General features: G+C 41.6%; 3 protein-coding genes, 1 long non-coding RNA gene and 1 pseudogene across 4 annotated transcripts; 4 read left to right on the top strand and 1 right to left on the bottom strand.

Moving 5' to 3' along the window:
- Positions 1 to 4,970: 4,970 nt before the first annotated feature.
- Positions 4,971 to 5,553, bottom strand: LOC116904473 (annotated as a pseudogene).
- Positions 5,554 to 13,985: 8,432 nt separating this feature from the next.
- Positions 13,986 to 31,976, top strand: Gtpbp10 (GTP binding protein 10). Its single transcript, XM_032907017.1, has 10 exons — positions 13,986 to 14,088; positions 15,987 to 16,180; positions 17,203 to 17,294; positions 17,945 to 18,089; positions 22,756 to 22,829; positions 24,338 to 24,390; positions 26,551 to 26,658; positions 27,338 to 27,415; positions 28,320 to 28,443; positions 31,299 to 31,976. The coding sequence occupies exons 1-10, from the start codon at positions 14,056 to 14,058 to the stop codon at positions 31,505 to 31,507; spliced, it is 1,110 nt and encodes a 369-aa protein (XP_032762908.1). The 5' UTR covers positions 13,986 to 14,055; the 3' UTR covers positions 31,508 to 31,976.
- Positions 31,977 to 60,204: 28,228 nt separating this feature from the next.
- Positions 60,205 to 65,048, top strand: LOC116904130. Its single transcript, XR_004388330.1, has 3 exons — positions 60,205 to 60,348; positions 61,691 to 61,767; positions 64,955 to 65,048. It is a non-coding gene; the product is annotated as an uncharacterized LOC116904130 (long non-coding RNA).
- A 2,231-nt stretch (positions 65,049 to 67,279) lies between these two features.
- Positions 67,280 to 71,135, top strand: Cldn12 (claudin 12). Its single transcript, XM_032907016.1, has one exon. It carries the CDS (start codon positions 67,605 to 67,607, stop codon positions 68,442 to 68,444), a length of 840 nt encoding a protein of 279 aa, XP_032762907.1. The 5' UTR covers positions 67,280 to 67,604; the 3' UTR covers positions 68,445 to 71,135.
- A 23,113-nt stretch (positions 71,136 to 94,248) lies between these two features.
- Positions 94,249 to 122,502, top strand: LOC116904472. Its single transcript, XM_032907281.1, has 7 exons — positions 94,249 to 94,396; positions 100,182 to 100,228; positions 110,099 to 110,192; positions 111,551 to 111,644; positions 115,159 to 115,242; positions 120,481 to 120,674; positions 122,378 to 122,502. The coding sequence occupies exons 1-7, from the start codon at positions 94,249 to 94,251 to the stop codon at positions 122,500 to 122,502; spliced, it is 786 nt and encodes a 261-aa protein (XP_032763172.1).
- Positions 122,503 to 125,000: the final 2,498 nt, after the last annotated feature.

Below are 125,000 nucleotides of genomic sequence, written 5' to 3'. Positions count from 1 at the left end.
CACACACACACATCCATAGAATGTAAATAATTAATTCATGCAGCCTGGAGGCTCACGACAGCTAGTGATAGAGTTCCAGCCTGAGTCCGAAGACATGAAGGCTACAAGAGAACTAATGACCAGGCTGGCCATGTCAGGGAAGGAGCAAACTCTCCCTCTCTCCACCTTGTTCTCTCACAGGCCCTCAGTGGCTTGGAAGATAACCACCCAATGACTGGGAGAACAGTAAGGCAATCTGCTTCATTCTGACTGCCATTTCAAACACAAATCTCATTCAATATTAAACTCTCAGACTCCCACAGAAATGTTTACCAAATACCTAGAGGATTGACGGTTAAGTTCACACGTGTAACCAACTTCTGAAGCAGCGGCACTTCTACATAAGGCTAGGAATGTTGTAAATTGGTATAACTAGGTCACAATTAGCACTGTAATGCAATGTAAGTCCAAGTCTTTCCTTTGAAAACTTTACACATTTTGTAACACATTCTGATCAAATTTATCCCCATTTCTCTCCTATAATTTCCCCTTTAATTCTCCAATACTATTCCTCCCCCAACTCTGTGTCACTCTTTCTTATAATCCTCTACTTCCATTTGGTGTGCATGGGTGTCAGGCAATCTAATGGAGCATGGATAACCCCTCAGAGGCTGCATTCCTGAAGAAAACGGACTCCTCATCCCTTGGAAGCCAACCATGGTCAACAGCTTCTCAGTTAGTGGAGGAACTTCAAGAACTGCTCCCCCAACAGCGCTGGGATTTGGGCTGGCCTGTTCTTGTACAGGTCTTGAGCACGCAGCTACAACTGTTGTAAGTTCATACGTGCAATGTTACTCATTGACATGTCGGGCAAATACAGTTTCACCAGAGATGTCCATTGCCTCCTACCCTTACTTACAAACTTTCCTCCAACCTCTCCCATGATGATCCCAAGCATTGTGTGTAGCTATCCCATTTAGAGCTGAGCACACTACATTTTCTTATTCTCCATGGGTGGAGTAGTTGTGTGTCTCTGCACTAATCACCCTCCACTTTAGAAAGAGGCTTCTCTGAGGAGGCTTAAGAAATGGACTAATCTGGGAGACTTAAAATGAAAATATAAAAACCAGTTTATCATTACATTCATTTAGCAAATGAATAGTACTAGGTTCTCCCCAAGGGCCTGTGGCTTAGCCAGCCCTATGCTTTTGGTGCAGTCAACAGTACCAGGAATCAGTTCTGCCGTCTGGAGTGGACTTTAAAGCCAATCTGAAAGTGGCTGGTCACTCCCATAACATTTATGCTTCTATTGCGGCAGTGAATATATCTTTCCACGCCAGTCCTTCTTATAACTCACAGGGGTCACAGACCGGTAAGATTCTTGGTTATTTTTCTTCCAGGTAGCACCTTCAAGCACTGTGAAAGCTAGCCAGTAAGGATGACGTTTCAGGTTGGTACCAGCATGAATTCTCCATGCCCTATGACTCAGGTGTATGATATCTTCAGCAACAGGACCTCACTATCAAGGTCTAGAGGTTAACCAAGAGAAATAGCTCAAAATGCTTGGAGGATCGATTGCACCTCACTGGCCAACTCTTTTTGAGTTAAAAGAGGCAACCTGGTAATAGGTTTATCTGATAGCTTATAGTGTCTGAGGGAGGTGTTGTCACTCTCTTATACAATAACTCCATTTAAACACACACACACACATTATATATATATATATATACATATATATATATTAAAATCTTTTTAAAGAACCTTAAAAATGTTATCAGCAAGTGCTTTCCAAGCCATTCGTCATTTTTATTTAAACGATTTTTAACCAGAAGTAAAGTATTCCTCATGGTCCTACCATAACCATTCTATTCCCAATTCATTTCCAGTGCCCTCACATTTCACCTCCACATTAGATCGAGGATATCTCTGCCTTCCTCATTGTCGCCTTGGGTCCTCACTCCAAGGCCCCTTTCACACAGCTCAGATTTATGGCTCTAATTAAGTGTCCATTCTCATTCGGTTAGTTGGCATTTGTTTGTACAGTACTTTATGTCATTTCCCCTCGAGATCGCTTGTAATAAAGCACACTTGTTACAGACTTTCTAGTGATTGTCATGAGGTACCAAGAACACTCAAGTATTTTTAGCTGATTTCTATTTCCGGGCTAGAAATTTACAGCTTCTCGGGAACTTTCCAGCTTCTCAGCAGCCATGGTCCCCGAGTACTTCAGACCCCTAGTGCTGCCCATAAAGGTTTCCTGATTTAATCAAGACAATAGCGGACTCACTCGTCCCTCAGCCTCCTCTCTTCCAATCACTCAGTGGCAGCTCCTTCACGCTTCTGCCCCTCTTGATTCTGCTTTACATAGCACACTTCCCCAGGAAATGCTGCCCTCATCGCCTCGCACAGCATCTAGAAGGGCCCTCCACACACAGCGGGGTCGCTCTGACTGCGTAATCGTGCTGAATCGTACCTACGAGAAGAACAAATTTTCGAGTCATTGACTTTCTGACTCATTAAAATGACATTAATTTTAAATATCCACACCCCCAATCCCCTCTGGGAATCCTTAATTACAATGTATTTAACAAAGTGTAATTCAATGACCTTGCCGGTAAAGAGAGCAGGAAATGAGGCTGAAACAAGTAAGAACCCCGCGGAGAAAAAAAAAGAAAAGAAAGAAATGTTCTCTGTCTGATAACTGAGGAGAGAAGCAGCCCTGTGTTTCCAGGAACATGGGAAAGGATGGTGAATGGAATAGTGACTGAGATAAGAGAAAAAGTTCAGGGTGGAGGTAAGAGAAATGATTTTCAGTTTCTACTTCTTCAAAAGAAGAGGAGGAGGAGGAGCAGGAAAAGGAGGAAAAGGAAGAGGAGAAGCAAGAAGAGGAGGATCATTAGTATAAAATAGTTTGTAGTTATTTAAAGGAAGAGAAAGAAAATTTTATTAGGGCATAAAACTTGAAACATTAAAAACATATAAACATTGTATATTCTAAGAGCCTCATGTAGTAATCAAGGTTCTCTAGACGGAACAGACGGGTGATTGATCAGATGGGCTCACTGATAGAATCTGAGTACCCCAACAATGGCTGGCTCTCGCTGGAGAAGCCAGGAATCGTAGTTGCTCAGTCAACAAGGCCGAATGTCTTATGGAAGCCTGGAGAACTTCCGCCTGGAGAACTCCCGGAGAGCGTCTGGTTCCCAAAGCAGCTGGTTCAACTATCAACGAAGGAATGCCACAGCCACAGAACAGATGAACTTGCTGGCAAGAGTGAAAGTAAGCAGGCAAAAGGGACGTTTCTTTATTCCATGTTCTTTAGTATGGATCGCCACCAGAAGGTGCAGTCCACATTTAGAATGCGTCTTCTCCATTCAGACAGTATGATGAAGAAACCCTCACAGGAGCGCCCAGCAGCGTGAGGTTTCGTTGATCCCAGATGTAGTCAAATTGGTGACCCAAATGAGTTATCATGGCGGTCTTGTTCGGCGCCCACTGATGGAACAAGAGGTTTGTGTTTGCCTCCATGGCACGAAGGTGGTGAACACACCCAGCTTTTTTTTACCATGTTTTAAACTGCACCTGAGAAAGTTAATCAATCAATTCTCTTCTGCATTTCTCCTTTTATTAGTTCTTTTAAAATGTTTTAATATTTATTTTTCATTTTCATTTTTGTGTGCATCTACAAATGCACATGCATGTGTTACTGGTGCTCATGGACACAAGCGGAAAGAATTGGATATACTGGAACGGAAGTTACAAATGATTGTGAGCCACCATGTTGGTTCTGGGAATCAAACCCAGGCCCTTTGGAGAGCATCCAGTGCTTTCAAACAATGGGCTATCTCTTCAGACACACCCCCCTTTTTATATGAAAATGAGCATAAAAATAAGAACTTGAGTTTTATTAAATAGCAACATATACATTGTAACTAATTGGTGCATATTCTGCCACCCGATTATTCCATTAGCATGACTCTTAGGTGTTTCGGTCTGCATTTATCTGCCGTCTCAGTATCCCCCAGCCTCCCTGCCCTTCCTAACGTCTGATGACTTCAGTTCACTATATTTCTATGTGCTCAGATTCTAAGTTGTACAGCCCAGTGAGGGACGAGGTATTCGTCTTTCTTTCCGGGCCTTGCTTGTCCCGGTCACTATGATGTCATCTGGCTCCATTCATGTCTCATCTATCATTTTAATAAAGTGCCGGGCTGGATGGATCATAGCTTTGATTCAGTAGCAGTTCCCTGTAACTATGAAAAATAAATAAGTTAAGATTACTCCATTTTATGTCCTCTCTAATTCTACTTCCGCCAGAGCCTTTTATATCTAGACCGACTATGCTTTCTGTGTAATCTCTGCTTTCTGATTGTGACATTTCAGTGTCTTAGAAGGGAACCGTGTGGAACTGAGGAGAGCACCGGTTTGTTTCCTCTGTGAATAGTCATCATGCATTATGGAGCCCGTCTTCTTTTAAGAAGACAGGCTACTTCCGCTAATAACCCAGCACTGCTTCTTTGATAAACAACCATCTTTCATCTGCGAGAGGATTTTCTGTCCATAGTTTGACATAGCAGGAATGGCACTGACGGCATTTTAAGATGAAATTTCTGTGAGACATGATTTCATCAAGGAGCAGGGGTGACATTCTTGGCATCGAGGCAATTTATGGAGCTGGAAAGGAGAAGCCGGAAGCTACATTAACAGCATGGAAGGAGGTGGCTCTAACCCTGGAGATTTATTTGTAAGATTTGGGTTTAATTTCCATTTCCGGAGGAAAAAAAGGTGCTGGAAATACCATTTCCAAACACATATTATTATAATTAAAAATTGAAAAGAAAGAAAAACTTTAATACCTTTCTATTTTTTCCCTACACTTATTCAGAAATAAATAATAAGTGTTTGATGTCTCGGAGAAGAAAAAGTGTATTTTTTAAATTTTTTTTAGGAAGAAGGCTTTGCAGTTCAGGTCCTTTATTTCTCTTTTGTAACTAGACGGTGAATCCATATGGAATGGGATCCAGCAGCTCAGGCTCCTTTCCGTTGGTCCTCACAAAGTGTGCTTCTCTGGGTGGCGCAGGCTGGCGCTTCAGCTGAACCCAAGTGCCCTTCCCTTTGGTTTCCTTTTCCTTCTGACCGTTCTTCTTCACCCGCTTCAGGAAGCTGTCTCTGCTCTTCGAGAGATGTGCTCAATCCGCACATTGGTCCCCTTGGCCAGAATCTTGCCCTTAACTTGCTTGTTTACAATGATGCCCACAGCATGCTGGGTGACGTCGTAGACTCTTCCGGGTTTGCTGTGGTAACACTTACGGGGTATTCCTTTTTGCCCGTTCCCTTGGTGTCTACAATATCACCCTTCTTGAAGACTCACATGTATGTGGCTGAAGGAACAACTCAATGTTTTGTAAAAGGCCTACAGACCATAAAGAGAGCGCCCTTCTCTTTTTTTTTTTTTCTTTTTTTCCGGAGCTGGGGACCGAACCCAGGGCCTTGCGCTTCCTAGGCAAGCGCTCTACCACTGACCTAAATCCCCAACCCCGAGAGCGCCCTTCTCTTTCCCTTTGGATTGATCATTTTGGTGAGTTTCTGGAAGATGGCTGCCTCCCGCAGCCGAAAACAAAAACAAAAACAAAAAAACAAAAAAACAAAAAAAATTGTCAGTTACCTAAATATATAACTATATAAATATATAATTATATAAATAAATATATAACTAATATAAAAATATAAAAAGTTGTATAAAAATATAACTAAAGTAATGTGTGGAACAGGAAGTCAGATTTGTAAATGATCACAAAATTCTTAGCCCTCTGAGGTCCTCCACTTCTAAAGCAGTGGAGGCTGAGGTGTACTTGGTCCCCCGGTGCTCTTCTGCGTGGGATAAGCGTTCACAACAAACCTATCGAGAGGCTTTAGCTTCTTTCCCCTGCAGTGACATGTCCAGAGAAAACAAGAAGCGATGGTATCGCCTCACCAGTCAGATTGTCTACAATCTAATTGTTACAGAAAGGGTTTTAATGCTTTGAGATTGCCCCATTCTTCTAAATTTGTACGGTTAAAGTGCAAATGAATGTTTCCTGGCCTAGAGGTTGAGGATGAAGTAGAGTGAGCTTTGGATCCAGTCTATCCAGGCCACCAAAAGAAAGGAAGTGACTGCGTTTAGGCTTCAGTTATCTCTTCAGCTGGAGGAGCAGAGGCAGCCTAAATCCAGTCAAACGCCTATTTGTCTGCTAGGTTATCTGAGATGAGAGGTCCCAGAGATGGTGAAAGCATTCTTAAAGGTGCCCATGAGAGAGAGAGCTTCGATATCTGTAAATCCCAAACACTCAAACCCAACCTACTCGTGACATACGCAGATATGTAAGTCTTCTTGCCTTTCTTGTCTGTCTTCTCTTGGTTCAAATCTGTATTATCCCGAAGCTAATATTAATATGTTTGTACCTTAAATCAGGGCTCGCGAAGGAGGAGCCAAGATGTAACTTTAAATTATTATTGATTTTTATATAAGGACTAACACTTTTAATTTTAATGATTTATGGTAAATAAGAGCGAAGTTTAAATCCATCAGGGATCCCTCAGGGAAAAATGATAATTACATTCTATCGATGTGAGTACAGCCTTAAGTATTAAAAGCTTAACACAAACCAATTGCATAAAAATTCAGCATTTAGAGCCCTTAGAAATAGTAATACTTCAGCTCCTTCAGTCCTTTCTCTAACTCCTCTATTGGGCTCCCCGAGCTTTGCAACCCCATAGGAAGAACAACAATATCAACCAACCAGACACCCCCAGAGCTCCTGGGGATTAAATCACCAATCAAAGAGTACACATGGAGGGACCCATGGCCCCAGCCGCATCTGTAGCAGAGGATGGCATTGTCTGGCATCAATGGGAGGAGAGGCTCTTGGTCCTGTCTCGAAGCTTGATGGCCCAGTGTAGGAGAATGCCAGAGTGTTGAGGTGGGAGTGGGTGCATGGGAGTGGGAGCATCCTCATAGAAGCAGGGGAAGGGGCATGGAAGAGGGGGGAACCAGGAAAGGGATAACATTTGAAATGTAAATACATAAACTATCAAAAAAAGAGAAAGAAATAGCAATACTAGTAGAAATAGAAAAAAAAGAAAGGGGGTGAGGCAAAACAATGAAACATGGACAGGAATCCTCAGAGGCAATTTTAGAAAGAGGAACACCTAGGAAGAAACAGACAATAATCTGAACAAGAATAAGATCCTGGAAGCAACAGAAAACAACTCAGAGTTGGGAGAACGAGGAGAAGGAGGAAGAGGAGGGGGAAGAGGAGGAGAGGAGGAGGAGGAGGGGCAACAATAACAAACAAAATTACAACTGAGACCCCAATATGTTAAATGGCTTAATGCAGATGTTACCCCCCAACCCCAGATTAAGAACAAAATGTGTATCACACAACTACAAGCGATGGCCTTTCAGACTGTCCACCCTGGAAAGCCAATGTCAGGAAAATACTATTTTGTTCCCATAATACACCTGTTGACGTGAAAAAGTGCTGTCTAGGGAGGATTTATGCGAGGTGCACGTTCAAATGAGCAGCAGACTCTCCAACTTTCTTAGTGAGCAAATCTTGAAGTAGTTAGCATCGTAGCCTCCTAGACTGAACTGGGGCAGTTCTACCCAGTGACTTTCAGGCTGCCGTGCTCTCTTCCTGTCAATAAAACCAGCAGAAGAACCAACACATGGTGTTTTAAATCTGTAGTGTCCAAAGGCTTTACTCATCTTCCAGAAGCAAGCTCCAATTCAGTCATGAGGAAAGCTCTCCACCCATAAAAAGACTTAAGGAAATAGTAAGAGAGAGGGAACTTTCAATTAAGGCTCATGGATTGTGGCTTAGTTCATGAACTAACAAACATGGACTACCAATCACCTTCTCTGTTCCCGACCTTCTACGGCCCACTTATCCCTTACTAAATAGAGACACACATTTCCTCTGTTCAGATCCTGGTCCCCACAATTGAATCTTTCTAGTAGTCTGTCAGCTGGGAGGATGATGCTCAGGCTTAAGTACAAAACTCTGTGGAGTTTCCTCCCTGTTGTGTTACACACTAAAATCTGTGCCTATTTTTTAATGAATTGTATAAAATAATTATATGGTAGATGGCGTTGGCGGTGCACACCTTTACTGCCAGTACAGGGCTGAGGAGCAGAAGGACGGACGGGCAGGGAGAAAGGCAGAAATATCTGAAAACCTGCCTGGTCTACCTTATTTTTTTTAAGGTTATACAGAACAAAAAGTTTAAAACCCTGTACTGTTGCTATCATGTCTTCATTTTTTCCCTTCTCTATCAGCATTCAGTTTGTTCAACAAGACAGAGCAGATCTCAGCTCTCATTGTTGCCATGGTAGCTATTTCCAGTCAAATAAAATATAAACCAAAGAAGGGACTTGGTACTTACAAATGTTTGGTAAAAGTCGGGGACATGACTAGAGTCCGTGGGCTAACAAGTAAGTGACGAGAAAGGCAGCAGCTGTGTGGAATGAAATGCAAGACTTCCTGGAGCATCCCATAAGGCAAATGAGAGATGCCACGCTGTGCAAGAACTAGGTTAGCGGTAGTAAAACCAGATTTAAGTTTTTAAATCATCTCACTTGCTTATTGCCATAGTTCCATTGCTAAAATACACTGGCACAAAGGAGCTTAAGGAAAGGGGTTTTTGTTTGTTTGTTTGTTTTTAACCTCACAGCTCCATTATTGGTGGCAATTAAGAGAGGAACTTGAAACAGCTATCACATACACACTCAAGAACAGAGAGAGGTGTATGTGTGTGTGTGTGTGTGTGTGTGTGTGTGTGTGTGAGAGAGAGAGAGAGAGAGAGAGAGAGAGAGAGAGAGAGAGAGAGATGAGATTTCCCACCTCTATTCCATTCATAATCTAAATCCAAGGAATGGCGTTACCCACATCATTTAATGAAATGAAGTAATTCGCAACAGACATACTCACCAGCCAACCACTAGACAATGCCTCAAGGACACTTTTCTGAGGTAATTCCAGATCGTGTTAGGTTATAAATTAAAACTAATAATGGCATTTATCCTTCAGAAAAGGTAAAGTAAAAGCTTATATTTGAATACTCTAAATAACTCTTGTATACAGTGAGTCTATAACAAACCCCTTCTCTTCTTTCACAACCACGTCCTCCAAAAATCTGCCGTATCCTTTATGTGGAGAAGTCTCTATGAGAAGGGTGCAGTGTGCACAAATGGCATTCCATTCCAAGGTAGTAACTTACCACACGTGGAGGAGTGGTTTATTATTTATACACAGAGCAATAGCTAACATATTCATGTGCTAGCTTCTTTATGAAAAGAATATTCTAGTTCACTGAGTTATTATGTACTAATAGTGAAGGTTTAAAACAATGTGTGTGTTACACCTTCCTTATTTAAACTATAAAAAACTGTCCTATTAGCAAGAGCATTATGAAGTCTTTGTATAATTAATAAAGAAAATGAGGCAAATGAGGAATCGAAATATACTCCTGGCTTTTCTGAACATCTGTTTTGAACAAACAAAAAGCTTACCATGAGAAGCCCATCTAATGACTGAACTGACTGAACTGATATTTTCATGCCTGTTGATGGATATGAGAAGATTTATAAGAGGATGTAATTGATGATGGTAATACAGTAGAGACAACCTAAAGTATTTCCAATTCTATGGAACCAGTGGTTGGCAATAGGGATACTGAAAGTATAATTCAACTAACTCTTAGAGCCTCTATAAGTATTGCTTAAAAATGAACCTTTAACAGACATTCTTCAGATTTAAAACAGGATACATTTAAAACAAAGCAGATGATATTTAATAGTTTCTTTCACAGATTTTTAAAAAATTCAGTATCAGAAAGGTTACAAGTGTGCTTTTTATGTCATTAATACGACTATCCTGCTTTATTACAGTTCAATTATTACAACAGCCATGTCACTGTCCCTCTTCATAGCCAAGTGTGTGGGGCCAATTCAGAGTCCAGAAATTTATGTATAAAAGAAAGAATGATACACTGAATATTTCTAGAAAGAAGGGTATTACTAAAAATCCACTTTGTTTTCTCTTTCATGGAGATCTTGTTTGGGGACAAAGATTCTATATCTAGAAGATGCCACTGTGACAATGCTTCATCCTTGTTCATAGAAATAATGGCCTTAGCTGGCATATAACACATCGCTGGCTTAATCTACAATCACGTTGATCGCTCGGCAGAATTCAAATGATTTCATATTAACTTCTCAGACACTGATTTATAGTATTTTCAGAGTTACAACATATGAATCACACACAACAGAGCTATTTACTATGCTACATTGGCAGGTCCTAAAGCTAAAATAATTTGTCATGAGAGTGAGCTGTCTTTCTTTTAAATAAATTAACGATCAATAGAAAATGTTCAGTTTCTACTGAGTCCAAGGCCTGAGTCACACAAACCTTGTTAGGTCCTCTTGTCCAAGGATAACCCAAAGCATTATAGACAAAGAGTGGGAATCAAATTAGGAGTGGATGGGAGAACAGCAGAAGACCGATGGACACAAACCTACCAAGCAGAGAACCAAGTCGAACAATTTAAATTTCTGTTGGCTAACACAATCAAACAACGCATACTAGATTTCTTAGCTCTGTTTGTCCACTTTGTGTTTTAAAATGCGCCCGCACTAAACTGTTAGGCTAAATGCAACTTGCACAGTATTTGAACCTGTACCGATAAAGGTCAGAACAAATAAAGTTGACGCTTACAGCAGGGATGTAATGTGCTTGCCCAGCAGGCTCAAGACATTGATTCTCAACGAACAAACAAACAAACAAACAAACAAACAAACGTTGGAAGTTTAATGATATTGTACCCAGACTAATTTTTTTAAAGATTCATTTGTTTCTATTTAATGTTTATGGGTGTTTTGCCTGCTGTCTGCGCACCACATGTGCTCAGTGCCTTAACAGGCCAGGAGGGGGAGTTACAGATGCTTGTAATTGTAAGCTGCCAGGTGAGTACTGAAGAGCAGCAAGTGCTCTTAACTGCTGAGCCATTTCTCCAGCCCCTTGCGTTTGTTTTTTAAAGACAGGTCCCCGTTATACAGTTTAGGGAAGACTTGGATTTACGATGTAGCCCAATCCTCCAACTTTAAAGCCTCTCACGTGCTGGGATTACAGACATGCACTACTATGTCCAGCCTAAATGTTTTTCATTTTGATGATGACCTAATATGTCCCCATTAGGACATGGTAGGCAAATTTATACTATCTTTTCAATTTTCTTGTGAAGAATAAAATGCCACAAAGTGGTAGTGTAAAGTTGGTCAAAATCCATAAACGTGGACGTCTTAGAGGTGACCTTGCTGCTGGTCTTTAGCTGAACTGTTATGGGATCTAGCTGCCTTCTAGATTTAAGTTTATTCCCAGTGGTAAGTGCTACTCCCAGGCTTAATCGGAGAAGCTTCTCTTTGCAGTGAACTGTGGTGAATGAAGAGGTTCGTGACCACTCGAGGTGCTGAGAATCGGTGGTTGTTGAATGCTGAACTAGAACAGAGCATAAACCGCCAAGGCTCAGGGATCATAGCAGAGGAGGGGGCAGGAGGAATGTAAACACTGGAAGATAGGGAAAGCTCTGAGTTGCTGTCTTCTGGGCAGGACTGTTACACACATGACCTCAAGCTGGGCTGAGTGTTTGCATGGCCTGTACAAGATGGGACCTATTAGGAGGCCATCATGGATCAGAAGCAGGGGCTTCAGGGCTCCACGCCTCCTTGAACTACTGTGGCTACTGATGATGAATTCTGTCACTGTCTTCAACTGTGTGTCCACTGAGGAGTCCATCAGGCTCAATGTATAGCTTCAAAGCCGTTGTCACAGACACTCCTGATTAAAATCAATGGGTCTCAAAGGGTGAGGAGGAGGAAGAGAGATGATGGTGGAAAAGAGATTTTGTGGGGAAGTGGGGAAACTGGGGGTGGGAAGTAGATAAGAGAAAATGAAGGGTTGCAGTAATCAAAATGTGCTTTATACGTGTATGAGTTTTCCAAAACAAAAGAATCAAAGAAAAGGAAAAACATTTCCAAAGGAAATGCTTAAAATTCTGATTAAAACAACTCTGCTCTGAAATATTTTTAAATCAAACTATGAGTTATGTAGTGAGTCATGAGTGGCTCCGAGGAATAACGTGAACAACTCTCCCGTGTGGCGGGGTTAGTGGTTTGCCTACGTTCATCTTTGGAGAAGCCACGTTCCTGGGAAAGTATGCTCTTCTCCTAACAGAAATGCCAGTATTTTCATGCAATACTGAAAACTCTGCATGAGATCTGGATGATCCCCTGGGTCACCTAATGCCAGTTTTTAAACTATTTAAGTTATGTGTGCATGTGGGGGGTTAGGTGGGGTTGTGCATGTGTGCAAATGCACACACACACAGAAACGCACACTCATATCTATGTGAGGTTATGTGCATATGAGTGTGGATGCCTTCAGCAGCCAAACGGGGCTGTCAAATGCCCTGGAGCTGTTATTACATGAGCCTGTGAGACAATTAACCTGGGGACTAGGACTTGGTTTCAGGTCTTCTAGAAGGGTAGGAAATGCTCTTAACCAATGAGTCATCTTTCCAGCTCCATCTCATGTCAATTTTGACAGCATGTTTTTAGGACAGCAGGTTTAGAGATTTAAAAGGTTTCTTCTACTATCTTATTATCAGAATTATAATAAAATACCCTTGCTCTGATAATGTTTTAAAGGTATATGTATTTTCCTTTGTACTCATCATCAATGATCCTAGCATTTTAGATATCAATTTCTCATTTATATTTTATTTATTGTTATTATTTTCTGCGTATGTTATGGTAAAGAGAATGGGCTTGCATTCAATAATCAGAAATAAACATTAGGAGGTGTATGCATTAGGCTAAACATTCTGGCATAATTCAAATGGCAGCAGTTTTCTAGATTTAACAGGAAAAGTATGATAACAGCAACTTGATATTCTGGTTCTTCAAAAGGTTAAGTATGTTGACCGAGGACTTTTCCCTAGCTGGAACCTGGCAAAGGCTAGTCTTGGAACTCTGAAAATTGCAAAGTTACGGGCAGTCTGCTACATGCCTGCGTGCTAGACTAGAAAACAGGGCTCTGGTTTATTCGTGTAGATAAGGTTCTGCATCCTATACAATCAGATGAGGAATTTGTGAAAGGGGCGGGTCCTAGCATATGGGAAGAAAGGAAAGTAATTTCACCATTCCAAGGGATTTTACAAAATGATCTTCTTGTGCCAAATCACCAAGTCAGCCAATTTTGCTCCTTTTCTATGCTGGTGTCCCTTTCTCCTGAATGGTATATTAAAACAATTTCATTTTTTATTAGTTTCCTAACTGTTATCTTGCTACTGCTCTGTCTAGATTCCTTTACTATTCGAGGGTCTTTTTCTGATGCTTCCTCCCCAAGCTGCAATGTAATCTCTCGTGTTCTCACAAGGGCAGCTTTCAAATGATAGGTGAAAACTCTTGGCTGAGTCCAGATTGGGGTTTTTGTTTGCTTCCACTGCAAACATGATTCTTTGTGCAGATCTAGATCCTTCCGTTTCTTTTAATACGCCTATGCTACAAGTTTTAAGTGATTGGTTCCTTGAAGTTAAAGCCTTGGCTAGAAAAATTACTCAGGTCGTCATCCAGCATCTTTTAAGGCTCTCCGTGTCTTACACACGTTTTGTGTTACTCCTGTTGGAGGGTTCTTCACCTCGAGAAAATCCTGGCACCTCAGGTTCTTCAGCTACCACAAAAATGTTTGTGAGGCAGGCCAGTCTCCTACGCACAGCGTTCATCTAAAGAGACTCCTACCCTGAGCCCGGCTGTTCTTTGCACACAATTTAGAAGAATCTCAGGTTTGCACTCCCCTTCCCGCACTGGGAGACTCAGGAGAACTTCCAAAGCACACGCCCACCTCCCGCGAGGGCACTGGACTACGCACGCGCGGATCCGCTGAGACGTCACCTCGGCGACTAGTAGTGACGTCAGAAGGCGCGCCTGGCCGAAACCTGTCCGGATTCTGCGGGCGGGAGTCCTGCCCCTTGGAGCTCATGGTGCGCTGTGGTTGCGCGTTGTTGAGAAAGGTCCGTGTCGGGGGCTCATCCCCCAGCTTTGCTGTCTCTCGCCGCTCTTCTCCTGGGTTGTCGTTCCTTAGTTCCCGCTGTCGTGGGAGAAGACTGTGTCTCTGTAACATGGTTACAGGCATGTAACCCAAACATGCCTGTTTGGGGTCCAGCTATAGGGAATTCCTATAATGTTCCCCAAAGCACGTAGGAGGATAGTTGGGCTACCTGACTGCGGTTTAGACACAGCATTACGGTGTACGAGCCGTGCAGAGGCTTTTTTCTGTGTTTGTTAGTTTTGGTTCTCGTTGTTTAAAAGACTGTCCATAACCTGCTTTTATACGTTTCCCCTCCTTGGCACTGCTTTTAATATTTTTTCTGAAGACTTTTTCTGGAACCCAAAGTGTGTAATTGCTGTACCGCGTACAGAGATTTTACGTCAGTTTTTATGTAATGCCTGACTTAGAATCCATTTTTATAACAATCTGCAACCAACTGCTTCGATTTAAAAAAAAAAAATCACAGTGAGCTAACTAGCAACAGTTTGTGAACGTTAGAAGTCACCTTATTACATAAACTGTTATTATTAACAGCCATTTAAGATTGCAGCTCTTATAAATGAGCTTCCCTAAGAAATATGACAAATCTAAAGAATAAAGGAAAAGTCACACATTGAATCCAGCTTTAAAAGCCCTTACCAAGAATATCTCAGGGTGGTCAATCTTCAGTTTTTTTAAACCCACAGATACTTTTGATACCCAAAAATACTGCAAATTGACAAAAATGTGAATATTAATTTACTCTGTAATTTGAAAGCCTGGGATTAAGACACAAGAGCTTTATAAGAAATTACTTATTTAGTGAGGGTAACTAAATGTTGATTAAGAACCAGAAGGTATAATACAATGTCTGAGGAAGCCTGCAAAGTCAGAGAGTCAATGAGAGTGAGATTTCAAGGATGCCTCAGACCACAAAACCATAAACCATATTTTAGTCGTATGTGAGGATACATGGAAACTCTGACACCAGAAAATGGGTTTATGATAGAGAGAACAAATGATAATCTGTGTAGAGGAGAAAGCATGACTAGAGTGGCAGGGAGAGTGGGCAGCTCATAGAAAAGAACAGTAGAGCTCAACAAATGACGGTCACCCCGGTGAGATCTGCTGAGGGCTTTGAATACAGCACTGTGAACTTTATTGTTTCATAAGCAGTAAAACCCCAAAGTCACGATTGTTTCTGAGTAAAGAGAAACATAGACGTCAGGTTCGCTTAAGGGGAAAAAAAGATGCTCTTGGCTCCTGGTGGTGCGTGCATTAAGAAGGAATGACGAGACCCTGAGAGACCATTTGGAGTTAACAGTCAAGGTTCTAAGGGAACAGTGATTCTGGAAAGGAGTTAGGCTTCTTGGAAAGCAAAAATTACAGTAAAAAGCCGTCCGTTTGTTCAATCTGGATGAGCAGATAATTAACTGAGGGAACAGCTTTTTGTTGCTGTTGCTGCTGCTCTTTAGAACATTTTGTTTTGGAGGGATCCATCCAGTGGCTACCCACCAACAGGTTACTTATTTAAAGGGTTTTTCATGTAAACAGAAGGCAGTTCTGCTTTCAGTTGTTTTAAACTATTAAAAGCTTAACCTTTTCACAGGGGAGCATTACTAGTACCTACTGAGGTCACCCTGGAGAGAAGGTTTAGAATGAAAACAGAAAGGACAGACTCCTTGAGGCTAGGTGAAGCATTTGATCATTAAGGGAGAGAGAGTGGGAAAGGAGGTAGTGCAAGAAAGGGCTATACATACAGGTGCTATACAGACAGCTTTGATTCTTTCCTCAAAGAAGCCTCAGTAGAATGAAACCAGAACCTTTTAAGTTAATAGAATATTTGATGTATAAGTATCCTCTCTCTCTCATTTTCTTAAGTATGGAAATTTCATTGATAACCTAAGAATCTTCACCAAGGGAGGAAGCGGTGGAATGGGCTACCCTCGTTTAGGTGGAGAAGGTGGAAGAGGTGGTGACGTCTGGGTTGTGGCCCATAAAAATATGACCTTAAAACAACTTAAAAACAAATACCCTCAGAAACGGTTTGTGGCCGGAGGAGGAGCAAACAGTCGGTAAGTGCTTATGGGATGGTTCTCAGCTTCATGAAAGTCAAACTCTTCTGGGGAAACCAGAATATAGAGCTTTACTAATAACTCAAATTACCTTCTGTATTCTCATCAAGCAAAAGTCTAACATGACTATTTTGGTGGGTTTGACCTTTGTCCATTTACTCTCCCAGTGTCTCTTTTCTATTTCCTCCTGGGAATAGATGTTATCTGAATCCGTACTTTGTTCCAAACTTACCTTGGGCAAAATTTCAGTAGGGCCCCAGCGGCTCCCTACCGTGGAGAGGCTTTCATTTATAGTTCTTCCACCCAGATACAACCACTAGCCGGTTGGACTTGACTTTTCTAATACATTTCTGTGGTTTTACAAATGTAATCATGTGTTTGTGTATAAAGTCCAGCATAGAGAAATAAGATAACAGAGCACAGTATTTTGCAACGCCCTCTTCTTTTCATGCCTCAACCTTTTCATGCCTAAAATTATTCAGAAAGCTGTGTATCACAGTATTAGAGTTAGCATTTTATGACTTGCCAGTTTAGGCTAATGTTGGTACTGTCCTTTTATATTGCCATAGCCACAATATTTTAATAATATTGTTTAATATTATGTTTAATAATAATAATTGTTTAATAATATTGTTTAATAATAATGTTTAATAAAGTAACGTTTAAGTAGCCAATTCGTCTCTCCCAGCTTAGTACTCCAGTTGTGGTCAGCTTTTTAGAAAAGTGACATTCATTAGATTTGCTGGGTCTTTGTACTTGATTTGTGTCATAGCAGTCATCTTTGGATGTCAGATATAATATGTATATATATCTCAGTTCATTTCAGGTTTAAATGACTTAGTGCTTAACTCAGTAGCAACTTATTTCCATTTTTATAGGTCATGTTAGTATAAAATGTAAAAACATAGGAATAACTGTTCTTTTCGAATTTAACCTTTTAATATCTGCTTTAGTGAGAAAGGCTGACTGTTAGTCAACGTTGTAAATGATTTCATTCAGTGGTGTTCTGTCTTGTTTTGTAGGGTTAGTGCACTGAAGGGCTCTAAGGGAAAGGACTGTGAAGTGCCCGCTCCCGTGGGTATCTCAGTAACTGATGAAAACGGAGAAGTGCTAGGTGAGGCCTGGCTTCTACACCTGTGCGAGATGAGCACATTTTCCCGAGTTAATCAGGAAATCCCTAACTTGTGAGGAGAATGTTCCTTAATATTAAAATTACATTGTTTATTGTGTGCATTGGGAGTCCACACACGTGGAGGTTGGAGGATGATTTACAAGTCAGTTCTCTCCTCCCATCCTGTGGAGTCTAGGGATACCTGGGATGACTCGGGTCATCAAGGTTGGTGCCAAGTGCCTTCACACACAGCCATCTCACAGAAGAAAGGTTTTTAACATTTATAACTTTACCTACTGGCTTATTAAAGATTTTTTAAATGGATATAAAATGTATTCAAAAGCTTACTGCTATATTTAAGATGGCTTTAAAGAGGTAAGGATACAACTTGGTTTTAAAACATACAATCAGCTTCCTTCTAGCTGTGTACAAAACTGTTTCTTTGGGGTCAGTATTTATTTGCCTTGTGTCCATGATAGACAAACACTTTATCTCCAAGACAGCCCTAGAGAGTTGCTTTTAAAAGTGTGTTTTTTAAGAAATTTAATTTTATAGTTTAGCCCTTTAGATTTTTAAATTGGAATTTCTTGACATATTTATGCAACAAAACATATTGTTTTAATCTATTAATGTTTTTGTCTTTCCTCTTAAAGGAGAACTCAATAAAGAGAAAGACAGAATTCTGGTTGCTAAAGGTGGCCTTGGTGGTAAATTACATACAAATTTCCTACCTTTGAAAGGCCAGAAGCGAATAATTCACCTTGACCTTAAAGTTATAGCTGATGTAGGCTTAGTAGGGTAAGTATCACTTATATTCTTATCATATGTCTATCAGACAGTTCAGGACTACAAAATGAATTAAATAATAATTTTGGGTAATATGTATTCCTAGTTTATATAATTTGTATGTTAGTACTTTGAGCTAAAAATACAGTTGACCCTTAAAATTTTAAGAGTTTTAAGGCACAAATTTCATCACTATATTCCTGTATATAATTTTTCTTTCTTCCTTCCCTTCCTCCTTTCTTCCCTCTCTCCTCTTGCTTGCTTGCTTACTTACTTCCTGGAACCCTATGTTGCACGTGTTGGTTTGCAAATTACCATACAGTTCTGGCCAGCCTCAGACTCGTGAGCCTACTGCTTCCCCTCTTAGGTGCAGGTGTGGTGGTTTAAGGAGAGCAGCCCTCAGCCCTCGTAGGTGCATATGTTTTAACACTTGGTCCTCAGTTGGTGGAACTGTTCAAGAAGGATTAGGAGATACGGCTTTGTTGGGGGAGGTGTGTCATTGGGGGTCCAGATTTTAAGGTTTCAAAACCCCACACCATTCTTACTTAGTTCTCTTTACCTCATGTAGACTCTCAGATACTCCTGCAGGCTGTCTGTCTGCTGCCACACTGCCTGCCATGATGTCCATAGGCAGTAATCTTCTAGAGCCCCAAATTAAACTCTTTTTTATCATGATGTTTTGTCATGGCAATAGAAAAATAACTAGGACAACAGGCAGGAGATGCACACATGCGCTCACCTGGACCTCTCCCACTTCATACAATCCAGGGACCAAACCCAAGGAATGGCGCCACCCACTTACAGCATAGGTCTTTCCATATCAGCCAGCACAATGAAGATAGTCCCTCACAGACTTACCTACAGGCCAACCTCATGTAGATAATCCCTCACTGACACTCTTCTCAGCTGACTCTAGATTGTGTCAGGTTGACAATTAAAAGTAAACATCACAGTCCCCATGCCTGGGTCTGTATATAACTGGATTCCTGGAAAACTTAACTACCAACAGCCTGTTGTTGACCTTTGAGTTCTTATTTTGTGTTATTTGCATGTTACATGTTATATGTACTAGATGTGGTAAAAATTGTATACATTCATTATGTGTTTTATAGGTGGTGTGGAGTTAGAGAAAGAGAGAGAGAGAGAGAGAGAGAGAGAGAGAGAGAGAGAGAGAGAACTGGAGAGCTGCTCTGTGATTAAAAGCATTTGAGGTACTTATAGAGGACCTGGGTTAGTTAGTTGTTAGTTCCCACTGCCCTCATGGTTGCTCAAAAAAGAAAAAAAATTCATTTTCATTTAGTTGCAAGAAACTATTTTTCCTTATTTATTTGGACTCTTCACCATTTAGTGAGGAGTCGTTTAATCTTCATGATTTGGTGTGTTTCCTAGAGGTTTGTCTGCTGTGGACACAGGAGTTACTTAGACTCTTTGGGTTAGTGAGGAGCTGTTCTGTGTCAGGGGACGTGGAATGGTTTAGAGAGCCGTGTGTGCTGGGTAGATGTACATTCCTTGGTGCTTGAGTGGAACTTCAGTAAATATTCGTTAAGTCCATTTGATATATGATGTGAATAATTCTCTGTCTAATTTTTGTCCAGATGACCTGTCTAGTAGAAAAAATGGGGTATGCATATCATCTCTTATTAATGGATTGATGTTAATCCGTGTCTTTAAACCCAGTACATGTTTTATGAAACTGGGTTCCCCAGCGTCTGGTGCATACATATTTAGAATAGAGCTGTGTTTTGGTTAGTTCTTCCCCTGATCAGAATGAAGCGCCCCTTCTTTATCTCTTCTGACTAGCCTTAGTTTGAAGTCTGTTTTGTCAGATTCTACGATGGTGACTCCTGCTTGCCTCCTGGTCCCATTTGATTGGGGTACTTTTGTCCATCCTTTCAGTCTGTGCTGTGCATATCTTTAAAGATAAGGCACATAAGCTACAGATAGATGGCTATTGTTTCTTGATGCATTCAGTCAGTCAGCCTGTGTGTTTTGATGAAGAGCTGAGGGCAGTGATTTTAGAAGTTATTACTGAAATGTGTGTGTTAGGCAGTCATTAAGTGGTTGGTTTCAGAGTTGTTTGTGTTCTCAGTGGTGTTTTATGACTTCATATTTCCTTCCACGGTCTCTCTGTTGTGCTCATTCCTCTCATCAGCCTCAACTTCCTGTGTTCTCTTTAGGTTTGGTTTGTTGGATAGAATTTATAGGGCTGTTTATATCATGGAAAGTGTTTCTTTATCCTTCAATTATGACACATAGTTTTTGCTGCCAATGTTACTCTAGCCTGGCCATCATAGTCTTTTAGGAGTTGGAATGTACTGCTCCAGGCTATTCTGGCCTTCAGAGTTTCCATGGAGTTTTTCTTTATATGTGGCTAGTGTTTTTTCTCTTGCAGCTTTCAATGTGCTTTCTTTGCTCTGTATACTTAGCACTTATGTTGTAACTATGACATGCTGTGGTGATTTTCTTTTCTGGTCTGGTTGTTTTGTAATCTGTGTGTTTCTTGTATTTCTATGGCTATGCCTTTTCTTAGTTTGGCAAAGTTTTCTTCTGTTATCTTGTCAAAGCTCTAGCCTATGCCATTGATTTGGGATTCTCCTCCCTCATCAATCCCTATAATTCAAAAGTTTGGCCTTTTTAATGGTGCCCCATGTTTCCTGTGTTCCTTTCCTGTGTGTGTGTGTGTGTGTGTGTGTGTGTGTTTTAATTTTTCATATTTCTTGCCTATTTTGCTTAGTTCCTTAACTTTATTTTCCATTCCTAATTCTTCCCTCTGTTGAATCCATTCTACTTGTTAAAAGCTTTCCTTTTAGTTTCCTAGTTGAATTGCTGGGTTTTTCAGTCCCATCATCATTTCAGCTTGATCCTCTTCCAAGTCCTGGATTGTCTTGTCAGTTCCATCAGCTTTGTTTGTGTTGCCATGGGCATCACTCAGTTATTCCCCTTAAGTTCTTTCTTCTTAATTTCATTGAGCTGTTTTCACTAAATTTTCATTGATTTTCACTAAAGTCAGTTGAATTCTTTGATGAAGCATATGGTTCTTTTAAATTCTGTGTCCTGGAGTTCATCTACATAATTCTCATTGGCAAACATTTCAAAAGACTGGTAGGTTTTAGAATGAAGATACTGGCTTGATCATTTTGTATCGTTTATATTTTTGCAGTGAGGTCTATGTATATGGACTTTTGTTGGTTTGGGCATGTGGACTTTGCTGGTTCTAAGTCTTAGATAGAGAACGTTGGGTTAGAAAAGAGGATGTATGAATAGGCTGGGCCTGCAGGCTGGAAATGGCTTGAGTGGAATAGAGTCAGTCAGATGAGCACAGTGCACTGGGGCAGGATACAAGATGTGCCTTTTGGTGCCTGGATTGGGGGTAGGGGTGGGAATCGGGAGTAGATAGGACTAGATGGGAAAGTTGGAGATGGCATGGGTCAGTAAATTTTTTTTCTTCAAAAAAAAACTAAGGCATATTTTATTAGTCATGGTTCTCTAGAGGAACAAAACTTATAAAATCCAGGGCAAAGGACTGTGATAGATGATGCTATCTATGGACTCAGCAGCAGAAAATTCTAAACTGTGGAAAAGAAGCTCTGTGGGACAAATGACCCAGTTTCTTTAAAAATAAATTGCAAAAGAGAAGCAAAATGGAAGGTAAGGGTATGTGAAAATGATTTCAGAGGCACTCCAGATAATTATAATTCCAGTACTTTATTTCAATTTGTACTCAAACAACCAGATTTTAAAAATGGGAGACCCCTGAGCTAAAACTGACCAGAATGCTTCCTCCCTGAGGGTTAGCTTTCGTGGAAACAGAAAGCACACTGTAAGCTTCCAAAGGAGGAAGGCAACCCAGTCTTACCCAGCTGTGACACCTGTGACGCTGTCAATAACCAGCATGTCACCATGCTCCTAAGGGTGCAATAGTGGCACATGCACATTGGCAGGAGCCCAAAGTCTCTAGCTAGACTTATACTCATCATATCGGCACTTGGAAGTCAGAGGCAGATGGATCTCTGTGAGTCTACATAGTGAGTTCCAGGACAGCCAGCCAGGACTACACAGAATACCCTGTCTCAAAAAGCCAAAAAAAAGAAAAAAAAAAAAAAAAAAGGAAGGGGGGCCTGGTTCTCTATAGCCTGGTAGTCCTGGAACTCTGTAGACTGGGGTGGCCTTGACCTCCCCTCTGCCTCCCAAGTGCTGGGATTAAAGGTGTGTGCTATAACCACCTGGTAGGAATTTACTTCTTGTCAGAACAGAGTTAAAGAGTGGAGTTGAATGAGAATTCTTGAATGCTTGTAAGAAAACAAGTGTCTTGTGACCCAGTTTCTTCAAAACTCCAAACTGTTCTTGGAATGTATTTTCATGCTCCTTCCAGGTGTTGCAGATAAGATTGAGTTTTCTTCCATTGTTGTTATTCATGTTCCTCTATGGAAAAGCATGTATTTGCCACTTGTGACTTAGTCTTGTGATTGAACAACTTGATTCTTTTTAACCCCCAAGTATAAATTTCCTGATGCTCTGATTAAACTTGGCTATTGCTTGAGACTTTAGTCCACCTCATTTTTAGCCCCCACTTCCCCAGGTTCACAGCACTAACTAAAGTAGTAAACACATGAAATGTTGAGTATTCAAAAGCATGCAACTAATTCTGGTTTTGTTATAATTTGCATATGTATTTCAGATTCCCAAATGCTGGAAAATCCTCCTTACTGAGTCGGGTTTCCCATGCAACACCTGTGATTGCAAGTTATGCATGTAAGTATAATTGGTGTATTTTAATGGGTGAGGTAAGTTTTCTTTGCATAAGACTAATAGAAGTCTGAGTTTAGCTTTAATTTGAAAGCTTTCAGCAGTTAGAATCTATGCATTTTTTTTAATCTTTCAGACTACTACAGTCCTTGTTACAAACATTGCTGCATTTATTCCTCTGTTGAACATCACTTAGTTGGTTACTATAGGATTTTAACGCTACTTAGCTCGTGTTATGTACACTGTGATAAATACTGGGAAGACATAAACATTTTTACTAATTTTATAAGAATTTTTTTTCTAGGAACCATATTAGGCTATGCTGCTAGAAAAACTGGTAAGCAGAACTTACCAGCAATGTTGTGAGATTAATTACACTCAGACTAGGGTGAAAGGAATGTGTGTGTTTGTGTGTTTGCACATCACTGATAAATATAAGGGGAGGACAGTGTTAAAGAGCAAAAGTGACTGCTGTAGGTAGACTCTGCTGAGGGACTGTGCTTAGGCAGAGATAAGCACAATGATTATGATTAATCAGAGCTTTAGAATAGAGGTAAAGGGTCTTTAAGCTGTGAAAAGAGCCTATACACAGCTTAGTAGTTACAGGAAATTTGTTATAAAAACATGAAGTAAGAGACAAAGGTGGGAAGTGAGATTAAAGTCAGATCAAATTCCATAGACTACACCGGTTGTCTCTCATCGTATTAAACACCTTAAAAGTATTCAGAAGACTTTATCTAAGGGATAAAATAGACTTTCCAACGTTCTCTTAGCAATACTATAGAAAGTGGTTGGTATAAAGCATAAATGAATCTGGAAGAATAGTTAGTCTGCTAGTGCAGTAGCTGGATGAGATACAGGAAAAGATTAGGTTAAAGGTATTGAATGAATATGAGACAGTATTTTCCATTATTAAACAAAAGCCCACACAATGGCAGTCAAGTTGACCAACCAGTTTAGTCCTGTAGAAGGAAAGACAAAAGTCCTAGGAGAGAGCTAGTACAGAAATGGAAGGCGTAAGAACAGCTCAGATGAGAACTCTCCCAGGCCCTGTGTGGTACAGTTAACAGTACTTCCTGCTAAGTCTGACTTTCAGCAAGTCTGACATGTGGCAGAAGGAGAGAACTGAGTCCTGTAGGTATTCTCTGACCTACATATGCATACCATGCCATGCGCAAGTCCTTCCCCCAAATATATAACTACATAAAGGTAACAGACTCTTAAAAAGAAAGAAAACTGTTACTGGAGAAGCAGTGATTGTCGTGATCAGAACCTGAGTCCCTAAGCATTCTCAGGCTGCCCTGACCATGCAGCAGGGCTTTAGGCTCAAGCATAGAAGTCTGTCTTCAAAGTACAATATGAATGACAGATAACTTAGTACCCATTTCAACAAACTAAAATGGGATTAAATATTCAGCAAATAGATATTATTCAACCTATATATAATATTGACATTTTTCTAGAGTCTTTAGTTTTTTATGCCTTCCTTAATTTACTGCCATTTCTCCTTTCAGTTACAACACTAAGGCCTGAACTTGGAAAGATTATGTACAATGATTTCAAACAGGTTGGTAGTTTTAAATTAAAACATGGTTGGTTTTGTTTTGGGTTTTCCTCTCTTTGATAGAACTTTTAAAAACATTTTTTTATTTTTAAACGTGTGTGTGTGTGTATGTGTGTGTGTGTGTGTGTGTGTGTGTGTGTGTGTCTTTGTATGAAGTCAGATGGGTGTCGTTTGCTGGAGCTGGAGTTGCTATCTGATGGTGTGCTAGGAATTGCTCTTCGATTCTCTGCCAGAAAGCATACGCTCCTGACCACTGAGCTCTCTTGCCTGGTAGTAGGACTTTCATATTTACGTGTGTGGATGGTCTTGAAGGAAAAACAGGGGTTAAAGGAAAAAACTATGGACAAAGTAATTCCGCTCAACATTATTATAGTAAAACAAGAATTTAATTTCTTCTCCTCCCAAATGCTATGCCCACTTCATCTATACAGAATTATGTCTTTGTTATGCTTTTCCTAGTCTGAATCTTCTCAGTATATGTCTTTATTTTACTACCCCAGGGGATTGTTAATCTCCGGTTCTTAAAGTGACTTTCTATAGAAGCTGTAGTACTTCTGTGAAAACTGTCTAATTCCAAGTTTCTGATTCTGAAAAGGGGGAAGGTGGGTGGTTCCTCAATGTTTTTCTTTATATTCTCCTTAGGGAAGAACTGTGGTTGCTTTATATACCCAGAGAGGCCTGCACGCCTGCATGTGGAAGGATTAACTGTGTTAAGTCTAGAGAACAGAATAGTCAGTTTAAAAAAGTAATGGATTATGAAGCCATAAAAAGCTAAGATCTTGAGTACATACTGCTGAGGGAAGAAGCCGAAAGGCTATCTTCTTCTAATTTCAACTATTGGTGCTCTAGTAAAAGCAAGCTATGGCAAAACAAAAAGGTCAATTTTGTCAAGATAAAGAGAAAGGAAGCATGTTTAGAGGAAGCCCAGATAATTCTTAGGAAAGAGAAACTGTTCCATGTGGTACCATTACTACTGATGCATCATTCATTTGTCAAAACCTTCAAAATATACACGACCAGGATGAACCCTCTGTAAAGTATGAATCTTAAATGGTAGTGGTGTGTGTGTTCATTAAATTCTCAGATACAATAAAAAGATCTGAGTAGTGATGTGACATAGAAAATAAAATGTCAACTATTATAGAGTACTAAATGCTAAATAAACTTATAGTATATGTTGAACATAACGACCAATATTTAGAAGAAAAGAACATTATTTATACCTAATGTTTAAGGAAGATCAATAGAGATTTCTGAAGGAAATTTTAGGATGTGAGACCCTTGCTGTGCATACACCTCTGTCATAGCCGTAGCCTCCTTTCAGACTCAGGATTCCTCATCAACACGGGTGACAGTGCTTCTCCCTCCTTACTGCATCTCAAACCATCTGGGTGGGCTAGGGACTACAGTGACAAATGATGCCTGGTCTCCAGAGACTTCAAACTAATGTCTTATGGGTTGCCTGGCTATTTGTTTGTAATAGATGTCCCCTCGGTGATCCCAATGACACAGCCATGTATGATGCACAGCAAGGCCTGAGAAGTGTGAAGTGATTCTTATGGGACGCTATTGTCTCACTGTGGAAGAAGAGACGATCACCCTGCTGGCCTATTGTGAACAGAAAAAGATCAATGGTGCCATTTACAATTGGAATGTAAAACTTAGAAAATACGGGTGTATTTACTACGTGTGAATGCTAATGAATTCTGCTTATAAAAGTTGTTTTATAAAAGAATTCATAGGTATAATATAGGATTAGAATTAAAGACTAACAGCTCGGTAGGTAGAGGAGCTTACATGATGAGCTGATGACCTGAGTTCAATCCCTGGATCCCACAGGTGGCAAGAAAAAACTGACTACTGAGAGTTGTCCAGTGCCCGCATGCATGCTGTAGATCATGTGTGCCCATACACATTAAGACATACATCTACACTGATTAATTATTTACACATTTACATTAGTAACTGTTAACTGTTAAACTAACCTCCCAATAACTATAATTTGGTATACTACAGAGTTAAAATGGGATGCAGATATCTGATAACAAACGATTTTAGCATATTTATTTCAAAGATGTCATAGAGTGATTGATTAGGAACTATATGAAGTTTGAAAATTTGGAAAAAAAATTGACCTCAGTTTCATTTTTTCTTTTTTACTAGATTTCAGTAGCTGATCTCCCAGGTTTGATAGAAGGAGCACATATGAACAAAGGAATGGGCCACAAGTTCCTCAAGCATTTAGAGAGAACCAGACAACTGCTTTTTGTCGTAAGTCATATGCGTATCAGTGAAGTTCAAATGGATTAACTTGTTCTTCCTCGAAGCACTTTGTAAGATTAAAGATAATGTGTCACAAATCATGTTGTCTTCATTGGTAAATGCCGTTCCATATCTTATGGTAGTACCAAAAGATTTTACAACCTGGTGACACCACAGCCCTCTTAGACGTGTGATCATACCCTGTGAGTTCATGTAGTGATAAGATCATTGGATGTGTTTTCAGAATGTAGTCCTAATATTAAACAGTACACGATGGCACTGGTAAATATCATCCTATAAGTCTGTGTCGGTGGGGACAAGTACAGGATAAATGCCTGTTTATAATGTGGGGGTGGAAATGCTGTTGGTATTGTTTTGTATGTGCACTTGGCCAGACTTGCCAAGACTTTAAGTCCTTGATATTTTGGCACAGTCTTATGAAGTATCTCTTTCAGTCTAGTTGGTATGCTTGAGTCAAGCATGAAATCAACAGTATTGATATCTATATAGTTTCTCTCAATGACTCATTTTACAGTAATGCTTGTACCTAACATGACAGCACAGTTTGTTACTTCATTGAGTGACTGAATTACCAGTTAAATATAGAGCGAGAAAATATTCCTTGTTGAAGTTATTGAGAGAAACATTTCTAAGCACAAAACTGTTCTGTGTTTCCTCTTCTCTTTAGGTTGATATTTCTGGATTTCAGCTTTCTTCTGTAACTCCATATAGAACTGCCTTTGAAACTATAATACTTCTTACAAAAGTAAGTTTTCTGGTTCACGGTGTTCTGGGTTTAGTCCACCAAGTATGAATGTCACATAGTAATCAGAATAACAGCCTTTTTAAAGATTTTTCTATCAGTTGAAAAGTTAAAGTCGCTGTCTCCAAGTCCTCAGACTTCACTCTTCTCCAGCTGTTAGGTTGGTAACGCCCTCCTCTGCTCCACGTCCCTCACACCTTGTCTGGCTTCTGCCCTGCCATCTTTCCTGAAACACGCTCACTTAATAAACTCTCCTCATACTCTTTTCTCTTTTGGAGGATACTCATTAGCAAACCATTACTGCTACACCAGCACTCTCCCGCAGAGCTATGCTCCTAGCACTTTCTTACCATGTAAGCAACATTGCTGAGAGTTATTGAATAATCTTACCATACTGCCATTGTTTCCCGTCGCTTACAACTGATGTGCCCTTGACTGCTCAATCTGTAACTGATAACATCTTTTGCTTATGCTTTAGATGGTGTGCTTACTAGGCGTCTGTGACTGAGTGTCATGTTAACCACTAAAGGAAGAAGGAGAAGGAAAAACTCTGCAGCCTTTTCTGTTTCAATTCTGTAGCTATCCCCACAACATTGCTGAAACTTACTTTTAAGTACATGATGCCTTTTTCAAGCATGTGGCAGATAGTGAATTGTTGTGACTAGCATATGTCTTATCCCCGTAACTCTAGTTACTTGCATTTCGCTCTAGGCACAAAATGAGCCGTTTCTGGGAAGTCACGTGAGCTAACATCCTATTCTCTGGGTTAGCAAAAAGCATTGTTCATTTTGCAGTTACTGTGATTTATAGCTCTGTGGTGATATGAATGGGCTGTAGAGTTACCAGGTTATTAAAGAAGGATGAAGTTACCGTCATACTGTTACTTGTGGTTTCTTTTTATTTAAAGGAGTTGGAGTTGTACAAAGAAGAGCTGCAGACAAAACCTGCACTCTTGGCAGTTAATAAGATGGACTTGCCAGATGCCCCAGTTAAGCTTCATGAACTGATGAAGCAGCTGCAGAAGCCGGAAGGTGAAGTGCGCTCACTGATCTGTTAGGCAGCGCTAGCTGTGTGCGGGGATTGGTTTTGCTGCTGGTGGCAGGGTGGGGGTAAGTTCTTGAGACAGGGCTTCCTGTAGTCTAGGACGGCCTCAAGTTTCTTGTTTATCTAAGGATCACCTGGAGTTTCTGCCTCTGCCTCCCAGGTGCTAGAATTATAGGCATGTACTACCATGGCCAATGGTAGTAAAAATCAATGGGAAGAAAGCTAGTGTTTCCTACCTAGAAACTCTAAAGGAAGAGCACATCATGTTTGGAGCACTGAAATAGCACTGACCAGTCATTAATCAAGTCGCAAAACAAGTAAGTTAAGTTAGAGAAAGACAAGAAAGACTACTTATGTCCAAAAAGGTCATAAAAAAACCCTAAAATGTATATGGACCTGAAAGGGTGTAAGAGAGGGCCTAGAGAAATGTCTCAGGCACCGAGAGCACATGCTGTTCTAGTAAGGACCAGCGTTCCCAGCATCGTGTCAGGTGCCTCACAACCCCACACCAGGTAGTCCGATGCCTCTTGTGTCCACACGTCTCTCCACCGAGACACCCATTCATACATTTAACCAAAGATAAAATAAAAGCTTTGTTTCTTGACTTTTTGGTTTAATTTTTTAACATGACTCCAGTCAGTCCAATCTACTTTTATACCACTTTAATTACATGCAGAATAATAAGATCAGTTCTGAGTCAAGGAACAAGCTAATTTTTATTTTTTGATGGCCTCCTAACACAGTTCTGGCTATCTGGAAGTCATTATGTAGACCAGAATGGCTTTGAAATCATAGAGACCCACCCGCTTCTGCTCTTGAGTGCTGGCATTAAAGCCTTGTACCAACATGACCAGCTAAAGATAAAAGAAATCTTTAAAAAGAAAACCAAACCAAACCACCCAGGGTGTGTAAAAGGAGAAGTCAGTAACGACCTGTGGAGTGTAACTGGTTCTGTCACAGCACCTTCATCAGCCCAAAACTTTGTTTCAGCGGTGCACACTGTACTTTAACAAACCGAGTAAGGTTTTACATTTTTTTCTTGTTTTTTTTTTTTTTTGAGACTTTATATATGTATGGGTATTTTGTGTACATGCATGCCTGTGTATGACGATTTGCAGTCTCAATGGAAGGCATCAGATTTTCGGGGTCTGGAATTACAGACAGCTGTTAGCTGCCGTGCTGAAAGTGAACCTGTTCTCCGGAAGAGCGGCCAGTGTTCCTAGCTGCTGAGTCAGCTCTCCAGCCCCTAAAGCTAGTAGTTTTAAAGAGGAATTTTTGTTGTTGTTGTTTTACTACTGTTAACTTGTTAATTCTGAAGAGTATTAGTCTTTAGAAAAGGACATTTAGTTCTGTGTTTATATGACACAGAAAGGAATGTCTGCGACTAATGTCTGTGACTAAAAGGATACGTCTGAAGTGTCTTAAATGGAAATACTTCCACTGTATAAAGAAACCTAGAGGGACTGACTTAGTCACGATTCTGTTGCCATGAAGAGACACTGACAAAAGCAACTCTTGTAAAAGCAAGCGTTTGACTGGGTGCTTGCTTACAATTTCAGAGTCTCACGTTATATCATGGTGTGGACATAGCCTCTTGTATGGCACTGGAGCAGTAGCTGCGAGCTACATTCTGTTCACAGGCAGACATAAACCAGGCCCAATATGGGCTTTTCAAAGTATGGAAGCCCACCTCCAGTGACACACTTCCTCCAACAACACCTCCCAGTCTTTCTAGTCCGGTCAAATAGTGACTCTTCCTGCTGACTAAGGATTCAGATATATGGGCCTACAGGGCCATTCTTATTCAAACCACCACAGGGACTCTTCACATTGTGGCACACTGAGTGTTGTAGGACACTTTTATCCTATGGTGGTGATGGGTTTTGGCACCTAGAAAGGACCTCATGTGCAAATGGCAAGTGGCCATCTGCTTTTAGAGAATACTGATTTCATTGTTATTAGGATGATAATTGGGGAAAACAGACCAATATACTAAGATTAAGGTCATTTGTTCCTTTCTTGAAAATCATTCCCCTCCATAATGCACATATTAGAACTATCCCTGAGTTAGTAAGTTAAAGTCAGTCTTGGGTCATAAACCCTAAAAGTCTTTATTCATTAATATCGTGGTTCACCTTGCTAATTGATCTTGCAGTTGGTGCTACTAGAACTGAGGGTAACTCAAGAGTATATATGTATTCTGGACCACCACAGTCCTTGAGTTTATCTCTCTGGGCTTTCTTGGAGGTTTATAACTCGCAGAAGTCAGGGTGATTTCTATGGCATCTGGCCCACCCATTCACTATGCTGTACCCCTTCCTGACTGCCATGGTGTTAGGGAGAAGGTAAAGCCACGCAGCCCTGTTATTCCCTAAGTGGTTGATTAGACTCAGGTAAAATGATCTGCCCTTGAGCTCTTTGGCTTCATGCCACAATTTTTAATGGGATCCTGGCCTCCATTTGTAATAACCCTGTGCCTGAAAGAAGTTAGAACTTACATGTGTACTAAGGTAAGCCAGAATGTTCTAAGTGATGTCATTGTTTTTATAGAAACTTGGCCTCATTTTATTTGGCTTCCTCAAGCAATTTTTATTATTCCTTTAAGTATTGTCATGATTTACTAGTATTTATCCTTCATTTTGTTTAAAATATATTTGTCCAACAGTTATTTCCTAAGTACTTACCATGTGCTGAGAACCACCTTTATCTGTAATGAAGCACAAATCCGAGAGCTTATGAGACAGGGCAGAACAGGGAAAGAGCTCCAGATGGCTGAGTTGTCAGTTTCACAGTTTTGAATTAATTTTTTAAAAGGCAATGAAATCACCTGTTCTTGTTTCAGACTTTCTGCATTTATTTGAAGCAAAGATGATTCCAGAGAAGGCTATAGAATTCCAGCATATCATTCCCATCTCAACAGTTACCGGTGAAGGGATTGAAGAGTTGAAGAACTGTATAAGGAAGTCACTGGATGAGCAGGATGACAAGGAAAATGATGCATTTCATAACAAGCAGCTGCTTCGTTTGCAGCATTCCGGGTCAGCATCTTAGACTGAGCCCCATCAAAGTGCGCTGCTACTATTCTAGAAAAGGCAGCATTTAAACCTAGTCCAGCATATTGACAGAATACTGCTTGGTCCTAAGGAATAGGAGAATCATGTTTAAAACACGGGTGAGCCTGCAGTGCATTATGTTCAAAGAAGCCAGGCAAGCACAGCAAGACAAATGTCAATGCTCTCACATGCTGAGTCTTAAAAGGTAAATTGAACAGATAGGAATACTGAAAAATGGTAATTGTTTATAGTATAAATAGGAGCTAGAAGATTTAAGAGATGTTGGTCAAAGGATACAAAGTTTCAATTAAGCCTTTCAGACCTGTTGTGTACCTTTTTTGTTTATAGAATAATGTATCATATTTTGAAAAATTGTAAGAAAATAGGTTTTAAGTGTTCTGACCACAAAAAAAATTTTGAGAAAAATAAATCTTTTAAAATAAATTGACTCTGTATTTCAAAACATGCTTTGTATGATAAAGATATGTGTATAATTTTGTATCTGTTAAAAATAGTACTGAAATTACATTAATTTGAAAGCTTTTCCACATTTTAAAGATAGTATTTATCAATACTTTTCCTCATATATGTCTCATCATTCAGGAAGATAAATTTTATCCTCCTTTTCTTCTTCTGGTTTTAGTTCAGCAAGGCGATTCCTTTTCTGCATAAAGTGTACAGAAGACCCAGGCTAGCAAGCACACTGAGACCAGCAGGGCTCCTGTATTTTATTCCTGATGCGGAATTCCTTACCCAAGCATGGTGGTGTGGGCCTCTTGGGAAGGAATAGCAGGGGATTTTGAGTAAAAGGCCCCTCCTGGGTGACAGAGCAGGTCTAGGTTGCTCTGGATTTCATAGTGGGACCAGGTTTCAAAAGTAGTGCTTTTTAATAGCATGTTTAATTTTATTACTGTGCGTGGCGTGCTGTCTTGTCTTCAAGTAAGTCTGTGTACCATGTGACCGTGCGGATGAGGTGCCTGTAGCAGCCCAAAGAGGGTGTCAAATATCGTGGAATGCAGTTCTCTACAAACTTCTCTACAGTTGTGAGCCACCATGCAGGTGCGGGAAATCAGACCCAGGCCCTCTGCAAGAGCAGCCCGTGTTCTGAACTGCTGGGCCATCCCTCCAGACCCTTTCCTTATCAATGCTTTCTTATTTGTTCAATATTATTTAATAATTTATTGTTAAGAAACAGTTGTGGTCATTGACCCCCCCTTTTAAAAAAATCCCTTTTTAATTGTATGTTGTTTGGACTTAAGTTTCCTCTGACTTGATAATGTATATAGTTTGATAAAATATTACTTTAACTTTAATGTAGTTTCTGTTCCCAGGGCCCACCCCTCTCTCACTCTAGTGCATGGACTCGTTTACTTGTATCTCCCGTCCTTCCTCACAGGGAATTTCCTGAGCACTGCAGGCTGCTGCACATGCACTGCTACACAGAACAGGTAGAACCTTTATCCAGCCCATACTGTGTAGCAGAAGCTGCAGGGAGCTGGCATGGCCTACTTCATGACAGAGCAGTGGGGCTGAGGACAGCCACGGCGAGCCTATACCGCTCAGCCGGCATGATTGAAGCTGGACTTGTTAGACTGTTTATCCACCAGTGCCCTCTGCAAATGCTTTCTACCCATCAGCAGTGAGGACAGCTTCATGAGGTGGACTCAAGACTACACACTTTGATCTGATTATGTCTTAGTTAAGTGAGGGGTCTTAGACGGGTGTCTCAGTTAGGGTTCCATTGCTGTGAAGAGACACCATGACTAAGGCAACTCTTATAAAGGCCAGCATTTAATTGGAGCTGGCTTACAAATTCAGAGGTTCAGTCCATTATTGTCATGGTGGGAAGAGAAGCAGTGTACAGATACGGTGCTGAAAGAACATCTTTGTTTTCTCACATGAGGATTTTTTCCCTTTTTTTTTTTTAATTTTTTTTTAAATTTACATTTCAAGTATTATCCCCTTTCCTGGTTTCCAGTCTGTAAACTCCCTACCTAGTTCCCCCTCCCATTCCTCTATGAGGGTGTTCCCCAACCCATACACCCACCCCTTCCCGCCTCCCCACCCTGACATTCCCTTATACTGGGGGGTCCAGCCTTAGCAGGACCAAGGGCTTCTCCTCCCATTGGTGCCCAATAAAGCCATCAGTCAGTCCATGTATAGTCTTTGGGTAGTGGTTTAGTCCCTGGGAGCTCTGGTTGGTTGGTATGGTTGTTCTTATGGGGTTGCAAGCCCCTTAGGCTTTTTCAATCCTTGCTCTAATTCCTTCAACAGGGGTTCTGTTCTCAGTTCAGTGGTTTGCTGCTAGCATTCGCCTCTGTATTTGTCTAGCAGAGTCTCTCAGGAGACAGCTATATCAGGCCCTATCAGAATGCAGTTCTTGGCATCAGTATTATTGTCTGGCTTTGGTGGCCGTATGTACATGGACTTGATCCCCAGGTGGAACAGGCTCTGAATGGTCATTCCTTCAGTCTCTGCTCCAAACTTTGTCTCAATATCCCCTCCTATGAATATTTTTGTTCCCACTTCTAAAAAGGACTGAACTTCTACACTTTTGTTGTTGTTGTTCTTGAGCTTCATATGGTCTGTGGATTGTATTTTGGGTAATCCGAGCTTTGGGGCTAATATCCACTTATCAGTGAGTGCATACCATGTGTGGTTTTTTTGTGATTGGGTTACCTCACTCAGGATGATATTTTCTAGTTCCATCCATTTGCCTATGTATTTCATGAAGTCATTGTTTTTGATAGTGGAATAGTACTTTATTGTGTAGATTTACCACATTTTCTGTATCCATTCCTCTGTTGAGGGACATCTGTGTTCTTTCCAGCTTCTGGCTATTATAAATAAGGCTGCTATGAACATAGTGGAGCATGTGTACTTATTATACGTTGGAGCATCTTTTGGCTATATGCCCAGGAGTGGTATATCTGGGTCCTCAGGTAGTACTATGTCCAGTTTTCTAAGGAACCTCCAGACTGATTTCCAGAGTGGTTGTACCAGCTTATAATACCATCAATGGAGGAGTGTTCCTCTTTCTTCACATCCTCACCTGAGTTTTTGATCTTAGCCATTCTGACTGGTGTGAGGTGGAATCTTGGGGTTATTTTGATTTGCATTTCCCTGATGACTAAGGATGTTGAACATTTCTTTAGGTGCCTCTCAGCCACTCCATATTCCTGAGCTGAGAATTCTTTCTTTAGCTCTGTATCCCATTTTTGTTTCTTTGGTTTGTTTTTTAATTTTGTTTATTTTTATGTACACCATCACTCTCTTCAGACACACCAGAAGAGGATCCCATTACAGATGGTTGTGAGCCACCATGTGGTTGCTGGGATTTGAACTCAGGACCTCTGGAAGAGCAGTCAGTGCCCTTAATCGAGTGAGCCATCTCTCCAGCCCCATGTACCCCATTTTTAATAGGGTTATTTGATACTATGTAATCTAACTTCTTGAGTTCTTTCTATATATTGGACATTAGCCCTCTATCAGATGTAGGATTGGTAAAGATATTTTCCCAATCTGTTGGTTGCTGTTTTGTTCTAATAACGGTGTCCTTTGCCTTACAGAGGCTTTGCAATTTTATGAGGTCCCATTTGCCAATACTTGATCTTAGAGCATAAGCATTGGGAAATTTTCCCCAGTGCCCATGTGTTCAAGATTCTTCCCCACTTTTTCTTCTATTAGTTTGAGTGTATCTGGTTTTATGTGGAGATCCTTGATCACTTGAACTTGAGCTTTGTACAGAGCCATACAAATGGATCAATTTGCATTCTTCTACATGGTAACTTCCATTTGAACCAGTACCAGACCTGACTGTTTCTGTATTAAAACCATACAGTGTTTTCTGTTTGTTTGTTTTTGTTTTTTGGGTTTTTTTTTAATCACTATTGCTCTGTTATACAGTTTGAGGTCAGGGATGGTGATTCCCCCACAAATTCTTTTATTGTTGAGGATAGTTTTTGCTATCCCAGAATATTGTTATTCCAAATGAATTTGCAAATTGCTCTTTCTACCTCTACAGAGAATCGAGTTGGAATTTTGATGGGGATTGCATTGCATCTGTAGATTGCTTTTGGCAAGATGGCCATTTTTACTATATTAATCTTGCCAATGCATGAGCATGGGAGATCTTTCCATCTTCTGAGATCTTCAATTTCTTTCTTCAGAGACTTGAAGTTTATGTCATACAGATCTTTCACTTGCTTGGTTAAAGTCACACCGAGGTATTTTATATTATTTGGGACTATGTGAAGGGTGTCATTTCCCTAATTTCTTTCTCAGCCTGTTTATGCTTTCAGTAGAGGAAGTCTACTGATTTATTTGAGGTAATTTTATCCCCACCCACTTTGCTGATGTTTTTCAGGTTTAGTAGTTTTCTGGTGGAACTTTTTAGGTCACTTCAGTATACTATCATATCATCTGCAAATAGTGATATTTTGACTTCTTCCTTTCCAATTTGTATCCCTTTGTCCTCCTCTTGTTGTCTGATTGCTCTGGCTAGGACTTAAAGAACTATATTGAATACGTAGGGAGAGAGTAGGCAGCCTTGTCTAGTCCCTGATTTTAGTGGGATTGCTTCAAGTTTCTCTCCATTTAGTTTGATGTTGGTTACTGGTTTGCTATATATTGCTTTTACTATGTTTAGGTATGGGCCTTGAGTTCCTGATCTTTCCAAGACTTTTAACATGAAGGTGTGTTGAATTTTGTCAAATGCTTTCTCAGTATCTAATGAGATGATCATGTGGGTTTTTTTCCTTTGAGTTTGTCTATATAGTGTATTAGGTTGGTGGATTTCTGTATATTGAACCATCCCTGCATCCATGCATCCATGGAATGAAGCCTAATTGATGATAATGGAAGATCGTTTTGATTGTGTTCTTGGATTCAATCTGTGAGAATTTTATTGAGTATTTTTGCATCAATATTCATAATGGAAATTGGTCTGAAGTTCTCTTTCTTTGTTGGATCATTGTGTGATTTAGGTATAATCATGATTGTGGCTACATAGAAGTAATTGAGTAGTGTTTCTTCTGTTTCTATTTTGTGGAATAGTTTGAAGAATATTGGTATATCTTCTATGAAGGTCTGATAACATTCTACACTAAACCCATCTAGTCCTGGGCTTTTTTTGGTTGGGAGACTTTTAGTGACTGCTTCTATTTCTCTAGGAGTTATGGGATTATTTAGATGGTTTATCTGATCCCAATTTAACTTCGGTACCTGGTATCTGTCTAGAAAATTGTCCATTTCCTTCAGATTTTCCAGTTTTATTGAATATAGGCTTTTGTAGTAGGATCTGGTGATTTTTTTAATTTTCTCAGATTCTGTTGTTATGTCTCCCTTTTCATTTCTGATTTTGTTAATTTGGACACACTCTCTGTGACCTCTGGTTAGTGTGGCTAAGGGTTTATCTATCATGTTGATTTTCTCAAAGAAGCAGCTCCTGGTTTTGTTGATTCTTTGTATAGTTTTTTGTTGGTTTGTTTGTATAGTTTTTTGTTGGTTTGTTTGTTTGTACTTGGCTGATTTCAGCCCTGAGTTTGAGTATTCCCTGCCTTCTACTCCTCCTGCATGTATTTGCTTTTTTTTGTTCTAGAGCTTTTAGATGTGCTGTCAAGCTGCTGATGTGTGCTCTCTCCTGTTTCTTTTTGGAGGCACTCATAGCTATGAGTTTTCCTCTTAGCACTGCTTTCATTGTATCCCATAAGTTTGGTTATTTTGTGCTTTTATTTTCATTAAATTCTAAAAAGTCTCTAATTTCTTTATTTTTTCCTTGACCAAATTATCATTGAGTAGAATTATGTTCAACTTCCATGTGTATGTGGGCTCCCTGTCATTTTTTGTTTTGTTTTGTTGTTATTGAAGACCAGCCTTAGTCCATGGTGATCTGATGGGATGCATGGGATTATTTCAGTATTCTTGTATCTGTTGAAAACTGTTTTGTGACCGATTATATGGTCAGTTTTGGAGAAGGTACCATGAGGTGCTGTAAAGAAGGTATATTCTTTTGTTTTAGGATGAAGTGTTCTACAGAGATCTGTTAAATCCCTTTGGTTCATAACTTCTGTTAATTTCTCTGTGTCTCTGTTTAGTTTCTGTTTCCATGATCTCTCCTTTCATGAGAGTGGGGTGTTGAAGTTTCTCACTACTCTTGTATAAGGTGCCATGTGTGCTTTGAGCTTTAGTTCGGTTTCTTCTATCAATGTAGGTGCCCTTGTATTTAGAGCATAGATATTCAGGTTTGAGAGTTCATCTTGGTGGATTTTTCCTTTGATGAATTTGAAGTGTCTTCCTTAGCTTTTTTTATAACTCTTGGTTGAACGTTGATTTTATTCGATATTAGAATGGCTACTCCGGCTTATTTCTTTGGACCATTTGCTTGGAAAATTGTTTTCCAGCCTTTTACTCTGAGGTAGTGTCTGTCTTTGTCACTAAGGTGTGTTTCTTCTATGCAGTAAAATGCTGGGTCCTCTTTATGTATCCAGTCTGTTAGTCTAGGTCTTTTTACTGTGAAATTGAGTCCATTGATGTTAAGACTTATTAAGGAATAGTCATTGGTGTTTCCTGTTATTTTTGTTGTTAAAGATGGAATTATGTTTGTGTGGCTCTCTTATTTTTGGTTTATTGCAAGAAGATTACTTTCTTGCTTTTCCTGGGGTTATTTTCCCTCCTTGTGTTGGAATTTTCTATCTATTATCTTTTGTAAGGCTAGATTTGTGAAAAGATAATGTATAAATTTCGGTTTTGTCATGGAATATCTTGGTTTCTCCATCTATGTTGATTGAAAGTTTTGCTGGATATAGTAGCCTGGGCTGGCATTTTTGTTCCCTTAGGGTCTGTATGACATCTGTCTGCCCAGGCTCTCTGACTTTCACAGTCTCTGGTGAGAAGTCTGATGTAATTCTGACAGGTCTGCCTTTATATTTTATTTGACCTAAAAAGAAAACTCTTACTGCTTTTAATATTCTTCCTTTGTTTTTTGCATTTGGTGTTTTGACTATTATGTGACGGGAGGAATTTCTTTTCTCATCCAATCTATTTGGAGTTCTGTAGACTTCTTGTATGTTTACGGGCATCTCTTTCTTTAGGTTAGGGAAGCTTTCTTCTATAATTTTTTGAAGATATTTACTGGCCCTTTAAGTTGGGAATCTTTGCTTTTTTCCATACTGATTATTCTTAGGTTTGATCTCCTCATTGTGTCTGGGATTTCCTGTATGTTTTGGGTTAGGAGCTTTTTTGTTTTACATTTTCTTTGGTGATTGTGGCAATGTTTTCTATGGTATCTTCTGCCCATGAGATTCTTTCTTCTAAGTCTTATATTCTGTTGGTGATGCTTGTGTCTATGACTCCTGATCTCTTCCCTAGGTTTTTATTTCTAGGTTTCTCTCCCTTTGTGATTTCTTTATTGTTTCTGTTTATATTTTTAGATCCTGTGTTCAATTCCTTCACCTGTTTGGTTAGTATTTTCCGGTATTTCTTTAAGAGACTCATGTGTTTTCTCTTTAAGGCTTCTACCTATTTACCTGTGTTGTCCTGTATTTCTTTAAGGGAGTTATTTATGTCCTTCTTAAAGTCTACTATCAGCATCATGAGATGTGATTTTTAAATACAAATCTTGCTGTGATGGTTTGCATATGCTTGGTCCAGGGAGTGGCACTATTAGAAAGTGTAGCCTTGCTGGAGGCAGTATGTCACTGTAGGGCTGGGCTTGGAGACCCTCCTCCTAGCTGCCTGAGGATGCTCAGTCTGTTCCTGACTTCCTTCGGTTGAAGTTATAGAACTCACTCCTCTTGCACCATGCCTGCCTGGATGCTGCCATGCCCCTGCCTCGATGATAATGGACTGAACCTCTGAAGCTGTAAGCCAGCCTCAATTAAATGTCCTTTATAAAGCTTACATTGATCATGGTGTCTGTTCACAGCAATAAAACCCCAACTAAGACATGCTTTTCTGGTGTGTTGGGATATCCAGTATTTGCTTTGATGGGAGAACTGGGCTCTGATGATGCCAAGTAGTCTTGGTTTCTGTTGCTTAGGTTCCTGCACTTGCCTCTCACCATCAGGTTGTCTCTGGTGTTAGCTTGTCTTGCTGTCTCTGACAGTGACTTGACCCTCCTGTAAGCCTGTGTGTCAGCACTCCTGGAGACTGGCTTTCTCTTATCAGGATCTGGGTACAGAGAGCTGTGTCATGGGTTAAGTCCCGGGCACAGGCAGAAATTGAAAGATTCTGTCCCAGACTTCTCCTTGGTTCAGGGCTCCTCTTGGGCCAGGAATATGAGCAAAAGTGGTGGTCTCGGGGTTGGGGATTTAGCTCAGCGGTAGAGCGCTTGCCTAGCAAGCGCAAGGCCCTGGGTTCGATCCCCAGCTCCGAAAAAAAGAAAAGAAAAAAAAAAGTGGTGGTCTCCCCATGTGCTCTCAATATTGTATGCATTTCTGATAGTCCATTTGTCTCCCCCACAGGATCTGGGTACAGAGAGCTGTAGAACCAGGTCAGCTCAGGGCACAGGAGGAAACCAGAAGGATCCTGTCCTAGACTGCTCCTCGGTTCCTACGTCCTAAGGCTCTTTAGACGGGTTTCTCTTGGACCAGGGATGTGAGCAGAAGTGGTGGTTTTTCCTGTGCTCTCAGGATTGTCCGCACTTCTGAGAGTCCAGCCCTCTCCCCGACAGGATCTGGCTACAGAGAGCGTTTTACTCTTCATTGGAAGGCAGCTAGGGGGCGGGGTGTCTCTTCTGCACTGGGTGGAACTTGAGTACTGGAGACTCAAAAACCACTGCCATGGTGACACATTTCTTCCAACAAGGCCACACCTCCTAATAGTGCCATTTTCTGGGCCACACATATTCAAACCACCACATTCTACTCCCTGGCCATAGGCTTGTTCAAACACATGAGTCATACCTAATCATAGCATAGTGCAAAATGCATTTAGTCCAACTTCCAAAGTCTAATAGTTTATCACAGTCTTAGCAGTGTTTAAAAATGCAAAGTCTCTTCTGACTTTCATGCAGTTCCTTAACCGTAGTCCCCTATAAAATAAAAAAGCAGATCACATACTTCCAACATCATACAATATATACATTACCTTTCCCATCATCGTGAGGAAATACTGAACCAAAGCAAGACCAAAAACCAGCTGGGCAAACTCCAAACTCTATATCTCTATGTCTAATGTCCAACTCCTTTCAGCTTTGATGACTGCAACACAGTTCTTTCTCCTGGGCTGGTTCTACTCCCTCTTAGCAGCTTTTCTCTGCAGGTAGCCCACAGCTCTAACATCTCTAACATCTTGGAGTCTCCAAGGCAACTCAGCATTATAGCTTCTTGTTCCAATGTGTGAGATCTACACATCTTCTGGGTTCCTCCAAATGACTTGGGTCACTTCTAGCTCTGCCCTCTAGAGCACTCTAGTCTCTGATTGACTCCACCCTACTGCTAGTGGTGTTCATGGTGGGCATCCCATGGTAGTGGCATCTCCAATACTCTAGGGTCTTCTGTTGCAACTAGGCTTCACCAATGGGATTCCCTTCACGGTGCCAAGTCTCAACTTCTTTGTATGACCCTTTCAGTCCTGGGCCATCAATTGAAACTGAGGATGAACCTTCACCAGTGGCCTTTCCTGGCCTCTCAGAGTGCCATGCCTCAACTGCTCTCCACGTCGGTGACTCTTATACAACACCAAGTTCAACTACCAGCAGGTGGCACAACCTTGGCCACCTCTGGAACACAGCATCTTTGTGCTCTTAGATAACACTTTTTCAGAAGATTTCACCACAGTGATGCCTGTCTCTTCTTAATCACCACTAATTTCTTAGTTTCAGCTAACTAGCAGTAATTGTTTAGTAACCCCCTTTATTCATGACTAAAGCCAAAGCCACATGGCCACAGCTGCCAAGTTCTGCTGCTTCTTCAGGCTGGAGCCTCCCTTGTTCCACTACACCTTTCACTGCCTAGGATTGGCTGTCCCAGTACCTGCTCTGTAAACTGACCTTGAACTCAGATATCTATATGTGTCTGTCTCCTAAATGCTGGGATTAAAGATGTATATCACCACACTCGAGCGTAAGCCTGTCTTTACCTTTTCACAAGGTCTTTATAAGTTCTGGATTGTAGTTCATTCCAGAGGTACTCGAGTTGAAAACCAAGAATAGCCATCATAACCCATCGCTTGTCATTTCGATACCTAATAATATCTCCTTATGTCGAAATGAAAACAATAAGCAGGCCATTATAATGCCTAATATGATATAACTCTCCCCTGTTCAACTGCAAATGCATAAACAGTAAGCTTAACTGGGAGGAATCTTACCTTGAGGTCACCAGTCCCTTAGTTCCATTTAATATCCCTAACACAGGATTTAGCTCCATTACATTTCCTGGTGCCCCTTTAATACTTGAGCCATATATTTTATACTTTTCCTTTCTAAGCATTCTATGCTTGATCAAAATGCCCTTCATAAGAGTGAACCATAGGACAGTCTAAATTTGGTTGATTTGAGACTCCCTTTGTCAATGCAATTAATCTGAATTTCGTCACCTTAGCCTCAAGCAGACTCCCTAGAAAAGAACAAAAAGCAGCCATATTCTTCACTGAAATATAAGAATGATCTCCATGCAACATGGAACTAAATCTCCTTTCCCCTGAAACCTCTGAAGCCAGGCCCCCACAGTTGAAATCACACTCAGGGCCAATGTCTTTCATCATTCCTACTGGGCTAGCCTATTAAGCCTTACTTAGAGCATTCCATTGCTTTCCAAACCCCAAGACCCCAAATCTACTTTCCTCCAAACAAAACCATGCTCAGTCCTATCACAACAATGCCCCAATCCTTGGGGCCAAATTCTGTCTTAGGGTTTCATCCATGTGAAGGGACAACATGAACAATTACGGCAAACATTTGATTGGGGCTGGCTTACAGTTTCAGTGTTTCAATCCATTATCATGGTGGGAAGAATGCAGATAGGCATGACTAGAGGAGCTGAAAGTTCAACATCTTGACCCAAAGGCAGCCAGATGGACTCTCCTCTGTAAGCAGCCAGGAGGTGGTCTCTTCCGCACTGGGTGGAACTTGAGCACTGGAGCCTTAAAGGCCAACCCCACAATGACATACTTCCTCCAAGGCCACAACTACTCAAAAGACCACTCATCCTAATAGTGCCATTCACTGGGCCAAGTAAATTAAAGCTACCGCAGGGTTTGAAGATGAATAGGAATAGGTTTGTGAGTGATGCCTAAGCTACTACTAAAGAAATTCATGGTTTAGTGTGTAATTATTAAAATGTTATTGAGGGTTAGGGATTTAGCTCAGTGGTAGAGCGCTTGCCTAGCAAGCACAAGGCCCTGGGTTCGGTCCCCAGCTCCGGAAAAAAAAAGACAAAAAATAAAATGTTATTGAAGCTGTAGCCTATTTACTTCTTTTAAACTGTTGGTTATTTTACTAAACAAAAGGAGAAAACCTAGACTTATAAAGACAATTTAGTATGTATGTCCATATGTGTAGTTGTGCAACAATGAGGCCTTAGGCTAGATTCCCCTGAGCTGCAGTTGGCAGACATTGCAAGATACCAGTCTTGTTTACATGAGTGCTGGAATCTGAACTTTGATCTTCATGATTGAGTAGCAACACTTTTTGGTTCTGAGCCAAACATTTAATGGCTGAGCTATCTCCACAGTCCCAGATTCATGTTCTTCTTTATTAAAAAAAAAAATTAAAGAAGTGCACATTCAAGATACTGGGTTTACCTCCAGCATTGTTGTTAATTTACATGGAAGTGCATATTTTAACATTTTCTGAGATAAGGTTTGTTTTTTCCCCAAGGGTATTCATCTGTTCTTTCAAAATATATTTTCAAATTAGCTGCATTTAGAATATAATTACTAATGCAATAATATATTAGGAAAGGCAGGTTATGAGAAAAAAATAAGATAGCTCAGATCCCTAAGAGACAGTTCAAAGAGACAGGCATGAGAGTTCCATGCCTTTCTTATGGTATTATTAGGTTTTCCAGAGTTTCTATAGTTACTGACTCAATGTGCAGAAAGAGTTGTTTTGCATATAGAAACAGCTGAACTTACTCAGGATGATTCCAGATTGATTTCACCATGTATTCAACTACAACAAGTGATAAGAAATAGAAATCGTGTATTGGATATAACACATACCAGATCCTGAATGGGGCTTCCAGTCCCTCTAGCACAAGTAATGATGAAACTGATCGACTACTGATAGGAATTGTGCTAGAGGCTTCCAAATTTCGTTAAAAAAAAAAAAAACCCACCATGTTAAGAGCAAAGGTTTAAAGAAAGAATCGTCTATCACTTAGCAACAGTCTAACAAAGTTCTAAGGAAATATTATATCTGTTCTTTATATAACCAAACTTCATTACCTGCAGTGAGTAACCCTAAAGATACCCAAAGAAATTAAAATAGACAAACAGATGTGTTTCATTTCGCAGAATTTGATAAACTACAATATGTGCACCATGCTATAGACATATTCAGGATTTCAGTGGGCACCAGCTTTATCTTCTGAAAAGGCTCATTCCGCAATTATGCATTTATTAGAAGTTATGGCCACTATGGGGATACCTGTTTGAATAAAACTAACAATGCTCCAGCACATCTCCCGTAAAATGATGTGATTTTTACACGCATATGTATAAGCATTTATTTATATATTTATATAAAAATATGTATTGTATTAAATTATTTTATTTACATTCCAGGTATTGCTCCCCATCCCAGTCCCCTCCTCGAGTTCTTCACCCCATCCCCCCTCCTTTGCTTTTGACAGGGTACTCTCCCATCCACTCACCTACACCTCACCCCAGCCAACATCCTCTGTCCCTGGGGCATCAAGTCTCTACAGGATTAGACACATCCTCTTCCACTGAGGCCAGACAAAGCAGTTCTCTGCTACATATGTACTGGGGGGCATGAACCAGCCCATGAATGCTCTTTGGTTAATGGCTCAGTTTCAGGGAGCTCTGAGGTGTCTGGGTTAGTTGATACTATTATTCTTCCTATGAGATTACTATTCCCTTCGACTCCTTCAATCCTTCCCTTAACTCTTCCATAGGGTTCATCAATCTCAGTCCAATGGTTGGCTATAAGTATCTGCCTCTGTCTCAGTCAGCTGCTAGTAGACCCTCTCAGAGGACAACCACGCTAAACCCCTGTCTGCAAGCACAACGTGGCATCAATAATTGTCTCAGGATTTGGTGCCTGCGCAAAAGATGGATCCCAAGTTGGCCCAGTCACTAGATGGTCTGTTCTTCAGTCTCTGGCCCATTTTACTCCCTGTATTTCCTTCAGACAGGAACAATTCTGGGTTAAAAATTTTGAAGATGGGTGGGTGGCCCCATGCCTCAACTGAGATAGGCCCTGTGTATCTACAAGTTCCTTGTCCCCACTATTGGGCATTTCAGCTAAGGTCGTCGCAGTTGAGTCCTGGGAGCCTCTCACATTCCAGGGCTCTGGAACTTTCTAGAGGTTCTCCCTGCCCCACCCCACACTGCTGCATATTTCCATTCATTCTCCTGGTCCTCTGGGCTTCTCTCCTGTCTCCCCAACCCCCATACCTGATCCTGCCTCCTGTTTCCCCTCCCTCTCCCCCTGTTTCCCATACCGGTCCCTCCCGCTCTCTGCTTCCCATGATTATTTTGTTCCCTCTTCTAAGTGGGATTGAAGTATCCACACTTGGGCCTTCCTTCTTGTTAAGCTTCATATGGTCTGTGAGTTGTATCATGGGTATTCTGTACTTTTTGGCTAATATCCACATATCAGTTGAGTATGTACCATGCAAGTCCTTTTGGGTCTGGGTTACCTTGCTCAGGATGATATTTTCTAGTTCCATCCATTTGCCTACAAAACTCAAGATGTCCTTGTTTCTATTATCTGAACACGATTCCATTGTGTAAATGAACCACATTTTCTGTATCCATTCTTCAGTTGAGGGACATCTGGGTTGTTTCTAGGTTCTGGCTATTACAAATAAGGCTGCTCTGAAAACAGTGGAGCACGTGTCATTGTGGTATGGTGGGGCATCTTTTGGGTATATTCCCAGGAGTGGTATAATATATAAATATAAATTATTTGTGTGTATTACATATTACATGCATATAAACTTATATTTTTACATATATGAAATACATTACAGGTATACCACGCACTCCTACAGGACAAGCAATTGTGGGGTGACCCAATCATACTTTAGAATAGATGTTAGAAAACAGAAAGAGGTAACAAGGACTACCCAGAGATAGATAGTGCTTTATTAACTTTGATTGTTTTAAATACTAGCAAACAAAACACTGTAGCTACTGAGAGACATTGGGTTATGGGGAAAAAACCTGCTGAACTAAACTATCCGGTTTATTTTAAAGATGACCTAACCTCAAAATGAAAGACAGAAAATGTGTTGAGCCGAAGGAGAGGTTATGTCTATGTTTCCACAGGAAAGAAAACTATGGATTCCTTCCAAATTGACAAAAATCAGATATGGCAGGATCAATGTCCTTAAGATCTCAGCTACAGACAAGAAGGAAATCAGGAAGACCAAGACAGTTAATGTACATGCTGATTCCTCTTCATGGGAACAGCTCTAAGACTGACTGGGACTTAAATATCCATATGTAGTCAATAAATCGTGGCTACAAAGTCCCCAGGAGTGATTGTATCATTCTTTTAATGGCATACATAAAAATTCATATCGCACAAGAGAATTGGTTACAATTCATGCTAGCTTAAGAAAGACAGCCTTCAAACCTGCTCAAACAAAGAGCAAGGAATCCCCCATTAACTGATCTGTGCAACTTGCATATTCCATACATATGCCAATGCAAACCTGTATATCATTTTTGAGAGCTTGTACATTTGCAGAAAATAAAAACCAAAAAGACAGCCCTGACGAGAATTGCCTTGGGGATACGGAGACACCCAAATCACCAGGGAACAATTTCAAGAACATTGTCATCCCATTCCCTTAAGATGAGATAAATGGTTTGGACATTTTATGACTTATGGGTGTTTGTTGTTATTTAGGTGGATGTTTATAAGTTGTTAATGATCCTGATTATAAAAAAACAAAACAAGGTATAGGAGCCTAGACTCAGGAATTGGTCTTTCACTTTTTTTTTAATCTCTACCCTTCTTTATTAGGGTTGGAAAGAAAAGGGAAGAATGTATAAATATCATATAGGGATAATAGGGTAAAAGGCTAGATTATTGAATATACTCTTCAACTTAGAGCTATTGCTGTTCTCAAAGAAGGTTATTTTGTTTACATGGACTACTGAATAGTGATACAGGTTTAAGGCTTTCATTGATAAAAATCTTTGTATATTGATACAAAATTTAAGGTTACTTTTGTTACAACATGCTGTGTCTACATGTTTTCAACTCTCATGTAAAGTATTGGGCCTTTATAATTTGTTTAAGAATGAATTTTTAGTTCCAGTCCTTTTAAAGCTGCTATTATAATCTGTGTAGGAGATTAAGAAATACAAGTTAATAGTCAAACTCATAGCCATGTCAGATACTTGTCTAGATTATCACAGAAATATATGCTGTGGGTCAAACAGATAATAAATAGCTAGAGATAAGTAACATTTGCTTGTTCAGATATGCTATAAATAGATAGATGGTCTTCACAAACCTCAGAGACTGGCGGAATACAGTGTTAAAGATGTTTTTTGTAGTGGTGAATTATTAATCTGCACTGAGCTTTGGGCACTCGTGTGTGCTCTGTACCACCTAAGAGTTCAGGATTCATTAATGAAAGACACACATACACAGAGATATTCTTAATATGCCTTACTAGCTCAAGGGCTGAGCTACTCCTGAACCTCCCCTCAGCTAGAACACACACCCCCATCGATATTCCTTAGTTAGCACTTTCTAAATCTATATTTTATCTTTGCCGCCCCAGACCCAGTCAGGGGAGTGACCCCTATGGCCACTTACCCTGATTCGTACATGTTGGTGGGATCTTAAGTCTGATCTTTGTGCTCTCTTATCTTGGCAATTCTGTCTGTTCTTCTTCTGTTTCAGTCCCTTGCCTGCACAATCTAAAAGTCCTGTGTCTGTCTCCCTGCCCAGCTACTGGCTGTATGCAATTCTTTATTACCAATTAAAGCCAGCTGGGAGCAGGGACTCTCATTGTCTGGAAGTGTGGCTTTTGGGAACCAAATTAACACAAAGCATTAGAACCAATCCCCAACATCTCAGCCCCCTTGTCCATTAAAAAGGCTCCTTTTTCAGATATAAATTGAACACAACCAAAAAAATTATGTGAATTATAGAGTATGATATATAATTGATATGCAGTCCATCATATTTGTCAATTAGATAAAGTACTCTACCATCTATCCTAACTTAAAGAGTTCACAATTCTATGATTGAATTAGATTCTGATTTTAACTTTTATTACCATGTGGAAACCATCCTTTTAAATCAGCATCATTTTCCTTAATGTTAAACAACTTAAGTTTGATTATGAGACTGTAACTAGTTTTCAACCCTGTCAGAAATAGAGAATGAATTAACTAGTACCTGAATATATAGCACTACAAAACATAGTTTCCAAAACTTAAACAAATTGTAGAGATATCTGACTCCTTGGACAGTCAGTCCACTATTCCTCAAAGTGTCAAAGTATCTACCTTCAGCCTTCTGGCCCAGAACCATCTGACAGACCTTGAATAAGGCAGGAACTATGCAGGACTAGCTTATTCTGTCTTGGCATACCTAAGTTATCGACTACCTTGCATTGTGTGTCCTTTGCTGGACAGTATTTTTTTTGTCTATAGATGAATTAGAGCGATTTTTTCCATCGGCTATCTTGCCATAACTGGAGCAAATCAATGTGGAGGTTTTGATGTTCAATTTCTTCTTTCAACCATGAAGGGGATACTGTTAGGGGCAGACATGTGTCTACTCAAATGATGTTTAATAATGAATTAATATCAAATGTCATGATCTGTGGATTGGTGATGTCTTTGAGGACTGTCTATATAAAATGTATTTGAACTGTTGGATCTTGGCTACTTTTAGCTATTTCTACTAGTATATTGTAGAACACGCCTTAATATAATTAGATCAGAATCTATGAGTATGAGTCTATTTGGTCTTTAACTTGCCTTATTTAATCATCCTAAACAGTTTGTAATAGCAGTTATTAGAGGGACTGAGTCGAAGCCTTGTATTTTTAAATGAGTTGCATGGGCACGATGCCTATCTAAAAGTAACAATATTAATTTCAAATTTTTGTATCAATATAAGAAATTTATATTAATGAAAACCTTACATCTGCATCAATCTATAAATTGATATAAAATTTGTATTGACTATAAAGATTTCTACCAATGTAAGATTGTGGCTATATAATGTTTTGCTTTAGAATAAATTTAGTAATCCACCCCCATTTATTTCCTCCTTGTTCAAAATTATGACCATTTCCAAATTATCCCTTAAGATGACACCCTATGTATAATTTATAAAATAACTATAACCAGACACCCAAACCCAAGGGATCAGGATGATGACTCTTGAGAACTTCTAAAGGGCTGGGCATGGATAGGAAAATTAGAAATTTTGGTTAGACTTAAGAAAGCTAGGTTAAGCCTCTGTTCTCCTGTCTCTGTGTGCTTAGAAGGCTCAGGGCTTGACTGAAGTTTTAACTGAATCTATCTGAAAGGCCGGATGAGTCAAGTCCATCGGGGATCAGCAGCAATTCCTGAAGCTGTTCTGGAAGCAAGTCTGTGGAAACCGCTTCAGGAGGCAGAGAGCTGGAACAGCAGGTCACTTCAGTGTCCCTGAGGATGGATCTTTCCAGAGCTGTATATCCTGCAATATATGGATCTCACAATCAAATGTTTAGTACTATTAATATATTTGTATGGATTATGCAAGGTATACAGATAAATTAAGGATAAATTTTTGCTCCTTGTTTGAGCAGGTGAACCAACAACTGTCTTTTTTAATGAGTTAATTTTTTTTCTTTTTTTCTTTTTTTTTTTTTTTCCAGAGCTGGGGACCGAACCCAGGGCCTTGCGCTTGCTAGGCAAGCGCTCTACCACTGAGCTAAATCCCCAACCCCTTAATGAGTTAATTTTATCAGTAACCAATTACAATAAATCTTCACTCATGCCACATGAAGGATGGCTCAAAGAATCTTAAGGATTCCATAACCAACAGGATTTATTGTCCAATTTTAGCTGAAGCCTTGACTAGAGACATTTTTATGTCTATGGGCTGTTTCCCTGTGTAGGAATCAGCAGATCATGTTACCTGCCCCCCCCCTTTTTTTTTGTATTTTACTTTTTCTGTAGCCAAGAATTTCGGGGGTCCTTCAAATGTCACATCTGATCCACATCACTCTGAAAGGGGTCCGAAGCCTTTTCTCATTTCCTGTCAACACAAGTACAGAGGCTCTTTCCAAAAATAGTATGTCTTTGGTCCAGTAACCAGAAATCATTAAAGGTATAGATTGAATTGTTTTAATAGCTTGTCCTGTCTCCCAGATGAATTTTAATATAACCACCAAACACATAGTCATCTTCATTTTGATAATTAAAACAATTCAAAGCAATTAAAACCATCTAAACAAATATTATCTGTTGTGTTAGTGCTCTGCTAACATTTCCTGCCCTAACCTACATGAGTTACTTATTTATCTGTATACTTAAATTGTCCCTTCTGTGGAGGTCAATATCTCTGTGGGTAAATATGTCCCCTTTCTCTTTATATAACTTAAATTAATATAGGTTTCTATTATCTGTCTGAGATAAGGTATGTCTACTTATCCCCTTGCTCTTTGATCTATAATTTAAGGTCAAAAGCCTCAATGTATTACTCAACTATTTAACTTTAATTAAATTCCATTCTACTCACTGTGTAAGCCTATTTCCAGGCTCTGAATTTGTCATGCCAGGCTAAGCAACCCCAGAAATTCCATTTAGACCATGTTTGAAGATCCCTAGAGCTGCCCTGGCATAGACTCTTAAAAATATGTTTTAATGCATTTTCTCATTCATTCTCTCTTCTCTCTCTGTGCCTGTTTCCTGCATTTGAGATAAAAGTCCTCGATTTCTTTATTCCAGGTATACTCCATGTATACTTAAAACCACTTAAACAATTACCATTGTACTCCTTTCTATCCTTAAAAGCGATTAAATCAAATGTCATTTATCTCTATCCTTTGATTATCTGCTTGTAGAGGGGCCAGCAGCCTCTACTGTCTGCCTCTCTCTGCCTTCCTCTGAGTAGCCTGTCTCTTTGCACAGCAGGTGCTCCCAGCACCTCTGATCTCAAGCTTTCTGAGGCAGCCAGAAGCCTTTTAGAAGGGCCCCAGGTAAATCCCACCAGCAGCTGTGTTCCTTTGTTCTAGTTTCCTGGCTTGGGAAAGAACCATGTGACTCAGCTCTTCTCTCTGAGGACCCAACTCTTCCCTCCTCCTAAGCTCCCAGCCTGCGTGGACTCCATTCGGGAGCCTCCGGTTAATTTTTAAAAGTGAGTTCTTGCCTAGCGCGTTGTGTGCCATCTGCAGCAGTGAATTGTTAATCTGCACTGAACTCTGGGCATTGCGTATACTCTGCACCCACCCAAGAGCTCTGGACTCATGAATGAAAGAAAGACACACACACACACACACACACACACACACACACACACACACACACACACCACATCACACAAAACAATATTTTTATATTTTGGTTGTGAGCCCTGCCTTTAACTACTGAGCCATCTCTCCAGCCCAGAGTGATATTTTTAATATGCCTTACTAGCTCAATGGCTGAGCCACTTCTGAACTAGCTAGCACACACTGCCCTCTGGTATCCCTTAATTAACACTTTCTAAATCTATATTTTATCTTTGCTACCACAGACCTAGTCAAGGGAGTGGCCCCTGTGGTGATTTTGTCTGTTCTTCTTTCCCCTCGGTCCCTTGCCTACACAATCTAAAAGTCCCACCTCTAAAATTCCCTACCCAGTTATTTTCTGTATAGAAGGGTTTTTTTTATTACTAATCAAAGCCAGCTAGAGGCAGGGAACCTTAGCATCTGGAATTGTAGCTTTTGGGAGCCAAATTAAGACAAAGCACTAACAGTTTTTATTTAAGCCCTTTGTGATGTAGACACGTCAGAACCCCATTCCACCTCAAGGAAGAAGATGAGCATCAAGAACCTCCCCACAGAGCTCGCCTCAGTGTGGCGAGCTGCCACTGACAGAGAGCGTCCCGTCTTCAACTACAGACCAAATGCTGTCCAGACAGGACGAACAGACACAGGGAAGGCTACTGCAAAGCCTTGCCAAGACAGGGTAAACAAATCCTTCATAATCCCTGCTTCACAAAAGGGACTGATGTACTGAGCCAGCAGGCTGAAGGTGAATGCTGCAAGGTTGTAGAGACAGTTCTGGGGAAATGTTCAGCCAGCCAATTCTTTGTCACTTTGTAGCCTCGGATGCTGTTTGCACTTCTTACATTCTCACGTAACATTTATTCCTTCTCAAGTCTCTGGTGGGGTTGAAAACTAGATACTTATAGGCTCACAATTATAAAGGATCTAAGAAAGTGTTTTGGGGTCTAAGGAGGTATTTTACAGATGGTAAATGCAAGTTATGAAGGTTGGAGGGCACGAACGTTTTAAGTTGTAGGAGGGTATTTTTAAGTTGGTAAATAAAGGTTAGAGAATCTAGAAGGTGTTCTAGGAGGGTTGGAGGAAGTTGTGAATGGGTGTTTTAAGATTGGTAATGCCAAGTCGTGAGAGTCGGAGAATTTAAATGCTTAAGGTGGTAATGAGAAAACGATTTAAGTATAGAACTCTAAACTCAATTAGCATAGATAATAGAATACTTTCTCCTCAGTTGCCAAATTTAAATGGACTGCACATTGTTAATGCAATTACTATACCATAGATTCCACAATCGTTTTTACTCTATGTGGTTTGTTACTGTAAGACAAAGAGCCTTTTTATTTAGACAAAAGTGGGGAGATGTTGGGGATTGGTCTGATGCTGCTATGTATTCAAATGCTAAATTCTCTACCCTAAGACCTGGTTGCCCCAAGATATGTGAATTCTCGCCTATGCCAGCTTTTGTTTTATAAACCTTTCTCCCAAGTTTATTGGTCAATAAAAGGCTAAAGCCTGCAGTTGGGCAGTAGAGGTAGAGGGGTTTTCAGTTACCTGGCTGGGGGTCACAGGTAGAAACAGGAGGCAAGAAGAAAAGAGAAGAACAGAGAAGGAAGGGGCCATTAGTAGTCTATGAGCATGTGGCTAGGAGAAACAGCAAGGAACAGGGCACACATTGCTGTATGTAAATTAGAATATCTCCAAAATCTGCCCAGTCTAGGTTTACATCTTGTAAACAAAATACCTGGATTATGTGTCTTTTATACTGGCTAGCTAGAATTTGTAATTCCTTTTACAGCACATAGCCAATCTACCAATATACTATGTACAGCAAACTTTCAATAAATTCTAGATGTCTTTCTGGATTTACTAGTAGGAAATAAAAGATTATTCTAACACACATTGCAAACAGTGTATTACAGTCTGAAGTTGAATCGGTGTTCTGAAAATTTCACATAAAAATATTCCAGAGTGAATTGTGTTCTTTGTTCTTCTTGTTGTATATGGTTGTGCCTTGTTTGCCAGGAGGAATGTGAGCTGAGAAATGCACCCTTAGTGTCTTAGGGTTTTATTGCTGTGAACAGACACCATGACCAAGGCAACTCTTATAAGGACAACATTTAATTGGGGCTGGCTTACAGGTTCAGAGGTTCAGTCTATTATCATCAAGGCAGGAAGCATGGCAGCATCCAGGCAGGCAAGGCACAGGAGGAGCTGAGAGTTCTACTTCATCTGAAGGCTGCTAGCAGAATACTGGCTCCCAGGCAGCTAGGACAAGGGTATTAAAGCCCACACCCACATGGCCACACCTATTCCAACAAGGTCACACCTCCCAACAGTGCCACTCCCTGGGCAAAGCATATACAAACCATCACACTTAGGCTGTTAGGAATTGTTTAATGCTTTGTCTTACTTACCTGCCCCCAGCTGGCTTCAACTGACAATAAAGAATTGCCAGACAGCCAATGGCTAGGCAAAAAGACAAAGGTGGGACTTTTAGATTGTTCGGGCAAGGGATGGAGAGAAGGGGAAAGAAGAGAAGAATCACTATAACCAAGAAGGAACAGATTTCAGAGCTGCAGAAGAAATATCATCCAGCAATGTGTGTGTGTGGGGGGGAAGCAGCCCTATGGGGGTGGGGATGGGGCTGGGGGCTTCACAGAAGGTAACAGGGTAGCAAAGATAAAACATAGATTTAGGTGCTAAGCCAGGAATACCAGAGGGAAATGTATGCAAACCTCAGGGACTTTTAGAAATGTTCAGCCATTGAACTAGTCAAGGTATATCAAAATTAGCTGGTGTGCGTGCATGCATGTGTGCATGCCTGCCCACCTGCCTGCCTTTTATTTGTGAATCCAGAGAGCTCTTGGATGGGTGTAGCAGGAGCGTAACCCACCGAGAGCCAAAGTGGTTTAACTAATTCGCCACAACGTTAGTCAGTCAGTTTCATAATTTAGAACATCACAGAGTCTGCTTGTACGAGGTAAGGCATCCACAGTTTCACCAGGCCATATGATCTCTCATCCCACCATTGAGTATGTGACCCAGCCGTAACCGTAACATGTTGTTTCAGTGTATAACATCTCGTGATTTATCGTGATGAAATTTCTTTTCTTCTAAATGATAAATGTGTATTGGCTGTGTAAAGAGAAATGTCTGCTTCTAAAATACTTGTGACTGTAGGGGGTGGGGGTCGTGTGTGCCCCAGGCAAGTAGAAGTCAGAGGACAATTCTGGGGAGTCAGTTTTTGTCTTCAGCCTTAAGGTGTATTGCAAGGATCAGGCTCAGGTCCCCACACATGTGCAGGGAGTGCTTTTACACCCTGGTCGTCTCGGTGGCCTGAGCCTGCTTTTGTAAGGAGACAAGTTACGTCAGGGTACCCTACTTCAGGTCGTATCCACCTCTCCAGTACAGTTGTTCATCCATACAGCTCAGACGCTTTGCAATGATAGGAGTCAGAGTCTTTGAGGCAGGAAATGGAAGCTAAAAAAAATAGATCTCTTGACGAATAAAAAGTACACAAATACATGGACTATTTTCTACCGTGTAAGGAAAGATTGAAAAGCCGGTTAGCAAGGGTACATCTCGTGCCAATTTTTATGGTATGAATGAAGGGACTGTAGTCAGCCACAGCAAGGCAAACTCGGTTCTGGCAGGCCTTGCCCTTCTCCCCAGTTCCCTTTGCCTTGCTAAAAACCACTAGATTGCGTTCCTAAAGCTAGCCACTAAGGTCTGTTCCCTTATTTGGCCACTTCCTGAGGTTGGCTACCAAGGTCCAGCTATCAAAGTACTGAAGTCCAGCATCTAGCAGTCAAAAGCCCCTGTTGGTTCACCTAATTAACACGCCCAATTAAAGTTAAATGCCTCGTGCTAACACAGGGTTTTACCTTTATAAACCGCCATTGGACTGTATACCACGTCTGACTCCTCTCTGTCCAGAGGCAGTCTACTTTTGTCCATGTGTGCTGCCCACCCTCCAGGGGCGGGGCAGACGATTAGCCCTTCCCTTCCCCCTTGTTCCCTTCCCCTCCTCCCTTGTCCTCTGTTTCCTGTCTTTGTCTCAATTGCCTGCCCTGTCCCGCTGGGAAAATAAATCTCCTTTGTGCTAAGAACTGATCTTGGAGGGTCCTGAGCCAATACCGGTTCCTACCCTGAAGATACATTAAACAAGTTCCAGCAGGTGGGAAACGTTGGTTGATGGTAACACTTGCCTAACATGTGCAGTGCCCTGGGTTTGATTCCCAACATCACAGACGCTCGATTAAAATGATGAAAATGTTCCAAGGCAAGAGCATAAACATCCTCCCTGTAGTTTAAAGAAATGAAAGATTAAAAAAAAATTACAAATACACATAAGATACCTTATTTTAAAAGCGTGTCAACTTTTTGTCTAAAGAGGATAATAAATTCAGTGTGTATTTTTATCTCTTGAGTACCACAAATTTTATTTCTATCTGACTTTTCCTATAGAATAAACAAATGGAACAAATTTGGACATTTTGCTGAGTATGTGGACTCTGATGTTTGTCACATCAGATGAAACAGCACTGTCACCATAGGCTAGGCACTTAGATTTAAGTATTATTTAAATACCCCAGTACATTTTTTCCTGGTCATTTTTTTTCTAATGTTGGCAGGGGCATATAAGCTTTATAAAAACCGTTGTGAGAATCTGGGTGTGGTGACACATGCCTTGAATCCCCATGGAGGCATTGAGTCTTTATGAGTTCGAGGACAGCCTGGTCTACCTACTGAATTCCTGGTCAGCCAAGGCTACATAATGAGACTACCTCACTATTAGTAAGAAAAGAAAAGAGTATGAGCCTCAACGAGCCAATTTTTAAAGAGATTTGGAGAAAACAGTCTGCTTTACAAAATTTTATTACTTGGGATTAAGCCAGTGAGTTGGTAGTTGACATTACAAGTTGGGCAGTTAAGACCATAAAATTTTAAAATCAATGAAAGGAAAAGCAGTTGTTGTTGTTGGTGTTGTTGGTGTTTCTCCCCTTAAAGAGGTGCCTTGTTTTCTGGTTAGAGCTCGGCAGGCAGTGGGAACACATCTACCAGAGGTTCCATTTTTATCTTTGCATGCGTGTTGTTAACTAGTTGAAGGAGAATAAAAAGCAGGCAATATAAATGGGAAGGGGGTAGAAGAAAGATAACTTTGGATATTGCAGTTTCCCCATGGATACTTAAGAGAAACAATCAGGGCCATTGCCTCTGTTGGCTCTGATCAGGACAGGGTGATTTTAAAGACGATTTCTGACTGTACCCGCCCATTCATTTGGGGGAAATTATAATTTTTAAATGTTTTTCACCATGTGACAGTTTATTAGTTAAGTAATCAGGTACTTGGAAGACTATAGAGGAAGTTACCCCCTTTGCGCATAGCATTAAAATGTCTAGAAATTAAGCCTTTGGAATGCCCAGGTACCAAGCTATGTGAGGCATAGCTACTGTCTGAAACATGACCTTCGAAATACTTGGAATTTGAAGAACAGGATATGTGGTTTATATTGAAATTAATTTGGGAGCAATATATGGCAAAGTATTTTGTCCTATTTGTTTTCTAAACTCTGCGTGTGTTCAAAGTTGAAAGCAAAGGACAAAAGCTTCCTTTGTTCATGACATCAGATTTCAGTGTGTTTTTCTGAAATTGCCAGTAGTTTCTAACGAATGCCTTCATTTTTTATTGATTATCAAACATTATTTTGGTATTATTTCTATATAAAAAGCCTTAAGAAGACTTCAGTATAATTTCACTCTATTGAGCAAAAGGACTTAATTGTACAGCTAAAATATACCTTTACTTTTATTTGTATATGGTTTTATAAAAATTACAGGATGTGAAGGCTGTTTTAAGTCAAGGACAGATGTTGAGTAAAAGCTTCTGACTAGGTTTGAAACATGATTAAATAAAACAGCAAAAGCCCCTAGTCAGCTGCACCGTGACGAGGAAAACAAGAATGCTGTATAATAACTGAACCTTAGTTTCACAAACAATCTTTCCCAGAAGCGGTACCGTTTGGCATCAAGAACAATAGTAAGAACAGTACAGTGAATACAGATGGATTTTCCTATAAAACATGAGACCATAAAAGTTAATCTGTTTCAAAGAACGAGACGTGTGATATTTCCAAATCTGTAATGTAGTCCTACAAAAGTTGAAGACACAAGTTCCTTTTTAAAAGGGAAGGAAAGGTTGGCATGGAACTAACCAGAGAGATTAGAAATAGAAATGGCAGCGCTTTCAAATCCAAGGAAAAGAAGGTTTTTGGAAAAGTGGTTAAAGGAAAAAAAGGTGACTCAAAAATCCAGATTTTTGGACTCAGACTAGAAGAGGTTCTTGGAATATGATAGGCAGGATGAGACTTTCTGAAGCCAATCACAGACTTTTCTGAATCCAAACATGTCACGTTACATGGCAAGGGGTGAGGTAAGGTTTTGGGTAAATTTAAAATTGCAAACCAGGTCCATAAAACTGTGACATCCTGTATTGTCCGGGAGTCCCCTCGAGGTCAAAGTGTTCTTAGGGTGGAAGAGGAATGGAGGAAAGAGAGGACTACATTGCATTTCTCATCCCCGTAACAAAGTACTCAACAAGAAGAAAATAGAAAGAAAGGTTTATTCTGGCTTACATTTGAGAGTACAGCCCATCATGGTGGCAGCATGGGAGGAGAGAAACACCTTGTCCACACTCAGGAGGCAGAGAAGGTGGGGTCAGAAGCAGGATTGGGGTGACAAGACCTGTGTGCTAGAGACCCACTTTCTCCAGTTCTGCTTGGGGGCTGACTGTTTCTGTCCTTAGATAGACTTGTTTGCCATCTGAAGCAATATGGCCATCATGAGAAAGGGACAGCAGTGGACAAATAATAGACCCTCCCCTTTGAGCAACACTCCATTTGTTACTATAGCAACACAGAATGGGAAGCATTAATAGCCAAGTCCTTGTTGTGTGAGAAATACTGTTGTACTTTTCTATGTTCTCCTTCTTATAAGGTTTAGATTAATCTAATTCTCATGGTTTTCTGGTGCAAGCACACTGTTCTACAGATGAAGACTTTAAGACACAACGGGTCTTCTTGGCCAGGGTAACACCAGGGCAGAGTTGAACAAGAATGGGTGGGATCTCTTACCGTCATGTCAACTAAGAGAATTGTCTAGCCTTTTTGAGAAATTGCAATTGAGAAGTTACAGAACATTTAAATGAATGGTATACAAAAAATTGTGTGCTTGCTTAGATTCAAAAGTTGTCTCCAAACCAGAGGCTCCTGGCAATTGATACCTACTCGGAAAGAGATCAGTTTTATCTAAAATGACATCAACCACAGGAACAGTTGACTGCTGCAAAACAAGACTCCACACTTTTTGTGTACTTTTTGTTTTTGATTCGGTTCGGGACTTTTTTGGTTTATTGAGTTTTGCTTGTTTGACTCTCATGAGCTTTATTCTGTTTTGATAAATATCATGAAGTTAGTTGGGTAGGAAGGTGGGTAGGATCTGAAAGGGGTTGAGGAGAGGGGATATAATAAAAAATTTATATGAAAAATAAAATAATGAAAAACTTGTCAACACAGAGACCTGGGATAAGGGAGGCCCTCGAGAATCAATGGGGGCGACCTTAGCTGTGACTCACAGCATTAGGGATTTGGAATCTGAAGAGCCCACCTCCCATAGCCAGGCAGGAACCCTGGGATATCAACCCACCCACAAAACTTTCAACCCCAAATGTATCCTGCCTACAGGGAATGCAGACATAGGGGATAGAGCAAAGACTGAAGGAATGGCCAACCAATAACCAGCCCAACTTGAGACTCATCCCACAGGCAGGCACCAATCCCTAACACTATTAATGATACACTGTTATGCTTGCAGACAGGAGTCTAGCATGACTGTCCTCTTTGAGGTTCCACCAAGTAGCTAACTCAAGACAGATGCAGACACCCACAGCCAAACAGCAGATGGAGCTTGGGGACTCTGATGGAAAAATAGGAGGAAGGATTGACAGCCCTGAAGGGATGGGAACTCCACAGGAAGACCAACAGAGTCAAGAGTCAACTAACCTGGACCCTTGAGGATCTCAAGAGTCTGAACCACCAACCAAAGAACAAACAGACTGGACCTAGGCCTTCCCGCTCATATGTAACAGATGTGCAGTTTGGTCTTCGAGTGGGTTCCGAACGACTGGAGTAGGAGCTATCCCAAAAGCTGTTGCTAGTACCTGGGATATGTTCTAGCTGGGCTGCCTTCTGGCCTCAGTGGAAGAGGAAGCGCCCATCCTCACAGAGACTTTGAAGTGCCAAGGTTGCGGGGTGGCATGGGGGCTTACCCACTCAGGAGAAAGGGGAGGGGATGAGGGAAGGACTGTAGAAGGGGGTGACAGGGAGAGGGGCAGTGATCAGGATGTAAAGTAAGTTTAAAAAGAGATAAAAATAAATCAAAGAAAAAAGTTGTCAACATCGACCAGTTCTCTCTCTCTCTCCTCTCTCTCTCTCTCTCTCTCCCTCTCTCTCTCTCTCTCTCTCTCTCTCTCTCTCTCTCTCTCTCACACACACACACACACATTTGGAAACCATAGGAATTAATTTTTTTTCTTTCTTAATCTAATAAATACTTTATATGAATCCTTTGACATATTTATCCGCACAGGATGAACATATAAGAGAATACCAGAGAGAATAATTGATGTGTAGAAAAGTCAAATTAGATTAAATAATGACTAGTTTTAGGTACGGAATTTTGCTTTTATCTTTGCCTATAATTAAGATAACCACAGAAGTAACGCGGAAAGCGCCCCTTGTAAAACTGTGTGGCTTTGGAGTTAGACCTTTTTTTCACTTAATGAACAACATTTGATAGAGTGGCCAAACGAATCTTAAATGTGTCCCTCATGCGTGAGCAGGAGAGCATTCTAAACCAAGCCCTAAACCCAGCTCTAACAAGGTGCAAGAGGAATCAGGGAGGCGGGACCCGGAAGGAGGAGGTGGTCTTAGGATATGGCCCGCGGCCAGCGGCCCGATGGATGCTGGGAACTGTAGTTCCAGGCAGCCAAGGTATTCCAGAGCAGGGCCGGGGCAGAGCCTGACTGGCTCCCTGAAGCCTCCGGGGCGGCTTCGCCAGAACGCACTTCCGCGGCAGCGGAGGGAGACCAGGAGACGCTGCTCCGAGTGGGCGATCGGGATGCCCGGGCCGTGAGGAATCGGTAGGTGTGGTCAGGAACGCTCCCATTTCGGAGTATTTTGCAAGTAGTTGAAGGTGTTGCATGAAACGGCGAAGTGGCGGCGAGTCGGCATTTTAAATGTTGCCCACACGGGTGGATGTGGAAAGTGGCTGGGGAGGTATTTGGTACAGCGTTGAAAACGTTTTCGTGCCTTCAGAGGAGTGTGGAAATGTGGAGCCGCGTTGCCGGGGCAGCTGAGGGCTGGGGGCGGGTTGGCGTGGGTGTGAGGCGCGAGCTGCGAGTTGCTATTTTCGACCCCGCGGCTGACGGAGATGGTTGTGTAACGCTGACCTGCTTGAGCTCCCCACGCACCGGGCAGGGGTGGGCTCGCGGCGAGCGTGCGGGGCACTCACGCCATTGGCTGTGCGCAAGCCGCCCCCCTTATCCTGCTCGGCCGCTCGGGGTCTCCTGAGGACGCGGCTCCCACCGGGGCAGGCAGAGGCGGGGGCGAGCACACGGAGCTGGCCGAGCTGGCATTGCTGTCCCCCAACACTGCCCTGGCCTGCAGAGGGGCCCGTCTCCACGTCTGAGAACTGCTGCGTTAGGTGACCTCACTGGAAAAGGTTGCCCAGGGGTCCGATTGGTGTCATTGGTTGTAAAACGAACCTTTCTGACTTTGAAGCAATCGTGCTTGATAATAACTCAAGAATCGTGGACGGGAGGTGGGGAGCCTCAATCTAAATCAGCACCCAGGCCACATCCTGCATAATTACTGTAATAGGGCCAGTGATAAACGCCTGGATCCAGGAAGCTTCCAGGCGTTTATGAGTTTTCACTCATCCTACCTGTTTGAGTTAAATAGTATTTAAAGAGGAAGTCGCTCCTCGTTAGAGATAAGAAAACATACCAAATAGCAGTTTGAGCTAAGGACGATACCATACAGCATAAACGAAAAAGGATGCACTGATTGCAAATTTTACGTTGTACAATGTAACCCAGAAAAGTGGATTTTTTTTTTAAATTTTAGCCTTAATTATCCTGAGCTTTCAAAGCACAAAATAAGACTTATTTTTCTTTTGAGGCTCACATCTAACAGTGAATATAAGAATAGATTGCCTGTGTTAATTTTGTTGCGTTTTTACTTTTTCATGGTGGTGGTGTTTGAACCTAGGGCCTTCTACAAGATGGGCAAGCATTCTAGCACTGAGCTACACCCCCAACCTTAAACTGTCTTTTTGAAAAACTTACTATATGCCTGTTTTGTTGTAGCGTTTTATTAAGTCTAGACGATTACTGCTTTTTTCCCCTAATTATGTGTGAATTAAAATAGAATTTTGAGAGAAGGACTATAGTAATTTGGCGCAATTTTTTTCTACTTTGGTAGGTCCAGATTATCTCTGCTTTGTGTGCAGATGTGCTCCTGTTTCGTCTGAGCTCGCTAAGCTGATTTCGAAGGATCAGGTACACTAAAGGGTTATATAATGTTTCTTCTGTCTGCATCAGGGACGATGCTTTTCTTCTCCAGCAAAATAACAGTGCAGGACCTTTGTGGGTTCGGTGATAGATGGTTACAGTTTCCAAGGACAGCAAATTATAGGTAGAAGGGATGGCCAGAGTTAGCATCAAAAATTAATTTAGTGGCCATGAAACATACATTCTTTTGTAGTGACTCCTTGGAATTGTCCCTGAAAAAAAATTATAATGGTTTCGAGAAATCCAAAAGCTCTTAGCCACTATTTCTGCGTCAGCTTTCTTTGAACTCTCTTCAAAGCCAGAGAAAATAATCTTTTGAGAGTATTTTTATTCAGAATGTTACCGGCGATAGCATTGATGGACCAAATTTTCTTCTCTGAAAAGTCGCTCTGGGACAGATGACAAGCGTGGAGTCACTGTTTTGGGACAGAGTATTTGATTTGGTCAGGAACTTTGCCAAAATGAAAGCGCTGTCATTATTCTTGGATAAATGTTTCTTTCATTTTAAAAAATTGGAGAGACTTTTGGCCAGTAAGGAGCAGAAACAGACAAATAATCTAGAAACAGCCTGCATGTTTCAGAGACAGGTGTGGTGACCTGTCCCAATGAAATGAATTCAACTTACGGTAAACCAAATTTATAATTTTCTCAATATCCTAGCTAGATTCATAGGGACCAGCTATGTATTGATTCCTTCAGTCGGTAAGTAATGGAATATCATCTCTGTGTGTCAGTCACGAGTACGGCAAACAAAACAAGGATCTTTCTCCTGAAATTCACAATCTGTTGGGAAAGAACAGTTTGTAAACAAGGAATCGTAAACATTATCACTGACACCAAAGAAAAAGTAAAACAGTGCTATTTACATCTTGTAGCCGGGGATGGAGGAAGGCTGTAGAGAGGGAGAGGGTCAGGTATGTCTCCCCAGCCATAGGACTGGATGTCACTTAAAGAATATGGTGGGACTGAGGAACTTCTTAAAGGGTTGGAGAGCTGGCTTAGCAGTTTAGAGCACTTGATGCTCTTTCAGAGGACCTGGTTTGGTTCCCAGCACCCACACGGTAGCTCACAACCGTCTCTCACTCCAGTTTCAGAGAATCTGACATCCTCTTCCGGCCTCAGACACTGCATGCGTGTGATACATACACACATATGCACGCAAAACATCCACACACATAAAATACAAATGAATCTTTAAAAGTAATAGTTTGGAAAAATGCCGTGTGGCCTAGCCCTTAATTAAATTAAAAGCTGGAAACCAAAACAGTGGTTACGCAGACAGCTGTATAAGGTAAAAGAGGCATGAGAAGAGGCTGAGAATGGGGGGAAAGCCAGAGTGTGTATGCTGTGGGGAGGCTTCAGGCTTTCAGAGACTTCGTTTTTCAGGAAGTGGGAAGCTATTGAGTGTAAAGAAGGGAAGACAGATCTGCATCTCAAACAAATTATTCTGGATACATAATTCATTGACCTAGCACAAGAAGTCTCAAATTTGATTAAGTCTTAATCTGGAAGTCAGCGATATTCTTTTGGTTTTAACACTAAATACATCATTTCATATCATTCCTCTGTCACCCTGTGAGACGTTATCTCACCAGTAGGGTGAGACTTACTACCAAATTATAGATAGAGTTAAAAACAGGGTAAGAGGTGAAATGACCAAAGAAGTTATAAGATGCTACATTTGTTGCGGTATAATTTAAGAAGCACTCAACTGGCTCCTGGGAGTTCCCACTCCGCGCTCTAGCTAACTCTCTGTCAGCCACTTTCACACACTGTCCCCTTGGTGGGTTGTTACACCTGACACACACATCGAGTTCTGCAGGCCGTGCTAGCCCCAAGCATTCTATAGCCTAGCAGGGCTTCCTGCCCAGACTCTGCTCACACGCCCAATACCCAGTTAAGTCATGACTCAACAAACTGGAACCCAAAAACTAGATTTATATGTTAAATGCTCAATGAATAATACATCTATACAATTAGCTTACAACCAATTGATAAGGATGTAAGTTCATCTAGACATACAAAATCCTGTACACATCTATCCCTTAAGAATAGTCATAACAACCTATAAATATGCAGAGAGAAACCTTAACTGTTGTTGTTAAAAATATAAAAATAAAAAGTATAGTTGTCTATTTCACCGTTGGTCCACACAGCGGTGTCCAAGATATCTGCTAGATATCTTGGTAGAAACACATCCCCACTCCTCAGCGACCCAGTGTCTCTTGTCGTCACACACTTTCCTACACTCAAACCCTCACATAAAAGAACACACAACACAATAATCTTTGACCCAATTGGTAAGATATAATTGCCCACTTAAACATACAAAGCCCGGTACCATCCATCCCTTAGGAACATTGATAACAACCTGTAAATACACAGAGCAGAATCTTAACATCACCTGCCATGGCTTCTCCCCTCTCTCTCCTCTGTCCTGGCTCTTCCTCTCTCTCCTAGTCTCCTCCTCCTCCTCAAACTTCTCTTCCGCCCATCCTTCCTTCTCCTCCAATGACAGGCTTCCTTCTATCCTGTACCTGCTCCTCACCTGTACTTTACAAATTCAATGGGGAGGTGGTTCTGGTGAAGTCATCTGACTTCTGCGTACTAGGTAGCTGTCCTTGGGGCAGTGGAATTAGCATCAAAATACAAAGAACTTCAGGGTAAACCACAACATATAACAGACTCCTTGTTCTCTCAGCTGCTTTCTCCCCTCCCTCCCTCCAGTCTCCTCTCCTCTCTAAAACTTTTCTCCGCCCTTCCCTCTTGTCCAGTGACAGGCCTGTGTCCTGTACCTGCCTTCACCTGCATAATGACATTAACCTATAAACATTAATTTTAGCATTTGAACCTGAAGATTTGAGATCACTAATGTTCTTTTTTTGAAACACATTCTATGGTATTTCTCTTGACTCTATAAAACTGTTAGTCCTTGAGAGTTTAGCTAAGCACGTGTCAACATAGCAAGTTCAGAGAACTGAGGCAAAAATTTAACATCAACTTGAAGGAAGCCATAAACACCCAGCACTGAAATAAATGCTGGTCTGCCTATGTTCATTAACATTGTTTGATTGTCTGTAGGTTAAGGATTGCAGGAAAATATTAATGATAAATCTATATGTGCTGATAAAGGCTATATATTCTGATCTTGTTCCTCACTGCCTTTGGGTTACAGGAATCAGTGGCATAGGACAGGCTGTTTGGAGAAACACTGATTACTTTGAAATTGTGAGTATCTGTTCCCCATCTCTGGAAACAAGAATGAAATTGTGATCACATTAAGAATTTGAGTGTATTTGCTGCAGGCGTCTTGAAGCTGTAAAAGAAACAGGAATAACCTTTTTCTTACTGCTCTGTCTTTACCTGACCCAGGGCAATAACTTTTTTGTAAATGGTGCACTGGCTTATGTTGCTTAATATAGTAACGGTGATCACTTAATACATGGTAATTATATAGTTGATTAACCATTGGTATTTTGTATTTGCATGAAACAACATACCTATATTAACATACTAGACCAGTGTCCTTTCGGGGCATTTTGCGTATGCATCACATGCTGTAAATACTTGTTGCATGACTGACTTCTTAGTCATAGCTGTTTCTTTGTCCAGCCCACATTTGTGAATACATCGTATGGCCCTGCTACAAGGCCCACTCCTCATTCATAGAATCCTAAAATGGTTCTTATGCCAGGCACTATGAAAATTGCTCATCATATGGGGGGAAACAGGTCGAAAAAGAACTGGATGGTGGAGCCTGGCGTCATTAAGTATTTCTAAGGCGAGTATTCTTGAACCTGCACCAAGGGCTTAGTGCCGAGCCAAAGTCTTTGTTGCTGAAATTAAGCAAGAAAGGTGGATTTTTTTTCTAATTTGCATGAAAACTAACCTATATTTTTGCAATTTAATTCTGAAAATTTTCTGACTTGTGATACTGACATATCAAGCACTAGTTAATACTGTGGGAAAACTTAGAACTACCCATGTTTAATTCGAAAATTTAAGGCCATTTATGCCCAAGCTCTACATTCATATTATACACTTAATGGTGCATTATTATTTGAATACACGGGCATAGAATTTTTGATAGTACAACTACTCCTCCTTTATATGGCCGTATAACGTGATGTTGTTTTCTACAGAGCACTGTGTCTGTTTACTGAAGCATGTGCTGACCTAGTTTCTTAGCATTTCCCCGTGATCATCTTTCCTATCCTGACCTCCTGGGAATATTCCTATACTATCTCAGTAGAGAATATTTGATTCAGGAAAAGATGGTGGATTCCGTGAACCTCATGATATTATATCAGGTATAGAAGTCACTGTCGGGGGCTGAGGATTTAGCTCAGTGGTAGAGCTCTTGCCTAGCAAGCACAAGGCCCTGGGTTCGGTCCTCAGCTCCAGGAAAGAAGAAGGAGAAGGAGAAGGAGAAAGACTAAATGTTCCTTTGTTTAAACAAAAAGGTCACTGTCAACTTCACCCCTTCGTCTTGCTTTGAACAACAGCAAAGTAAACGTACCCCTAAAAGTTGTCTGCTCTGCTGCCTCATGGTGGAAACTATGTTCAAGTAGTGCTTCGAGGTGCATTAAAAACTCTGGAGAAAAATCAAATCTGAATCAGATGCTGCTTTATTACAGTTAATCATAGATGGGAGGAGAATACAGCCGTGTAATTAGAGAAGAGAGAAAGGCTATGTTGTCGTTTCGGTTACAATGCCAAGGTGCTCCGAAGGTGTTCTACCTCAGAATCTGCGTTTATCTCACACTAACATCAATAGCTTTATAACTACCAAGTTCTAGAGAGGTCCCCGAAAAGCACTTGAGTCAAATGAAACCATCCAGAAGGCAGGTAGGCAGGAATCTCAGCCCAGGGCCTTTTGTTCTCTCCTGGTTGACTGGTTGACTGGAGATGGGCCCATTCACATGTAAGAATTCCCTGGTGTGCCAGAATTACAGCAGTGAGATGAGCTGGCTTTTTCTCATGTAGTAGTCACTCAGTGAAAGTTGCTTAAACCACTCTAGTGTGCCAAGCACTGCACTGGTCAAGCAGAAAAGGCAATTGATCATGAATACCCAGCATTCGCTTTCCACAGTGCTTCATAGGTGTTCTAAGCACATGTGGCATTGCATTAACTCATTGGATCCATGATTAAAAAACCCTGAGAGGTAGGTACTACTTTCTGAGCCAGTTTGCAGACGAGGAGTACGGGCACAGGGAATGTCTGTCTGTCAGCCAGGTCAAGAGGCAGCTCTTTAAATCCTGCTTTCCTGCTCCGCTCCTCCACACCTTTGCCTTTGGCAGACCCCTCACCTTACATTGCTTAAGCACTTATGCTCGAGTTGTAGAGCCTGTAGCTGTTAGCCAGTGTCCTAGCCCTTGCTGTAATTTGAATAATTTGCGATTTTTTCATTGAATACCTGATATGCTGAGTGGCCCATATATGTATGCTGAGCAAATATTGACAACTAATTTTATATTTTAGGTGCTATGTTACTCTCTTTAATTATGAAGAAAAATAACGATGGCTAAAGATTTTTGGTTTTGTGTGACAAAGTGACAACAAAGCACGTGTGTGCACTTGATCTGGGACATAGATGCTAATGTTCATTCATACTGTACAGGGAGGAAGCAGGAGTTTCCATCTTCCTTCCTTCCTGCCTGCCTGCCTGCCTGCCTTTCTATTGGGATGCGTGGGTGGTGGCAGGGTCTGGTCTAGAACTCAATTTAGAGACCAGGCTGGCCTGAGACATACTGCAGTCCTCCTGCCTCGGAAGTGCTTGGTCACACTGGCTAGCTCCCTCTGTGCACTGGCATTTCACCTGTAAATGTGCTGCCAGTGGGCGGCAGCTCTAGTCGTGCTCTCCACTGTTCCTGATTTGCCCTCTGTGTGTCATCCCCCAGACGGAACACACTGCCCAAGCCGTCCTGCCATGGGCTGCCGAGATGTCCACGCAGCCACGGTCCTCTCCTTCCTGTGCGGCATTGCCTCTGTAGCAGGCCTCTTCGCGGGGACTCTGCTTCCCAACTGGAGGAAGCTGCGACTCATCACATTCAACAGAAACGAGAAGAACCTGACGATCTACACGGGCCTGTGGGTGAAGTGCGCCCGGTATGACGGAAGCAGTGACTGCCTGATGTACGACCGCACTTGGTACCTGTCGGTCGACCAGCTGGACCTGCGCGTCCTCCAGTTCGCCCTGCCCCTCAGCATCCTGATCGCAATGGGTGCCTTGCTGCTCTGCCTGATTGGGATGTGCAACACGGCCTTCAAGTCCTCGGTGCCTAACATCAAACTGGCCAAGTGTCTGGTCAATAGTGCAGGCTGCCACCTGGTGGCTGGACTCCTGTTTTTCCTGGCAGGTACCGTGAGCCTCTCTCCATCCATCTGGGCCATCTTCTATAACAGCCATCTCAACAAGAAGTTCGAGCCGGTCTTTACCTTTGACTATGCAGTGTTTGTCACGATCGCTAGCTCAGGGGGTCTGTTCATGACTGCTCTCCTGCTGTTTGTTTGGTACTGTGCATGCAAGTCTTTGTCCTCTCCTTTCTGGCAGCCACTGTACTCCCATCCCCCTGGGATGCACACTTACTCCCAGCCCTATTCATCACGGTCCCGCCTCTCTGCCATTGAAATCGACATTCCGGTAGTTTCACATAGCACTTAACAGTTATAATTAACTGTTCAAAGTGTGTCTGGTAGCCTCACAGCCCCCTGCACAACGAGCCTTTTTGGACCTGTGTACATTTTTCCTTTGTTCCTTACCCGTCAGTGGAGCCACATTTGTATATCTTGGTAGAATGGAAGGCTGCTAGACTTTATGAGGTACATAGTACATTCTTCTAAATGTGAAACATTCCTTTTATCTTGCTTCTAAGACCAAGGGTCTTTGGCCTCCTTGTTGATGTCTGTGATCAATCACTTAGGTGAGAGGGCCTGTGATAACGACTGAGGCAATGAAGACGGCATACTGAACAATGCTGTTTGATCCTTACCGATATTTCAGATTGTGCATCGTCTCCGATGACTTAAAAGCGAAAGGGGCAGTTTCAGATTTAAGGAGTCTCGGTCAGATACGGCTAGTGCTTGTCTTCACACTCTACCAGCCTGAAGGTATAATTTCGTTCTCTCTTGGGACTAATTGAGTAGGGCATCTGTATACTGAAGATTACTATCTTCTACCTCATTTCAGTGAAAAGCAGAATGTGATTTAAATGATGACAGAGTAAGGCTAACATTTAAACACAGTTAACGTTTGACTTCTTTGTTGGTTTCACGCAGTGTCTTGTGTGTAGCCCTGGCTGGCCTAGAACTCACTCTGTAGACCAGTCTGGACTCACAGTTGACCGTTCTCCAGTTTGCCTCCTGAGCACTAACTACTGGCCTGCCCCACTCCTGTGTAACACCCCGTAAGTTTTAGTTACTGATTATAGCGCTGGAGTTAAAAGTGTGTCAAGAGACAGCATGTCGCTTCATTCAAAGAAAGAATCCCTTTCCAGATAACCTTCCTTCAGGTAGTGCTCATGCCCTGGCCAAGCTCTTAGTGCCTAAGACAAATGAATAAAAGGTTGTTGAAGCCAAATGGTTGTCTTTTAGACACAAATGCTAGGGCACAGGAGGCTGTCCGTCAGTGTCAGCGCCAAAGATTCATTTGGTGGCTACTATTTGAGTTGTGGCTTTGCTCTGTTCAGTTTCTGCTTCTAACACTGCTTCACACTTGAGCAAGTGCTTAAGAGGATACACAAACAGGAGAAGTAGCCATGTAGGAGTTTTGCTCTAACACACCTGATAACCAGTGGGAAGTCTGACTTTACGGTAGCTGGTAAACTTCAGGCATTGACTGAGGAATGTGTTTCACCTGAAACGTGTCTTTCTGACACAGCCAACCTACGTACACCACCAGCGGTAGCCCGGTCGCTGGGAATTCACTTTAGTATGTCTCCTCCCGTAGCTCACAAGCTGTAATAACGGCCTCAGATCATGAGAATGGGCGAGATAGGAGAGAGATTAAATTATACCCGTTCTACCTCCGAAACTAAGACGAGATATTAAAGAGGGACAAGTTTTAAAAATATCTCTTCCGATGCGATGTCAAATGGATAAAACCATTTAGTACTAACCTCCCACTTTGACATTGAGAGATGTTGGGTCTTAACTATTAGGAATTTGAGCTGCTCACTAATTGGTATGATGTCCACTTACTAGCGTTGTGTTTTGTAAGGATCATGGAATATTACAGTCATAGTTTTTTACAAGCAGCTGATTTTATGGTAACAGTTTATGATGCCACCCTTCCAAATCTCAGTATTTCTGTAGAGGTGTGTAGTACTTTTCCCTAAGTCCAACACTACTACTTTATGTAGGCAAGTAAATCCAATTATATAATTTTTAAATACCGTCAGTACAAAGCATGCATATCTATGGGTTTTTTTGTTTGTTTGTTTGTTTAAATTATGGCTTCTAGTCTTTTCCACTTCCGCCTTTTCTTACTCATAAATAAAGCTGAGTGTTGGTCCTTCCAAGACAATGGCTGCTGGAGTTTTGAGATTAATACTAGTTTTCTTCCCTTTTGTTAACTAATCTTAGTTCTTCTCTCACTAAACTGTTTTCAGAAAGATTAAAAATCCCACCATGCCTTGGCGTTAGTATAAAGAGATAAAAGCAGGGCCAGGTGGAGTGGCTTTTGACTTTACCACCAGCACTGAGGAGGCCGAGACAGGGGCATCTCTGGAAATTCTGGTCTCCATGGCAAGTTCCAAGCCAGTCAGAGCTACACAGAGAGACCCTGTCTTAAAAACAAAATTAGGAAAGAAAAAAAAAAAAAGTGGACTCAGCCATGAGGACACCAGACGATTTTCAGCTCACAGGATTGTAACTACAGGCATTGAGCTTTCTTATGAGAATCTTTTGGCATTACCATCCATAGCCTCCAATTACTGCTTATTACAAATTCGCTCAGGAAGAGAAACAGCTGTTTCAGTATTATCTTTTTAGTGTTCCAGATTGGGCATAAATAGTGCTTTTTAGAGCCATCAAAGGAAAGCATGTATTTACAGTCCTTTTGAGTCACTGCCGGGGCTGTTCTTCAGATGGGGTGGGTAACGTCTTTTGTTGCTAAAAAGCTGATGGTTTTGAAGGCCTTCCAAGGAGCCAGTGTGGCAGACAACCTTGAATGTGAGATGGCGCAGCAAGTCTGTGTCACCCACCTTTGGGAGAAGAATAAGCCTAAGATCCCAAGTTCACTCTGCTTGTACATACGCCCTGTGATGGATAGCGTGTGCTGTAAACCACAAGGTAGAGACCTCAGTGGGTGTGCCGTGCTGCTGCCTCACGTTTATTAAAAGATGTATTTTTACAAGCTCGTCTCTGTTTCTTTTCTCAGCTTTAAGGTAAAATGTCTTGGAAATGTTCATCACGTGCATGTCATGGAAATGAGGCATTTTCGAGACCATGGATGGGGAGGTAGGGCCCCTGGAGAATAAGAAGCCATTCCTCTAGATGCATCACACCCTCTGTTCAGTGGGCTTTTCACCAGTCTATGCAAGAGCACTCAATACACTTGGCCAAATTTTCTTCATCGGTGAACTTTTGTGGTTAGGCTGGTGATTGGGAATCGGAAATATGTCAGTGGCGGCAACTCCCCTTATTCAAAGCTTAAGGTTTGCAGGAGAGTGCTGTCAACACTTTTAAAGCCTGTGATGAGCCTTCATTTTGGGATCCACAACCATTCCAGACTTAAACTCCCCCACTGAAACTCATGGGTTTATTACGGACCGATAGGTGGCAGAACCATATGTTGCACCAAAAAATCAGAAACTGCTTCAATATAAGCATCCCAACTAGAGTGTCCTGATCCAGACTCGGCAATTTTGTTGGCGATCAAGTGCTAGAGAGACATTTTATGCTAACCAAACCACAAAATTCTGGGCTTTAGCCAGAAAAGAAAATATGCGTCATTTGCATTTGTTATCTAAAGTGTGGATAAGGTTATTTCAGGGTTGGGGCAAGACAGCACACTTGCCGTGAGAAAGGAAATGCTGTGAGAGCCGTGGAAGGTGGATTACACAGCAGCCGACTCAAGGAACGCCCAGTGGGCAAACCCGAGACGCTGAACGTCACAATGAGTAACAGTAATGGGCTTGTTCATTGAGTAAAGTAAGCTGTGTGACCATACTGATAAGAATAGCAGCAAGTCACTTACATTTAAAAAAAATACAGGAAAAAAAAATGATCAAGCAAGATTGGCCACTAACATCTTAAAATGGGGTTCTCTCTTCCCATGTGCTGCTATTTTTTATTTTTTATTTTTACGTATGTTTGTGTCTTCCCTGTTACCACTTGCGCACCTGGCGGAAACTTCAGAGGCCTGAAGAAGGCATCAGATCCTTTGGAACTGGAGTTACCGTTGGTTTTGAGCTGACACATGGGTGTTGGGAATCCAGCTAGGGTCCTCTGGAAAAACAATCTGTTGTTCTTAACTGCTGAGCCGCCAGTCCGTGCCCACCCTACTCTTTCTCTTGTCTGTGTTTATAGTAATTAATTTTGTGAAGTGGAAAGACCAGAAGCCGGCCACAGACCTGGCAGCCTTCCTCTCAGGTGAGCAGATGTCTGGAAGGCTCACTTTGTCCATTGTTGGCTGTGACTATGCAAGCCAGGCTGACCCCAAACTCTCGGAGACCTGCCTCTCCCTGTCCTCCTAGGTGTGATTGAGGGGTATCAGGACACCAGACTTCTGGCTGCTGCTTTAAGAGCTCAAAGGTAGCAGTGGCCAGGTGGTGGTCCCTGAGAACCAACTGTAAGCATTGCTTCCCAACACATAGGAGGAGTGACATATTGGTAGCTTCAAATTGGCTGTGGTAGGAGCATTTGTGCATCCAAAGTTGCCAAATGCTGCAAGTCCGTGCTCCTCTTTCTGCTGACAGCTGGTTACTGCACATTTGCCAACATACTGCTGCCCAGAGGAGATTAAATTGCTGAGTTTCAGATTAGTAAGGAAATCGGAATCAGAGCCCGAGTTGGGAGTTGTAAAGCTTTGTTAACAGATGAAGGACCACCTGAAGAGTCCCGTCTCACCACTGCTCTAGCTCCATCTCTACTAGGAACTGACTCGTCCTGTACACAAGGAACAGAATGATCTAAGAAAATGTAACCAGCCCCTGCTGGTCAGCATTGAAGCAGCTATCCCCTCGAGGCCATGTTTGCAGTCAATTACGCTATTCAGTTACAGGAGCAGAAAGCAATTTCTATCTTTAAAACACCTATTTCTAATATAATCACCTGTATCTGGGGCCCCTCATTTAAGAAAGTAAGTATGGCTGTTTCCACATCCAGAAGAGGGAAATGACTTTTTCTAAAACAGAGGTAGCAAGCTTTCCTCTGGTAAAACAAATACCATAAAAGCTCGTGGTGCCAGTAGTGAGCAAAGGATTTAGAGGAGGAAGCCAACACATTGTGATTTAGTATGGAACATTTAATCTGGTTGTTTTCGTAACACCAAATCAGACGGTTTCACATGCCCAGAGAGGACACAGAGCCCCTTGATGGGAGAGTAAGGCAGTGGAAGAACCACAGTGCCCATGGTATTAAGCTGGCTCGGACAAAGAACAGACCAGAAATCAAGGAAATCTTAACACTCAGTGGGAAGGAGATTATCTGTAGCTCAGCTCAAAGGAGATCTGTATCAAAAAAAAAAAAAAAAAAAAAAAGAAAAAAAAAAAAAGAAAAGATGGATACAAATCCCATTTATTCTGAGAACAAAAATCAAGTAAATGTTAAGGAATCAAAATTTAAATGTCGAGGAACAAAGTTGTCTTGCCCTTGTCTTTTGTTTTGTTGGGGTTTTTTGTTTTTGTTGTTTGCTTTTGCGAAAGCTCCACTCCCATCGGTTACGTGTCAAGAGCCTGGCAGCCTGTGTTTCTACACTGAAATATTTGTTTTGGTTTTGACAGATGCCTCTGAAATCTATTTTCGAAGCAAAGGCACCCAGACTGCCAAAGAAATTAGCAATGAATGACACAGCGTGAATAATAGCAATGCCAAATACTAGTACTACTTACTGCACACTTCCTAACTGTCGGAACTGTCTTCACAGGCTCTGTCTGTGACACCAGGACAGACCAGCTTCCTGAGCTGTTACGTAGTCACAGTTTAAGAATGCTTAGGTTGTCTATATTTCTTAGCTGTTGTGAATAGATCAGCTATGAGCGTTGCCAAGCACGTATCTCTGAGAAACACTTAAATGTTCAACATCCTTAGTCATCAAGGAAATGCAAATCATTGGAACAGAAATTTCTAATAGAAAGGTATTCAGTGGCTGATTTTACTTTTCCTAGCTAATTCTCCAATAACAACAAAGACCAAACCAAGATTTAGTCAGGCTTTACTGTAATATCGGGGTGGTCATTCACCTCAGTCCTCCACGAGAATCTGGCTACCTTCCAGCCAAAATCCCCATAACACTTGAATTTAGGGTCTTCCTTGCTCCAGAACTCCCATGATGTCTCCTGTCTCCTCCTCTCTCCTTGTGGCTCAATCTCTTCTCTCTCTTTCCCTCCCCTGAGGGGTGGAAGGTACTGCCCTGTTCTCTCTTCTGCCCAGCCATTGGGTGATCGCCTTTTTTGACAAGGCAGAGAATAAATCGTTTACACAAACTTGAGACAGGATGTTCTTGACACAAGTACTTCAATGCCGTGTCTGGATTGAAACAAGACAAGAGGGCAGAGAATAAACAAGCATAATCTTTACATAGTACACAAAAACATTATGCCTACAAATCATAACTACTTGGAGATTTCATCCTAATACCCATCAGAATGGCTGGGTTCAGGGACAAGTCATTTAGCCAAGGATAAGGGGAAACACTGCTCCCTTGTTAGTGGGAGTGCAAGTTTGTACAGCCGCTGTGGTAATTGGTATAGCACACAACTCTTTGATCATGGAGAAGTCCACCTTTTGTATACCAGAACCTTCACTCCTACACATCTGTGCTATAAGAAGGAACTCTGCACTCTACCAAAAAAGAAACATAAAACGCCAGCCCAGCCACAAACACTTTCATCTACAGTGTTGTCGTATCTGCAAGATATCCTAGTATACTGGTGTCACAAACTTGTCACCCAAAATCTGACTTGAATTAAGGTCTACTCCATGAGACGGAACTCAAACACAATATTGCTTGGGAGACCAAAAACCTGAGACTAAATATCCCAGCGACCTAAGGTAAACCCAAACACTACTGTTTAAAAGAATAGCAATTCACTGACTACTGATACATGAATACCTTGCTCAGTAATCATTAGAGAAGATTATTCAGATCACCCCTCTCAGGGATCAGGGAACCTCCTGGAAGAGGAGGCAGGGAGACTGTGAGAGCCAGAGGGATGTAGGACACCAAGGAAATAAGGCCCTCTAAATCAGCAGGATCAATGCACCCTTGAACCCATGGAGAATGAGACCGTATGCCAGTGGCTTGCATGGATCTGCACAGCCGGGGTCCTAGAGCCGAAAGAAGTGGACCCAAGCCCCCATCCCTAACCCAGAAGCTGTCTTCAACTGATAGCATCTTGCAAGTGAAAACTCATTTCTTTCAAGGGAGTCTCACCAGGGAAACGAACTACTCTTACGGGTAGGCATTGTGCCCTGCTGTAAATGCCCAATGGAGAATGAACTCAATCACATCTTTGGAGGGTCCTTGTCTCACGATGTCAGGTGAAGGTTTTCCCTTTATTTGTCATGTAATTTTAGATTCTCTCTTTTTACCCTGGAGGTCCTTTGAATATGTGTTATGGGATTCCTGGGTGTTCAAATGAGAGGTTCTCCTTTCTTGTGTCTTCTCTTGGGCTCTTTTTTCTAATGTTATTTGTCTTGTCCAGTTCTGATGTATTAGTTTTGTTCTATCTTATATTTTATTTTATTATTATCCTATAAAAAGAGGTAATGAGAGGGGGGAACAAACAGGGAAGAGAGGGAGGATTGTAGGAGTGTATATACAGTACACATGTATGAAGTTATCAAAAAGTTTTTAAAAAACCCATATATTCACAGACCTCAGCCCTTCTAAAGGCCCTTGTTGCAGTCTTCTATGATTACTGACTTAAAATTTTTATTTCTGAAGAGGTCATGAATTTTTATTTTGACCAGGGATGCACACATTATGGCGGACTGTTCGTGTAAATAGATTCTGGGGAAGGCAACATAGAAGCTTATGAACAGGCAGACTTGGGATTCTGTTCAAACTTCCTCCCATACATACCATGCAATGCAAAGGCTATTCTCATCTGCAGCCAGTACAATCCCAGATCCTCCTGGCATAATTCTGAAGATCAGACATCCTGGGGATGCAGGAAAGACGTGTGGGAGTGTTAGCCTTAACGATGGCTATTACTAATAAAAGCAAGTCTGTGTATTAAGCGCCATTGATGTTAGTGCTGCTCACAGAAAATGTTTGTCTTTATGAGAACAGATCTCTTCTTTTACAGGGAGCAGTGGACTTACATTGTCAGTACTAACTCCAGGATCTCCATAACCTCTAATGACCACAGTATCAGCTGTAATGGAGATGAAGAAAATTAACAGTCCTTTTGATGTTAGCTACTTCTTGTGATGCAGTCATACTGTTAATGATTCGATTAGACAAGTGTGGAAATAAAGTGAATAGAAAGAACATGGGAGTTGATGTATCTTTTATGTGCACATCCCTTTTCTGGTTGTCTGCAATGGAAGATTTCCCCACTGTTCCCATTATCAAAGCTGCAGCCTCTCATTTTAAACCTGACACACACACACACACACACACACACACACACACACACACACACACACACACACATACACAGCCCCAGATGTTGGCAGCCAAAGAAATATAGCTTATTGCCCACCACTTTCAAAGGATGATATTGAAGCACCAACTTACCAAAGAGAAACTGTCTTGGGGTTTTTATTGCTGCAATGAAGGGTCATGACCAAAAAGCAAGTTGGGGAAGAAAAGATTCATTCGACTTGTGCTTCCACAGCACAGCTCATCATCAAAGGAAGTCAGGACAGGAACTCAAGCAGGGCAGGAGCCTGGAGGCAGGAGCGGGCGCGGAGGGCATGGAGGGGTGCTGCTTTCTGTTGCTCCCCACGGCTCACTCAGCCTGCTTTCTTACAGATCATAGGGCACCAGCCCAGAGATGGCGCCACCGACAATGGACTGGGCCGTCCCTCATCAGTCACTAATTAGGAATATGTGTCCCTATCTTACGAAGGTATTATCTTAATTGAGTTTCCTTCTGTTCTGTTGTCTTTAGCTAAGTTAAAGTTGACATCAAACTAGCCAGTACAGAAACCAGATCTTCAGTACTACCCGGATCAGCTGTGCAGTTCCCACAGGAGAAGAGGGCAAGGAACGAGTACAGACCCTACCATTCCATAGGACTGAGATCATATACCACAAGCCAATACATAAGATTGTGCCTAAATAGCCTACACCAAGGAGGCCTGGGAGGAGGCAGACCATGCCTGAGATAACCCCTGGCTGGTGCCGTAATACATGGTTGGGCATAGCCCTGCTGAGACGACCTCATACACTCAGAGTCGATGGGTGCTACTAAGAGGAACACGTGAGTGGTGGAGAAATGAAGAGATAAACAGAAGGAAGTGGGTACAGCGAAGAGAGGCAGCACTGGAGACTCTGAGGTAGTAAGGGACAGCCTGATGTGACTGGCCAGTGATGCCATCTGGGACCACGGTGGGTGGGGTCGTGGCCTGTGCTGCCACCAGGGGTCACGTCTGGGTCCACGGCCCTGCAGCGACAGGGGTCTCTTACCACTATCTGAGGGCGGTGCATAACTGGTCACACCTCTCACATGGGCATTATGGAAGAGGTGGCCCTGGAGTCGTGTGGGCAGGAAAACTGTTCCTACCCCTCACCAACTGCAGCACTGGTGTAACATTCAGGAGAGTGGGCCCTGCAGGTCTCCTGGGCAGCACAGTAGAGCTGACCCTGGGGCAGTGGCTCAGGTGAGCTGGCCTGAGGCAGTGAGCTGAGAGAGATGGCTCTGCCACTCCTCTGCTGTGCGTGGTGACACGGGCAAGAGAGGCATACCCCTTCTGCCACCACCTACAGCAGGCAGGACAGCTGGCCCTGAGGTCATCAGAGAAGAAGAGCTGGCCCTGCCCCTCCCTGTGGCAGCTCTTGGGAGAGCAGGCCCTGTGCCTCACTTGGACAGCACAGTAGAGCTGATCCTTGATTTGGAGGTTGCAAGTAAGCCAGCCCTGAGGGGATGGGTGTAGGAGAGCCCACTCTACCTCTTGTTTGCTATGTGGTAGTACCAGTGAGGAAGAGATCCCTCCCCTCCCTTTTGCCCTTGCCACTGGTGGCAGGCAGGAGAATCCCATCCCCCCACCCCAGTTCATAAGAACAGGAGGGCCAGCCCTGCCCTCCCCTCCTTCATCCCTCACTATTTATGGCTGGCAGGAGAGCTGGCCCCTGGGTCACGAGAACTGGAGAACTGGTCATTTTCTTCACCGGCTGGGCCCTGCACCTCCCCTGGACAGCAGGGTAGAACTGGCCCTGCTTGCAGGGGTTTCTGGTGAGCCAGCCTTGAGGGCAGGAGAAGCGGCAGGCTCAGATACTGCTCAGGCCCAGATTCTGGCCTTGGAATTGACCCACCCTCTACTCAGTGGATGAACTTCTGCTGTGCATAATGGAGCCGGTCCTACAGACCCAAAACCGCAGGATGTCCATGACACAGGACAACAGCAGGATACCTGAGAGGAATAGCAATGAGGTTCCAGGATTGATAGAGTAGCAGAAGCCAGTGGCCTCGTACCAGACCAAACAGTCATTGCAGTGAACGTTCGCCAGCAGAGAAATATGAGCAAATATGTACTGTGGACACCCTGTGACACGCTATAGCTTCTGTAAGGAGATTTATTCTTCTGTGTTGAGAAGGAGGTTGCAGGGGTAGGGGGCAGGTCTGAAAGGAGGTGATGAGTGGGATTGAGGTGCATGATGTGAACTTCGCAAAGAACAGACAAAAAGTATATATTTAAAAGGCACTGAGAATTGACTGCCATTTATAGCTGAGCGCGACCTAAGGTGTCTGAAAAGCGGCTGGGCTCCAGGCCTGTTCTTCTACTTGGGTTTTGTCAAAATAAGATTGTCTTGGTTCCATTCATTACTGTGATCTGATGTTGTCCTTGGCTTAAAACTAAACTGAGGGGCTGTCTGCAAAATGTGTTTCTGACCATCAAAATGCACCTTTCCTGCGTCAATGCAGTCAAGGAAGACACACACAAATGGAACTCACATACCTTGAAACTGAGCATGGCACTATAGGCCTTTTATCTCAGGTTTCAGAAGACAGAGGCAGATAGGTCTCTGTGAGTTCTAGGGCAGCCTGGTCTACAGAGTGAGTTCCAGGCCAGCCAGAGCTAAAGAGTGAATTGTCATAAAAATAAAGCATGCCTTGCAGCTCAGTTCACGAAGTGTCTTTATGACATGACCATTGTCTTAGTTAGGGTTTCATTGCTGTAAAGAGACACCATGATCAAGGCAACTCTCAGAAAGGCACACATTTAATTGGGGCTGGCTTACAGTTTTAGAGGTTCAGTCCTTAGCCATCATTGTGGGAAGCATGGCAGCACCCAGGCAGGCATGGCGCTGGAGGGGCTGAGACTTCTACATCTTCATCTGAAGGCAACGAGTAGAAACGTCTTCCACAGGTAGCCAGGAAGAGGGTCTGGATCTCACTGGCCAGACTTGATAAGCCTACGCCTCCTCCAAGAAGGCCACACCTACCTTCTAATAGTGCCACTTCCCATGGGCCAAACACAGTCCGCAACCATGTATCTGTATTTTGGAACCAGCACCACTTACACAACCCTATTTAACCTCCTGTTTCTGTCCTTAAGGACGTTTTATTTTACACTCACTTTGCCTCGTGCGTACAGGAAACTCTTATATCTGGAACTCCTCGATCAGAAGGCAAATGTGGGTTTGGTTTCAGTATTTGCTTTAGTGATTGGTTTATTAGCACTGAAACAAGTGCCCTCTAGTCACCGGCATACTTGTGCCCATCCATTGTAGATCAGCACAAAGTGTGCGTATCTACTCATACGGGAGCATTAGATAGGCCTGATAGATTGGATCTTAATAAGGTCAGTACCACCCGGGGCCTGAGGTTTCCTGAGATACTGGTGAGACCGCAGTGAACGAGCGCGGGCGCGCGAATAAAGCATTCAGCTTAGGCGGCAGTGGCGTAGGCGTGTGAAGCCCAGGATAAGAGCCACGTCTCCTTCTCGTGCAGGGCCCTTACCTCAGCTGTCCTGCACTTCATTTACAGAGGTTGCGGATTTTTCTTGCTTCAACTCCGGTGAATCTTTAAAAGTCACCAAATTAATACTTCTCTTAACACGAAGACACTTTTAAACAATGCTTTGAAGATCAGCTTATGAAATGTAGCTTTTCAAAGTGCTGTGTGGTACGTAGTCACACACACCCATTTTTCACTTGCCTAGAGTGGATAGGATGAGAGCCTCATGCTGCTGCCTTCTTTGAGTGGAACAATCCTGACATCTAGTGGAGAAATCAGTAATTACAAGGAATTTTTCACCAGATTTTTTTTTTCCTCCCAAATTTATTTAAAAGAACATTTATGCAGTGTGAAAGGAAATTAGAGTCTACTAAACTTAGGACGTTGCCCCTGCCGTTTCACCCTACGATGCGCACCAGTTTATTACAACACAGTCTTAGGATAGTTCTCTGCATCCATCCAACAATAGGTTCACCTTAGTATTAATCTTCATTTCGTATCTTAAGATTTACTTAGCCATTAATCCCAACCCTCAAGAGTCAGAAGCAGGTGGATCTCTGTGTTTGAGGCCATCCTGGTCTACAGAGCAAGTTCCCTGCCAGCCAGGGCTACGCAGAGAAAACTTTGTCTTGAAAACCAATAGAAGAACAGGAGGGGAGAAAGGAGAGGAGGAGAAAGAGGAAGAGGGAGGAGGGGGGGAGGGGGAGGAGGAGGAGGAATTTTATTTAAATTCCGTGTATGTCCGTGTGTAGGAATTTGCACGTGTAAATGCAGTAATCCTGAGTTCAGAAGAGGACGTCAGACCTCATGGAGCTGGAGTGAGCGTCCGCTGTGGGTGCTGAGCTCAGTCTTCTCGAGAACACTCAGCAGTCTTTCGTGCTGAGCCATTTCTCCAGTTCCCTTAACCTTCCTTTCTAAATAAGGAGGACCATCGTTCGTATTCTCCTTCTTCGTGTTTAACTTTGTTTGACCATTTGTATTTATCAATGAAGACAGGAGTTCTATCTGTATCCCATGTGTGTAAGTTTCCGATATTGGTGAAATGGATCATTCGTCATCACTTGCAGCTAAAACATCTCAGTTTGCCATTTATTGGCTTTGGTTTTTACTTTGGGAGCGGGTCTCTTTGTGAGACGAGATCTCTAGCTCAAGGCAACCTCAGAGAACTTCGGCCTTGCATTCCTTCCCCCTCCACCTGCCCTCCAGAGCTACAGATGTGCACTGTACCTAGTTCACGCCATGTGGAAGGCAGAATCTGGGACTTCATGCGTACGTTTTGCTCCGTGTGGTTGTAATTTTCCTGTAATGAGGTACAGAAACACTTTCCTTCAGAACTGCACTTTCAACTTTTACCCTATATGACTGCCTCTTCTCTCAGAGGATAAGACTAAAATATCATGTATGTTTATATAGATTATGTACTATGATACTTAGATAATTTTATTTCGCTTAGACCTTTCATCACCTGAAATTTTAATAATAAGAAATATAGAAGTAGAACATTATTTTTCCTTATTAATGTAAAGATGATTGACAAATCTAAACATGGCAATGACAAAAAATTGTGGTACGGACCCATATATTCTGATGGGAAAAGATGACAATATATGTATATGAGAGTGATGTTAGCAATATAATTTCATTTATGAAGAAAAATTATTTACCTGCCAAGACACAGAAAATGTCTAAAAGGGCACACACACAGGCTGAGTCAAGGTTACGCTCACATATTATTAGTGTGAGGTTGGGGAAAATGGCTTAGAGGTTAAGAACACCAGCTGCTCCTCCAGCGTCTGAATAGCACCTCACGACCTTTCATAGCTCTGGTTCCAGGAGATCTGCCATCCTCTTCTGGCCTCTCTGGGTACTGCACACAGGCCGTGCACAGACCTTCAGGCAGGCAAACCGCATAACAACCAATTAGTTAATTAGTGGACTCTTCTAAGGTTACATACTGGGCACTGGCAAGATGGACAGTGTTTTAACTTGAATCTATATAGTTCTCTACTATTGAACACATTGTCATGAACATATTACTTATGTTACCAAAGGTATTTTTTAAAGAGCATTTCGTAACACGGAAGATGTGATAATTTGTGTTTTTTATGTCCTCCAGAGGTCCAGATGCTAAAGGAAGGCTCGGACCCCTACTGGGCACTAGGAGGAAGATGTGGAATATTTAAGAAGTGGGGTGCAGTAGAAGGTCTTGGGGGCACTGCAGGCTTGCCTGGAAAGGCTTTAGTGAGACCCTAACCCCATTCCTTCTCCTCTCCTGATTTCCTTCTGGAGCAGCATGCGCTCTGCCCTGATGCTCTGCCTGGCAACCAATCACAGAGCTGTTTGCCACCTGCCCCAGAACTGCAGCTTGGTCCAAGACTGTGAGGCAAGCCTTTTGTTGTTGATGCTTTGTTATCTCAGATATTTTGCTACGATAACAGAAACTCAACACAGGAAGCCTTTAGGATCCTAACTGCAAAATAAGCCGTAAAACTGTGAATAAAGTACCCTGCCCTAGAAAAGGAAAGAATGCCTATGTAAAGAAAAACTGCTGAGCGGATATGCGCTAGAAATGTCCTCAGCGACCTTGGAGAGGAAGGCTCTGTTTTCCATCGTACTAGTGTCTATTTCCTAAGCAGTTTACAGTGAACATGTGGTATGCCTGAGACCAGAAAAGGGGAAAGAACCACTATTTACTAATCTGTATGCATAGATCTCTACCCCAAATACTGCACACTGCCATTCTCTCTCCTCCCCATTTAACTACTTTACTAATAAAAAGAGGACTCCTCTGGGTCTGGTACTCCACATCTGTAATTCCAGCACTCTGGAGTTGAAAGAGGAGGCACAAGTTTTAGGCCCATTTGAGTTTTGCCAAAGGCAAAGTCATAAAAATTAAGGACAGAAACAATTAAAACAAAAATTGTTAATTTGAAGATATTTCTTAGTTGATTAGATTTGAAGGCTTAGTTAGCAGAGTCCTCCTTAGTAGTGTGAAGCCCTGGGTTCTACCCTTGGCACAGCACAAAACTGAGCTTGGCGGTGTGGGCCCACGATCCTGGCATTCAGAAATTTAAGCTTACCCTTGAGTACGTAGCAAGTTTTTGTTGTAGCTATTTCGTTGTTTAGTTTGGTTGTTTTTTTTCTTTGTTTCATTTGTTTGTTTGTTTGTTTCTATATAGGGTCTCTCCATATAGCTATAGCTGTCCTAGAACTCAGTATATAGACCTGGCTGGTCTGGAACTCAGAACTCACAGACATCCTTCTGCTTCTGTTTCCCAGGTGCTGGAATAAAAAGTATATCACTACCCCTGGATTACACAGTGAGTTTCAATGGACAATTTTTTTCCTCTTGTTTCTTCTTAAGTTGCCCATAAGCAATGTTTGGCTATTGTTTTGTTTTGTTTTGTTTATGACAAGATCTCCCTATGTAACTCAAGCCAGCCTCAAACTCACAATTCTCCTGCCTCCCCAGGAGCTGAAGTGGCTGTTTTAGTGCCTGATTTCTCTGTCCACTAGAACTTCAAGCCTCACAAACATAGACCCGCCCTTAGAGAGAGAGAGATGGTCACCTTCCCACAAACTCTGACGGGCAAATGGTGAGCGATAGCACCATCGCCAGTCCATTATGCAAAGGAGACTTAGAGCCAGCGTGAGCTTTTAGCCTCTGCCTTTCTACATCTGCCATCAAATTCAGAAGGTAGCTGATATTCTCAACTTGAAGAAAATCTGGAGGATATGCTTTGGCTTAGTAAAATTTTCCAAGTAATTGTAATTTCTATAGGATCTTTTGGGTCACCTTTCAAATAAAGTCCTGTGGTAACTGAAGAAAAGAGTAGTGTCTATTCTTTCTAAAGAGGCTCCTAGGGGTTAAATCCCATTCATATGACCTATTCTGGAGCCGTAACTATTACACAGATGTGTCCCCCGCCCCTCCGTCCCCCCACCTCAGCATGCCTTTTTTCATTCTCTGACATCTAAATCATGTTTGACTCTTCCTGAAATTCAACCTAGAAATCAATGAAAACTGTGTAGAAGAATCCTGTAACATTGTTGCAAGCAGTGTATGTAGCAATTCTGCCAGGACAGGAGAGTAACTTCTGCAAGTAGCTGGCCAAATTGGAACCTGGACTTGGGACATTTTTCTTTTGAGCCCACAGTCACCGCAACAGTCTTCATTGAGCAGAAACCTGAACAACACATTTCTCCATCAGAGGAAATGTTTACACAAACGGCACCAACTCTAGATGTGTGGCGATGACTTTGTTCAAGCACGACTTAAGCTATTGCCAAAGTGCTGATGAAGTTTCCACAAAGAAAAAAAAAAGCAGGTACTTGTTCTTACTGATTTTATTTCATGTCATGATTCTCTCTCTGACTAAATAAAGTAAGATAATGAGAACATTTTCTTCCTGCTCCTTGTATATTCAATAGAACTCAAAAGACATTCTGTTGTGAAATATAAGTAAAACTATAGAGAATATGGGAAAATAATGATTCCACCTTGCTGTTATAACATACATCTTAACATTTTTTATATATTTTTATTTAAATATGTTTTAAGCAGTAACATTTCTACAACTGTGTCTCAAATCCCACTCTCTCGTTGCATTCGCCAAGGATAACCAGGAATGTGTATTCTGTACATGAACCCATAAATATTTACATAATACCTTTGACTTTGACTTTTTTTTTTTTAAAATTGATGGCTCAAAAGGTAAAAGTACCTGCCACCAAGCCTGATGGCCTCAGTTTGATCCCTGTAATCTAATGTGGTAGGAAAGAACTAAGCCCAGCAAGTTGCCTTCTGATCGACATGCGTGTGTGCTACACACACACACACACACACACACACACACACACACACACACACACACACACGCATGCACGCACATAAAGGAGAGACTTTGCCTTATTTTAAAATGACAAATTTACCATTTGTCTATCTTACACATATTGTTCCACAACATATATACTCCATCCAATGTTGTTTGGAGGTCTCTGCTGTCATTTAGAGCCAGTAGCTGCATACTTTTAGCTTCTGAGATACTGCAAATAGCATTTTGTCCCACGATGTTCTAATCATCATACCCAGGATTCCGTGATGATGGTTCCAGGAACCATTCTGAATTCATTGATCAGTCTGAGCTTTGCAGAATTTTTTTTTTGTTGCTGTTGTTGTATTGTTTATTTTTTTATTTGCTATGTGGCTAATTATCTGGAAATGCAAAAAAAAAAGTGATTTTAGAATAGCCACCTTTCTTGTCATGACTTGTGCTTTACAGGACAAAAAGGCTCACAGGATATCTGATTTCTACACTAAAACTACTCTCCGGTGTCTCCAGTATCTACCTTTCAATGCAGATTCACTTTCTTCTCCATCCTGAATTTTTTTCTTCAAGGGATACAATTATAACTGTATGTCTCCCCACCTGTCTGTCATCCAAAGATATCATTCCCCAAGAATCGCTTGGTGCATCTTCAAGAGGTGCACTATAAAGCCATGTAACTGGAAGCACAGGCTTGACAAGGTTTTAAGAAACACATGTTACCTCACTTGGGAATAACTGTAATTGTGTATATCAGCGAACTTCTGGAGAGATGCTTTTCAGATGAAAAAAAAAAGGCTTCTATTCAGCTCTCTGCATAAACAGGTGGAAATTGAGGTGTCCTCTTTTGCTCATCGATAGCAGAAGCTGAATCAGAGCCATGTGTTCAACTGCATCTGCTCCCATTGAAAAGAGTAACGAAATAAAGATGAAGGCCAGAGACCCACTCTCTCTTTTCAGCGTTTGCTCTGACCACCTCTCAGTGCTGGGAGAGAACCTCATAATCACCATGAAGCAGGAGACCCCTGGGGGAGGGCCATCCCATTTTCCTAAGAACTAGAAAGCTACAGCTTCCAAGGTGTCCTTTCTTGTGATGTTGAGCTCACATTGTTAAAGGACATTGCCTCAAACTCCAAGAAATAGAAAACATTCACAAGTAAATCGGTCTCTCTGGGGTTCTTTAGATGCAAATGACAAAGCCTGACAAACTTGCTGCGAAAGTTCTGAGTAGCTCAAAGGACTCAGAAAAAACCAAAACCAAAAACAAAAACACTGAACAATTAGACCTCAAGAAAGAAAGCTCAGAGCTAGAAAGACAGCTCAGAGATTAAGAACATTGTCTGTTCTTTCAGAGGTCCTGAGCTCAATCCCCAGCAACCACATGGTGGCTCACAACCAGCTGTAGGGTGATCTGATGCCACCTTCTGACATGCAGGTGTACATGCAGTCCAAGTACTCACATACATTAAAATAAATAATTCTTTAAAAAAACAAAACAAAACAAAAAAACCACTCGGTAGTCATTAAAAAAAATAAAGCTCTGGGGATCTTGGTGAAAGGAATGGACAGTCTCCCCAGAGAACAGTCTTCTGTCAACTCTAACCCCCTTATCTATCACTTTACACTAGGATCTGGGTAGAGAGACACGGTTTCTCAAGAGGGGTGTGATGTTATATCGAGACAAAGTCTCATGTAGCATAGGGGGCCTTGAACATACTCTGAAGCTACAAAGAGGTTGAACTCCTGATCATATCTCTCTCTCTCTCTCTCTCTCTCTCTCTCTCTCTCTCCAGCACTGGTATTGTAGGCACGTGACACCACACCCACTGGACTTACTGATTTGTGCCAAGAGGCCCCTCCTTAGTAAGGGAGCTTCACAGTCACTTCCTTTGCAGACTGTGCGTAGTGAGGACAGGCAAGCTAGCCCAAGAGAAGCCAGGACTTTCTTGTTCAGGATCAGAAAGATCCGCTGTTGAGAACACAGCCTGCTCATCTCTCCTAGTGTGCTTTTTCATCCAGAGCTAAAGCAGTCATCTCCTGACAGAATCTCCCCACAGAGTACTATAAAGATCTAGGAGCCCTAAAAGAGAACAAAGTGAAAACAAACTCCAAGGAAGCACTGGACTAACACCGTGGATGTCAGTTCTGTTGAAATCACCCTGTCTCATTCATGCACCACACAGGGCCAGACTTTATAAAATTGATAGGAAGCTATTCACTGAGCTCCTCCTTTCCTTCCTTTGTTTGACTATGAAACTGAGGTGTCTTAGAACATTTTCCCTTCTCTCTTTTGCGTCTTGTTTGCTGCTTCTGTTGACAGTGCCTGGAAACAAGATAAACGTGCAGGCTATAGCTAGGTGCCCAGTTCAAATCCTAATTCTGCTACCTCCCTTCTTGGCATTATCTGTCTTATTCCAGCTAGTAAGAGTTACTGCCGATTACCACTTACAGTGTCAGATGCTCTTTAGTCTTCCTTCTAGAAAAGATGAACCCCACTCTGTGCTAGAAATCAGTTCAGGGGCTGGAGAGATGGCCCAGTGGTTAAGAGCACTGACTGCTCTTCCAGAGGTCCTGAGTTCAAGTCCCAGCAACCACATGGTGGCTCACAACCAACTGTAATGGGATCCGATGCCCTCTTCTGGTGTGTCTGAAGACAGCTACAGTGTAGTTACATATAATAAATAATAAATTAAATAAAAAAGACATCAATCCAGGAGAAAGTCCTTAAGATTAGATTTCTAACACAAGTCTAAATTCTGGGATACAGCTTCCTAACAACTTTTTCCTAACTCCCATTTTCCCATGCTGTGAATTCTTTCCCTCTGTAGCAAGAAAGAAACCTTCCTGTTCAAGTACAGGGGAGACCCTGGTGGTCTTTGGTCCAACAGTATTGGTGACAATTTTGGGTATTAAATGAGAGTGACTATAAAGTCACTGTTCCCGCCACTTACCAAAAATAGGGCATGAGCCAGATTTTTACAAAGTTGTATTGATTAATCAGTTGTTCATTTCACAGAGGTGAACTCTGTGAGTTCAGTCCTGCTCAGAACCTTCCAGGAGCTTATGCCATTTCCTTTAAGGGATGCTTTCTAACCAGTCTCGCATGGCAGGCATTCCCTGTTGGATTTTGATTTTAAGGAATAATATAAACATATGTATTATTCTACATGTTCCTTCTTAAACTGTCTGTGTGAAACCCAACACCCGCATGCAAATGTGTGTATGTATTTAATGAGATGAGGGGAGAGCCTAACAGCTACTAAATGTGTGAGAGTTGATTTCAATTGTCAAGGAGATGAGCTCCAGAGTCATTTGGGAGACAGACCTCTGGGCATGCGTATTGTGGTTTGTCCTGGGGTTCTCTGTATTTTGATGCTAATTCTACTGCCCTAAGGATGGTACTCAGGACTCAGCTGACTTCACTAGAACCTATAAAATACAGGTGAGGGCCAGTACAGGATAGAACAAGGTCTGTCATTGGAGAAGGATGGATGGGTGGGAGAAGTTTAAGGGAAGAGGAGGAGAGAGGAGGAGAGAGGGAGTAGCCGCAGGACAGCATGGAAGCTGACGTTAAGATTCCACGCTGTACCTTTACAGGTTGTTATGAATGTTCTTAAGGGATGGATGTGTATTGGGCTTTGTATGTTTAGGTGGGCAATTATATCCTATCAATTGGATCAAAGGTTATTGTGTTGTGTGTAATGTGGAATTTTAAATGTAAGAAAGTGTTCGGTGGCTAGAGACACTGGGTCACCACGGAGTTGGGATGTGCGTTTCTGGCATGGAAACCTGCCTTGGGAACTAGATAGATAGATTGCTGCCAGGCTCAGAGAGAGGCCTTCAGCTGTGTGATATGGGATGAAGCAAAGCAGGTGAGAGGCTTTGCACTGAGATTAAGATATCAATCAGATATCTTGGGCAGTGCCAGATCTAGAGTAGGTAAAAGACAGCCATTTTATTTTTTTATATTTTTGCAATAACACATGCACATGGTAGATTTTCTTTACTGTGTTAATTGAGGTGGAAAGACCTACCCACTGTGGGTCTGGACTAGATAAGGAGGTTAAGATGAGCTAACACAAGCTTTCACCATTCACTGTTTCTCAAGGACAGATGGCCAGCACTGGCTCTACCCCCGTTGCTGTGCCTTCCCCAGCGTGATGGACTGTAACCTCAAACTGTGAGCCAAGCTCCCTTTTTCTGCTGAGGTTGCTTTTGTCCAGCAGGGCATCTTGTCGCCAGCAGGTAAAGTAAGACGGTCACATACCAGGCTGTTTAATGGTATTGTGTGTGTGGTTGTGTATGTGTGTATGTAGACGGAATTTAAAGTGACTACTTTTCAAAACATTTTGAAGTTAGAGACGCAATTGTTTAACAGAAGTACAAGTGGTTTTGATGAAAGGAGAGGCCATTCTCCTGCGGAATCTGAGCGGGATTTAAGACTGCAGCAAAGACTTAGATTTAATATAAAAATTCTCTGCCAAAGACATGACCTTCATTTTTTTTTTTTTTACCCCATGCGATGTCTTTTAGAGCCTGCCTGCAAACAAATTCAGCTCCCATGAGAATGTAAATCAAGTTAGGGTATGAAATAACATATGCTACTCCCTGGCTTCATGCAAGTCAGAGAAGGGGAGTTTAGGTTGCAGCAAACTTCAGGATACCCAAGAAGACCTTTTATTTCAAGGACCGAGATGATTAAATGATGAAAATTGCCCTTTAATAATTAAACATGCCATCTGCACAAGGCGGAGTGACCTTTCACCCACAGTCTCTCACGCTGCTCTAGAATTTCTGCAGTTGGCACATATGGTATCAGAAATCCGTGGATAGCCTCCCTTTGAAATACGAGAGGAGCGGACTTAAGGCAGCTGTTCCTGTGCTGCCAAGTCTCATTGAAATGTGGGCTTTAAATGCCCCGGCTTGTCGTTTTGTGTTAGCATACCTTAATCGCAAATCTCACCATAATATGATTCAGCCGATGCCTGAAACTCAATATGGTGGAACATTTGCTGAGTAGTTGTACTCAGCAACACTCACCAGCCAGAATGTGTGTGCTTTCCATCGAAATGCCATTTCCTGCTCTGCATGTGCCCCCAGAAACGCCTCGTAGATTGTAAGCATTCCTTTTCCCATAACGACAGAATACCAGCCATTTCTGTTATGCTCTCCCCACCCTTATTAGGAATGTACAAGGACCGTGACATTTGTAGAACTAACTGCTCCAAGGTTTAGAGATTGACAGTACTGCTAAAATATTGATGTGACCCCGTCACTCTGTCAACATGGTAATTAGACAACCACGATGAGGACGCTTGTCTGATGGGTTAAATGTCTGGTCAGGCCCCCTCTACAGGTGTGAGTACCTTTACAATGGTCAGAGTGAAGGGAAGGACGTCAGTCACCACAAGCAGAGTTTCTCTGTGTATTTAGGAGGAGATATGGCACTGGCTGGAACAGTACTCCCTGATTAACCTGTGGCAGATGGGGTACTGTAATCTGCTGTCCTTCGACGGGCTATTTATTTAAAAGTTCAGCTGTCGGGCTGCATCTGGATACAGTTGGGGTTGAGGGGCCGCCTTTGGAAATAAATGTGAGTTTCACTTCCATTTAAAGCCTTCACGTGGATGTTTAGCCAGACTAGAGATACATATAGTGAGCTATTTTTCTTTTAAAAAAATGTTATATATTTTATGTTCAAAAGCCACTCTCTGTGGGGGGAAGAGTCATAGAAAATGGTATTCAAATTTGCTCCTCACGTAAACCAGAATCCAAGAGAATTTGTCTCGTTTCTCTTGCCGATAAGTGTATCATTCAAAAACTGGAATGCTGACATGCTGGACTCAAGATAGAAATCCACTGAGTGTTAAAACATAACACAAAACAGGTTACGTTAAGCCTTTTCCTCCAGCAAGATGTTAAACTGAAGATAGAGAATGAGAACGCATTCATGCTCTCGTTTATTTAAAAAACACTTGTATTACCAGCTCAGACGAGAGATTTGATAACTTAACCTTAGGTTAATCGAGGTGTCAGGCAAGTGAAGTAAATATGCACAACGCAGGGTGTTTTTTATTTATACAGGAGAGGGATGGGTTGGGTTATGCAGCAGTTCCATCCTCTCTCCTTCTACGTCCTGCCTTACCCTTTGAAGCAGTGTTGCCTGAGTTTCTTTGCTTCTCTGGCACGGGTTAGAGAGTGGTGGAGAGAGACAGAGAAGTGGTGCTATAAATCACCCTCACCCCCGCCAACTCTATCAGACAAACTAATTTCTGCAACCCCATTCAGCAGAGCATCGGCTGTTTCTGATACAGCGTTCTGTGTAGTCCCTGCTAATGATATTTGGCAACATCTTGCCTTCTCTCTTAACCCCTAAGTGCGTCCCGGTCCTTTGTCCTTGTAACTCCAGCCACCCTCTGTATTTTGCCCCTTCATTTAAATATTCTAATGAATACTCTGGCTTGGCTATGCACTGAGGCAGAGGGGTAAGGAACAGCAAAGATTAACAGAGATGTTATCTCACCCTTACCCTCCCATCCTCTCCAGGAACCACAATTTAAATAATGGCAGAAAAACATGCCATTATTGTTCCTACCAACAGGTGGCGGCAGTCATCACACTTAGCCGCTTTGTTGGCTATTTCCACCTTTTGGGAGTATTGACTCTGAACCTGATCAATGCAGAAGTCTAAAGAAAGTGCTTGGGAATCTACTTGAATGGGCACACATTTGCTTCGGACTATGGCAAGAACAGGGACTACTTCAGAAGCAGGGAAGGAGGAGGAAGCAGGACCTGTACAAGCATGAGGAAAGATTCTGTGGGGCGGGGGCCAGGACTAAGTTTGAAAGACAAAGAATGCGCTGAAAGAAAAAACAAACAAACAAAAAAAACTCCTGTAAGTTAAGGATAAAGAAGTCCTTCAAACCGTGGCAAACTATGATGGTGTGAATGGGTTCCCTCCATATACATGCGCTGAAGTCCTATCCCTCTCCCACCCCGCCCCCGTATTACGGTATAGAAACAGAGATTTTTGAGAAACTAATTATGGTTAAATGAGGTCATAAAAGTGGGGTCCAAAGCTATGAATGCTTCTGTCCTTATGGGAAGAAAAGCTGCCAGAGGTTTGCATGCAGAGAGAAAAGCACCCACGAGATGTGTAACAGCGCCAGACGGTGCTGCTCACAAAACTGAGAGGGGCCCCCGCAGAGGCCAACCTTACCACTGTCTTGATCTTAGATGTATAACCTCCAGAACCCTAACAAATGTCAAGTCGGCCAATCTGTGGTCTTCTCCACATAGTGCCCCTCGCAGACTGCGGTTACCAGTTAACCACAATGCAGAGTGAGGCTAAGCACTGTTGGCTAACGCAGCACCGTTTCCCAGAACTCTTCCATCAGTGTTTGGGTCCTTGAAGAATCATCTGCCAAAACGGGATTACACATGCGAGATATCCATGAGGGCACGGTTGGAAAAAGGTGAACGGGGAACAGCTACAGAAGGGAGCATAGCATTGGGATGAATACGGGGCAGGAGTCTGAGCCCCAATAGCTGAGGTCATCGGGCCCTTATGCTTTGATCTGGGCATTTCACGGCCATACTCTACGTCATGGTGGCTTTTAGCAGCCACTGAGATCAAATCCTTCAACCAGAAGAGGCATGCGTCCTTGCTCCAGCCTTCTGTAAAAGCTCCAAGAGTGTCGTGGGTCGGATACACTTACTTCCTTTGCCCAGCCCTGAGCTAGGAAGGACTCCATGCCTTGAGTCTCTAAGATCTAATGGTTCATGCTTCACTTCTGTGTCTAGAGTTGTGCCATAAAAGCTAACGGGCAGCAAGAACGAGCAGCAAGAAGATTATATATATAATTACCATATTAATATTTTATAATTAATAAATATTAACAATATAATATATTAGCTTACCCCGGTTGCTTTTCAAAAGCACTAGCAATTCACAGCTGTGCCAAAGATCACTTTCCCCACATCTCCAGCAGCAATGTTTGTTTCCTTTGTAAATGGTTGCCTACTGGATTAACACAGCATTACAGCTCATTGCTACTGTGATGTAGAGTTATTTTGTTTTGTTTTGTTTTTGTTTTCTGTGCTAGCAGTGATTCCCCCCCTCCCCCTCAGGACATATTTCCGACTTGAACTTTACTTTTCTGTATATGGGGCTCTTGATGGCCCTGATCATTTTCTCTTTTTTTTTTTCGGAGCTGGGGACCGAACCCAGGGCCTTGCGCTTGCTAGGCAAGCGCTCTACCACTGAGCTAAATCCCCAACCCCCCTGATCATTTTCTCATTTTGCTTTCGCACCACCCTTGTTTGTGAAGGCACTCTTCATATGACAGCAACTAGTCCTCTGTTTGGTGTACGCCTAACAAAGGGACAAGGAAAAAACTGAATTCTTGATCATGTCTTTTTCTCCTTACTGATGGTCAGTAGTAGATACTTCATTAGTAAGTCACAGTACCGGATCGCTATGCCAGGAATGCAGGAAACCACTCCATCCTCCCTTTTTAAAAACAAAACGAAGTTGGTCTTTGCTTAAGTTTTCAGACACATTTCCACCAGTCTTCCATCACTTCCCATTTATTCTCTATGCTCACAGGGAGTCAGTAGTGCTCCAAATTCAGTCATTCTGGACCACCCTCCCCCAACTCTTGCCCTGTCCTTTGCGTATAATTATTACCTATCTGAAAGTTTAGTTTTAAAAGAAACATAGATTTACTTTGAAGGGGAAGTTTATATCATCGCCATTATATATTTTAACTACTAAAAGATTATGAAAATAAGAAGTCTATCTGAATACTACCTAAAACGCATAAGTTCCTTATGTTGAGGAACTTCATTAGAGCACACCAGTTGTCCCAGCCAAGTCAAGGGCAGGACTGGGAGTTTTCAGACAGTGAGTTTCGCTGCATCCCGTGTACCATGCGGAGCAGGGTGAGGCTATAGAGATTCATTTACGTCTGAGGCATGCTATCCCAAATGGCCAATTACTTTATATACTATGGACACTGGACATTAGAACTCAGTCCTTTCATCAAAAATCAACCACATATCAGAAAAACAAAGCAAAACAAAACAAACAACAAAGTAGGCTTCGAGGGCAGAGAAAGAGTCCTTGATCAAGTCCAGTGGACAAACAGCTCGAGGCGTTCAGGGCTTGAGACCAGTGCACACCCGGAGTGCGGGCTCAAAGTTCTCATTCTAGCCAGAACATTCGAAGATTCTGCTAATTATGCTGGCATGAAAGGGTCAGAACAGGAGGGGCTAGCGCCCAGGGCTGGGCAAGGTCCTTGAGCAGGATCGTCCTGTCTAGTCCGGAGCCCAGAGGGAGAGAGGAGTCATGTGCTGGGCGAGAGCGTGGAGTCAGATCCTCCTGCCCGTTTTCCTCTCCTTAGCTCTCATCCAGCTGATCATCAGCTTCTCTGACCAGAAGACTAAATCCCACAATCACTGGAGGCGGAAAATCGAAGCAAAACACGCAGGACATGGTGAGTGACTTATAAAACCAGCCAGAGCGCTATGGCTGTACCCCCACTGGCTTTTTGGTTGGGGCAATGGTTGGCTCAATGGCTCAATGTCTTTCGGTGGTGGTGGTGGTAAGACGCTTTTAAAGCCTCTTGATGTTTTGGGAGGAAATCGAGTTAATATTGACCTGTTTTGCTTTCTTTCTACTACCTAAACTGTATTGATGAGAGCTGGAGGTATAAACTGGCTAACCAGATTAATATAAAAAAAAATACCTCTAAAGAGAAGTAACCAGCTTCTGCATATTGACAACCCCTCTCATCGCCAGAGGCCAGAGATGTCATAAGTGTTTTGGAGACCTCTTATACGTGACTTGGTTCCTAAGTGGTTTTAGGCTTACCTCTCCATAGGGAGACATATTAGAGTTGTAGGACAGGCAGGTTAAGGTAAAAACTTCTTCTAGTCAAGAGACTGGAATTTCTGGCTTGGGTAGAGACCCAGAATTCCGTTGGAGGGGGAAATTTGTCAGGTCAAGGGCTAATACTTAGTCCCTTCTTGAGATGATGTATTCTGTTTTTCCAGAATACCTGATCTGGTACAGTAATTCACCCAGCTGCCACCATGAATCTCAAGTCCGACCATTTCTACCGAACCTTCTTTCCATCTCTCTTTTTTATAAGCATGCTTTCCCCAACACTTCGGACGGACTCTTGGCACCTTCTCTAAAGCCCCCTTCATTCCCACCATGAGGCTGTTCGTCAGTCATGTATTTGACCTCCATGCTGGATGAAACAGCATGTCTTTTTTTCCCTTTCCTCCTTCTTTGGACAGCTACTGAGATTTCCAGCTCGGTCCCTTGGGGTTTGTTTTGTTCTTTTCCTTCCCCCGCCCCACTTTAAAAAGATTTATTTATTTATTTTTGTGTATGTGAGTACACTGTCTTCAGACACACCAGAAGGGGGCGTCGGTCTGATTCCCATTACAGATGGTTGGGAGCCACCATATGTTTGCTGGGAATTGGACTCAGGACCTCTGGAAGAGCAGTCTTTTAACTGCCTAACCATCTCTCCAGCCCCTGTGCTTTTCCTTTTAAACATGAATAAGATTGTTCTTGCGCTTAAGCAAAAAATTCTTTGCAAATGCCATTCAAGGAGGCAAGTATAGCCATATTAACATCAAATAGAGAGATTTCAAGTTAAAAATCAAGTAAAAGAGGCGGTGGCATTTCATTTCGGCACGCAGTAAACAAACCACGACGACACACTAAGGAACTCCTATTTGCCGAAAATACGTTTTTAAGATTGATACAGCAAAAGCGCTATTTAAGAAAGAGCCTCTGACAAATTGCATATTTCTATGAGAAGTTGACAAGATCAAGTACAACATTGGGGCAGAGAGAATTTTTTCCAACATAAACAGGGACAATTAGTTCATGAAGAAAAGATGCACTTAAAGCTAAAAAGAGTTGGGGTGTTTATATCAACTAGCACATACTTAGTGGGGGGGCGGGTCATCCGCGTAGTGTGGATTTTTCCACAAATGCTCTTCTGCTGCAGTTCTGTGCACAACTTTGTGCGTGTCATTTTTCATTAGCTTCTCAATCCCATCTAGGGACTGTGCTGGTACTGTAATAGCCTAGGCCCTCTAGGGTGCCTGTCCACCTATGTGAACCTAGTTAGCCTTGGGTCTCCTGGTCTCCAGGGGTTGGGGTAACCAGGAGGATTAGAGGGAGGTTGTTCTGGCCTTCATTTTTGCCAACTTGGTCTTTTTTATATGCTAATTTTGTAGCCTTTATAAAGGCCTTCTGAATTTCACTGTCTGCCCCATTCCCCTGCCTCAGATCACCCCTGAGAACTGTGGTCTCAAAAATCATTTTCAGGGAGTGAAAGACGATGACTTGCCTTCTGTAACTACTTCTATGTACTGTACGTGATCCCTGCCTATGAGAGCCGTAACTGTTAGCCCCAAAGATGAGAGGACACAACTCATCAGGATCCATATAATTAAAGCAAGCATTTCAATAAAGCAAGCTTTCTTATTCATACACACGGGCTGCCTCCCTCTAAGGTGGGATTCGAGAGTCAGCATTGGACATGAGAACAAAGTTTTTATACCTCAGAGGCGGGGAGTTTCTAAAAGGGAGGTTCCGTAGGGAGACAGGCAGGGTTATAGAAGCAGAGCATAGCATGACAGACACGGCGAGGTGGGCATAAGGTGGTCAAAACAGCAGGTGATCACAATAACCTTTTGGGGAAAAGGCATAGCTGTCATTTCCTGAACAGGCAGTAAAGAACCATCAATAGTTAAGGTTACAGATCGGGCATAGCCCAATCCTTGAGAACCAGAGATTTCGTCGTAAACATGGATGAACCCAGTTTGTCTTGAACCATAAGATGGCTTCTGAGCTTAAATGGAGGCAGGGTGGTTAATCAATACCACCTCCTCAGCATAGCTCTGTATACGCTGTGGTAAAAGTTGGCTGGAATCCCCATATCCCAAAAACCTCCTTAGTCCGGAACTGCTTTGTCCTAGAAAACACAGAAGCATTTTCTGTGAGCATTTGGCAGATCCTTTGGGTTGCCGTTAGCATGTCTGGAGCCACCCGGGGTCAGAGTACGGTTGTCCTCATTTTAGCTTCTGAGTTTAAGAGTGAGATTCCCTCACAGTGTTATAAAAAAAAGAGAGAGAGAGAGAGAGAGAGAAAGAAAAAAGAAAAAAAAAAACACCAGTGAGGAAAATATAAAAGATTTCTGTGAAGGAATTCAATCTTGGAATATACTAAATGATAAATGCGAGGTTGTAAATTATGTAACCTTTCTCTCCCTTTGAAGAGAATTTCAAGTTTTAGTAGTTCACAAGTCTAAGCAACCTTAGCTTCAAGATCTCAAGAGAGAGAGGGGCAGGGGGAATTATTATAGTGACTAGCTCCTTGAGTCCTTTCGGTCTGGGTGGGAAAGGTCTTTATCCTCAGAAAGTATCAATGGACAATAGAAGATATTTCTATCTTAGACAAAGCTGTCAGCACTGTGACAGGTGCTGTAGTTCAGAAGCGTACTAGGTGCCCTCACGTTCCAGGGTAGCTCCAGAAGGAAGCTATACATCTAGGAACGCCCCTTAACTTTTAAGTGGCGACGTCAGAGTTTCAGGTTCTCAGTATCTAGAAATTTAATAAATAGAATATTGCTTACCTTCCCCCCCTCCTTAGCTGTTGTTGAAAAAAATCTCTTCCCTAAGTAACTTTGTTGAATAATTCATTTATTGCGATGGCTATTAAAAGGAAGTTTTGATTTGGTACATAGTTAATTAGCCTCCAATACCGAAGTCAGGCATTTCCAGACATTTGTGATTGTATTCTTCGTGGAAGAAGATGAGATCTGTTGGGTCAGCAGCACGATGGGTATTGCAGAGTAGAAGAAACTGGCCCAGGACTTGAAAGAGAGGTCAGCAACATTCCACAAAATCTAGGATAAAGGGATGCTCTAGAAATCAGGAAAAATGTGATTTCATGGAAGGGAACAATCAGAAGAAATAAACACAGAACCCAGGCTGCGGCTTAGAGGATAGGGAAGTGGATAAAGCACGTGACTTGCAAGCACAGGGACTGGGATCAATAGAACCCGTAAAGGCAGATGTGGTAGCATCTGTAATCCCTATCTGGGGCAAGATGGAAGACAGTTAATTCCTGAAGGCTCATGACCAGCTAACCCGGCATAAGACATGGTAAACAAGAGACTTTCCTCAACAAGGCAAAAGGTGAGGACCAACACTGGAGGCTGTCATCTGAGACCCACACATGTCCTTGGTATGTGAGAACCTTACATACACACACACACACACATTGAGACACATCGAGGGGGTGTCCCATAAAATGCAGATCAGCCCTCATCAGAAACGCCAAGGTCATGACAAACCAATACAGACACTAAGCCCTGTTGCAGACTAAGGATGCAAGATGACTAAAGGCGATACGGAATCCCACGCGATCGTGGAGCACAAACAAGACATTGGTGTAAAATCCAGGTAAACCCTGAGAAAATCTGGACTTTAGTTCAAAGCAATACATTGATTAATTTTGATTTCTTAAGTTTAGACATTTGCCTAATTTAACGTATTGTTGCTGTGAGTATGATGTGTATTGGCAGGTCTACACATGCCAGTGATAAGTCAAAAACCAACTGTGTGTACTCAGCTCTCATTCCACTTCTGTGTGTCCTTGAACTCAGGTCTCCAGGCTCACAAGGCACTCGCCTTCATTCACTGAGCCCAATTTGCTGGCCCTCCCTTCTTTGTGTGATTTGTAGTAGGATGTTAGCAACGGAGCAAATAACCCAAGAATGCAAAAGGAATACCTACATTATCTTCAAAATGTTCCTGAAGTCTGAAATTATTCCACAGTATGATATTGGTTGAAAAAACAAGCTTAAGGAGCAATTGGAGTTTGGATAACAGTTATTTCCCCTGAAATAAACCTGGAGCAACATCGTGGATGACTTGAAGCCATACAATCTTTTCTATTTACTTTGTTTTTTCATTGTCTTAATGTTCCTCCAGGAACTTTAACATTCCCTGAGGGCAGAAAGGAACAGATATGTTAACAGGTTTTAATTTGAAAAATGAACTGTGAGGTTTTTTTTCCCCATCAGGTGAAATCTGCAGTCAATTACGCAATCTCAGGTTAAACAGTCTTTTCTTACAAAGCCTACGAATTCTGCCACACAGCAATAAGTAGAAAGACATTATTCTTCCTGCATCATAAAACTAGAGTATCAGATAGAAACTTTCTTTCAGAAGACATTGGGGTGATAAAATAAGCCATCAAAATGAATTTTGAAATTTGAACTCAATTTTTATTCTGAATCTTTCCAATATAAGTGATATTGTTTTTTTTTTCTTTTTTACTAAATGAAAAGAAAAAAAATCTTCATCGGAGACAAGTTTTTAAGTTTTGCAACAAAACAGAATGGAGCATCAAATTTTTTTTTAATAGTTAAAGGATTAATTTATTAGCCAGAAATGTGTTTGCAAAACTGTTTTGACAACAAAGGTATTACTAAATTCCTTTCAAAGTACGGTATAGTAAATGTATTACCATACATGTGCTGGCCATGTGCTTAATTTGATTGTTTCGGGGAAGTTGTTTTTAGGAGGTGGCTAATCAACGTTGGATGATGCCATTTCGTGTTTTTGGTTTTTTTTTTTTTTTCAAGAAACTAGAGGAAATGAGATGAGGACTAAATCGGACCGGTGGGGTGTTGTAGTTACTTTTCTGTAGCTGCGAGGAGACAGCATGGACAGAACAACTTATAAGAGAAAGCGTTTAGTTTACAGTTTTCAGAGGGTGAGTCTATGGCCGTCAGGGTGGGAATCAAGGCAGGCAGGCAGGCATGGCACTGGAGAGCTGATCTACAAGCAGGAGCCAGGGGGAGACAAAGGGTCTGGTGTGGGCTTTGAGACTTAAAAATACCACGCCTCCGTTAACAAGACCACGCCTCCGTTAACAAGACCACACCTCCGTTAACAAGACCACACCCACTCAAGCAACACCACCCCTTTCATTCCTTCCCAAAGTAGTTCCACCAACTGAAGACGAAGCATTAAGCACATGAGTCTATGGACCTTGTTCTTATTTAAACTATAGCGTGAAGAAAGGATCTAGGTGTGTGTACATAGAGTTGGCTAATGTTTGAATACCGATGACTATGACGAAACAAGAAAGACTAAACGAAAGGTACTTTTACGTAAAACTGAGTGATAAAATAAACTGGCTTTTGTTTTAATTTTTGTGCTTCTTTTTTTTTTTCCTTGTAGACTGTGCTCAAAAGCAGACGTGTCCACTGTGTACTCAAGATAAGAGAGTAAGTTAATTTTCTTATGAAGAAAAACTTGGGGAATATTATAAACTCTCCCATTTACAGCTGTCATCTCAAAGATATGCTACGTTTTGTTTTCCACACTTTTAATAGGAAGAATGGAATAATTCAGTACAAACATGTACTTCTATCTGGGAAATTACATATCAAAAAAGGAAGAAAAGACGTTTTGTTTTTGTTTTTGTTTTTTCTTGAAAAGGGCAATCACGAGCTGGAGAGATGGCTCGGTGGTCAAGAGCCCATTCTGCTCCTGCTGCAAACCTGAGTTCAGTTTCCGGCATCCGCATGAGGGCTTATGGCTCACAACCATCTGTAACTCCAGTCCCAGGGCCTCTGACACCTCTTCTGGCTTTCTCAGGCACTGCACGTACATAGTACACATGCAGACCAACTCACACACGTGAAATGAAAAAAACAAAAACAAAAACAAAACACTTGGGGGGATGAAGGAAAGAACTCTTCCAGGTGTGACCTGAAGGGGGCAACATTTGGGATGTAATAATAAATAAAATAATTAATTGATAAGAAAGGGAAATCACACCAAAATGTTTGAAGACTTTTTGTAAGCCAAAGCAAAATATAGCTTTGGAAAAATGGCAACATTTTTCTTTGCTATTTCTAATCTCTAAAGACTAGAAGGGATGACACACTGGTCCTTAACCTCAGTGTAACTAAGGCCAATAACTTAGTAATAAGATGTCTCTTATCATTGTTTTTCACTTACAACTTTGAAGAAAGCAACAAACATACAAAAACAAACAAACAAACACCTCAAACCAACGAAGCACATGGTATCAACCTGTAGGCAACTTTATGGCAACACTTGACGAACAGTCTTGCAGAATGGTTTCTCTAACATCTCCTAGAGACCTAACCTTGTCAAAGCCGTGTGGGAATGGCTGATAACAAAGGGACATAATCTGGGGGTGGTGCTTGTCCTAGTGGTCTGGACAAGTTATCATCTGCCTCCTTGCCTTTTCCACATCACTTTTCTGTTTTGATGAGGAGCTGGGCTTCTGGCTCGTGGAATTCTCTAGTCAGTTCCTACCACTTTGCAGGCTTTCCACAGACAGCAGACGTCAGTATAACACCGCCTTTTCTGAGCCCTGAATCACCTATGATGTCCGTTGTTTCCTCTTCTCTCGACACTGTACCTATTCGAATGTCTCAACGAGAGAAGACTTTCTACCCCAACCCAGTCCTTCACGCCTCCCACTTTCCCTGCAGGTCCTTGGCCCTAATAGTTTCTCTTCTTTCTTGTGAATTCTAATGGCTATTCACCTGAATTCATTCCCCCACGTTTTTGTTGCTAATAGCTTGGAAGTGTAAAATTTCGAACATATGAAAGTAGAGGAAACATACCTGTGGACTATGGCATGAGTTCCTTCTCTGTCCTCTTTAGGAAGGCAAGATGGAAGGATCCCTTGAGTCCAGGATTTGAAGACCAGCTTAGGCAACTGAAAAGAACCTCATCTTTAATCGATAATACATGAGACAGTATATAAAATTTTATACCACTAAAGATCATCTTGGATAACTTGGTCTCATGAATATCCTCTCCTAAGTAGACTATTGTGAAGTCAATAGTTACATGGATATCATATTTTATTAGTAAACATTTGACCCTCTATATATGTCTTCAATAGATAAAGACTTTTTTAAAAGTGTTAAATCTGTAATCACATCTAAAAATTACCCAGTTAACTTGTTTCATACTTGTGTTTGTCTAAATCTCATCCATATGCTGTAATTTGTTGATATGTACCCTAAGTCTCTTTGAGTCAATATATTTTCTTTCTCCCCTCTCTCTTTCTTCTATTGAGATGTGTTTGTTGTAGAATAGATTGTTGCCCTGTTGAGCTTCCTAGAGGCTGGATTTTGCTGGTCAGATCCCCTTACTAAGATGGCTTTATCATGTTGTTTTCCTGTCCCTACCCGCTCTGTTCTTATGAGTTTGAAACTAGACATAAAGGACTGATCAGATTCTAAGGATTTTTGGCAGCAATATTTCATGATGAAGAATTATTAGAGGGCTAAGAGTATGGTCTAGTCTTTTGTGTTATCACCAGGAAATGATATTCTCTTTACCTGAATCCACTGTATCCTTGGGGACTGAAAAACTCTAACTGCATTAACATCATTGCCCTCATGTTAGATGCTGCTTACACTGCCCAGCTCTGATTGGTCCTCTGATCTTTCTATGCCTCAGTGCTGTGCATTATTGGTTGATTACTGTCCAAGCACACAACGTCGAAGCCCTCATTAGGACATCTCCAGACTTAAACCTTCCAAGGTGCACCTGATGCCAAACACTATTATTTTCTCTTTTGGTTAGCAGTGTTTTCTAAGGATGGCGATAGTCATAATTCCAGAACTTCATAAGCATCCTTAAAGTACCAATATATCCCACACCCCTTCAATCATATTAGGTGACTTTATCTTTGATTTTATAGATTTTTTTAAAAGAAGACTTTGGGTATTAACTTCACTCACCGAATTAGAGAGTGGCTGTCGGTTTTATTTAGAATTACATATCCTCAGCATTTTTCCTTGAAGGGTTAATGACTCCTGCAGCTCTGCCATATTGCTTTTGGACTTATATCTATGTATTTTAAAATTTTCTTTCATATAATATGCAATTTTTTTTTTACTGTCATATTTCCTCTGTTCTCTGTTCCCCATGGAGAAAGTAGGTGTCATATTCACCTTTCTGTCAATACACCTCACACATTTCCAGTTACTGAGCGGAGAGCATTCAATATATTGAGTTAACCCTTGAGCTATTAGAAGAAGCTTAAATTACATTCAATACACGCTCTAATGTAACAGGAATTTTATCTTAAAACATTTCCACACATAAAGCACTATAACATGTCTGGAGAGATGCACATTAGAGGATAATGTGAAAACTATTTCCAGCAACTCATAGGAAGTAATGAAAGGGTAGCTCTGCGTGGTCAATGCAGAATTAGCATATTGTTTTCTGGGACTCTGTCCTCCCGGAAGCCAGAAGCACAGTGGCTTTCTTCATAGTTTCTATCACTTACTGCACAAAAGTCCAGGTTTATTAGTGGCAGTGCCTAAAGCAACCAAGAATTATCCGGGCTATCCATGGACTCACACAGCACAAAAGGTATTTGGCACATCTTGGAATGTCCTACTTGATTATGTTTATTCTTTTATTTCCCTCAAGAAAAATCTTCACACCAGCACCCAGTTTTCCTTGAACATTATAGTTGGGGTTGGTCAAGTCCATGTTTGTGGTTCTTTGGTGAAAGAGAAATTTTAGATTCTGGCTGAATGGTTTCCCTTGTAGTCCAATAGCAAAGGACCAGCCTTCCTAGAATTAGAAAATAGTCTTACCAAAAACAAAAGCATAAAAACATTGCCACTAACTCACTACTCATAAACACAGCATATAGAAAACAAAATGTTGGGACTGGGCTGCTGGGTCAGTGAATGCTTGCTGTGAAGCATGAGGATCTTTAGGACCCATGGTGACATGATTTATAATCCCAAGGCTCCAGTAGCTGAGACAGGCAAATCCCTAGGGTTTTCTCATCAGCTAGCCTGGCCTAATTGGCCAACCTGGGGCTCATGTGAGATCCTGTATCAAAAGTAAGGTAGATGCGTCCTAAAGAACAACACCTAAAGTTGAATCTTGGACATGCATACACACTCATTCATACGCACACTCATACTTGAACATACGTGTACACACACTCATGCAGCAGAAATTGACATATTTGTTCCATTAAAAGCTAAACTTCAAACAACCAAGCCAACAAAAACAGGTTAAACATTCTTTGTTGGTGTTTTGTTGCCATTTAGCGTTTGTATATCACTGGTGAATCTTTGAAATGATAGTTCTCAGTAATGATGCCACAGATTGATATAAGTAAGTTTTGTTCTTGACAACTGAGAGTTATAAGGCAGAACTTTGCAATACATTTAAAAAATACCAAGAACTCAGAGTAGATGTTAGAGTCTCTCTAAAAATTAAATCTTTTCTCTTTCATTGCATCCTGACGTGGATTATTGTTCAGGACAGAAAGAGATGAAGTTATGGAAAGCTAAAGGGACCTTGTAAATCTCTCACAGCCTACCTTATTTGTGGAGTAGTTCACACGAAATGTTCGTTATCATAAGATTGTCAAACACGCTTATAATGCTACAGCTCACACTGCAGCAAGAGACCCATTTTAATACTCATTTTCCTGATAGCAAACACAGAGAAATGCATGTAGAGCATATGTAATACAGGCAAAGGTAGACATGGTTATGGGTTCAAAACTAACTGTGCCGTCGAACACATATGCGTCGTCTATCAAAAGTCCTCCAGTTGTAAACAAACAAGAACCAGAACTGTGGATTGTTTTCTATGGCAAGTATTCCTGACACTTTACATGCTCTTGGCAGGACCCTTCTTGTGGATGATGCTTTTCCTTGAGATATTTAAGGCCATCCATTTGACTTAACGTTCTCTTTTCTTCTGAGCCACATCCAAGTCTTTCCTCATAAACACTCCTTTAGGAACATGTCTGATGTCAAGGTGCAGCGCTTAGTCTCTGCCTCCATCCAGGGTCAAACACTGAAACAGGGCTGGTGAGATGGCTCAGTGGGTACCAGTGCTTACCACAGAGCCCAAGGTCCTGAGGGAGGACCCCACAACTCATGTTCACTCATGTGCACAGATGCATGCTAATAAAATAAATGAACATTTTCAAATGCAGAAAAATCTAAATCTTTTTTTTTCTTTCTAGTAGACGGTGTATGCGTTTTACTGCTGCTTGTCACATGGTGTCATGTCACCTTTAGCAAACTGACTTGAAGGTTACAAAAGCCTGTCCATAAGCAAATGCCATGACCTTTCAAACCAACCATGCTTTCTCCATAAGTCTTGCTCTGTGGTGATCTTCTCCTTCATACACTTCTGCCTCCTTTACCAATTCTTCATTTTAGATTCCTAAATGGGAGCATTCTAAAAATTGATATATTTGTCTTTGTTTTCATAACATGGGATATTTTAAAAAAATTTTTTCATTAAAAAATTTCATACGACCTATTTTGATCATGTTCTTTCCCCTCTCTCAACTCCTCAAAGATCCTTTTCCCTTCCTACCCAACTTAGGGTTCTTTCTCTTGTAAAATAGAACAACAAGAGAACCCCACCAAAACAAAACAAAAAGCCAACCCTACCCGGCAGGGTTGGCACACACCTTTAATCCCAGCACTCAGGAGGCAGAGGTAGTTGGATCTCTGTGAATTCAAGTCTAGCCTGCTCTATAGAGCAAGTTCCAAGACAACCATGGCTACACAGAGAAACCCTGTCTGGAAAAAACAAAACAAAACAAAATAAACCAAAAAACCCTAAAAGAAGAAAAATAAAATATGTAGGCCATTGTCTGTTGATCAACTATTCCTGAGCCCACAAGGGCTGTCTTTGAATATGGTTGATGTACTCATGAAGAATATACTCCATTGAAGGAACCTGATCCCCGCCCCCCCACACACCCTCAGCATGTCAATTACAAACAGCTTCTTGGTTCGGGGGTCAGACTTTGTGGCTACTTCATCTTTGTGCAACAATTTTTGACCTTGTGCAGGTCTCACGCAAGCTGTCACAGTCTTGGAGCTCACATGTTCATCAGCCTCGCTGCATGTGGAAAGCACTGTTTCCTTGGAGTCATTCGCCACATCCAGACTTTAACATCTTTCTCCTTGCTCTTCTGCATAGACTTCTGAGCCTTGAGGGGATGGATATAAATACACCTCATTTAGGACAAGAGCACTCCAAAGTCTCTCAGCCTCTGCACATTAAGTCGTGGGTCTCTGTGTTTGTTACCATCTACCGCAAGAATACTTTTATGCTGCTTGACCATCTTGTGCTCTCTTATCTGCAGTCATGGCTGCTATTAGAAACCGTTACACTTACCAGAACTCCACTAGTCATGCTCTCCATTGCTTGACTGACATATCTCTTGGTGTTTGTTTTAACCACCTCAAACTTTAAAATATCTCTAACTAATTTTATCATTTTGTCTTCCCAAAGAGCTAATTTTTTAAACTTCCTTATTTATTCCTGGCAGCATTCCTCAAGGAGTCTAATTTTAAAAATTGTTGGCTTCTGTGCCTTCCACAAAACATCTGTCCATTCTTTTCTTTCAAATGAAGCAATCCCAGACCTCTCCTATTTCTCCTCTATCTCCCACCCCACCCCTATCCCTCAGTCTCTTCTCATGCCTTATCATTACAAATATGTTTTTCTAATGAAGTCACCTTTTAATTCCAAGTAATCTGATCCAGTCTCTGTTGTTAAACAAGGTGTATAAACTCCTTAGTCTGACAGTCACAACCCATCACAGCCCATCACAAGACATCATCTTTCCCAGTGGTATTATGAAAACCTACCAGGATTTTCACTTTTCCATCATGGTCTCCATCGTAGTGTTCTGCTGTGTCTTCTGCATTTCTCCCTCCTCTCTATACATTTGTTTCTCAAGACCTTTTTCCCATATTGTTTGAAAAAAATCTTATATAGTCATTCTGAATCCAAGTGAGTACTTTCTCTCGTTAACTGTCACATTTTAAATATTGATCATTCTGAAATTATTCGTCCATTCAGAGAATCGTGGCTAGTAGAGTTGGAAATAATCAAATGGTAAATTTGTGCACACTGTGCCTTCCAGGAAGGAGAAACAGTACTTTGTTGGTTTGTGTAATCTCTGGTACATGTGGCATGTGTATTGGAAACATTTTGTAGCTTGCCTCCTAACACTCATCTTATATGTCTGGTAGCATAATATTAGACCCTTTTAAATACAATGTTAACAACTCACTAATCATCATTATATACCTCTCCTTCCTGTATTTTTTCATTTTAATGGCATTTCATATAAAATAGCAATTTCTATACCTACAGAAAGTTATTAAAATAGGTTTCTATTTCAAAATGAAGATTTCAGTTTTCTTGTGCAGCAGTTACGTATCACCCTGAAGCCTTTAGCTAGATTCTCAGTTGTCACATACTTAAGAGGTTGAGAGTGAAAAGCTCTCATAGTTACATGGTTCAGCCTCCTTAGCTACAAGGAAAATCCCATGTAATTTGCTTTAAATTGTACATTACCAATTTAGGGAAGCTCAGTACATTATACTGTTCCTCTAGGCAATGAATATGAAGTTCTGTGCTTTGAAGACTTTTTAGACATAGTTACAGGAGTTAAGGTATCTTATCTTTTTTTTGGGTACATTGTAGAAACTCAATGCAAACTAATTTAATAGAAGGGGGGAATTCACTCCTTCATGAGATTGGGTGTGCATGGCTTCATGCTCAGCTGAATCTCAAAGGAGGTCACACTCCAGTTTCTCTCCTTCCCTTCAGGTCCCTGTCACAACAACCAGTATATTGACCTCATTTCCTTCCACTGTACTGGGTATTCTCTAAACAAGCAAGGGAGAGGCTCCCAGCTAGCCAATCACTCACAATGTCTGTAACTCCAAAGGAAGTTCTAATTGCTTCTATTTCGGTCTTATACTCAAACCAGCACTTCTGACTGGCCAGGGGATGGACTGGCTGGAGTGTCACTCCAGTTGTAAGAAATGAGCAAAGAAGAGCCGATGGACAGCTTTACAGCCACAGAGCATTGGTTGAAGAAGTCCACAAGGACAGACTATCAGAAGTGGAAACACAAGATAGCAAACAAATAAACAAAAACAAAACAAAACAAAACAAAAAAACAGTAGCAACAACAACCTGCTTCCCTCTGCTGAATTTTAGGTTCTGTCTGCTTGAGACACACATTTCATTTTACACCCTCTCCCATATTATTAAAAAAATCCCTGGCAAAAATGATGCTACCGGTCCTCACTAAAAATTAGAGTTACTCACGGTCACTGTGAGCTCTGCTCCCAGCCCCAAGTCTATACCCTCACAGAGACATGAACAAATCCTGGGTTTGGTTGTGTCTCCTCATGGTCTATACTCCCAATTCTCCAGAACCCACTGATCAACACAGAAACAAAATCAAGATAACAATGGCTGAAACTCCTGTTCAGAGAAGAAGGCAGTGGTTAGTGCTGTTGTAACAAACTGGGTGTATGCTATGCTCTCATCTGGCATTTCCTAAGTCAAACCATGAGTTCTTTGGTCACCATATCTATATCTATATCTATATCTATATCTATATCTATATCTATATCTATATCTATATCTATATCTATATCTACATCTACATCTACATATATCTATATCTATATCATCTACATATACCTGTACATACATGTATATGTATATGTATATGTATATGTATATGTATATGTATATGTATATGTATATGTATATGTATATGTATATGTATATGTATATGTATATGTATATGTATAAAGGCATACATGGGGATGTCTCATTTGAGAAGTAAGCCACTTTAGGAGTTCCCTTGTGGACAGCCATGGCTACTGGAGCCTGTCAATCAGCTTAGCCCTTGAATAGCAAGTTAGTTCACATTTATTGTCAATTTCGCTCTCTGAAAACTCTGCCATATTCCACAAGCTTGACTCTTAGGATCTCTGAGGACTAACGGCTACGGCTAACTGTGGGCCCTTTCCATTGAGCCTAGACCTTGCCTTTGTAGTTTCTGTCTTTCAACCATAGCCTAAGGTAGTAGGTTCAGTGTCCTAAGTGGCGTCAGTCTTAGATTTGCTTTACCAGCTGGAACTTGACCTTTGATTTCGGCCAATATGGAACAAAAGCTGGTCCATGATAGACCTTCTGTTCTCAGGCAGTGCCTAAGGTGATTCTTTATATCGGGTCAATCATTACCTTTGCTAGTCTTGGAATTCTGCAGCAAGGAATGATGCAAGTGTATTTAGGATCAGCCAAATATGTATGTGTACCCATGCTTGCCTGTGTCACTGATAGCCCAGAAGAGGGATTTAGATTCCCCTAGAACTGGAGTTACAGGTGGTTGGTTGTAAGCCCCCTGATTTGGTACTGGGAGTTGAAATCCGGATCTTCTGAAGGAGTAACGGTTCCTCTTGATGGTTGAACAGTCTCTCCAGCTCCACTCTTGACATTTTGTCCACCTCTTCCAGGCTCTGGTCTCTTCTCAGAGTGGTTGTCCTCATTGTGCCTTATGTTGACAAGGGCTTTGAGCTCAGTCCTCCTGATCATCAGCGATCAGATGTAGGGAACCAACGTTAAGACTGATGGACACCAGAAACTTATGTCACATAGGAAGGCTCCCTCAGAAGACAGAGTAGATGCTTCAGAAAAGGGACTTCGGAAAGACATTAGAGACATTTTAAATCCTACCTCAGGTAGTTCTCAACGCTACTTCCTGACACAGGTTTTGGGTTAAGTCCTCCAAATGCAGCATCATAAAAAGGAATTTCAGTGTGGGGGACCTCGGTGAGGGTGTGACTGAGGTAGTGCAAAAATCCCATGAAAAATGGATTCCAAGAAGACAAGGGACAAGAGCCAAAAAAGGTCTGGGCATCTACGTTTCCCTTGACCTGTTGGGGGAAAAATGACATACCAGAATTGTCCTTTAACTAAAAGCAAAGGTGTTCCCTGGGTCACTGTTTAGAACTTCATACTAGTCAGTTATTCGCCCTTGAGGATAGCAGCCTCAGGAGCAAGCTGGCCATCCTGGGGTAAACATTGCCACGGGGAATTTGTAAGCCTTGGGCAGCCAGTATTCACTGCTGCTGTGGTTTGAGAACACCAGTCTGATAAGGCTATCCACAGACCACCAATGGCTTCCACTATCACTAAAACAGTGTTGAGAATGTCTGGTATTTATTGAATATGTATTCCACTAGTTCCACATTGACACTGCTTTTGTTTTCCCCACACAGTGTATTTGGTGCCGAGAAGAAAAGGTTTGCAAAAAGTACTGTTTTCCATATTCTGACTGTAAATTCAGTTCTATGTTCTGGGCGAACTGTAATGGTGAGTTCTCCTTTAAATGTTGGTGACTTCCTTCGAATTGGCTTGCAAATGGGGTAGAACCTCCTCTCGTTACACTTAAAGGATTTTTAAACGACTAGATCTGCTAGAGAATTTGGTAAAATTCTCTAGTCCAGAGCTCTAATTCACTGCTGCCCTCTGGTCTAAGCTCCTTGGTTGTGCCGGGGGGCGGGGGTAATGGAAGTTGAGTCAGGTAGGCTTCTTGCCCTAATACTTGATAGTTTAGATTCATTTGTAAGAATATCTGTTGTATGATACTCATAACAGTATGATACTGTTAAAGGATGTTTGTGTTCTACTGTTGTAGGAATTCTGACAGAGTGTATGTGTATATGTGATCACGTGTGTGTGTGTGTGTGTGTGTGTGTGTGTGTGTGTGTACATGCTAGTTCTGAAATGGACATGTAGTGAGCCCAGTGGTGTTACTGTAACATATTTCCTCAGCTAATGTAGTCTGTATAGAGAATTATCCCTAAGAATAGTGACTCCTTAAGACCACAAATATCATTTACCAAAAGGAATCTTTACATTTGAAATGTCAAATTTGGGCGTATGATAGGGTAGTTAACAAAGCAGAGGAAAAAAAGTTCTAACATTTTTTAATGAAATTTCCAGAGAATCCCCCAAACAGGTGATTTTTCCAAGAGAACATTACTCTCATGAGAAAATTCCATCTATCAAACAGTTGTCTAGTATTTTTTTTTCCTCAATTGACGTGAAACTATATGATTCTGCCCTGAATCCATGTTTGTTTCAGGTCGTATAGATCTGCTTAAGTCGTCTGTCTTTGCACCTTGTAGAGAACGACTTTGCATTTGGTCTGAACAGAAACTCTGATCTTCTAACTGATGTTTTCCCTTCTAGATCCTTTCTCCGTACACTAGGCTAATCAATTATCTAGTCCGAAGGGGGTGGGGTTCACCAGACTTAGAGATCAGCTTTCCCAGCCATGGTTGTCTGTGCCTGATAGTAAAAAGGCTGGCACCCCTACGACAAGCCGCCCCGTGCTGTCTGCACTCAACTCCACAGCAGTCTGAGGCACCCGCTGCCTTACCTGGTGAGAAAGCCCCAGAAGTTACATAGAAGGCAAAATGAAGAGGGGAAAAATGGTGCAAAGATTTGTTTACTTCTAAAACCTAGATGAATCTCACAGCGGCGATCGCTGTGTTAATGGTCGTCTTACTAGAACATTCGGTAAGTGCTGTTGTAGCCTTATGTTCAACAGTGATCTGTGAGTGTACAGCCAAGAGCAAAGGCTGCACAGAACTAGAAAAGTTACAAAAAAAAAATGAAAAAATTTTGATCGGCTATTAAAATATGTCTGTCTTCTTCAATTTCAGTTGACCTGTTTGGACTCGTGATGCTGATACTGATTGTAATATTAGTAATAGCGTTCTTCTGGTATTGCCTCGCTTACTACTTCTACATGCAAGAGTATGTCGTTTTATTCTCCCTAAGAATCCACTTTGGGGTGATCACATTAAAGCATACTAGGATAGTTAGCAGGAAGTGTCTAAGAGGGACATCGAAGGCTTCTGTGATAACCCCTGCCACCCGCTCACCCCACCCCGTCCCCGCCCCCAAAATAACAGCCTACACAGGAATCCATCAAAGCGGACTCTTAAAAATTGTGGTAAGGAGGCAGAAGTGTAGCTCTCCACAACTGATGGCTTCTGTTGGGGATGAAGGTGGGGAAGGATTCGGTTTTCTTTAAGGGGCTGTCCCCTGGGAGTTTGACCTTGTTCCAGTGAGTATATGGACAACACTAACTCGTCCTCTTCCGCTCTTCCTCCCTTCCTCCTCTTCTTTCCCTCCTCCTCCCTGTCCTCCTCTCTTCCTCCTACTCCTCTTTCTTCTACTCTTCCTCCTCTTCCCCTTCCTCCTCCCCCCTCCCCCTTTTTATTTTTCTGGGTGATGAGAAGGGAGGCCACAAGGCTGGGGAGTTGAACCTGGGAGGACTGGAAAGTCAATGGGATCGGGTTGTATGATGCGAAATTCCCAAATAATCAATAAAAATATTATGTTGGAAAAAAGAGAAAATACTTTATCCATATGGTAAGGAAACGTTAAAACGAACATGCAACCTTATGAGATGAGAAGACAGAATAACTTATTTTCCTGTCCCACTCCCACCTCTAGCTTGTCCTTTGCAGAAGCCATCTTTTAGTGGCTGTTGGTGGCTCTGTTGATGATCTCCACATAGATGAACTAGATGACTGAATGCCTCCTACCACACTGATGTCACCCCTTAACCTTAGCTCCCCCATCAGGAAGACTGGAAACTTTGTCTTGCGTTGTTCTTATAATCTCTTTTGTTTTGCTATTCTGCTATTTTACATATTATCACGCGATGTTTAATTATTTTTCATTAGTGTCATCAGTAACCTGATTTGTATCTTGCTTATGTTTGGGAATTTACTTAGTGCTTTCCTCTTTCTCTTCTTATTTAAGATACAAACTTTGATTGCCAGGAGTGGTAGTGTTCTTCTTTAACCTTAGCATCCCGGGACAGGGTAGGGACATCTCTGAATCGGAGACCAGTCTGATCTACATAGAGAGACTGCCTCAAATTTTTTTTTGATTCCCTATACTTATTGTCACTTCTGCTCTTTTTCCTTGAGACCCCCGGTTCTGTAAGCTTTCCCAATCATTTGACTTTATGTACCTGTCAGTTTCGATCTTGAGTTTTTAATTACATCCCAGGATGCTCACTTTTAAAGTCTAAAACTTTTAACTATTCAGGAGACTAAGACACAACTGTATAACTATTCTACACAAACTCAAAGTGGAAGTAGGAAATAGAATTCTATGCCACCAATCCATGTTTCTTGAAGGAGAATTATCAATGGCCAAGTGATTGGGATTCTCTTTCTTTACAACCACTTCTTAAATCCATACCATGATTAGCTTGCTTCACATATGCCCTGTGTCTTTCTTAGTCTACCCTTGTATTTCCAGGAATTTACTTCCCACCTCGGATTTTCAAAATACCTTCATTATTTCTTGTTACTAAAACATATACCAAAGCATGGTGGCATATGCTTTTGATCCCAGCACTGGAGAGATGCAGGTAGATCTATGTGTATTTGAGGCCTAGCCTGATCTACACAGCAAGTTCCAGGATAGCCAGAACTACATAGAGAGACCCTGTCTTAAGAAACCAAAAAAAAAAAAATTATTCTAACCATTTAACTTTATTTTTCATAAAATATTTTTCCTATAGTCACTCTTCTGCACCTCTCCTGACATCCTATTCTGAATTTTTAATTAAGTTGGCATACACATGACGATTCACTATAACTTTTTGATAAGTATGTGCTATTAGACTTTGTTCTTACTCTCCCGCCCCCTCCTCTGTCTCCCTTACCCTACTCCCTGCCCCCACTCTTCCATGTTTCCAGTAGGCCTCAGTTGTGTTTTCAACAACACCCTACTGCAAATCACAAAAAAGTTTCTTTTCATAGCTTAAGGAGGAGAATATTTTGATTTCCTGTCTTCCTTTTAGACTCCCCCTTTTTTCTTTCCTGTAGAATGGTGTCTTTTTCCAAAGGGGCTTTGCAGAGTTTGAAAAGTAAGCATATCGTTCATAGTCACTTACCAATTTGTCTTTTTCCCTCTCTTTCATAGCCTAGTGTTTCCTTTGTCAGATTGTATGCCTTTTATAAGAAGAACCATTCGATAACATAGGTAGATGCAGGTCTGAATAGATGCACATGGTTAGGCTTATCTGCATGTAAATATATATACAATTGTCAGAGCATGCTTACAAATCTTTTAAAAATATGTAAACATATTAATACATGTAATATTAAATATACATATATTTTTAGAATATATGTCATATATATATTATAGTTGACTTGTTTAGCATCTCTACTTTGTCTAGAAAATGATATTTTTTTCTGATATCAGGGGTTCCTCTCCTTATTAACATACCAGTCCAAGACAGAGTAAGGTGTTCATATTCCTTTCCCCTCAAGCAACAGAACAGTTAAGAGAACTCATGAGGCCCAGTGCATGCATGGCAAGAGACTATTGTTTTATATTTTGAAAAAGATTATGGTATATTATGTCATTATTTATGTGTACTTATTAGGAACAAAAAAGCAAAGGACACCTATGAGAGTAGAGGCCTTAGTGGAAACCACTGCTGAAGCTTCTTTTAGTGAATTTTTTTTTAAATTGTAAACGTGCTCTAACAATTGCATTTAATTTAGTTCTGATTTAACTTAGTCCATCTTCATTTTAAATTTCTCGTGTGGACGTTCTCCACCTCTGTTAACTGAGTGGGCACAGGACTTACAGGAGGACTTTATTTCATCAAGGAGATGTTCTTGATAATCCAATCATCCTTCTTAGGTTCCAGTGCATCACTGGATGGTGGCACAGTGTCTAGCACCTGTCTAGCATGCATAGGGCCCTGGGTTCAAGTCACAGCACTGAAGAGGAATTCTTATAGAAACATGGGTCTTTATTTAAAAAATGTTTATTATTTCACTCGATATAATTTTGTTGGTATATAAAAATTGAAAGACTTTAAACCTTTTGAATATTAATAAAACATCGATATTTGATACACTTGGTGTTTTCTTGCATACATCTATTCTTTGTCAGAAGAATGATCTGTTAGGCACTATGTGTCTCTGTCGCCAGAGATATAATTATGAAAAGACCAATACTTTGCCTTCATGTGGGATGGAGATGAGCGAAGAAACAATTGTTGGTTTTATTGTTCATTGATTTTTTAGACGGAATTCCATTTAATGCAGTTGTATTTTTCTTAATAAAATGTACCAATTCTCCTGATGAGCAGATGAAAGAATTCAAGTTTGTAAAGTGAAGGTGCTAACAAATTATTTGACTATAATTAATTCTATATAGCGATTTAAGACCATTTTAACTGTAACCATTCTTAAACTTACGGTATATTCACCATCCTTTTGAACAGGCGGATGGCCTTTTATTATGCACGAAATGGACAAGTTCCCGATTACAACTGGAATGCTACCGGCAAGTGCTCTTTATCGGTTCAGTAGGCTCCCCTAGGCTTTTTCAGTGACTGACAGCCAGAAGTCATGCTCTCCCTCTCCACCACAGAGTTAAAGTTCCCATGGGAAATACCACAGCAGATTTTACTCCCATTTTGAAATACACTTCTATATCCTCAGTAGTTAGGTTGGGATTCGCAAAAACAGTAATTGTAATATTTGGGACTATTGGAGTCCCGGATTTACTTGGGGATTTAATTACTTCCCTTTCCCCTTACTTCCCACTTAACTGAGAGGAATCGTCAAGGTCATTTCCTTCATCTCACCGAGTTCTCTAGGCCACCCAGTGTCCAAATCTCTGGCTTCTCCAAGCTTTTCCTCAGCTGTTCCCTCACAGAGGGCTCAAAGTGTGGCTTCTCTGGTTGGTGACCTTTGTTTATACGGGACGGAGAATAAACAAGTTTCTGGTCTGTGGGGTAGGAAAATATGGAGCTTAGACGATGCTGGTTAGACGCAGTGCTTCTCACAAAGGGAGCGGGAGAGCGGTCGCGCGCTCCGGCCCACGCTGTATTCCTAGAAAATGGATCCGGATGATTTCCTGGCTTACAGAGTCACTGAGTGTCCAAAGATTTTCTGTCATCGAGGACAACTAGCCTTGTGGTTTCCTCAAACATTTAGCCCTTTCTTCTTCGTCAGATTTCCACCCAGGCTAATGACATCTTGTATTTCTTGATCCCTAAATATTAAAATAGCAGGAACATTAAAATCACAGCACACAAATCCTTAATGTATTTTCGACATATATGTACATTTTATGGTTAACGTTTTAAAGCTTAAAACTTTAATGCTTTCAGCAAATTTTGTGAAAAGTGTATTTTAAAAGGCGAATTTATTTTCTTTTTCTATAGGGTATTACTGATAAATAGCTGACAAGGCAGATCTTCCACAGGGAGAAGGTGAATGTTCTTCCATGGTAAGGTTCTCAGTAACAACACAGGAAGTATCCACTCGAAGTTTGCATAAAATAGCTTTCCAGGGATATATAATTAGAATTATTGAGAAAGAAACACAGACTCTGTAAATTCTATGGACAAATCTCAGTCCCTGAATGCAGAACGCATCGATCGGAAACGGAGATGCGGGCGTTTCTGAGTCAGGCTTCTGTTCTCGGCAGGACCCAGACTAGCTAAAGGGACACCTGTGAAGGGTGTCTTTTTGCAAAACCAGCTCTTGCTTTGTGGATCTTTCTTTTTTTGTTTTCCCTGGCTTGTGTTTAATTTACTTCCATCTCGGCCTTTATTATGCCCCGCCTACTCCATGCTTGCTTCTTTCTTTTTCCTCAGGAGTAACCTCGTGGTTTATTCTTGATGACTCCTTTTTCTAGCCATGGTCACTCATTGCCATTAACTTTACTCTTAGAACTGACCCTACAGGTCTCTGCATTTTTTCTCTTTGATGTCTTCGATCTGCTATTGTTCAGGAACATGTTGCTTAATTTTCTCATACTTTTGAGTTTTTTTCCTGATTTTTAGTTTCATAATATTATGATCAGAAAAGATAATTGACGTGGTAATTTTTTTAATTTGATAAGTTTCATTTAGTTCTGAAACATAATTATCCTGGCAAACGATTCATGGGTTCTTGACCATGTCTGTTCTGTTGCTACCATTCTGTGTATGTCTGCATAGTCTAAAATATTATTCAAACCCCACATTTTCTTATTAATTTTCTATATACATAATCTATACACTGCTGAAACTGGATATTGAAATTCCCCTCTTATTTTTCTTTCACTTCTCATTTATTTAATATTTGTTTGCATTTTCAGATGTATCAATGATGGATGCGTATGTATTCATGGTTCTTATGTTTTCCTGGTGAATTAACTCTTTTGTCACTAGATAGTTACCATAAAAGGACACTAATAAAGATAACATCGATTATCATGAAATAAATATAACAATTTCTGCAATCAAAAGGCATCCAATAGAGGAGAGGCCTTGGGTCCTGTGAAGGTTCGATGCCCCAGTGTAGAGGAACGCCAGGGTAGGGAGGCAGGTGGGAGTAGGTGTGTGGGTGGGGGAACACCCTCATGGAAGTAGGGGGGGGGATGGGATAGAGGGTTTCTGGAGGGAAATCGGGAAAGGAGATAACATTTGAAATGTAAAGAGAAAATATCCAATAAAAGAAAAGGGGGGGGGAAGGGCACTTAAGTGATTTAAAAACAACCCCAGCTATATGCTGTCCACAAGAAACCCATTTCCTTCTTAAGAGATACATGAGCATGTGGTGAAAGACATTCTATGCAAACAGAAATTGAGAAAGACGTTAGTCCTAGCATTCAATACACTGGGTGCGGGGGTCATATGTCTGAACTCCAGTTTTTGGAAGATAGAGGTAGGATCAGAACTCATCCTTATCTACACAGTGATTTTTAAGTCCAAATATAAAATACAGGAGACCCTCAACCCCATCAAAATAAAGCATTGTAAGAAGTGACAAAGATGTTAACACGTGTTATTTCAAAAGTCTATCTTTATATCAGTAATACGAGATGGAATCGTTTTCATAGTATGATTTCTATTCACATTTTAGTAAAAAAAAAAAACACATACAAAAACATATATAGCGTTCCCGTGCACTCCCTGAAAACACCAGAGGTGAGTAATAGTGTTTTCCACTATAATTTTTACTTTATCATTTGATACACGGTCCCCCCGCCCCTCTTAATCAGAAATGTGTGGTTTTAGCTAGATTGGCTGGCCTGTGGGTCCCTAGGCTCTGCCTGCCTCTGCTTGTGCAGCCAGCATTTTCCAACTAAGCCATCTCCACACCCTTTGGTATTTCTTTGTATATGTATTCACTGGCATTCATTTATCTGTTGAGCATTTCCTGGTACCATGATAGTCACACTGTGAAGTCCCATGAATGATCTAAAGGTATTGATGGAATTAAATTCTACCATACGTTATTCTTCTTGTTTCTATTTTTGTTAATTTTAACTTCAAGTATAATAAGTACTTATGTTCTTCCAATGCTATTTCACAAAATTAAGTGTACAGTCTCTGGGAACCACCATTCAGTAGCTCTGAGATACTATGTACAAAACTAATCATGAATTAACGGTCTCTTTTTAAGAATTGTTTCACTTTGGTTTCTTTCTCGCTTCTATTCTTCCCCTTTTCCCACTTTCTTCTTTGTTGCACCCCCATTTTCTTCCATACCCCTCTCTTTTCCACCGTATCCTCCCCCAAAGTTTGCTGAACAAGCTTTATTTTAACTTAGTCTTAAGAGTTTAAAATGCATCTCTCATTCTTTCTGTTTGTGAAGGGCACTCTTTGTTTTGAATCAAATGGTACCCGATGACAGAAGATTGTTAATTATACTAACTAGATTTATAATTACTTAAAATTACATAGCTAAAATATAACTAAATAACCAGAAACACCCACCCACTCTAATGTGAGGGCTTATGAGATAGACAGTTCTCAAACGATGAACCACAAGTGTCCAACAAACTAAAAGAAAAGCGTTCATCCTTAACAGCCATCAAGGAAAGACAAATTAAAATGAATGAGATTGGAGCAGAGAGGCTGGAAATTCTTAAGAAAGCAAACGTGGATTCTGGGAGGGTGATTGTGGGACTGTAAACTGGACCAACCATCATGAAAACCAAGATGGCGGACCCTAAGAGACTAAACATAGAACTGCTCTACGATCCAGCTGAAAAGTACATTCAAACGAATCTTGGTCATCTGCACTCTCTACTCCCTCCCTCAACAAATGAATAAAGGAAATGTAGAATATGTCCCCTTATCTCCTGTTACCAGTAGACACGTGCTGCTCCCAATCTTGGTCCGACAAGCTTCTTACTGCAGAAGATAACGTCAAACCGCTGAGTATAAGTGACTAAAGATGCTCAGCTGGGCATGAGGCATCTATACCAAACTCTTATCAAGGCTCAGGGAACATCATGGACTCGGAAGCCTCTCTCTCTCTCTCTCTCTCTCTCTCTCTCTCTCTCTCTGTGTGTGTGTGTGTGTGTGTGGTAGAGGATGGGAATGAGTGCTGTGAAATGTTGTCTTCTGAACATGACATAACTCTTGCAGACAGGAGCCTAAAGTAGCCATGGCTACCCATACAAGATCTGAACAAGATCAAGCCAGTTCAAAATTTCAGCATGGGAGGGTCCCTAGCATCCTATCCCTATCTGAGAGCCTAGGAACAATTAATGACTCCACCGGAAAGGGGATTCCTTTTCCCTTGAGGGGCCAGACAACTGGTAGGTTGCTCACACGCCGGTGGATGACCCTGCATCTGTGTGCATATAACCAGCACTACTTGGATCATATATATGAGGGAAGCATACTGTGGAGGTCCGGGGGAGTCTGAGGGAGGGGTGGAGATCATCAGAATATATTCTGTAGACGCATGAAATATTCCCAAAACGAAACTGTGGAATACAGGTACAATGCGGTTGTATTCAGCCACGTGCAACAAAATTAGGTGATTTTTTTTTCCTGAAAAGTAGGTGGAAGGGGAAAAATCTTCGTATTAATAAAAATAAGGCAGATTCAACAAGACAACAATTACTGCGTGTGTTCTCGGGTTTTTGGGTCCTGGATTGTATACATATACATTAAATCTGTCTATACACAAACAAGAAAGGGTGGAGGTAGAAGAGTGGGGGAAGGAAACTGTAAGGGAGGAAAGAAAGGGAAGAACGTGGTGAAATAGGAATATGAGCGTGCAGGATATCCTGGAAATTATCCTCAGGAAACATATCGCCAATAAAAATAAATAATTTAAAAGTGCCATTGCGGGACAACAAAGCTGGGGCAGAAAAGTCCTCTAGAGTTCCCCTTAAACCACCATGGAAAGAGTTCTAAATGTATCATAGGGAAGGCATAACTTTAAGTACTTCTGATTAGGTATTTTGTTGAAATATTAAGTCGCTCTTAAAAATCACACCCGGAGCCACTCCACACACTGTGGGCAAAGGAAGACACCCAGAGGCCTGCTAGCAGTATGGCCTGCCCACAACAGGAAGTCACTACGACGTGCAGGTGTGTGGTGGGCGGATGGGAGAGAAAGCGAAGCGAAACAGTTTGAGCGTTAGGAAGAGAGGAGGACCTGCAGATGCAAGACTGGAAAGGAGTAGCCAGTCCCACTGTCTGAGGTCATGATGAAGCCCCAACCTGTGCTCCACCGAGGGCCAAGTCTGGGTCCATAGCCATGCACTAACAAGGGTCTATGCTGTCTGTGGTTCATGTTACCACTAGAGAACACGTGGTCATCCCTGGTCTGGGCTGCCGCCTGGGACCACGTAGATACCCACGGGTGCCGAGCTGGTCCCGCAGTCACTGGCTGGACATTCTAAAGAGCTGGCCTCTCACCATCTGCCGCACTCCAGAGAATAGGCCTTACACCTTGGTTGGCAGAACAGTAAGAGCTGGCCGTGGTGGCGAGGGCACAGGTAAGCCAGCTGTTGGATCACTTGCCTGTCATGGGGTAGCCTGTGCGTGAGGGAGATGCCCTCCACTGTTCCCCGCTGAGGCAGTGGAAGCGCTGGCTTAGAGGTCCTAAGAGCAAGGGAGCTGGTCCTACCTCTTGCTGGTTGCAGAACTTGGTAAGCTAGCTGGGCGGTGCTGGAGAGCTCGCCCTGGTGGCACAGGTGCAGAAGAGCTGGTGGGCTGACCAACTCAGCTACCAGATCCAGGGCGCTGAGTTGGCCCATCCCTAAATCCGCCCCTTCTATGAACTGCTGGAGCATGTGAAAGGGCCGGTCCTGCAGATCCAAAGCTGCAGGATCCCCATGACACAGGCAACAACAAGATATCCGAGAGGACTCCTGTATTGATAGTGAGTGTAGCAGAATCCAGAGGCCTGGAACTGGATTCATTGCAGTGAACATTTGCAAGTAACGATGTGAGGACAAAAGGGTATACTGTGGGACAAACAGCTTCCACGACGAGATGTCTATGCTTTGGTTCTTTTTTTTTTTCCCCCTTTTGAGGGGTAGGCCGCAAGGGCAGGGGGCAGATATGAAAGGATGAGTGGGATTGGGGTGCATGATGTAAAACTCACAAATAATAAAAGGTTAAAAAATTATACCAGGTATTTACAAACTGTGAAAATACACAGAAGGGAATATTTTTGAAAGCTTGGGCTAAGCCATTGAGACGTACTAGTACGAATTCAAGAACTAGCCATGTAATTTCTTTTTGTTGGTAAATTTAAAGGAAAGGATGAACTCTATTGAGGAAAAATGCATTGATCTAGCAATGTGGGAAGCAGGGCTAGGAGGAGGGTGGAGAATAAAGAGGCAGAAAGACAAGGTGTTGGGGTGGAGAGCACGGCAAGAGAGGAGCAGAGCTGGAACAGCCAGGTTAAGTGCTGCTCTCCCCAAGGAGGTCAAAGGCCTGCAAGGTTTTAGTTAAGGCGTCATCAGTAGAAGCACAGACAGAAACAGACTTGGGTAGAGGGAAGGGTTGAACTGCCATATAGACAAGAAGGGGGTGGGGGAGAACAAATCATAGGCCTAGAGCCCATAAGGCCTTTAGATGTGGTATGCAGTACACAGACTGACTGGGGTCAGTGTGGGATGATGTCATTATGCAGGTGAGGGCAGGTACAAGATGGAACGAGGCCTGTCATTGGACAAGAAGAAAGGATGGGTGGGAGAAAGGTTTTAGAGAGGAGGAGACTGGAGCGAGAGGAAGGAGAAGGAGCCAAGAGAACATGGTAGGCGGATGTTAAGATTCCTCTCTGCACATCTACAGGTTGTTATGCATATTCTTAAGGGATGGATGTGTACAGGGCTTTGTATGTTTAGGTGGGCAATTATATCTTTTCAATTGAATCAGAGGTTATTGCGTTGTGTGTTCTCTCATGTGGCAATTTAATTAAAGAGAATGTGCGCTGACTGGAGACACTAGGCCACCATGGAATTGGGATGTGTATGTCTGGCATGGTGGCAACCTGGTTTGGGAACTAGATGGGTAGAGAGAGTGCTGCCAGGCTCAGAGAGAAGCCATCGGCAGTGTGATATGGGATGGAGCAAAGCGAGTGAGACGCTTTGCTGACTGAGATGAAGGTATCTACCAGATGTCTTGGGGCACTAGGGTGCTAGACCTAGTGTAGGATAAAAGACAGCATTTTTTTTTTATAATTTAACAGCAACAGGGTCAGTTTCCAAAATGGGTCTGGTATCTGGAGGAATGAATGCCTTGTCCCTAAAGGAAAACTACGAGCAATGTGGCATGGTCCCCACAGCAGCAGCAGACATTGATCTGGAAGAGTAACCCGTGCTCTTAACCGATGAGCCATCCCTCCAACCCTAGAGTATTTTCTTAATTAGTGATTGATAGGGATTGCCCAATGTGTTGGGGCAAAGCCCATGTGGTTCTGGGTTCTACTAGAAAGCAGGCTGAGGAAGCAAGACAGTAAGCCTGCCTCTTCCATGACCTCTGCTTCAGCAACTTACTCCAGGTTTCTGCCCTGCTTGAATTCCTGTCAGGACTTCCTTTGATGACAAACAGTGCCGTGGAAATGTAAGCCAAGTAAACCCTTTCCTTCTAGGTTGCTTTGGTCATGGTGTTTCATCACAACAGTAGAAACCTGAGCTAGGGCACTAGCCAAAGCTTTAAATTTCTTCCAGTTATCTTTTCATCATCATTGAGTTGACTTTTTTTTTTTTTCACTCAGTCTCATACAGAAACTGGGCCACATCTGACCTTTTTAATATTCAAGTTTAATGAATTTTAGAATGGACTTAATTGTTCCAGATACTAAAAAGGTAAATATACACCAATATGACATGGGAGATTTACCAGGAAACGAAAGATGTTTAAAATGGAATGTTTGGGGTAAAGTAGATTAAAAACAAGACGAATGAATCAGAATGGAGAACAGAAGAGCATGTCAGAAGGCACGGCGTTTCACCTAGAAAAATAAGAGGTGAAACTGGCTGACTGTCTCTATTGAAGGGCCAGTAAGTATTTTAGGCTTGGGGAGATTTCTAATTCCTGCACTGCTGTGGTAGTGAGAAGACACGCGTACACAATTCAAAAATGGATATGTGTCTGTGAGCCCATCAAGGTTTTAGTTTGTTCTGTTTTTTAAAAACACATGCAAGGTATAAGTTTTTGGGTGTGAGCTATGATCTGTGGACACCTTGTTTAGATGACCAAAAAAATGATCATTTAAATGTGATCTCATAACTTAATAATTTTACCTCGAAGTAGAACTGAGAGAAACCTTTTCCATTTCCTTGGCTGTCTTTTGATAAACAAATGCTATGAAATTATATGCCGAGCATGCCAGAGCCTAATGAACAAATTGTGATTGAAAATCATGAAGAAAGACCTAACCTATTGTTTTCTCTGGTAGATGGTGCCAGTTAAAGGCATGGGGCGAGTGGCAGAATAACAATAGCCTTGTTAACGGGGCTCTGTAAATTAGATTATTATTGTCTGAAATGCTAGCTTTATGGTTAGCAGTAATAAAATGATTTTCCCTTCCTTCACTCACCAGCTTCCTTCCTCTGTGTGAATGTTAATTACCCGTTTATAATGCATTGCAGGCTAGCTCTACTTACTCTGGGAGCTCTAGAAGCTAGCACTGTCATAACCAGCACTACGGTTTTAGAATCACTTATTTGGAAATAACTTGTTCAGTTTTTTCATCTGAATTGATGTGTATAAATTGTATACTGCGGTGTATATAAATTGTAGGCATATAATCTTTAAAAAACAATAGGGGTTTTCGAATCAAATTAATGGTCATTGACAAAACTGAATAGCAACGTTCAAGCCATGTTAGGTTAAATGACGTGTCTATTTTAAGGACTTTTTCATTGCCTTCGTAGTTCCTTCTATGTCAGAACACAGTCTTTCTTAGCAGTCAGCCATACTAATTCCCATTAAACCTCTCCCCAGTTTTCTTCTATGAAATTAAAACCTGGTGGTTACTTCTGATTCTACATCTAAATTAATGATGAAAAATATTAATTTTAAATCTCTCACATTCTTCATCAGTTGTTTGCATATTAAAATGTTTATATAAACGATTTTATCCTATTAATGAAGGAGAATCCTAGAATCAGTGTTGGTAAGTTACACGAGGAAGTTACTAATACTGAGGCATCTAAAGTAGTTGTCCAATATCTCCAGGTCTTGATTTCTTACCTGAAATGGGGGTATAATAAGAACTGCTTTGCTAGAAAGGTGAGGGGCAATGTAAGAAAACCCCCTGGGATATAACTCACGATTGGTGACTGGCAGCTTTGGGTCTGGGGAAGAGCAAAGCATGGAACAAGTGCAGGGGAGAACCAGGCATGGTAAAAAGACAGGGGAATAACCAGGCATGGTACTGACTGCCACGGAATAGGAAGAACTCTGTCTAAGCCAGGAAGATCTCAGGTGGCCTTTGCTCCTACTGTTTTTTGTTTTGTTTGCTATTGAAGAGAATTGCTTAAACTACTGAACGAAAGGAGAAAATATTGAAAAAGCTGTCTGAGAAATGAATGCCATACGTAAAGCACTGGTTTAGTTTCTGATTCATAGTAGGTGCTTTATAAATGACCCTACTTTTGCTCTCTGAACCTACTATACCACCGTGATTCTGTGAGAACTTTCAAACATCAAAAGTCACTTAAAATCCTTCAAGGGAAATAAAACTCAAGGACAAGTTTATAGAGTACCAACTGTATTCTAGTAAGTTCCGTGACTGAGATGTGGAGATGTCCAAGGAACAAGTTAAAGGATAGAGAATATATACACCCGGGATCAGGTAGGGCTTA

Source organism: Rattus rattus, chromosome 6, assembly GCF_011064425.1.
Source record: "Rattus rattus isolate New Zealand chromosome 6, Rrattus_CSIRO_v1, whole genome shotgun sequence".
In the NCBI taxonomy this organism is placed as follows: domain Eukaryota; kingdom Metazoa; phylum Chordata; class Mammalia; order Rodentia; family Muridae; genus Rattus; species Rattus rattus.
This window is presented reverse-complemented; position numbering and strand designations above follow the sequence as displayed.

Excerpts from the sequence above, each read along its gene's own strand:
- Cldn12 (XM_032907016.1), top strand. The coding sequence starts at position 67,605 with ATGTGCTGCCAGTGGGCGGCAGCTCTAGTCGTGCTCTCCACTGTTCCT.
- LOC116904472 (XM_032907281.1), top strand. The coding sequence starts at position 94,249 with ATGTGCTGGGCGAGAGCGTGGAGTCAGATCCTCCTGCCCGTTTTCCTC. Across the intron at positions 111,645-115,158 it reads TACTACTTCTACATGCAAGA|GCGGATGGCCTTTTATTATG; the intron begins GTATGTCGTTTT and ends CCTTTTGAACAG. Across the intron at positions 115,243-120,480 it reads AAGTGCTCTTTATCGGTTCA|AGAACACGTGGTCATCCCTG; the intron begins GTAGGCTCCCCT and ends TGTTACCACTAG.
- Gtpbp10 (XM_032907017.1), top strand. The coding sequence starts at position 14,056 with ATGGTGCGCTGTGGTTGCGCGTTGTTGAGAAAG. Across the intron at positions 18,090-22,755 it reads GCTGATGTAGGCTTAGTAGG|ATTCCCAAATGCTGGAAAAT; the intron begins GTAAGTATCACT and ends TATGTATTTCAG. Across the intron at positions 24,391-26,550 it reads TGTACAATGATTTCAAACAG|ATTTCAGTAGCTGATCTCCC; the intron begins GTTGGTAGTTTT and ends CTTTTTTACTAG.